Source organism: Manis javanica, chromosome 12 (genome assembly GCF_040802235.1).
Source record: "Manis javanica isolate MJ-LG chromosome 12, MJ_LKY, whole genome shotgun sequence".
Classification (NCBI taxonomy): domain Eukaryota; kingdom Metazoa; phylum Chordata; class Mammalia; order Pholidota; family Manidae; genus Manis; species Manis javanica.
Window position 1 is genome coordinate 6,299,687 of NC_133167.1, and position 143,493 is coordinate 6,443,179.

The 143,493-nt window shown below is 49.5% G+C and overlaps 2 protein-coding genes across 3 annotated transcripts; both read right to left on the reverse strand.

Moving 5' to 3' along the window:
- Nucleotides 1-372: 372 nt before the first annotated feature.
- INPP5D (inositol polyphosphate-5-phosphatase D) lies at nt 373-114,609 on the reverse strand. The gene is made up of 27 exons (XM_036997788.2): nt 114,309-114,609; nt 100,953-101,016; nt 68,499-68,649; nt 66,097-66,268; nt 62,658-62,798; nt 54,409-54,496; nt 51,127-51,207; nt 50,900-50,971; nt 49,789-49,912; nt 39,381-39,487; nt 37,449-37,551; nt 35,315-35,511; nt 34,737-34,854; nt 31,253-31,349; nt 30,567-30,705; nt 29,015-29,123; nt 28,766-28,854; nt 24,446-24,527; nt 20,971-21,060; nt 18,566-18,679; nt 17,196-17,278; nt 14,495-14,582; nt 11,611-11,760; nt 8,673-8,769; nt 6,805-7,071; nt 2,448-3,045; nt 373-1,521 (listed from the first exon to the last, which is right to left on the reverse strand). The coding sequence occupies exons 1-27, from the start codon at nt 114,440-114,442 to the stop codon at nt 1,519-1,521; spliced, it is 3,558 nt and encodes a 1,185-aa protein (XP_036853683.2). The 5' UTR covers nt 114,443-114,609; the 3' UTR covers nt 373-1,518.
- Nucleotides 114,610-126,912: 12,303 nt separating this feature from the next.
- On the reverse strand, nt 126,913-137,644 carry NEU2 (neuraminidase 2). 2 transcript variants are annotated; one of them, XM_036997837.2, is made up of 3 exons: nt 137,486-137,644; nt 132,957-133,161; nt 126,913-131,629 (listed from the first exon to the last, which is right to left on the reverse strand). In XM_036997837.2, the coding sequence occupies exons 2-3, from the start codon at nt 133,155-133,157 to the stop codon at nt 130,691-130,693; spliced, it is 1,140 nt and encodes a 379-aa protein (XP_036853732.2). In that variant the 5' UTR covers nt 133,158-133,161; nt 137,486-137,644; the 3' UTR covers nt 126,913-130,690. The 2 variants fall into 2 exon arrangements, with proteins under 2 accessions (XP_036853732.2, XP_073074074.1); XM_073217973.1 differs by having other exon boundaries at nt 132,957-133,219; nt 137,486-137,631.
- Between the last annotated feature and the right edge of the window lie 5,849 nt (nt 137,645-143,493).

Genomic DNA, 143,493 nt, shown 5'->3' on the forward strand with positions numbered 1-143,493 from the left:
GTACAGCAGCACCACTGGTCACCAAAATGGAGGGGAAGGAGAGTTTGTAATTGTGGGGAGGAGCAAATGTTCTCATTAAGGCAATATTGACCCACACCACCATTTACAATCTGTCGCCTCAAATGCCTCACGACTCTGGAATGCCCGTTTTGACGAACATGCATTACTGTGCAGCAGTTCCTAAATTCTCACATGTTCTTCACTTCCTGATTCACCTGGTGACGGACCCTACAGAGTCCCCTGTCAGGACAGTGCTTCTTTACTGCCACAAACCTCAACATCCTCCCTCCCCTGGTGGCCACTCTGCAGCCCCAATAGCCTAGAAGCATGTCTGGGGCTGAATGTCAGGAAAAAATGCCACACAGATGGGAGCAGGGTGAGAAAGACACAATTTATTGGACATGTGGACTGACACACACCGGGATGTGGGGTGCGTACCCATTCTCTTGCACTCATACGCGCTTCTGGATCTGGTTTCCTACATTAACTCTGTTTTTGTCAAAAAGCAACATAAGAGAAGACATCACCAATCTATTCAATCAAGGAAGCAGGGCCAAAGCCACGGAGTTCAGAAGGAAAAGCTACAGCTGTGAGAGTCTGAGCCAAGAGGCCAGCCCTCCCTGGCAGACAGGCGGGTGAGCCTGGCTCTTGGGAGCGACCCCAGCAACTCTTCTATTAGCACGATGAGGTAAGTGTTGGGGAGCTAGCCTCGACCCATGGCCTGGTGGAGGCTGCCCACCTCAAGAAGTGCATGGGGGACCTGGCACAGGACTGGGCAGCTGAAGTCCGAGCTTTCCACTGGAGAGCAGGAGCTGATATTCCTTCTCCTTCCAAGCGAGAACCAAGAGGGCCCAGAGATCCCTGCTCTCTGCACCAGCTCCGCCAGAGCCCCCAGGGCTTGAGCTACAGTGGGCTGCATCATGAGCCCAGGCCAGGTTCACTGTGCCCTAAATGGACCACTCAGTCTTCAGCTCCCTATGGGCTCGGCCCAGTCTCACTCCACGAGGGCACTGGCTTTAATTCTTAATGCTTTGTTCAAACCACTCAGGACTATTTTGAACCAGGGGGGTCTGGGAATGCGGTTTTGGTTGGCCAAAGAAGACTCAACTCACAATGTTCGTGAAGCACTTAGCACAGTACCTGGCACGTGGTGAGTGCTCGATACATGTAGCCATTATTATTATTATTATTAATATTATTATTATTTATATCTCCACCCTCAGATCGGTGCTTAGTTCCTTTCTTTGAAATGGCGACCGGAACAAGGCTCTTGGGTTCCAAGTACCAAGGTCAAGCTGAGGCCCAGGTGCACTTTTCCTTCTAACCTCTGCACTTGGTGCCAAGTTGGCAGCCAGCACACTCTGCGGACCACACAGAAGCTAGGCTCTCTCTTGAAAAATAGGAAGCCCTGCCCAGGAAGCTAGGTAGGAGGAGCCAACAGGGGCTCCAGGGAGAGGCTCCGAGTGTCTTCGTGCGGCTCCTCTGGGCTCCCATCCCGCTGGCGGCTCACTGGGGGCTTCACTGGGGGACAAAAACAGAAGACCCTGTTATAAGTACGTTATATATATTATGTATATGCATGTGTATTATATGTATACCTAGTAATGTATATATATGAAACAAGATGCCACCTATAACTACATAATAGTGATAACATAGTAAGAATATGTAATAACATTTAATCCTCCCTATAAAACTTGTGAGGCAGGTTCCATCAATAGCCCCTTTTTACAGATGCGTAAACTGAGGCTCAAGGTACAGAGCCAAGTCGTAGGAGAGCTGGGATTCAAACCCAAGACAATCTGGCTCTAGAGTCTGCTCTTAACCACTATTAGTTTTGCTCAAAAAGGAATCTATTTTATAGAAAGGAAACAGTGCATCTTAAGTCTCTAAAATACTAGGAAAATTGGAAGTGCCAACACTAAGGATGATAATAACGAAATACAAACAATGAGGGCTCTTTGTATTTTTGCAGTCCTTTTCCTATGGGCCCCACACCGGAGGACTCGGTTTACCCACAGCTTCTCTTTTAACATAAGAGTATTAAATTTAAGAGCAAGGGCTTTGGGAATACACAGCCCCGGGTCCAAAGCCTGACTCCATCCCCTCCTCTTGGAGCAGCTCCCAGAACCAGTTTCTAGGAACCGAGTCCTGGGCCTTGTTCACCATCAAGCGCACCCCCGGGGCACAGAGGTTACAGCACCCGCACAGTATAGACCATGTGCGCACACACTGACTGCACCACTGGGCACAGCGCTACAGCACACACGCACACCAAGCACACGTGCGAGCACCGTGGTTATAGCGTATACATATGTGCAGCGAGCATACACCCGTCACCGTGGTTACAGTACACACACGCGCGCGCACCGAGCACACTGCCAGGCACAGCGCAGCAGCACACGCAGCCCGAGCACAGCATTGCCGCACATGCGCTCTGAGCGTACCTGCATGGCTGCCCTGCCGAGCGGCGCGTCCTCGGGCCGGTGCTTGCCGTGGTGCGGGAGCTCGGCGTTGTCGCGGTAGTCGCGGCCCTTGGAGTGCTGCAGGTGCAGGACCGCCGGGCTCTTGACCGGCAGTGGTGGCCGCTGCGCCACGGCGGGTGGGATGGGTGGCATCTGCTGGCTCAGTTCCGACCTGGAAGGCTTGATGGGTCTCTTGGCTGGCACTGGGGCCTGTGGGCCGGCGGGGGCCTTGGGCTTCCCTTGGCTCTTGTCCCCGGCGGCTGGCCGGCCCTCGGCCGGAGACGAGCAGGTGAAGGAGCGGAGCCGGGGCGTGGGGCTGAGGAAGGGCGCGGGCGTGGGCTTACTGGTTGCCTTGCTGCCCTCGGCCTCCTGGACTTTGGAGAGCAGGATGCTGGGCGACAGGACTCCCGGGTCCGGGCAGGGCGGGGGCTCCTTCCTCAGCATTTTGGGGGATTCCTGCTCTTTCCTGGGAAGCAGCTTGGGGAAAGAACTCACAGACCCGTACAGCGGGTTCTCAAACATCTCGGGCTTGGTCGGCTGCGGGTCCTCCAGTGCCAAAGGGTCCACGGCATCGCCAGGCCTGCAGCGGGGAGGGAGACCCGGGGAAGAAGCCCCATTGGGGAATGACTGCTTGGGCGTGTGGGGGCTTTCTTTTGGGGTGATAAGAATGCTTGGAACTAGATGGACGTGGTTGTGACCAACATGGTGAATTTCACCTCAATTAAAAAAAATAACAATGAGAGGGTATTGCTACTCATATGTCAATGATCTCCCAGGTGACCCTCATCCTTGCCTCAGACCTTTGCCACCACGAAAATCGTTCACTCCAGGGCATTAATGAGCACGGGGGACTTGACTGAAGGTTTTGTAGGAGAAAGGGAAGGAGGGGCTTACGTGGTACCCCGAATATCAAAACTACCTCTCTGGTCCTCAGCAGAGAAGCCTGCCCTCCACAGCTCCTGTCCCCTCCTTGCTGTTAACAGACCTCCCTTCCCAGCTTCCGCCCAGGAATCTCTCAGCCTCTGCTCTTTCTGCCAAACTGTGCTGTGACCCTAAGGGAAACAGAAGCCTTGCGGGTGATCAGACGTCCTTGGTGACCATCTGTGTTATCTGCGGTCTCAGCCCTAGGGGCTCCCCTAGACAGACACGCAGGAGCCCCCAGGGTGAGGCGCTGCTATGGCACCAGGAGGAGGCCAAGGGTGTGCTCGGGACTGACTTCACGCAGTGTTCTTCCCAGCCGCACAGTCCTCTCCCCGGAGCGCTCCTGGTGAGTGTGCTTTCCTTCAAGCCCTCACTCAGAGCAGGAAGGAAAACGCTCATACTGACCATCAGAGGGAGCCTGGACTGATGGGAGCAAGTGCCGGGGAGACAGGCCAGTAGCAAGAAAACAAGCCAGATTGACTTATGGGCAGAGAAGGGAATCCAGGTTGTAACCCAAAGCAGGTAAGAGTTGCCTTTGTTTCCTGGTTTATTACTGCTCTTACTTGAGGTGATTTCCTGCTGAGCAAATTGTGAGAATCAGGAATGGGGGCACATTTGACTTTGTGGCCGACAGTATAATCAATCTCCCAGGGGAATTCCCTGGGGTCTGCTCTCTCTGAGAAAGGAAGCTGCCATGAAGAAAATGGGAGTCCCTGGAACCCACCAGACCAGACTGTCCAGGCTGTGATGTCTCTCACTGATGGAATGGGTGCTGAAACACTGCTCAAAAGTTGCCAGACAGCCAAGGCTGGTAGTCTTTGGGGAGTGAGGCAAGATGTCATCCTCCCACAGGTGCCGTGAGATGAGATGATGTGGGGTGTCAGTATACTAGCTTCGGGGACATGCCAAAGGGGGCTAGACTGCAGATTCGGATTTTCTGCTCATTACTCTTTGGAAAAACCTAGATGCAGCTGCCTAACGAGAAATGTTGGGGCCTTGAACAAAGATTTTGGAAAGGTGCCCTGCCATCTCTGGACATCCTCTGCACCCCCATCTGGACCCTCAGAGACCTTTGCTGGGAGTTAGCCTAGGGAGGCAGGTGCAGGAGGGTACAAGCAGCATTGATCAGAAGTTTCTGATGAAGAGGCAAGAAAGAGAAAAGAACCATGCATGGCCTGATACCTGGCAGCCCACTGTCAAGGACAGACAGGAGGGGGTTCGCCCAGAACTAGGGGAAGGGTCAGGAAGAGCACCCTGGATGCGAGCATCTAGATGATTCCAGTAAAAGAGCAGAGGTGGAGGCGTGTCAAATCGTCCCTCCAAAGGGGCTTTTTGTCACTCTTTGAAAGGGGAAGGTGTAGGGGTGACTCGGGAAAAAACCAAAATAATTTTAAGAGGTCTTATTTCTCTGAGCAGGGAAGGTAGCAAGATACTGACTCCTGTAAGAGCCACGGTTGTGGAATAAGTGAACCAACATCCAGGGCACAGAGTTAATTCTTGGGGCAAAATGTCTCACTTCTCAGATTCTGGAGTCCTTTATTTTCTGAAGTACAGTACTGAGCAGGTCTGAAGAGCCCTCTTTCTAACCACACGATGTCAGCCCGAGGTGACCAGTTGTCCTGGTTTGCTCAGGATACAAGCATTTCCCAGGACAGGGGATTCCTAGTGCTGAAATACGGAGTCTTGGGTGAGTTGGGGTGGCTTAAGTGTAGGGTGATGTTGGGGGCACAGGGAGGGTGCTGGTGACACGTGCTTTCCCACAGCCTTCGCTCAGGCTGAGCCAGGATCTGCAGCAGCGACCAGGGCTGTGGCAGCTGTGTGGGCTGCTAGCTCTGGCCTCTGATCACCTCCTTGGTGAGAAGTGAGCCTAGAACCCCACCCTGAAGCTGTCACCCATGGAACTAGGGGGGACACATTTTCCACCCAGTTCTAAGCTGTGTGCCATGTTCAAGTCGTTAAGCACAAAGACACGTTTACGTGGGAACTTAAAAACATTTCACTAAACAATCTCCTTGCTCTTTGTGGTTGTTCACAGCTCTATTTCTGGGGTTGTCACAGAGATGACCTTTGCCAAAGAGGCACCTCCGCACCCCCTATATGGTGGTTTTTGGCCTCTTTTTTTCCCAGGGAGGAAATTTGGGGTATTTCCCCTTCCCCCAAGTTCCTTACGGAATGACCAAAGTCCATAAATATTATCAACAAATTCTGAAAATTAGCAGTACAGATAGCCCAAGGGTGAGCTCAGGGGCAGGCCTATTTAGTTATCCTGTCTGGTTCTAGCACAAACTCCTCCCTCCCTCCATCCCTCCCTTCCATTCATCTATTCATTTTTTCAGACAAAAAGCTTAAGAAATAAAACTAAACTGCCCCTCAACCTAGGCCAGGCATGGGAAGGTTGGAAGTAGTGGAAGATTAGGGAGAAGAGTATTTGACAATAATCCCTTTCCTGGCTCCTAACAAATGACAGAAAACACCACTGAGGGACCTAAGACCTTACAGAGGGCAAGAGAGACCCAGACTGTCCCCCTGAAGGCACATAAACAGGAGGAGAGCCACCAAGGGAAGATGACGCTAATGATACTTAGCACATCTTCAGTCACTGTTCATTGGGACCTGCAGGGTCATCTCCCTGGCAACCTGTGCTTAAGAGAAACATGTGGAGCTCACTCTCCTGCATTTCTATGAGGTGGCGCTTATGCGGATTGCCTGTTACTTGGCACAGAGATGACCTTTGCCAAAGAGGCACCTCCGCACCCCCTATATGGTGGTGCATGAGAAGCGGTTGTGGCTGCTCAGCCAGTCTCCTCCCCAGCTCCTCCCCCTGGCCTGTGCTTTCTGGACCATTCTAGATGCAAGTCGCTTTCTCCATCCTCCTGTCCGTTCCCCAAATTTCATAGCCAGACCCCCTCCCTCTGCAGGCTAGCTGCTCCCCCTCCCTTTAGCCCTCCCATTCCTGGCTGCCGCTTTCTCCAGTTGGCCTCAACAGGAGAGTTGTGCACGGGACCAGGAGCACTCGTGGCTGAGAAGATGGGGAACTCCGCACTGGTGAAGAACTTTTAGGTGGAAACTCCCACCTCTGTTTCTTGAGGGTGTGGGAGACTGCCTGAGGGTGCACAGGTCACAAAAACATATTTTTCAATAAATATAGTTTGACAGGAGGGTATTTTGGGGACAGTATCTTAAAAATTTTCTATCCTGTTAAAAAAAAAGAATTTCAGGTTTATACCAATAGGGCAGGACTTGGAGATTCCACAAGTGCTTCCTGAGTGTCCACTGTGTTCCAGGAGGAGTCAGTGACCCAAGGATGAGTCGTGGCCCAAGTGGACACACATCCTTGCCCACATATAGCTTTTGTTTGAGGGCTGGGTGTCCCAGCAATGAAACCCCAGGGAGAGGCTTTGGTGAAGAAGACACTCACCTTGACTCCTGCGCCCTGGGGCAGGGGCCCCGGGCTGCTGCCGAAGATGAAAACTTCTTCGGTGATACAGGGGGCTGGGAGGGCGGTGTTGGAGGGCTCTCTCCCCTGCCGGGCCCCAGGGAGGGATCCTTGAGTGGCTGGTCATAGCTCCAGGCTGTGGGCTGCTGGTCGGGGGACAGGGCCTGCTTCATGTGCCCGAAGGACCCCATCCCCATGTAGTTGGGGTTGATGACTTCCGTGATGCTGGAGCCACCACATGGAGGGACCCTGCAAGGGAGACACGTGGTCACGCCTCAGGGTTCCCTTCCCTTCTGTGGGTCAATGCCAGCCTGAGCACTGTCCTCTGATGTCCCTCGGGGCCCCTCAGAGTCACCTCAACGCCTTTACTTTCAGACAGTGGGTTCGTTCATTCCTACAACAGAGTAGTTACTCCTGAGTGCCTCACAAGCACCAGGCCCTGGGCCAGGAGGAAGGAACATGGTCCCGGATGGGCAGTCACAGTCTCTGTTCTCACGGGAGAGACCATCAGAGCAAACCCAGTGACTGAGAGACATGGCATTTATGCTGCGGTCTGCCTGAGAGTAACAAGAGGCAGACAGACCAGCGGGACGGCTGGGACCGACTGGGCAAGGGTGTCCAGTGCGAGGTGCTGGGATGGAGGCGGCCATGTGGGCAGCAGGAAATAGTGTGGAGGTCACAGGAGTCAAGGCTGGGGCTGCAGACGTGGGGCAGGCAGCTTGAAGCTATCAAGGGGATGGCCCAGAGCTGGGTGAGGTGACCCTGTGGGACACTTGTGCTGCTTCTCGGTGGCAGAAGTGTGGTCCTTCTTGTAAGATGTGCTCTCATGAGGACTGGCTGGTGGAGTTGAGTGTGTCAGTTATAACCAACGCTCCCCAGCTGCCATTGGTTCAACCAGCCTGATTCTGAGTTTTTCTCACTCCCGTGGTCAATGCCTGCTTACGCAGGGTTAATTCTAATACAAGCCAGATGGAAAATAATTTGTTGGCCTCTACTGATCCTGATTCTGGGACCAAGCACACATTTGAGAGCCGGGATGAACTGACTGATAGGATAACAGTGGAAGAAAAAGATTGAAAGGGGACACTTTAGTGCCCATAGCTACAACCATTGGAAGTTGGCAGTGGACAAGGACATGGGTTGGTTGTGGGCGTGTCTGGGCACAGAGGGCAGGTTGGCATGAGGTGAGGGCTGGATGGACAGGTAGTGTGGGAACCAAAAGCAGGAGCACAGTGGGCCCGGCTCTGCAGCAGCTTCTGGAACTCTGCTCGGCTAACAGGCACAGCTGTGCCCGCTCAGCAGGCAAGCTGGCATGGAGACTACTGGCTTGATTCTGGTCCTTGAGGCCACATCAGTGACCTGAGGTGACCCTGCTATCCACTGGGAATACAGACTTTAATGTCTGGATTATCCCCAGTTCGGGCTCTGCCAAGAGCAGCCTGCATGCATTTTCCCCATAGTAACACAATGAGGTTTACTGACCACAGGCCATGCCTGCTCGTGTCCCTGGTCCACAGGAGTCACGCAGCCATTCCCTGCAGACATCTACTAGGCTGTGGCTCCCACGTCAGGGACTACGCTAATGGGCCTTGGTCTCTCTAGAATCTGACACATGCTGGGTATTCAACTGATGTTGTGGAATTGAACTGAACTTTCCAATAAGGAAGCGTCTCCCAGGCCTTGTCAGCAACATCTACCTCCCCAGAGCTGGCAGCAGGGCAGTAACCCCCTGGGCCAGAGCTTTCTTCCCTCCTGGTTCTTGGTTTCCCTGTGCCCCACTACCCTCCCCTAGGTGCTGGGTCTGCAAGCCATGCTAGTTTGTAGCGAAGCCCTGCAACCCCCTGTCCTACCTGTTGGCAGGTTCCCACTGCTTCATGGCGTCATGGCTGGTGAGACTCTTCAGGGCCTTGGGCCCGCTGGACTCATCTCGTTCAGTCTTCACAAAGTCTGCAAGCAGAGGGTCAAGAAAGCGGATGTACTCAGAATGCTCAAAATAGAAATACCATTTGACCCAGGAATTCCACTCCTAGGAATTTACCCTAAGAATGCAGCACTCCAGTTTGAAAAAGACAGATGCACCCCCATGTTTATCGCTGCACTATTTACAATAGCCAAGATATGGAAGCAACCTAAGTGTCCATCAGTAGATGAATGGATGAAGATGTGGTACATATACACAATGGAGTATTACTCAGCCATAAGAAAAAAACAGATCCTACCATTCGCAACAACATGGATGGAGCTAGAGGCTATTATGCTCAGTGAAATAAGCCAGGCAGAGAAAGACAAGTACCAAATGATTTCACTCATATGTGGAGTATAAGAACAAAGGAAAACTGAAGGAACAAAACAGCAGCAGAATCACAGAACCCAAAAATGGACTAATAGTTACCAAAGGGAAAGGAACTGGGGAAGATGGGTGGGAAGGGAGGGATAAGGGTGGAGAAAAAGAAAGGGGGCAGTACGATTAGCATGTATAGTGCGTGGGGGGCACAGGGAGGGCTGCGCAACACAGAGAAGACAAGTAGTGATTTTACAGCATCTTACTATGCTGATGGACAGTGACTGTGAAGGGGTATGTGGGGGGGACTTGGTGAAAGGGAGAGCCTAGTAAACATAACGTTCTTCATGTAATTGTAAATTATACCAAAATAAAAAAAATAAAAAAATAAAGAAAGTGCACGTGAGGGCCCAGTGCCCAGAGGTGGGGCCAGGGTGGCACCGAGGTTTCCACTGACATGCTGAAGCTGGATGGTGAATAACGGCTGCCTTGGGAGGTGAGGTAAGCAAGATTCTGAGGCCTCATACAAGCTGTGATTACTCATGCCTGCCATGGCTCCGGAGGGAAGACAGCAGGCATGTGTGACCCAGAGTGGCCATCCCATGTGAAATTTCTCACCTGTTGGTGTCAGCAAGGGATAAAATAGGCAACTTCTTTCTTGCAAGATGAGAATAAAATGGATATAACACTGTGGCTGCACAGAGCATTTGGTACCCAAAGTCGGCCCTCCCAAAGCCTATTCAACAGGCTTAAAGGGCAGCCAGGGCCCATCTTCATCTCTGACTCTGGCTTGTGGTTGCAGAGATACCGAGTCCTCCTCACCCCAACCCATGGCCCTGCTGGAGAAAGGAGCTCCCTCAGGGCAGGGGGAAGTCACATCCATGGGAGACAACAACTCTGATGGCCTAGAGCCTTCCCAGGAGCAAGGGGTGCAGCCCGCCTACAGGCGGTAAGACCTGCCCTCTCACCGCTCAGGTGAAAGGGCAGGGCGCCATCATACTGACGAATTCCAGCTCAGCACCAGGGGAAGCTCCACTTTCAACTCAGGCGAGCCACTTACTATTATGTGATCTTCAGTCAATCACTTACTTAATTGTTCTGTGCCTCAGTTTCCCCATCTACCAAATAAGGATAATGCTTGGCTCTCAAGCTCTTGTGAGGGATACATGAGCTGATGTTTATAAGATAATCATTTCATACATTATCAAGTATAAAGTTAAACCCAACTCATTTTAGGCATTATTATTTGAGTTCTTTTGAGCAGGAATTAAAGTAAACAGGAAAAGAAAAAAAAATCACTCGTTGCCTGTGTGAAAAGCAGGAAATGCTTGATTAACGAATTTTGAGTAGCTCTGTACTTCTCAAATCTTTTTTTATTATTTTAAGCAGAGAGGTTTTAATGTGGTAGACACCACTGACAAGTCCGCATTAATTTCCAAGTTTCGAAATCTTAGGCAGGATTTGAGAAAATTACAAATTCAAGTCTCCATGCGGCCTTGCATTCTCTCGTGTTATTAGGGTCTCTCAGCCATATTTCAATATTCTCTAATGGAGTGGGGTGACAGTTCTTGGTAAGAGATGAGTCACTCCCAATTGCCTACAGGGAATCTGCACAGTCTCCTTTAGGGACAGAGAGAGGACGACTCCCCAAGGCTGGCATTTCACACGGGATCACGGAACACGTGTGATGAACACTTATTCCCAAGCGGGGCTGCACTGGTATCGTTTCAGGAGAATCACGGCAAACGTGCCTCCCTACAGACGGCCCAAGTCAGCACGTGGTGGTCAGCAGGACGGGAAGATTTGAGTTCAAGTTGAAAGGGATGAGGGGAGCCACCAGGGAAGAGGCCACGGGACACTGCTATTTGGGGGGCGGCTGTGGCTAGAATAGGGAAAGGCCAAAGAAATGTGCCAAGGATGAGGCTGGAGACTTCTGGATGCAAATGGCATACGAGAGCAATCTAGAAGGCACAGGAGCCCTGGGGGGACACCAGGAGAGCAGAGGGCACATGCCTACGAGGGGTGCATGGATGTGTGGGTTGCACACCCGTGGGCCCCGAGGAAAAGCAGGCAAGCTGCACGTAAGAAGTTCTAAATCTCAGCCACAGCCATAGCTTCAGCCCTTCGCCCTGCATCCTGGGAAGAGCTACTGAGTGTTAGGTGGGTTTACTGTGTGATCTGGTCCTGCTGGTTGAGGTATTAAGAGGGAGTGACAGGGCCTAAAGACCAAGAGAAGGCAAGGACACAGGACTGGAAAATTCACGAGCTCCACACCCTTAAAAACATAAGGGGGGAGGGTGATTTGTGGTTGTGGGTGTTAAGGTTCTGTAGGAAATTCTTGAATCAGCTAAGGGTTGACCACTTGTGTCTGAGATCCCTTTTGATGCCGGATTTTGGTTTTCAGGCCACAGCAGAAAAAATAGTCAGTAGCTTTGCTGAGAGAAGCCTCATTCCAGTCCCTGCGTGGCAGCACTGAAGAGAAAGCAAGGAGGGCCGTGCCCACTTACCATAGAGCTTCTCCCTCGTCTTGCCTTGGGACGTCTGCAGCTTAATCTCCCCCCGGAAGTGACCCATCATCTCTCCATGGTGGGTGAGAGGTGTGTAGATGGGGAGCAGGGTTTCCGTGGCCTCCAACCGTAAAGCAATGCAGCCCTCACCTGGGGAGGTAGGGGATGGACAATAATAGGTCAAGCCCCCACCGTTCCACGGGGGAAACACCACTCATTCGGGCCAGAAATTTGGCCCTACCACCCCCAAAGATGGTCCAGCAAACCAATGGCCAAGGCAGGGATTATCAATAAACCTTTTAGAACAATTCCTCTGCAATTTGGGTAAAACATCTCAAACCTTACAGCCAAATGCACTCCGTGTGGATTAGATGACTGAAAAAAATGAAATCATAGAAAATCAGCAGAAAATCAGATACTCATCTGCAGGAGAGAATAATAAACTTCCCAAGGTTTGAAGCGACGTAAGAAACAACAAAACAAAGCTGACCGGTAAGAGGATAGAAGTGTAAAGCTTCTACGCAGAAAAAATGGACTGAAACAGAGTCCCACTGGGAACATGAACTGCAGCCAGCTTCACAAAGGCAGTATTTTATCTGAACCAAAACCAAATCCCCAGCAGATAAATGGGCAGATAACCCCCAGACATTTCTCACAGGATCGTAGCTGGTTAATTTCAAGAAATGGAAACTAGTTCAGCTTTCCCAGCCATCCAAAAAATAAACTGAGGCACCACCAAGGGACTCTCTCACAGATATGAAATTAGCACAAAATAGAAGGAAGAAAAAGAACGCCCAGTGCCAGCAAGGATCTGGGGAAACCCACACACTCTGACATGGCAAGCCAGCCTTTCCAGCGGTCAGTTTGATCAATACCAAGAACCATGAATGTATTTATATACCCTTTGACCCAGGAGAATTGGGAACTTATCCCAAAGAGATGATCCAAAAGAATTAAAAAATGTAGCCAAAGGAGAATTAAAAGTGCCCACAAAGACATCCACCTGAGTGTTACTGATAATGCCAACGACTGCCTACAAATCTATAGAATATTATGAAGCCATTAAAAACAACCATCATGAAGGCTGCATAGAAGGATCGTGGCAAATGTGTATTACCTAATACTAGGTGAGGAAAGAACATAAAATGATCTCTCTCGCGGATGATCATAAATACAGAAATAGGTGCATGCCTGTGTATGAGAATGGAAGTGTGACACCAAAATAAAAATGACAGCTGTAGTGGGGATAGAGACTGCTGGTTGATTTTTTTTCTTCATTATTATTATGATATGCTGTTTGTGAGAATGGACACCAAGAGGAAGGATCAAAGGAGGAATACAGGAAAATGGAAGCTGTGTCCCTGTTTCCTGCCACCAATCTCCCAACATTCCAGCGTCCACATGGAGGCTTCTCTTTGCCTGCCACGATGGACGGGAGACCCCACCCAGAGCCAGCGGGTTCCTCGGGCTGTGCGGCCCTCGCCCTGGCTCAAGAACCCTCTTTCCATCGCTCACCAGGAGGGGGTGGGGGGCATGATTCTGGAGCTGGGCTGCCCGGGTTCAAACCCAAGTTCACACAGTAGCCTGTCAGAGTCACTCAGTGCTTTGTGACCCTGGACAACTCACTTCATTTCCTCACCTCTACAAGAGGGCAATGATTGTACCCACATCCCAGGGCTTCTGGCAGAGCATGTACAGGGGCAGCCAACATGCCTGGGCACTGTGTCCACAGCCTCTTCCTGGGTCCTGGCCTCCACCAAACAGCATCGAGCACCCTCAGATTCCTCCCACTGCAAACACACACCCTTCCGGCACCCAGGTTCAGTCTTGCCCGCCTTATGCCCCCTGCCTTCTCACCCCCATCCACTCCCTAACTGCCTGCGGATGCTCCTCTCACAAGTCCACAGATGGTCCCCGAGCCACTCTGTCCAAATGGCACTCAGTCTGCATTCTGTGGGCTCCTGGCCACTTTTACTAGCATGAGCCCTCCCTGACTGCGTCCCCTACACCACAGCCTGTTGCTCTCCTGCCACTTCTCTGGCTGTGCCTTTGGCATCACCTTTGCCTGATCCTCATCTCCCGGTCCCCATGCCAATGTCCCTTTTCAGTACCTCTCAATTTTATCCTGGCTCCCTCATCTCTCATCCTGATCACCGCAACACATGTTTCTGAGATGCCAAGCCTGTCCTGTTACCGTCCTTCCTGATTCTTCAATGTCTCCCTACTGCCCCCAGGATAAAGCATTTGCCCCTAGCCTGGCTGCCGTGAGTTGCTTCTGACTCTGGCCTCTCTGGCCACCTGCCTGTTCAAGCACACTCAACGTACCAAGTGCAAGGGCGAGCCTGACACTGGGCCGAAGCCACCAACTGGCTGAAGATGTCAGAAGATGGTGTCCCTCTGGTAGGACAGCTGGTGAGGCCACAGGCCTCCACAAGCCCGGCCAGTCTGGGCACTGAGCAATGTTGGGCAGACCTGTGTTCAAAATGGTGCTCAGCCAGTTACTACCTGTGTGACTCGGGCAAGTCACTTAACCTCTCTGAGCCTCAGCCTACTCATCTAATTGGGAGAATAGCATCTGCTTCATAAGGTATTGTCAGGATTAAATCAAATAATAGCCACAAAGCTCTTGGCACAGACTGACATAGGGAAGGTCAGAGAGTGGGAGATGCTGTGGCTGCCGGCTGTTATTCCCAGAAGCCCAATGGGGCGGGAACGATGACTTACCAGTGGGTGTCCCTCTGGTGGACCTGGGATGGGGAAGGAGCAGCAGCAGGATGGGGAGGTGGGTGGGCTTTCGGTGCAGCGACGCCACCACCTCCCTTACATCCGGGGCCACCAGCCAACAGCAGAGTGGCCCCTTCGGCTCCTGTCTTGGGACCCTTACCATAGGATTCGTCGCTGTCGGAGGACTTAATGCTGATCAGGATGTGCTGGTCCAGCAGGTACTCGGGGTCAGAGATAATGGGCTTCAGCTGAGAGAGAAAAGGGCACAGGGTAAGGGATGAGGGGGGACAGGTTGGGGAGGGTCCCCAGCCCAGATGAGGGGGATGCTTGAGAAAATAGGACTATAGATGTTCTTATTAACCAAATTTGAATCTCTGCTTTTTGTGCAAGAGAGCAAGAAAGAAAACCCCTATGCACACCTATCCAGCAAGGCAGGGTTATCTGCCTTTCCTGCCCCCCATCACACTGCTTCCCCAGGTCCCAGGGAGAGGGCCTGACCCCAATATGCCCCACCTCCAGTGCCTCCCACCCCCTCCTTTGCACACCCCAGGACCATGGGGAGTGGGGTCTCAAGCCAGGTCTGAATGCACCCCACTCCCCACACCAATGCTCCCTGTGTAGGCCACCCTGGAGGTGGCATCACAAGACCTGCCCTTCATCCGGGAAGGAGGAGGCCTCTGTGTCCACCGACAGCAGAGCAGTCCCCAGGGTGGGTCTGGAGAATCCTGCAGGTTGTGGGAGGGTGGCACAGCTGACAGTTATAGATCCTGAATGCCAGCCCTGTCCCCAGCCTCCTGCTGGCTCCCAGCTGCCCTGCTGGTCTGGTTCAGGGAATGATCACATCAAGCTTTACACACGGGGAGCTTCATGTGTGCACCAGCACCCACGTGCTGGCTAGTTTGTGACTTTGGCAACTGGAGCCTGTTCCTCACACTGACACCAACCAGAGGGGCCTAATAAAGTGGCCACATGCTGCAACAGGTTGTCCCTTTTCTTCCCATCCAGATGCCCAGAGACCCCCTGTGCAGGCCTTTGGAAGCCATGTGGATGAACAGGATGGGCTCTATCTCCATTCAGAAAGCTCCAGAATAAATAACTGGAAGTCACCATGGATGCTCTGGGGCATTCTGGGGCTCCAGAGCCCCACCAGCCCCTTGGCTCACTGACTCATGGCGGCTGGCCTGAAGTTAGGCCGGGGCGGGTGCTGCGGATGTATCCTGCCCTACGAACAAAGAATGTTTTTGAGGGACACAATCACAATGGTGGGGGGTGGGGGGCAGGGAGCCTCTGCCAGGTGCTCAGTGTATGTTAGAGGGTGCAGAGAGGAGGCTGCCAGGTTAGGGGCAGCAGGGAGTGAGAGCCCTGAGGGGCTGTGGGGCAGCAGACGAGGCAGAGGTGGGTGGGGGCCGGGAGCCACACTAATGAGCTTGGGCTCATCCCATAGGACACCAGGGAGTCGACAAGATGGGCATTCCAGAAAGATCTATCAGGCTTCAGGACGCCTCTGCAAGAAAGAAGGGATGGAGCACCTTGGGAAGTTGCAGAGGGGTGGAGAGGAGGGGCCAGAGGCAGGAGGAGTAGCAGGTCTTGGCAGCGTTAGGATGTGGGAATAGGGGTGCCCTAGAAGTCCTGAACTGGGCCAGAGGTGTGCATGCTTTGGCAACTGGGATGCTGGCATCTTTCCCGACTTGCCCAAGGTAGGAACTGAGCTACTTGGGTACTGAGTGTGAGCAGCAGGTGAGGAGCAGGCGGCGGGAGGGGACAGGTACGACGGTGCCTCCTTGAAGCCCAGAGGCAGGGTTCGGGTGTCTGAAAACAGCCCCAGGATGGGGACTTCTGATTGCAATGGCCTGGGCTTGTGGAGGACCCCACTCAGAAGTGTCCCTGAATTGGGAGACCCTGGGATTCAGGCATCTGCCTCTGCGCCTGAGATGTGGATGGCCCGAGAGCTGGTTCTAATCAACAATTAGTCCAGGGTGCACAGCCCAGCTCCCTGAAACTACATCCTACCCCAGCTTGTGGGGGGATGGCTCCCTCCTTTGTTTAAAGCCATCATTTAAAAAACTCACTTTGGGTGTCACTTCCACAGGAAACTTCCAGGAGAGCTCCTAAGATGCCCGACCTGTGCAGTACATCTGCCCAGCCCCAGACTCCCCCTCTGCAAACCCCTCCCTGGGTGTGTGACAAAGAAACAGGGCCCTGCGCCACTGTGGACCCAGCATGAGCCTGTCAATTTAACATCACAAAAGCAGTTTTGGGTCCCAGACAGAAAGTCACTTTTTCTGCAGTAAAAATAACTGTTTCCAAAGTTTGCCTACATGTTTTCCATTTTACCCCCTACTTGCGTGGGGCCATGGACACGTCGGGTTCTTTCTGCTTTTAGTGTTCAGGTGGGAGCCAGGGACTCCTCTCTGCTCCTTCCATTGACCCTCCGAACCAGGGCTGGACAGGGGAAGGTGCACTGCAGGGGAAGCGCGGCTTTGGGGCACAGGTCCTGGGGCCCTCACTGCAACCAGGTGGCTGTGAACGAACCTCTCTGGGATCTGCCTCAGTTTCCTTCTTTGTAAAGACACACGGTCGGATAAGGCAATCGCTAGATCACTTCCATAATCCACTAGGGGAACTGAAATCCATTTAGGAATATTGGGGCCACGAGGCATGGGCTCATGTTTAACCACTGCTGCCAAGTGTGCCTTAAAGCACCTTGAAAGAGAGCTGGTCCCGAGGGTCAGCAGGTCAGAGACGGCCTCTCTTGCATTCATCCCACAGGTTCCCCATTTGTCTAACCAGACCCGGTTGGAGCTCTGCCACCCGCTGGTGAGTGCGAAGTTCTCCCTGGAGACATCCTGTTCTTGAATTACCTTTGGAAGTGTCTCGCTGAACTTCACCACCAACTCCCCTTCCTTTCCTTCTTCATTTTCTCCTTCCTGACTCTTGACGAAACCTGCCAGAGGACCAGAAGGCTGGTTTGCAGAAAACAGAACAAGAACCAGACAGCAAAGCCCCCTGGGGTCATGAAGAGCCTCCCCCTCTCCTCTCACAGGGGCCGCAGCACCATTCAACGAGCCAGGCTTCTTGGGGATTCTGTTTTGGTGCAGGGGATGGTCATTTGCCAACACAGTGTAATTATTTTTAGGAAAACCAAAGAGATTCCCCTCCTTTTTTGGCTCCCCTTTGCAGCAAACCAGGAGAGGAAAAAATCATCAATCATAGGCAAGATTAGGAAACATGACAGCTCGTCCCACGCCACTCTAGATAGCAGCCTTTTGAAATGCTAATTTAAGCTGTCTAATATGCTGTTTCCATAGAAATGTATGTAAATGTCTCTACAGTTTATTAAAATCACCCCCACACAAATCCTCATCATTTCTGGAAGTGTTCTGCCCCTACTCGGTGACCTAGGACCTGGAGACTTCGTGGACAAGTCAGGTCGGTCACCAGGAGCGGGCCCGGCTGAGCGGAGGAGGGGAGGGGCTGAGATGGCATGGCAGCTGGTGGCACACCTCTCCCTGACTTCCAGAGGCAGTGGCCATCCCGTCCCCAAATGCCTCCTCTTGAGGAGCTGATTCTGTCCCCCACTGCCCCGCTATCCAGACCATCCCAGCAAAGAGCTAGAAACCACACGGGCCTTCCTGCCTCGCAACAGCTTCAGACAATGTGCCGAGGAAGGCCGCCCAGAAAAGGTGTATCCCATCCACAGTCTGCAGTGGCTGCTGCCGGCCAGGGAGGCCGTCCACCTCTAGCCTGCTCTCAGATGCGCCAGACTGCTCAGAAAGATGCTCGTGATGCAGGAAGAGCAGGGGACCGCGGGTAGGAACGGGAGGCTACCAGCAGCTGCTCAGGCTCCAGTGCTGCCTCCATGAGCTCCGGACCTTTGCCCAGGAACCCCTTGGTTGAGTCAGAGCCCTGGCTTAGGGGGACCCTCAGGTGGGCTCCACTCTGCTCTGGCATGGACAGAATCCAGCTGCCTAGCCACCTATAAGGGGCTGAGGGGTCAGGGCCTCAGTGACTGCCTGTCCCTGGGGCTGGAGCAGCAGCATTGCAGGCTACTGGGGGACCTCCACAGTACCTCAGTGCTCCCCCTGAACCTCTACCTGAAGCCCCACTTCTCTGAACCCCTTTGAGGCCCACCCGGGAGTCCTTCCCAGAGACAGATGGGGCAAAGCACATTCAATGAAAAGCCAGTGAGGACGTAGTGCCTGCCCGGCCGAGGCCAGCTCGCGCCACTCACTCTCCAAGCAGCTCGAGTGGAACTCCAGGTAGAACTTGGTCTGGGACTTGGTCTTCAGCGTGGCGAAGCATCTCAGAAACTCGATCTGCCCCTGGCTGTCGACAGTCCCGGGGCCTGGAAGGGGGAAGAAGAGCGGCTCAGTTCCACGGCATTCCTTGAGAAGGGAGCATTTCAAATCAGCCCCCAACACCAAGCTCTTTCTTAGGGTCCAGGGAAGGTGAAGTCCCAGAGGAAGGAGAGGTTTTCCCTGAAACCTCACCACCCACACTGAGCATCCCCAAAATGGCAACTGCCTCTGATGGACCCAAGACGGCAGAGGGCAGGGCAGGAAGGGGGAAGGGCTCAAGGGTCAAGAGCCCCACTCTCAGTTTAGCCTCTGAAGCTGCGTGGCCCCCGGCAACACCCTTAACCTCACTGCCTCGGTTTCCCGATTAGTTCTGGCAAAGAGAACTTGGTTATGGTTCAGTGGCTAGATGCCCAAATCTGTCCCACTTCCAAGTTCAGGCAATAAGGGATGCCTGCTCTCCCTTCCTCAGGCAGAGACACTGCCCCTGCTTACTCTGAGCAGCTTGAGCTCATCGCTACTCAGCTAACTTGCGCGTCAGGGTTTTACTCAGACGACGCTTTTGCAAGGAGATGATGCTTTTGACTTCGGCTGGCTTTGAACAAGTGTTCTGTTTCTATATAACTTCTGAGCCACCTGAGAACAAGGACAGATGTTCCCTGCCTCCACCCCTCCCATCCTTCCTTTCCTCCTGTCTTTTTCTACCCCCACCCCCAGCTTTATTGAGGAATAATTGACAAATATAATTGTGCATATTTAAAGTATACAGCATGATGATTTGAGATATATATATATATATATATATATATATATACACGCATTGTGAAATAACTGCCAAGATCAAGATAATTAACGCCTCAGTCACCTCACATAGTTAACTGTTTTTGATTTGGTGCAGTGAGAATGTTTCAGATCTACTGTTAGCAAATCTCAAGGATACCACACTGTATGTATTATTACCTAGAGTCACCACGCTGAATATTAGATCCCAAGAATTATTCACCTTGTAACCAAAGGGTTGTACCCTTTGACCTACAGCTTCCTGTGAGCCCCCCCACCCAACCCCTTGCTCCGGGCAACCACTATTCTATCTATAGAACTGCTATGAAATCGACATCTTTTTTTTAAGATTCCACTTATAAGTGATACCACACAGTATTGTTTTTCTGTCGGGCTTATTTCACATGGCCTTCCTTTCTTCTTCTAAGCCCACAGTGCCTACACCAGGCTCTGCTCAGGCAGATGTACAACCAGCACTCAATTCAGGTAACTGGTGTTTGTGAGCATCTGCTGTGGGCTGAGTCCCCATGGCGGGAAGGCAGGCCTGACACGAAGGGTACCACGAGGGTCCTCATCGAAGGTGTCGTGGCATGGGCCACCCCACCAATGCCACCGGAGTTCCAAGGGAGGGGAGATGTACGGGAGCCAGGACGGTGGGTCAAAGCTTGCCTGGAGAGGGGAGGTCACATTGCTGGGGCCACGGATGTCAGTCCCACCGGCATGGAGAAGTGTTCCAGCCTCACCCACGTCCCTCACGGCACGGAGGACACAGAGCGACAGAGGCTCCATCCTGTACTGGGTCCCCCACTCCACCTTCCTAAATAAGCCAGATTGCCTGCTGACCACGGTCATGGGAGGAGGGGACAGTGTGGCTCCACCGTCACCCAGGCCTAGGGCTGGACATGCCAGAGAGAACACCAGCCTTGCTGGGACGAGCATACAGCCTGGTGACCAGGGCTGAGCTGGATTATTTCAAAAATTACCTGCAAATCTAAGTATTATTACTCTGTTTCCTAAAACTCAGTCCTCTGCATCCCATCTTCACAAGTTTTACCATCTCCACCTACCAGGCACCTGCACTCAGAGTGACTTAATATTTTCTTCAAATAGGCTCACTTTTTAATAAACATATTTAAATAAGAAAAGTATGGCATGCGACTAAACGGAAAGCCAGTGTTGCTTGCCTTACACAGAAGAGAAACATGTAAAATATACTGAAATACATGCATTACTGGTAAACGATTGTCCATGTGCCACCAAAATCATCTTTGGTAGCAGTTGTGCCACACCCTGGAAAGCACTCTAACAGATTTAAAGACTGCATTAAAACCAAAGCTTGAAAAGCTGATATGTTTGCGAAAGAGAGAAAGAAGGTGGTCTGGACTGAAATCCTGAAGTGGTTTGGACATGAAGAGACCCACGCAATGGACCGTACCTTGCCCGGAAGAATGAGCCCTCTTCTACCACAGACAACTGATTGCTGCAACCAGAAGGTGAGTGCCCAGCGCCTGCTGTCTTTCTGGAGGACACAGGGGCGCGGCAGATACTGCTCCCCACTTACCATTCCTGGAGACAAACTGGGAGGTGACTCCTGCCTCAAATGTGGCAAAAACAGGGCTGTGGTCACTTGTCATGATGTCACTGGTGCTGCCTACAGGGGAGGGAAGGCATTTCTGAGCAGGGGAGAAGAAACCTTTCTCATCAAGCCAGGCAAACCCAGGGCAGAAATCAACTTACCCTTCTGGAAGCATCCAGACATTTCATAATTTTGTACCTGCTGTCTCACTGACCTTCCACAACCAAGCTAAAAAATCTCACCAAAAGTGGGTGACACTGTCTCCCCTATGACTAAAACGTGCCTGTGTAGTTTTCCTAAAGACTTGTGAGTTTTTAAATAGTGGAGTGTGAACTGTAGCTAATTTTCTGGTCTAAGCACTTTGCTGTATTGATGAGTTCATGGTCTGGAGTGGGATGGGGATTGGAGGTCAATGTGCTGTCAGTGAGAGAGATGGCAACATCTCCCATCCCACAATGCCTTGCAGGATTACAAGAGAATGGAGGTGATGAAGTATACACACACTGAGTGTAGACAACTTTTTAAAGGAGCTTGGACAAGACGCAAGGTAGCTGAGCACCTCTGGAGGGTAAGAGAAAGAGTACAGTTTTAGAAATAGAGTTCTAAGTGCTTTCGATATAGCTACATGGAGATGTCTGGCTGGGTGCTCAGGGTTGGAGATTTATCTTTCATTTGGAGTCAGGAGGTTGGGTGGAAGCAGAAGCCTTGAAGATGTTTGGATTCCACAGCAAAGACACAAAGGATGAGAAGAGATGATGAATAGGGCACACCAACCAGTCATGGGCAAGGAAGAAACAGCATGTGAGACCAAGAAGGCTTGTACGAATCAGCAAGAAGACAGATATCCCACCCTCAACCAACCCAAGGATGTGGGCAGAAAATTCCAGAATACAGATGGCTAATAAACATGAAAAAAGGCTCAGTTACTAACAACCATCAGAAAGACAATGTGAAACAATGATGAGATGGAATGGACAATGAGAATGATGAGAAGGAGGGAAGTGGGGAGTCTGGTCCTGGGGGAGGAGGGAGTGGAGTAAGGGTCCGGGTGAACCTGTTACCCAGGAAAGGAAGATTAGGACACCCCTCTGAGATGGCAGAAGTTAAGAGGGGTAGCAGCCTAAAACACATGTGGACGCAGGCAGGAAGAGGTCCGTGAGGCCCCAATACTGTGTTAGGCAGGAGAGGATGGGAGGAGGGGAGTCAGGGTGCGTATGGGGCTGCTAGTCTGTGGGGAGTGTTCCAGGGAGAACACTGCCACTTAAAGGGTGGGCAAGCAGGGGTATTTTTTTAAGTGCTCTTACAAATATTTTAGATATGTGTTGAACATAACAGTACTAGCACTACCCTAACTGAGCCCTGAAACGTGGGAGGTGGACTGTTACCTGGGTGGCCTCTCTGGGACCACACCGTGTGCCTCCCCATCTCAGGGCTGGGCTTGGTCATGTGACTTCCTTTAGCCAATAGGACATTAGCAAGTGTGAGGTGAGCTGACTTAAAAAGCACTTCCCATCTGGGACTTGCAGCTGGGAAGCCTGGGGCCAGGAAGGAGCCCCAGCTAGCCTGCTGAGTGATCCACAGCTGAGCTCTCACCACTGCCCCTGCTGACAACAAGCCGACCACAGATCTGGGTGGGCTTCTGGCCTGTGCGTCCAAACACCAAACAGAGCGGAGAAGAACAGCCCAAGTTCAGCTCAGAAAATACTAAACTGCCAAGATTTAGGGCAGTTTGTTACCCAGCAATAAACTGATACATCCTACTTATGCCAATCAACATCAGACTCATGCTCCCAGTTTACTCCCGTTTCCTCAGCTCTGCATAGTCATTCCCTTTTCTTTCCCAGATTCCTGCCCACCCACAACACAGCAAACCCTTCTCCTGTGCTGTCTGATACTCAGTGAAATACCATTAGCCAAGTTCCCTACACCCTCAACTGTCTCTCCACAGTCCAACCCGGCCCTCCCTGGAAGACTGCTGTCTCTCAGTGGTGGGCTTTCCTTCCCCCCTCATGCAGGGGCCAGGAGAGGAGGAAGGTGTGCCCTTTTTACTCTCCAGTGCTACTTCCAGACCAACCTCCCTCTTTTTCCTAAAAAACCTCCATCCTGGGACTGTTTTGAGTGCCAAGTTTCAGTTCCAAAAGCGGTCATGCTGCAAGCCACCACTTTCCCCTGGATCTCTGCAAAGGCTGGCTAAGGAAGGCAGATGGCAGAATCTTCCTAGAGTCAGGAATTGGCAGGCCTCGTGGAGTTGCAGGGTGTGGGGCAGGGAAGCACTGCCAAGAGATGGTGACTGACGGCAGCGTCCAGGCCAGGAAGTGGGTGTTGGCATGGAGAACTCAGGAGGGGAGGAAGATGAGGAGACTGAGGGTGAAGGTGGGATGTGGGGCTTTGTAGGTTTGGAAGGCAGGACAATTCCTTGGCTGGGCTGCCGGGACAGGTCGCCTGTCCACACATCTAAAGGCTTGTGAAGTGGCCTCTGGGAGCTGAGCTCTGGTGCTCGGGAAGGGCAGGGTACGGGCCTTAAACTGTCCCAGGAGAGCTGCTCTGGTCCCTTTGGGCAGCAGGAGGCATGCACAAAAGAAATAGAAACCGGTTCAACCTCATGGGGCCCGAGTTAAACGTGGAGACTTGCTGGTCCCCAGAGAGGGTGGGTGCCCCCAAAAGTGGGCACTGGGCAACAGTAAGAACCCCCACTGAGGGGTGGGGCAGGGGGCTGGAGCCCTCAGCTGTGCGACAGGCCTGGGATCATAAGTGGCCCACTGGGGTTCCCGGTCTATGACTTGGTCACATGAGGCACATGGTGGGGACAAGAATGGCCCTCCTTTGGATGTCACTGTCTGGGAATCTGCAGTGCTTTAGATGTGACACCACAATTCCTAGTCAAGTGTTCAAAGTAATTCTGCTCCATGAATTTTAAAGTACATAAAGCAGAGCAGTTGCAAATAATGGGTACTAACTAGTATAGTTTAAGAATAAGCACTCTGCTTTTAAGAATTCCTTCAGCATATCTTAAACTTTTAGAGTCAGTAACTATTTAATTGTTTTGATAACTTCTGTTATTATTTAACATTACATATTATATCTTTTACATCAATTTAACTCAGTTTATCTTAAAATCTCTCCAAATACACGTGTGCAAAATTTTGACATGTATTAGGGTAAACTATATGAATTCCTAGCATTTGTCTATTTTTGACTTACAAAAATACCATTTTCATAGGGTTCAAACCTAATACGCATTTTTCAAAAGGAATAAATCTGGATTTCTTTTTAAAAGTGCTCCATCAATCAAACGTTTCCCAAACCCCAAGGTATTCATTAGGTTGCAGCCCAAGATGGGAGAGGACACGCCAACTCTCAGGTCACCTCGACAAAGTGGCAGGGGCTGCTCCCGTTTTGCAGATGGACAGACCACAGCCCCGTAGTTGCAGGCAGCTGAACCTCCCGGCCTGCCACTCACCGTAGGACTGACACACCACGTGCACCAGGGGGTACGACTTCCAGAGAACTCGGTCACACCAGGACGGCAAGTTGTACTTCATCTGCGAGTCAAAGTCACAAGCCTTGTAAAATGCCCGCTACTTTAAAATACACAGCGGGAAACGATGAACTCTGTGGCCTCTGTAAGCCCTGACTTCATCTGCTATGGGTTCTTTCCAGAATTTCCCCACAGGGAACATACCTCAAACCCCAGCTCCGCTGCCGTGACCCACACTTGCAGGCGCCCTGGACTCGTGCTCTAGGATGAGATCAATTTCCCTGGCTGTGCCTCCATCCCTAACCTCCTCACTGTTTCACAGCCTCTGAGGTTTTACATTCTCTCACTCTTGTACTGACTCATATGCACCCTACTGCCTGGATTTTCAGTGCAGTCTCTGCTTATCTTCTCTAGCTACTTGCTTTAATAACACACTCCAGCCACTCTTCCCCCAACCCATCACAAATCCAGCCACCTAGCTACTTATCCATCCATCCATGGGGGGATGACCCTTAAACAGCATGGGGGGTAGGGATGCTGACCCCCCACTCGGTTGAAAGTCAACATATAACTTTATGACTCCCTCAAAACTTAATTACTAATAGTCTGCTGTTGACCCGGAAGCCTTACCAATAACAAATGCTCGATTAACAAACACATCGTTTGTATGCTATATGTATTATATACTATATTCTTCAATAAAGTAAGCTAGAGAAAAGGAAATGTTTTCTCAAATTGCTGCAAATCTCAAAAAATTTTTCTGATACAATTTATTATTATGTTATATTAGAAAAAACCCTCCATATAAGCGGGCCTGTGAAGTTCAAACCTGTGTTGTTCAAGGGTCAACTGTACTTATTTATCCACCAACCCATCCACTCACACATCCATCTATCCACCCAGGCATCTACCCACTCACATATCCATCCATCTACCCAGCCACCTACTCACATATCCATCCATCTACCCAGCCACCCACTCACACATCCATCCATCCACCCAGCCACCTGCTCACACATCCATCCATCCACCCATCCATCCACCTGCTCACATATCCATCCACCCAGCCACCCACTGACAAATCCATCCATCCACCCAGCCACCTACTCACACATCCATCCATCCACCCATCCACCCACCCACTCACACATCCATCCATCCACCCATCCACCCACCCATTCACCCACAGATTTACTTGTTCCTCCACCTACCCACCCATTTTCCATCCATCCACCATCCAATCATTCAAACATGTGCTATGACACGCCCTCTCCAGGCTACCCTGGTGAGCAAGACATCCCCTGTGTGACACACAAGGCCAACCGGCAATAACAAACCCCCTTCATCAGTACCCTAACCCCTATGTTCCAGCTCTGCCTCCTCTGCCTACAGACGGGAAGTTGCTCATGCTGAAAGAGCCTACCTCTGCCATCTCCTTCGATACTTATCTTTTCTTCTTTTTACCAGTTTTCTTTCAAGAATGTTCTATTTTCACTACTTCTACTTCTAAGGACCACATTTACTTTTTTTAAACTTGAGGTATAACTTACAGTAAAGTGAACTCATGTTAAGCGTATATAGCTTGAGGAAGTTTTGCATTTGTATATTATTTCCATTCCCATTTGTATATATCCATATATACCCAGATCAAGATATAGAAGATTTCCATCATCCCAAAAGGTTCCCTCATCTCCTTCCTTGCCAATACTACATTATTTTTTTGTCTGGCTTCTTTCACCTATGTTGTTGCTTGTAGAAGTTCTCTCATTTCATTGCTGTGGTTGTGCTCCATTGTATGTATATGCCACATTTATCTAGTCTACTGTTGATGGCAGTAGGGTCATTCCCAGTCTTTGGACATTGTGAACCAAGCTGCTATAAACACTCTTGTATCTGTCTTTTGGTGAACAAATAAATGTACTAATTTCTCTTGGGCATATGCCAAAGTGGATTACTGAATCATAGGGTAGGTGTGTGGTTAGTTTCATAGATGCAGCCAAATTGTTACTTCTCCACACTGCAGTTCGCAGCCTTGGCCACGCCTGAGAAGTACCCAAGGAGTTTTACAAAGATATAGAAAGCAGGGCCTTACCCCAGATCTAGCGCATCAGCATGTCTTCAGATGAGGCCTACACCTCTGTATTTCTGAAAAGCTTCACCTGTGATTCACCTGCACACTCTTGGTGAAGAGCCACCTTTACGCTCTTCCAGTTTGGATCTCACCACCAAGACTCGACTCAAACTGTTCTTAAAATCTGCCCAAACTTCTTGCCACGAGTCCAGCTCCTCACGCAGGTTGGTGTGAAATGGCACACATTCGCCTTGACTCACATTCCACACTGGTGACCACTGACCTTTGAAGGTCTCGCCCCTTGGCTTCTGGGATGCTGAGCTGCCTGGTTGGTTCTCCAGCCACCTACCCGAGCGCTCTTTTCCTGTCTCCCCTTGTCTCTGGTCTTCCTCTCACCTCTGAATGTAGACGGCCCCCAGGTCTGCCCATAGATCTGCCCATCTTCCACTCATGCCTTGACAATCTCACCTGCCCCCATGGATTTGACCATCTTCTCAGTGTGGACAACTCCAAGTCTATGCCCCAGCCCTGGTATCTCTTTACCATCAGTCTAGTATTTTTAACTGCCTTCTGGGTGTTTCCTCTGAATTTTTCCTAATATTATACAGTAAGTCTGAAAACAAGCTCTTTTCCTTCTGCAAGCCAGCTCTGCCTTCTGATTTTCCAGTTTTTATCAATGGCAATCAGCTCCATCAATATATCCTGCTTTTCCCCCTTTCTTTCATTTCCATTGTGTTTCCCCTGACTCAGGTTGGGTTCCTTCTCAACTGGCACCACACTGGCCTCCTCATCAGTCCTGTGTGCCATCCTCTTCCCTTTCCCTCATGCAGAACAGTCTTCTTTGAATGTGGCTGTGACACTGCAGCCCCTCAGCAGAGCTCTCAGTGGCTTCCTGAGCTCTCCCTCTTTCCCGCCACAGGCCCTGGTCTATTCCTCCTGATACGCAGGTTAAACAGGACAATCCCCTCACCACCCCCGTCCCCACAGACTTGTCCCAACAGCGCCTTTAAAGAGATGAGCCCACACACAGCAGCCAGTGGGCACTGCAGGGAAGGGTCCTGCCCTGCGGTGCGTAGCCCCATTCACGGCAATGGATCCTGGATCTCCTCGCCTTCTCTCCCCAGCACATGGCCTTTTCCTCCCACATCCAGGTCTCCACTTGCTCCTGAGCTCAAGAAGGTCCAGATGTTTTCAGGGGACATTTTGAGTAGCTCTCCATTTCCTGGGCCTCTAGCAGCCCCATAAATCACCACACCGGGACCTCCAACCCTCAGGACCCTGCTGTGGGGCTTCCTTCCCCAGGTTGGGCCCCAGAATGTGATGGATGCCAGAATTTCCTGCCTCGGCACCTGCTCCACCAAGTCTCTCAATCTGAAATGGACCAGCCCCCTTCACCCTTTGTCCTGTCTGCTTGTCAAAACCCAAGGCCTTCTTCAAGGTGCCACGGATGGGCCCTCTTTAGATCCTTCCCTGCCCCAAATAGTCATTTCCTTCTCTGACCACTTATTGCATTTAGCATCATCATATTCTATCTCTGCTTAGTTAGTGGCATGTTTTGTCTTGTCTTTCCTACCGTCCACTCCTTGGGAACAGACATCTGACCTGTCTGTGATCTCCTACCACCTAACAGAGTGTTCAGTCCACCACAGGTCATCAGTAAATATTCCCTGAACAAGAATGAATGAATGCTTTATTGCAGCTTTCCCCCAAACACCATTTTTTGGAACACAAAGTAGCCTCATAAGATATTAACTGGTATTCCATGACCACCTGTGTTCAGCACACAAATTTCCCCATAGAGAACCATAATGCTCATAAACCTGTAAAGGCTCTGATAATTCCTGCAGGGAAGAAACTCATTTAATAATGATGCACTTGGCAGATAAGGAAGTCATTCGATCACGGAACTTAAAAAAAAAAAAAAGAGCTTCAGAATCTAGTTAAGAAAACAACACTCTGAATTCTTTCAGAGTTTCAGAATATGTGGAAAGAAGGTAGATCTTGGGTGTCACGAGTCCAGCTCCTTGCCGTGTACAAGTCTGGTTGCCAAGCCTCTCTGTAACGCTGATCCACAGATGGCAAATAAGTGATTTCTAGTTTTTTTCTTTTTTTGTTGCCTAATGAATGAGGATGCACCTCACTTCCTATTCACCTTAATGGGCCTGGGCAAAGGGTCGGGTGGCAAGGGGGTGGAAACGGAGGGCAGGGCGATGTCTGTGAAGAGGACTCACCCCTGTGGCTTTCTGCTTAGTGTAGGCATATTTGTCCCGGGTCAGTCTTTCAAAACGGTAGGTGGGCGCGAATGTGATTTCTTCCTCCTCTGAAGCCAAACAGAACCCTGGTGTCAGTGTTGATTCCCCACGGTTCACACGTGACCAAATTCCCTTCTTCCAGCATAACCCTTCCCCGGGTAAGGATGTCAGGGAAAAGGGGAGGCAGAATGACCGGAGGGCCCGGGAGCAGAGGGCTGCAGTTCTCACCGAAGTGCAGGAAAACCTTCTGCTCCTTCCTCTCCATCAGCAGCTGGTCGTGGAACAGGAGGTCCGTGTACTGCTGCTGCCTGATCTTCTGGACCATGGTTTCCGCCTCCTGGAGCGAGGACACGGCCAGGCCACAGGTGAGACACCTCCCCTCACCAACATGACGCGGAGGCTCATCGCCGCCCACCTGCCCGCTGCGCCAGGACCCGGAGCCCCTGATGCTGCCCCAGACCCGGGCCCGGGGCTGCCAGGTTGGGGCTTCGTGGCGCTTAACCATTGTGTAAGGAAGCCCTGCAAGAGTAGTGAAAGATCAGCCCAATAGTGTGTGCTCCTGGCCGCTCCAAACTTGCAGAGGGACAGTTTACCTTTACATACTGACTTTTACTATCATTTTTATTAATACCTCACTGGATAGGTGGGTATGTCTGTCTCGCTCTGTGGCACCGACATAGCCTGTAGCAAAGGCCACAAAAGGATTCGAAGCCCTACCCCTGAATCTGTGGGCATCGGGCTCCCTGATCCCAGCTTGGACTCTGAGAGACGGTGTGTATCAGTGGGACGCTCTGGCCTTGGATCCCACAGTCCTCTCTCCTCAAACTTATGTCCCCTCTGCTCTGGCCAATGCCCTTCACCGACCTCCTGGTGAGTGGCTCTGACAGCCCATCAGACTGTGAAGGGCCAGCGTTTGTGTGCCCTGTCCACCTGTCTTCCACCTGCCTCCTTAGTCTGAAGAGCATCTTGTGAGGGAGGAAAAGCCATGGGGCAGCTGAGACAGGCACAACCAGGCCCCAAGCTCCCCCTCAGTGGCTGTAGAGCCAGTGCGGTGCAGAGGGCCATGGGACACCTGGGGAAATATCTGGGAGGGGGAGTCAGAAGGCCTGAATTCAACCCCAACTGCCAGCGATCTGGGACTAACCCATGGCCATCTCCTCAGCCTGCCTGTGCCCTGGGTTCTCTCTCTGTAAAATCGGTCTGTTTTGGCCTCTTCGCTTCTCTCTCATAGGCTGACCCTGTGGAGCCACTCGGCATCCCTGTTACGGATTTGCACAGGCTGGTAACCCAGGTCTTTGGGTAGGAGGCACGGTTCTGTCCCCAGGCTTGTGCGTCCCCTTCCCAGGGACTCCCTCCCTGAGTGAGCAAGGCCGTGTCTGCACCTCGAGGGCCCTCTGACTGCTGCGCACTGGACCACAGGGATGTCTTCCTCGGGCTGGCTGGAGACGCATGCATGGGGAGGAAACAGTGCCTGCCTCCTTGGGGCTGCTGCTGGCCAGCTAAAGGCCCAGACCAGAGCAGCAGAGTGGTGATGAGAAGGGGTGGCCAGGATGGCTGTGTGGAAGGAAATGTGAGCAGAGGTGAACCGTTAGGAAAGGCGGAGGCTCCAGCATCGAGTCCCAGCAGGAGAGCAGCTTCCCTGGCCTCGCGCGGTCTGTGTGCCTCCAAAGCCTTCTGACCTGAGCTGATTCAAAGGAGCCCCAGCCCCAGGTGGACGGATCCTTACTCAGGTAGGTAGCTCCTCACCTAGGTGGGCAGCCCCAGTTGGACAGATCCTTACCCAGGTGGGCAGTTCCACGCGGTAGTTGAGATCCCCAAGCCAGAAGAGGTGGGTAAAGCGGTGGGTGATGTTAAAGGGACTCAGTTTCTTGTCTCCCAGAGCCAGAAACCGGAGAATGTTCATATAGTTTTGGTTTCGCCTAATCAAACAAAAAAGCAGCCATCTTGTATGGGGTTGTCAGTTCCCTCCTCCATCACGGTGAGCAGCAGGGGTGGGCACGGGGGAGCTGAGACAAATCCCAGCACCTGCTGACGTGGACCACCTTTATATGCAGGGGGGCATGGCTGGGCCTGGACAGGATAGGGACCCAGGCAGCCTGCACTCAGCAGGGAATCAGACCCATGATCATTCCAGGTGGATGTCTTCATGACTGGGCCACCACCGGGCAAAATGGGCTTTATCTGTAAGGGTGCCCTGGAGGAGGCTTTTCCCTTTAGAAATGGAGGGGTATTTAGGTGTCTATTAGAGTAATGACACGAGGAAATGTCTGCTCTGTCCTTCAGACAAGATTCACTCACAATGGGAGGCCACTGTGTGCTACAATCGCCCTTAATGAGACCACAGGAAAAGGCCCTAGGGGCTGGCAGGAGGGTCCCAGCAAAGGCTGACAGCTACGGTGTTTAAGGGCGTGAGTCTTTCTGGGCAAATAGCCTCATTTCAGGCTCTCAGGGGATGAGCTCCATTACCTGAGTTTCTTCTCGCTTCCGGAAGTCAAGTGGCTGTTAACAAATCCCAAGGAGGTTCCATTGAACATGAATGACACACCCACAGCTCCCTTGTTCCCTAAAGGGAGCGGAAAAGGAGTAAGTCAGAACATCAAAAGGCAAACTGGCTAAGCGGTGGGGAATCAGGGTGAAGCACGTTATTAATACAGGAGAGAAGTGTGGGAAGAGAAGGGAGAAAGCGGACAGCTTCCTTTGGGGCAATGACGGGGAGATGTGGCAGGTGATAGGGACTGGGGGTGAGTCCTCAAGGACAAGGGGGCTTCCATCACCCCACATGCCACGTAGAGCCCCAGGCTAGGTGGCTGACCTTCCCCGCCAGCTAATTCCAGGCTCCCAATGAGACCAAAACCCACACTGGGACCACTTCCCTTCCCGTCAGAATTGTATCGCCTCTAGACCAGCAGTTCTCCAAGTGTGTTTCTCAGCCAGGCAGCAGCACTGCCTGGGAACCGGCTGGCAGAACAAGTTCTCAGGCCCAGCCCTGCATCTGCTGAATCAGAGATTCTGGGCTGGGGCACAGTAACCTGAGCTTAACAAGGCCTCTAGGTCAGAGGTAGGCCTGCAGCCAGCCAACTAGGGCTTTTACATTTTTAAAGAGTTGGAAAATCATCAAAAGAAGAATATTTTCTGACACATAAGAATAATATGAAATTCAAATTTTAGAATCCATGTATAACCTTTTTTGGAACACAGCTACCCCCATAGGCAGAGTTGAGTAGTTAGTTATGTCAGAGACCACATGCCCTGCAAAGCCTGAAGTATTTACAATGTCTTTTAGAGAAAAAGTTTGCCAACTCCTGCTCTAGTGGATTCTGAAACATGCTGACATCTGAGAACCTGCTCCGTGCAACACAGTAGCTCTGAGCAGGACGTACTGAGCACCTGAAATGTGGCTGGTCCACACTGAGATGGGCTGTAAGTACCAAAGACACACAGGAATTACAAGCCTCAGGAAGGAAATCAGGATGTAAAATATCTAACAACTTTTTACATTGAATACCCATTGAAATGGTAATATTTTGAATGCATGTAGCTTGATAAAATACGTCATTAAAAGTTGACTTCACCTGTTTCCTTTCACTTTCTTCAATGTGGCTGCCACAAAATGTAAAATGGCCTGTGTGGCTGACTCTGGCCTGGACAGTGCTGGGCAGAGCGTGAGGGAAGGAGGCTGGGAGATCATCCGGTTCTGCCTCCTCGGAACTTGAGGGGAGCCGCAGCCTCCTGGCCGTGGCAGAGCTCAGAGGGCCTCCCGCACCCCGGCTCTCACTGTCACTGGCCCGGCCACAACAGCCCTGCTCCTGCCTCCTTCCCATTCAGCAGCGGGGCCTGGTTTAAGTCCCTGCCTCCCACTTCTGGCCACTGGCCTTGGGCAGGTGAAGGTACATCCCTGTAGCCTCCAATGTCTTATCTGCTATCGACAGTCCCTGCCCCACAGGTGTTCACCTTAATGAGATAATATTTGCAAGGCATTCAGCGCATGGCCCTGCGCAGGGTACATGCTCAGGAATGTCCTAGATCTTCCTAGGACCAATGTCCCAGCAGCCAACGACCATTTGCTAAGCTCCTGCCCTGTGTTACCCATGCCTGAGAGCCATCTGGGACAGTGAAGGGGTGGAGGTAAGCTCCGAGGGGTGGGGGTGGAGAGGCACAATGCAGGTTCTGACTCAGTGGGTCTCAGGGGGAGCCCAACATTCTGTGTCTCCACCAAGATCCCTGGGGACCAGTGCTGCTGGCCCACAGACCCCACCTTGAGTCTCAGGGATCTTGCACAGGGGTCGACAGACCTGCTGTAAAGGGCCAGACACTAAATCTTTTAGGCTTTGTGGGCCATATGCAACCCCTCCATGCTGCCGTCCTGTAACAGCAACTGTAGACATGAACATGAGCGAGAATGGCTGTGTTCTGTAAGCTTTACTGACAAACACACCATGGCTCAGTCTGGTCCACGGGCTGTAGACTGTCGGTCCTAGTCTACGTCTGCAATGACTCAGGTCACTAGGGGTCTGCACACGGGAACTCCGGGGCCTCCGAGCTGCCCTCCAGCGACTGTAAAACTCAGCCTCTGCCCAGGCCTCCTGCCTCCTTCCCTGGCCTTGCCCCCAACACCCACTAGAGCCACAGCCCAGGGGCCTCGGGGCCTTCTCTTCGCGGTTCCTGCTGTGTGGAACACTCTTCCCGGGCTGACCCTTCCTCACCCCTCAGACCCAACTCCCTCTGAGCTGCTCAGGAAGGCCCTTGATCCCCCGTCTCAAGTAGTGCCTGGCGCCCCTGCCGCACCCACACTCCTCTGTCACCCTGCTCATTTTCGGACACCTTCTCATTGTCTGCCTGGGGCCCTGTCTGCAGAGGTAACTAACCCAGGGCCCACTGTGCCAGGGGGCACACAGCTGCTCCTCCCCGTGTAAAGAGCTGGGGCTGCAGCTGGAAGCGAGGTCCAGAGGGGCGTGGCCTCATCTTGTGATGGGAGTTTTGGGCATATCACGTGCTGCTGGAAGGGACCAGTGAGGGGGAGGCGGGCAGCCTAGGCAGATGGAACAGGACTAGGAGGGTCCTGGGCAGCAGAAGGGCATGGCTTTGCACAGGGCAACTGCAGGGACAGGAAGGAAGGAGGGACGAGTGGGTGTGGACATGGGCAGGTTGCATTGTCAGCAGAAAAGCTGAGAGAGCTTTTCACATCCAACTGTGGCAGTTCTTCCATTTCCTGTGATCTCTGGGGCTCTGTCCTGTCCGACTCCAAACACCAGAACCTTCTGGCCTGCCCCTCAATGCCACCCACGGCCCTGTGTGGGTGCTCCTGCGGCCACACACTCAGACACACACACACACTCCCACTCCCACTCTTACTTCAATTCTCTGGAGCACCCGGACTGGTCCCCACTGGCTCACAGCTGATGCCAGGGTTTCCACCACCTAACCTGAGACACTGCAGACCTAGACTAGGACCGACAATCAACAGCCCGTGGACCAGACTGAGCCATGGTGTGTTTGTCAGTAAAACTTACAGAACACAGCCATTCTCGCTCATATTCATGTCTACAGTTGCTGTTACAGGACGGCAGCATGGAGGGGTTGCATATGGCCCACAAAGCCTAAAAGATTTAGTGTCTGGCCCTTTACAGCAAGTCTGTCGACCCCTGTGCAAGATCCCACACACTCAAGGGGAGACTCAAGGTGGGATCTGTGGGCCAGCAGCACTGGTCCCCAGGGAGCTTGGTGGAGACACAGAATGTCGGGCTCCCCCTGAGACCCACTGAGTCAGAACCCGCATTGTAGGCAGATCCCCAGAGGCACTGGTGTAGACCCTGGGTGAGTTTGGGCTGGGGAACCAACCATTCTGGTTTGCCCAGGACTGAGGGGATCCTGGGACAGGAAACAGTTTTTCACAACGGCCATGTGAGGGTAGACAGGAGCTTGCTCTGGAGAATAGCCCCACCCCACTCACCGAGTGTGTTGGCGATGCCGGTCTTCACGTTGTCAGTGCAGATGTGGCTGATCCGGTTCTCATGCTCCGGCTTGGCTAGCACCACGATACGGATGTTCCAGAGGGTGTGGATAGCGATCTGGTAGGGAGGACAACACTGTGACCCTCAGCCAGGGTGTCGTGCCTGACCCCAGGGCAGGAGAGTCCCACCCAGTCCTGAACCTGCAGGGGCAGGGTACCCTATCTGTAATCCCTCAACCTCAGGGTGACTCCTGACAATGCCTCCCAATAAGACAAAGTATCTTAAAGACGAGGGCCAGGACCGACAAGATTTCATTGAGGGTCATCTACAAGCACAGGAAGAGAAGAGGGAGGGCCCCAGTGACCCCCGCTACGGCCAAGGACTCCATCGATTTCTGAATACAGGTGTACCTCTCTGACCCTGGAAGGTGCAGGCAGGGGAACCACTGAGCACCCAGGCATCTTTGGGAGCCAAGAGCCAGTAGGCCGAGTGCACCCTTGCCTCTGAGATGCTCCTGGCCAGCCTTGCAAAGCCCGCTGCCCCAGAGTCCCACCCAGGGCTACGGCCAGCTGCTCACTGTTTTAAAAGTCATGCTGGTGATTTCTTGCAGGGAGTGTTTGAGTATCTCCAGCCACTCCTTCTCTCCAAGGGGGTCCTCCTGGGTGCCAATTACGTAGATATCGTGGGGGATGTAATCGGCAGAGTCATCTCGAGTCTTTCCCTGCCCCTTGGAGAGAAACCAGGACGTGATCTTCTTGGGAGGGGGGGCGTTACCTTCAACAGCAAAACCCAACACCAAGTGAGTCAGAGATACATCAGGAGAATTCAAAACATAGGTGGGGGAAGCGTGGGAGATGGAGAGGCGCACAGTCACTGAAAATTGTTCAGGGCCCCAATGGAGTACTTTACATGGGGAACTAGGGTCTATTATCCCCCAAGATGTCAGACAGGGTCAGAACTCAGATAGGTTTCTTTGTAAACAAAACATAGTCAAGTTTCAAAGATCAGAAACACCCAAAGATTCCATATGGCGACTTCAATGAGTTGCGCAGAATGTTAAACTATCCTATTCTTTGGGATACGCTGGCAGCTGAGACTGCCCTAGAGGAATTCACAGTCCGTGGGCGCGAGACAGCCAGTAGGCAGATGGGTTTAGGATGGAGACTTCCTCATCAGAGAGCTCAGCCCAAACCTGGGAGCCTTGTGGCCTGTGCCAGAGGAACAGAAAGGGCGTGGAGGCCCCCTTCCACTCCCATTTTGAAAAATAAGATGAAGTAGCTCAATAAAGAAATGATGCAAGATTTATTTCTCCTTGAAACACCCTTGAAGGTTGAATAAACATTTTTCCCCAGAGGACAACCTTTTTGGCCACAAGTGCCCCGAAGACAAGAACTGAAGTAACATGACCATAGCTGAGTTCTGCTCCCCTCTGTAGCTCACAGTGGGAGCATAAGCCCGGGTCACCTGTGCTTTCTGCTTGGGGAGAACCTCCCACACCACCCTGGTACACCAGGGTCCTGGTCAACTCCTTGTACACTGTCTTTTGCAGGAAGGGCGCCCCCTGAAGTTGTGCAAGAGGACAGCTTTAACCATGTCCAGCCCACTCTAAGAATTCTGTGCTCGTGGAGGAAAAAACGGAAAGCGGCCTTGTGTCACATGCATGAACCCTGAGTGTGAGAGCTGATGAAATCAGGAGGCCAAAAAGAAACACTGGGAGGACAGAAAAGGACACAGGAGCCTGGGCACAGGCCAGGGTTCTGCTGCAGTACAGCCATAGCGCCTGCAAGGCTTGCGGAGGGCTGGTAGCCGAGGACTCAGGGCCACAAGCTCTTCTGCCTCCCCTCCTGGAAGCGCGGGCTATGCTCCACTCAGCCAACGGGCTAGGGGTGGCATATAGCGTTTTTATTTCTTGACTGCTCCCTTCACGAAGGCTGCAGCTCCCCCTTGTCTCCCCAGGGCTAAAGGGAAATTACCGGCCACAGCAACAGGGGCCTAGGCCGGACTCCGCTCCCAACCAAGTGCGGGAGACAGATGCCCAGTTCAATTCAACTTTCAGAGCAACAGTGGATAATTTTTAGAATGTGTCCCATGTAACATACATTTACCTAAATTCAAATTAACTGGACATTCTCTATGTATTTATTTTTTTATTTCTAGCTAAATACACTAAATAATTAATATAATTTATATTTAATATATAAGCACATATATATTTAGTACAATTTATATTCAGTATATTTATATATTTAGTATTAGTATATAAATTTATATAGCATATGTATTTAGTACGTATTTATTTATTTCTAGCTAAACCTATACTAAAAAATTACTTGTGTTTGTATGAAATTCAAATTTAACTGGGAATCACTTCTTTCTGTCTCTTTCAATAAATCTGACAGCCCTACTTGGGGAGGGAGTTCTTTCTTCCCAGCCTGAGGCCGCTTGGTCAGCTGCCTAAGGCTGGCAGGTACCCAAGTGTCCCTGCACCTATTTGTTTAGACCCTTTACTAAAATGTTCCAGATTAGACTTGCAAAATAACCCACTGCAACTCTCTTGGGGTATGAGAATCCCAGAGCTCATTTCTCTTGCCCATTGTCTCAGGAAAGGTGGGGAATTCTTGAGAAAGGAGGCTGCACAGATGGGCTGAGGATGCCTGAGGCAGCAAAGCAGAGCCCTGGGGGAGGCGGGGAAGGGGCTGGTAAGGACCTACCCATGTTCCAGGTGCCGATGAAGATGGTGATCATGTCAGGCTCCGGCTGCTCCGAGTGCTTGTTTTTCATCTGCTGGAGAAGTTGGCAGAAGCCTTCTCTCTTCTAGGGATTGAAGGGCAGACAGACTCAGAAAGACCTCTGCCTCCCTGCACATGACACTTTGAAAGGACTTGGTCAGCCTCAAGAAAACTGAGAGGAGCGCGAATCAGTACGAACTTCCAGGAGGGCACTCCAGAAATCTGGGTCCGAAGTCTGAAGAGGCTGCTTCCCTTCCACCCAGCCATTGCTCTGTGAGGACCCGACTCTAAGAAATTACCAAGAACCAAACAGACACCCCACCATATCCCGGGGACTGCAGCACATTTCAATACAGAAAAAATTGGAAACAACCTTAATACCTAACCTTAGGAGATGATTTCATAATTGTATTATGGGCCATCCATATGCTAGAATACCACAGGGTTTGAAAATTTTGCGTGCAGAAATACTTTACTAATAAGGATAGATGGTCAAAATACATTAAGTATGGAGAGTTGGTTGACAAAAACAGTACAAATAGTATCATTGTATTTTTATATGTAAAAAACAAACAAAAATCCTCCTGAAAGGTATAGTCTAAGGTTAACCAGTGGTATACAGGTGCTTCTATTTTAAACTTTTTGCTTATTTGTATTACATTTTCGCTCATGAAAACAGGTTACTCACGTAATGAGAAGAACATTTAACTTAAAGAAACTAAGAAGCAAAGAACACAGGAAGCCTGTCCCGGCCCCTTTAGTAGTCTCCATTTAGTAGTCTGGGTACCACTGGGCCACAGAGCAGACCCGGCCCTCTCGTGGTTCACAGACAAGCAGGGCAGGCGGACTCAGCAAGCATGCACATCTTAGGTTGTGCCGTATGGGACTATCAAAGTTTGCCTGTTTCAGACTTCCAGCGACAGCAATTTCTTATGATTCAACCTAATAATTGCAAATCCCATTAAGTTCCCTCTGAAAAAACCAGCTTAGAAAAATGTTATGAAAGCTGCCTTTATGGAAACCCTAGTAGGGGTGGCTCAAAATTCAGTGCCTCAGTTTATTGCCGTGGCTAATCCTTTTGAGTTCCCAGCAATAGGTGGAACTGGTTTTTGGACTTACGCCCATATGCCTAGAATGATGCCAAGCCAGGCCTTCTTTCCCTCCACCTCCCACCGCCTGTCCTGTTTCTCCTCCAAGCCCCTTTTCATATCATTCCTTCACGTCCTTCCCAGCCTCCTCTGGGCATCCTGGGGCCTCCACCAACCTGCTCCTGCCACTTTGCCTATAAGGCAGGTGGGGCCCATACCCGGAGCCTCTGTCCCTCAGCTTTGCCATGGTGCTGGAGCACCGTCAGCCAACACCTGACGTTGGGAGACCTTGTGTCTTGTCTCATATGAGCCGCACTCTAGAGGATAAACCGCAAGACCCTGACAGTGGGTTTCAGCCCTGGTTGGCATGTCAGAGGTGAGGAATCAGGCCACAGAGAACCCTGCCTCTGGTTGTACAGAGGCCCACTGTGCCACCTAAAGACCCCGAGTCTTTCCCGCTGCCCTCACCACCTCCCACTCCACAAGCCAGGCTCTGCAGGGCATCTCACTTTTAGACAGTGGGCCCCATGGGGACGTGGAGGGAGCACTGGTTGGGCTCAGATCTAAATGCAGGGTGCCCAGGAGGGCTGGCAAGTCCAGCCGAGAGAAGCTAAAAGCCGGCCAACAGCTGGGGCTGGCTAAGACACGTTGACAAACGATGCACCCTCGCAGGCAGTGCGGCAGGGGTGACAACAGAGCTGGGACTGCTCGAACCCCAGCTGGCCCGGGCTGTGGGGAGCCGAGTGAGCCGGGCTCTCAGCAAGCCTCAGAAAAAGGGTGCTCCTCACGCCCTTCATGGCTGTCTCAGTAGTTGACTGTCACTTACTTTGGAGTCAGCAAAAACGTACTCCTTCCGCAAGATCTTCTCCTTCTCTGTTTCCACCAGAATCACCAACTTGTTCAGAAACTTCTGAGACTTGATGAGCTGCAGGACTTCAGAGAAGAGGACGCTCATTTATCCACTCATCAGCTGATATGAACAATCTCCATACATTCTGGCTTCTACTTTCCCGCCTCCAGGCCGAACACCAAATTTTTGCTTAGTCCCCCAGGTCCCTTTGCCCCTGGCTGCTCTTCCGGGGAGGGGCTCATGCCTTGGGAAGGGTGGTGCCTGAGAAAGCAAGAAGCGGCCTGGCCAGAGAGAGACAGCGTGACTGGCGTGTCCCCTTCCTTCTCTTTCTCTGTCTCTTTTACTTCTGCCAATGATTAAAAGACTCAAGTTATTCTACAAGGTTTTTACAAATGACAGCACCTCTCAGTCCCACCTCCTGAGAGGCAACCACTTTCAACCTTCTTAATGGATTCTTTTGGAATTTTATTCTGTGTCTCCCAATGACATGCTTACCTTACAACTTCCTGGTGTTTTATTTGGGATATTTCCTATTCCACATTGACTTCCCACTATGGAAGATGAAGGCTTAGCCCTTTCACACATACAACTTGCCCCTTTCTCACCACTAGTCTCCCCCTGCCAATGTGTATTTTCAGTCCCCTCATCACCCTTCAGATTATATCATCATTTTGGCTGGGTAAGCTTCCAGCGTCTGCTACTATGACTAGGGAAATGCTGCTGATTGCTCTCCTTTTCCCACACAACTTTTTGTTTTACCTGGAGTTAATAATTGCCATGATTTTTCAGTGGTCCCAACTCTTGTCAGTTTGTAACCCTTCTCCATGTGATCAAGCACCTTCATCAGCTTCGCCATCCTGAGGGACCCTCTCCCAGGGTCTCTGGACCTTCCCTTCTCCAGACCGATGGCCCTAGTCCTGATGCAAAGCCATTGCCTTACGGCTTTCCCTCCCCACCATCCAAAGTCCATGCACCTCTCTCTCTTGGATCAGATCCCATGCCTTCCTGGTTCTTGGTTTACGCCCTCATTTTGGTAGAGCAACATCTCCAGTAGCCTTCCAAGAGGGGAATGAGTGATACATTTCTGGAGGCCTCATATGTCTGACAACTCTGCCCTCACAGTTCACTGACAGAACTCTAAATTTGGAATAATTTCCCTCAGGACTCTGGGTACGTTGCTCCATCATCTCTAATTTGTGGCACTGCTCCTGAGAAACTCAATGTCATTCTGCTCCACCTGCAGAAGAAAGGCAACATGCAGGCCCGACTGCTACCCTTGGGAAGGCTGCCTGCAGGTGGCCCTTGGCTGGCATCTAGGAACTTGGATTTGGGAGGGTCCCCAGGATTTGCAGAACTGATGAGTAGCTCACTGTGTCTGCACCATTTGTCCCAACAGCATGGTTTATGCTGAACTCCAGCTTTCCTCCTGGGAGTCTGGAATTTGGGTACAAGCCAGGCACAGGGTGCCTGTGTGACCAGCCCCCAGGACGAACCCTGAGTTCTGAGTACCTAATGAGCATCCCTGCTGGACAACATCCCATATGTCATCCCGGCTCATTGAGGGAGGAATTAAGTGTGTCCCATGTGACTGCTTTGGGAGAGGGCTCCTGGAAGTGTGTACCTGGTCCCCCTGGACCTCACCCTGCACACCTTCCCCTTTGCTGTTTTGCTTCATGTTCTTTCACTGTAATAACCTACAGCTGTACGGCTCTAGGCTGAGCCCTGGGAGTTCCCCTGGTGATCACTGAACTTGGACATGCGGCCCCTGACACAGTCTGTAATCTGCCTTTTGCTTTGAAGTTTTCAGGACCTTTTTTTTGAAGCCAGTTTTGTTACACTTTCCAATGTGCGTGCCTCAGGGTGGGACTATTCTCCTCCCTTGTGCCGGGCACTTGGTGGGCCATTTCAATCTGGAAACAGGTGTCATGCAGTCCTGAGAATTTTTCTTCAATTGTTTAACAAATTTGCTCACGGTTTCCCTGTTTTTTCTTACTAACATTTATTACTTTGGTATCAGACCTTCTAGACTGATCTCATTTAAAAAAATCTCTTCTCTCCTACTTTCCCTCCACTTTGTCCTTCTGTTCCACCTTCTGGAAGCTTTCCTCAACTTTCCACTTGGCCTTCAAGGTTATTTTTTTAAATTTCTGCTGTAAATTAAAACTACACTGAGATATCACCTCACCTCATACCAGTTAGGATGGCCACTATCCAAAAGACAAGAAACAACAAATGCTGGTGAGGATGTGGAGAAACGGGAACCCTCCTACACTGTTGGTGGGAATGTAAATTGGTTCAACTGCTGTGGAAAGCAATGTGGAGGTTCCTCAAAAAACTAAAAAGAGAAATACCATTTGATGCAATAATTCCACTCCTAGGAATTTATCGAAGAAAACAAGATCCCTGATTCACACACATATGCACCCCTATGTTTATAGCCGCATTACTTACAATAGCCAAGATATGGAAGCACCCTAAGTGTCTATCAATAGATGAATGAAGATGTGGTATATATACACAATTGAATATTATTCAACCATAAAAAGAAAAATCCTGCCATTTGCAACAACATGGATGGAGCTAGAGGGTATTATGCTCAGGTAAATAAGCGAGGTAGAAAAAGACAAGTACCAAATGATTTCCCTCATTTGTGGAGTATAACAATGATGCAAAACTGAAGGAACTAAACAGCAGCAGACTCACAGACAACGAGAAGGACTAGTGGTTACCAAAGAGGAGGGGCTGGGGGGCACGGTGGGGAAAGAGAAGGGGATTAAGGGGCACTATAATTCACAATCACAATATAGGTTGGTCACGGGGAAGGTGGTACAGCACGGAGAAGACATTTAATGACTCTATAACATCTTACTACACTGACAGTGACCGCAGTGGGGTCACGTGTGGGGGTGAGGACTTGATAATATGGGTGAATGTTGAACCAGTGTTGTGTATGTGAAAGCATCATAAGATTGTATATCAATGATACTTTAATTTAAAAAAATTTCTGCTGTAGTGTTTTTATTTTTCCTTCTTCCCCTTTCCTCTTGCTTCCTCCTCTCCCTTCTTTATTTTGTTCTCCGAAGGTTCCTTTTAAAATAGCATTCTTTTAATCTTTGCAATTTGTTTCCTCCAAGTTTTTGTCATTTTGCTTATTTTTGCCTTGAGTCTCTCACACTGTCTCCTGTTCCAGGCCTCCCTCCAATGCCTGTTCCTTGGCTGAGTGTCCCAGCAGTGCCAGGGGTGGGGTCTGTGGAGCAGGACTTCTCTGCTGGGTGGTCCCATGCACTGCTTCATGGGGAAACCTCTTGATCTTTGCCCCTGGGCTGGTCACATGCTCCAGAGAGGAATCTTCCAGACTCCTGCCTGCAGGGTGTGGGCCTGGCTGGCAGCATCCAGGGGTCAGGGATGAAGGCTGGAGTCTCAGCATTCACAAGTAACCAGTACTTAGTTCTCTGTATTCTGCAGGTTCCTCTGCCCTCACCGGGCCTCATGTCTCCTAGTCTTTTACCTTCTTCAGAGAATAAACAGCCAGACTTCTGCCTAATGAGTGAAGGGAAGCTACTGGCCATGTGGAGTAGAGATACGGTGGGTCTAATTTTAAGAGATTTTCTGCTGAGCCTGCTGTGTATAACTTCACTTCACCCCCACTTCCAGGGGCCCCTGATGCTATCAATTCCTGTGCCTTTGTGGGTTCTGTGGTATGAGGCAGGTATCTCAGTTTTTCCTACTACATGCTTACAGTTTAGCTTTTTTGGTTCCTGTAAGCTGGTTTTCATTATCCATTATCCACCTGCTTTTCAGCATTCAAAATTTTGTTGCCACTGTTTTCTCCCTCATTCTCTTTGTCCCGAGTGTTGCCTTTAGGAAGGGAGGGATGAAAGGGTGTGTAGTGACCACGCTCTGGAGCCGGGTTATCTTCCCCAAGGAAGCCGACGTCCTGTGCGCTCAGAAACCCCAGCTGCCTTCCAGCAGCAGTAACTGTGCCACGGTGTGCTCCTTCCTGCTGCCGACCAGGAGGCCCCAAGACATTTCCATCTGACCCTGTAAGGCCCTATCTTCCTCCTGGCGAATTTCCTTGACAGCCATTTGCAAGACTGTACGGCTGCCCCCAGGATGTGACGTGTTACTTGATCAGGATTAGTGTTCTACTCGCCTGTCCCCACACCTAGGTAACAGAATCAGAAGCTCCTTTAGGGTGCCCTGCCCTTGGCCCTCTGTCTCACTCATCAGCAGGTAGGAGAAGTTCTACCTTCCATACATACCCAACCTGCCCAGCTCAAGCCCCCACCATCTCTTGCCTGGCTGCCGTCAGGGCCTCCATATCTCGGCTATTGTAAATGGTGCAGTGATGGTACCGATCCCTCCACCCACCCCCTTCCCTGTCTCCACCCACCCCTGCCATAATTTATTTTCAGCACAGCAGCCAGAGTTCATTTTAAAATGGGATCACACCACTCCCCTGCTCAAAACCTCCTACCAGGAGCTCACCGTGTTCAGCCCCACCTCCGCTAGCTGCACCCCCATAACTGCCCGATCTCTGTGCCACCTGTGCCCCCACCACCCTGGCCTGTGCCCGCCTTGGAGGGGTTTTGCATGGCCTGTACACACTGGTGTCAGCTCACCTGCTACTCCTCCACCATTGTCACACTGCCCTTTTTCATTCCCAGCCTCGAGTCTACCACCCCCTGACACTTTTCTGGTTCGTATGTTTGTAGACTTATTTATTTTCTCCTTGACCCTCACGTGAATGTGACCTCCCTGACAGCTGGGACCCCACCTGGCTTATGCACACCCCGCCACCAGCACCTGGCACACAGTGGCTGCTCAGTGAGTGAATACACAATCATCTCCTCATACAGCAACTGGCTTTTCCTACGGAGACCTTGATGCCAAGCTAGTAACGGCCAGTGACTGGAACAGGGCAAGAAAGCCCCAGTACCTGCAAGCAAAGATTCCCCCCAAGTGGGCAGCACTTAACATCAACCATGATTGGAAACTGACTGTGTGCCCTGACTAAGGACACCCCTCACCCACTAGCACTGACACTATCAGAACCTCCGTTTTATGGACGTGGACACGGAGGCTTTGAGCAGTTACGTAACTTACTCAAGGTCACTTCATTATCAAGCCACAGTGTGAATCCAGTTTACCCCTCAACCCTGAAGCACGCTACCTCTCAGTGCTGGCTATAAAGAAGCCACCTGAACCCAGGGCCACATGAATTGTGCTGTTTCACTGGCCTAGAATTCACTCATTTAGTCATTCAGGTACTCACTCAGTATGGATTTTTACTTGACACACTTACTCTGTGCCAGGCACTATTCTAGACTTTGGAGATTTAGCAGTAAAAAAAAAAGACCCGCCTCCTGGCCTCTGTGGAGCCCACATTAACAAGGGGCAGTGAGGGATTTACATGTCACACGCCAAGCACCTCAGTCAAATGGCAGTCCATGTGTATGTACGCCCGAGGGCCACGTCTGGTGCTTGGGCCTGTGGGTTCCAAGGTGTGTAAGATAAAGACTTCACCCACCTTGGGACAGGTACTTGTGAACAAGTACAGTTGACCCTTGAACAGCAGAGGGGTTAGGGGTTACTGATTCCTCACACACACAGTAAAAAATCCACATATTTTTGTCAAGGCTCCCCAGAACTTAACTACTAATAGCCTACTGTTGACTGGAAGCCTTACTGATAACATAAACAGTTGATTAACATGTTCTGTATGTTACATGTATATCATATTCTTGCAATACAGTAAGATAGAGAAAAGAAAACCTTGTTTCAAATCGTTGTAAATCTCCAAAAATTTTTCCAATATACTTATTGAAAAAAAATCCCTACATAAGTGTTCTTACACAGTTCAAGTCTGTGTTGTTCAAGGGTCAGATGTGACAGGTGCCATGACAGGGTGAGCCAGCCTGCCCAGGCCTGGAGGGAGGAGAGGAGCCGGGCGGGTGTGGCCCTCAGAGAGTCTGGGTGGGCAGCTCTGGGTGTCTATGCTTCTCTTTGAAGGTTCACAAACCCACACTGCAGCAGCAGTCCATTCTTCACTCAGGGCTGGGTTTTCCCAGGGCCACTCATCTCCTGTCCCTGATCTGATGGCAACTTTCCCACTGTCCACAACCCCGCAAGGTGGTGGGCCTGTCAGTGTTCTCTGGCCCACAGACGCCTCCAACCCCTCCTTTGGCACTCAAGGCCCTGCCCACATTTGGGATCCCCGGCCCCACTGCTCTTCCCTTTGGGGCCACAAGTGACATGGGATTTCCTTAACATCCTGTTCCATTCCTTGTACATGCCATTCTCAGTCCAACTGCCCTCCCCTGCTTCATGCTTGGTGAACTCCTATGCAGCCTCCAAAACCCCAGACAGCCATCTCAGTGCATGAGCTGATCAAGTCTCCCAACCTGCAGCTGACACACACCCTAAAACATGCTCCTGCGCCAGCTTTCCTTTCTAAATGAACTGTTAATTCTTTGATGAGGAGGCTATACTCAGGGCTGGCCTGTGGATAAAAGAAAAATGTCCACTGAGTTAAACTGACAAGGGTTTATGGTGCTTCTCAGAACCCTGGAAAGTGTTCAGAAACCTCAAGTTTCTAGACCAGTCAGGCTCTCTGACAATCTCCTCACTCCTCTGAGGTTTCTGTTTCCTCTTCAGCTGGGTCTACCCCTCTGGGCTGTAACTTGCTCTCCAGGACAGATTAGAGGAGCAACGGGTCTAGGCTGGCCCCTGTCAGCACAGCCCTCTCTGCTCACACCCTCTGTAACTCTGCAGCTCTCCTGCCCAACTTGGCCGTGGACATGGTGGCGTCAGCTCTCATGAATATGACAGTGCATCACACCCCAGTGCTGGGGACCCCAGTTCCTGACCTGTCCTCCACGGCTCTGTTCTGCCTTCTTATAGCCACTTTGGAAGGGCAATTATAACGATGCTGGTGGCAGTAGCAGCCGGTTTTACTGAGCACCTACTAGGTGCTACATACTTTGATACTTACCTATTTAAGAGTCACGGCAGCCATCAAATAGGCACACAGCTACTATGCCTATTTGACAGAAGAACACAACAAGGAGCGCAGAGAAGGCACTAGACCACGCCTCCAACACCTCCCTGTGCCCTCTATGCCCTTCCCCTCAGTGCACCCTGCCTCCTGCCAGAGCTGGGCCCCACACTCCCTGCTGCCCCTGAAGCATCCCTTGGACTTTGGCGTCACAGCCAACGTGGGACTCAGGAGCAGGGGCCTGCAGGCGGGGGGTAAGTCTCTCTCTCCCCCAGCCTCCGCCTTGACACTCTGCCCTGGGGCCCCTGCTGGGCACATGTGAGGTGCCCTCACCTACATTAGCTCAGTGCTCTTCCTGACAAGTCTTTGAGAAACCAGTTATTATTACTCTCATTTCACAGATGGGAAGATGGAGGCAGAGAGGTTAAGTACTAGGCCAACATGACACAGCTAGCAAGTGGCAGAACCTGGATTTGAACCCAGAGCCCATCTGTGCTCTCATCCTCTGTCCCTCGGTGCCCAGCAGAGTGTCTGCCACAAAGTCGGTGCTGAATATATCATCTTCTTTCCTGCCCCTCCTGAGGTCCAACCCTAGGGGATTCTAGGGACAATGGATACTATTTGTAGGTCTTGGCTGTCAGGCCAAACATCTGCCGCCTAAACAGACAGCTCAGGTGAGTTTTGATGGGAGAGGCTGTGCCTTGTGCCTTAGCCTAGAGGCCCACGTGGGGCATGACGTGAGGAGCCACCTTTGCCATCTGCCGGTCCCCCTTCAGAGCTGCTGGCACTGACCCACACAATTGGAAGGCCACTCCGACTCATGGGCTAAATGACTGCATGGCACCCATGTGGCAAGGCTAGTGTCCTAGGGTTTTCCCAACTTTCCAACTCTGCCCATCAGCCATGGTCTCCAACTAGAAGCTGCCTCCAGAACATTCTATCTACAAGTCAGGCTTCCAACATAACCAGACAAGAGTTCTCTGCTTCCAAATGGCGAGAAAATGGAAATGCCTCTAGCCCAGGGGCTTGCATCCATTTATTTATTTTTGCCTATGACCCCCACCCCCAGGAAAAATGTTTTACATGTGACCCTATGCATACAAATTTGTGGGTATGTTTAACCAGAACACAAGTTTTGTGAAAAAATATTTTCCTTTACTTTCTATAAAACCACTTTGATATTGTCTGTTTTATCCTTTTTCAATCCTTTCTATCCCCAAACTGCTTTATTAAGAACAAAAGGTGTCAATCATGTCTAGGGCTGCCAGACGACACAGAGGATGCCCAGTTAAATTTCCATTTCGGAAAAAGGAAGATTTTTTTCACCAGGAGTATGTTCCAATTATTACGTGAGACATACTTACACTAAAAAAGTATTTGTTGCTTATCTGAAATTCAAATTTAAGTGAGAATCCTGTATTTTTATTTGTTGAATCTGGCAAGCCTAGTTATACATTCCTTAAAGGATTTTGAGACCCTAGAGAATGAAAACTACTGTTTATAGAGACTCTGGCTTCAGGTCTGAAAACCTGAAATGGAATGATCAGATGCTGTGTGAAGTGGGAATTTATTTAAAGGGAGGGTCCACGGCCCACCCCAAGTGTCTCAGGGGAACCTATTGGCCGAAAAAAGAGGGAACCACTGCCCAGCAAGTGCTGACCTCTGTCAGCAGGCCCCGGGACACTGCTCGGAAAGGCTCATGTGCTTTCCTCACGTCTGCTGGCGAGCACCAGCCCCGTGTGGCCTCCAGCCCAGCACCGGTGCTTTCCCTGCCTCCTGACCCTGGCACAGCCTTTCTGCCTGGGAGGCCCCCAAGGTGGACCCAGCTGTCTGGGGCCACCAGGCCTGGAACACAGATATTCTCTCAGCACCACCTTTGTCCTTCATCGGCTCGGTCCAGGCCACTGCAAGTCCTTTACCCCAGGCCAGCAGAGCAAATGCTTCCCACTGGCCTCCTGTCCAGAGGACACCCCATGAGGTGGTTTCTACTAGCACACACCGCTTCCCCTCCTCCTGCAGCCCAGCGCATCTTTCCCCCCCAACCCCGGGCACAGCCTCGGCAGAGTTACTGAGCACCTTCGGAGTGCCCAGCCCACCTTGCGGCACGGCCGGTGAGGACGGGCACGCTGCGGCTTGGCCACCCACCAGCTGTTGCCGCAGAAAACTGAAACATACACACTTTAAGTCACAGTTTCCTTATCTGTAAAGTTACTTTCCTTAAAAGGTTTCTGTGAGAATGAAATGAGATGAAGTAAGGAAATGTGGCTGAGGAAATATTAATTACGATACAATGATCACCTTCATTGTACAGACGGACAGACTGAGGCTTTGAGCTGTTCCCCCCGCCGGCAGACAGGGCTCTGAGGCCAGGCAGCAGATGGGCCACATTTTCACATTTTTTGCCACTTGACCCTGCTGCCATCTAGAGCCCAGCTGTCACTCCCAGGTCCCTCTTCTAGGAGCCTGGCAGCAGCTTTCTCATGACACTGACCCCAGGCCACAGTGCCCAGCTGTCACTCTCCATCCGCCCACTGGAGCTGCCAACCAGACTCTGCCCCGGAGAGCCTTCTGCCCCCTCCCCTGATTCTCTTCCATCGCCCTATTTTGTTTTCTTTACAACATTCAATCAGCTGCTGAAATCATCATATGAATACATTTATCTGAGTATTTATTGGCCACTCACTACCTGGGAATGTAAATTCCATGTGGGCATCTCTCCTACCCACCCTGAATTCCCAGTGTCTTGTCCACAACAGCTTCTCCACAAGCATTTGGTGTGTGAACAGTTTCCATGTCACTGATGAGTTTACTTGATGGTGCAAAACGCAAAGCCTTAGAGGCTCAGAGTGGCCCCTAGATGCTGAGCTCTTTCCTAAGGAGCCTTACATGTAGATCACCCCCATTTCATAGGTGAGGAAACTGAGGCCCAGAGCAGTTAAGCAACATGTCCAAGCTGGGATGTGAATTTAGACAGACTGGTTCTAGAGTGCATGTACCTGAGTGCCAGACTAGGCTGCCTCTCAGTCTACGCTATGCTACAGATGCTGCTTGGTGTGGCCACCAGCCCTTACGTGTGCAGGGCCTCAGACCAGGCACTGGGAAGTGACCGTACGCGTCAGCCTGGTACTAGCAGGGAGGAGTGTGCACACACAGACCACCACCCTGGGCTGAGTGTGAGCTCATTTCCCCAACAAATAAAAAGCAGGAGGCCTCTGAAGGAGGGGGCATGAAAAGTGGGCCGTAGACCTGGGGAGGGGTTCCACAGGCAGGGTGCCCCACGGGGTGGGATGTGCCGGCAGAACTGGCTGTTCCAGCAGTCTGCTACTGATCGGTCACCAGAAAGGGCACTAGTAGAATGACAGCATTATGAGCATGAGGGGGACTTACTTTTCTTGTGGCTGTAAAACTTATCCTCGGAACCATCCTTGGACTTCTTAATTATCAGTTTCCCAGCCTCAACATCAACTTTGAGCTGCAATTTCTGAGGAATCCCCAGGGACTCTGACTTCACCTGCACAGAAGAGGAGAAGGATGGGGGAGGGCAGAGGGTGGCGTCAGGCACCCCTTCTCCGTCCAGGCTGTCATGGTGCCGGCCTGTGGGACCATCTGTTTGGCTGGGCAGCTCTTGGCCAGTCCAGCCCTGGTGTCCCACGTGGGGCCTTCGGGCTTCTACTTCTGAGCCTCCCTCTCCCCAGAGCCTCCCATCTATGTTTCTGGGCAGTTCCTGAGAATCGTTAAAACGTGGGAAGCCCAGCCTGTCCACTGTGGGCTCATCAGCTGTTCTGCCAACAGCTTTGCAGCAGGAAACAGACGCACTACTGGAAAATGGTTTATTCCCTGCTTAGTGTGACAACGCTCACGAAGCTGCTTTGTCATCTACTTCCAGAAAGGATTTCAGGAATAGACTGAAGCTCCTGGCCTGGTTACAACCAATAACTGAACATTTACTGGTGACAATAAGACAAAGATAATTGCGAAGGCACGCTCAGAAGGTGGAGTGTGTCTCAGTACTGAATTACCATCAGGGCTGGAGGGAACCTCGGCGGGGGAACGGGGGCATCCTGTCCTGTGTTTCTGCATGTGGGACCAGGGCTGGGTTGGACGTACCAGGATCTCTGCGCATCATTAAGAAAAGCAAATTTCTGGGCCCAAGACTGGAGATTCTAACGCAGTCAGTTTCACGGTAATCATAGGAACTGTATTTTTTCCTAATCCCTCCTTGAGGTGCTACTTTGCAGTCTGGGAGCCCCTTGTTTGATGTCACTTGCTGCCCCATTTGGAGGAGAATGAAGTTTAAGGCTTCCTGGGCTGAGGAGCCCTACAGATTCACCTGGGCACCCATTCTGACATTTAGTCATCACCACAGGGGGGTCCACTCACTGCCATTCTAAGCCATTGGGATCCTCACTCTTGAGTAGCGTAACCAAAGTTCCCAGTTCCACAGGGCTAGCACATCCCCCAGCTTCCAAATGTGGAGCCCAGGGGCACAGCCACTTACCTCAAAGGTGACTGGAGGGATAAGGGAACGCCGGTGGGAAAACTCGGGACCTTCATGCAGCAAGGCCTTGACCTGTGGGCATAAATGCGCCAAGTGGCTGGGGCGGAGGGCGGGCAGCGTCCTTTGGGACAGAGTCAAGAGGTGCACAGAGCCTGCACACCTGGGTGTTCTCTGAGCAAGGGGGGACCAAAGAGAAGCAAAGAGAAGCTGCAGGATGCCCCAAGTACCTTATCTTCAATAGAAGACAGCAGACTAGTCAGTTGAGTGAGCTTGGCCACCATGTTGACCAGGTTGGCTTCACCAGGCACCTGGGACATGAGGACAAGAGGGCACAGGAGCAGCAATCACTGAGCGCCAGCTACTGGGAGGAGCTCCACCGGCGTGGCCCGGCGCGCCATTTATGCCCAGCAACCCAGGAGTACTGTCATTTTGCAGATGGCCCCTTTTGCAGATTAGGAAGCCAACTATCTCAAAATTATCATGGCCAAAATATCAACCTTCATTTCTTCTTCCATCTAAACCTGCTTCACCCTGAGTGCTCCCCACCTCATCCACTCAATTACTCAAACAAAACTCTAGGATGGGCCTTGGCTATTCCCTTTCCTCTTCCTACATCTACTGCATTCGTGCTCCTGCTCTACTCCTAACACACAGCCACCCAGTCACTTAAAGCCCTGGGTACACTGCTGGCAGAGAATTACCCAAACTGTCTACCCTGCCCTCCGGGATTCTGCATAATCCACTCCTCACCCCCAGACACCCTCCTCCTCTCTTCTGAGGCTGGTGTTTTCCCCTGTCTCCCTTTGAATGTGTCACCTGGAGGGGGGGTTGGCAAAAAGTTACAAAGTATAAATGAAATTACCGCTATTCAAGGAGTTACTTCCTGGAACAAAGGATCTTAGAAGAATGCTGGAGCTTTGTCTCTGCATCAGCCTCTCTTTAGGTAGAGTGTATATGGCAGCTTTATGAGGTCTCCTGCCATGCCCAGCACTATCTTAAGTGCATTATTGTAAATGCACCCATCTCATCCTCCCTTGTGTAGATTGTTCTAATCCTTGTTTTGAAGACTCAGGAAACTGAGTCACAGCAGAGAGTCAACTTGTTCAAGGTCACACAGCTATAGATAGAGATTTGAATATAGCCCTAAGGTTCTCAGCTGGTGATAACTTTGCTCCCCCGGGGACATTTGATAATGTCTGGAGACATTTTGGGGTGTCCTAACTGGGGGATGCTAATGGCATTCTGGTAGCTGGAGGCCAGTTATGTGTTAACACCCTACAGTGCACAGGACAATCCAGCCCCAAATGTCATCACCGCGGAGGTTGAGGGTCCAACTCGCAGCTCAGCTTAGGAGCGGGCGAGGGGGCCTGAGTGCTGCCTGTGGTCGCACAAACCGGCCGTGAACTTTGCTCTACAGTTGCTCTTTACAAGGGAGGATGTGGGCCCCAAGGTTAGCAGTTCACCTTTCTCTCCAGGGCAGAGCCAACCCCAACCTCAGGCCCACTGTCATCTGGGTAATGTTGCATTTCACACCTCCCAGCAGTTCTTACATAAATCCCACGCTGGGGTCCAGGTGTCCCCATCTCGTCTCGTCTGCCTAAGTGGAAGGGCCTAGTGCCGGTGAGAGTGTACCCCGGGGGAGGGGGGGCGCCTCACATGCTCACTCCTTCACATAGCCCTGTGGCATCAGACATCACTGTGTCCATTTCACAGATGAGGACACTAAGGACTAGTGAGGATGTCTGTGATCCAGGGGCCAGCGCTCTCTCTTTCCTCTACCTCAGGCAGCCTGCAACTTTCTCTCCAATTTGTGAATTTCTGAAGGCATCAAGAATTGTGAATTTCTGAAGGCATCAAGAACTGTGTTCTTTGTCAGAGTCTGGTAAGAGCTGGTGGGAGTGAGAGCTCTTTTCTCGATGCCCACATCTGGAGCCCCCTCTACCTGGTCACTGCTCGGTCCAGCCCAGACCATCATCGCTTTAGCTTCAGCAGGAAGGCAGTGACCTCAGCCTGGCTGCATCAGCTCAGCTTCCTCTGGGAGCTTCCTCTTTTAATTGGCTTCAAAATGTTGGGGGTGTGGTCTTCTATGCAAACTATTTAAATTTTAGCATCTGGCAGGGCCTGTTTTGTCTAGATTTGCATTTATGTTCCCAGAAATCAACCCATCATTCACTTCGAGGAAAGCAAAATTACTTTTGATGAATTTTTTAAGTTATACAAATGGAACCTATGTTTTTTTTCTCAGTAAAAATCTGTAACAAATATGCAAACCTGAAGTCCTCCTTGATTCAGCCCCCTTCTCTCCAATTTCATTCCAACTGATGACGAGAAGTAGCCCTTTGGTTATGAATCTTTCTGGTACGACCTCCACGCACAGACTTACATCCTAGTTTACGTATTGTTCTTCTATTTGCATTTCTCTACCCAACAGTAATGCCTTGGAGATCTTTCCACGATAGTGCACCCACCTTAGAGTAGAATCCTGTACCACGCTTGAACCAAGTCTCTTACGTTTGTGTGGTTTCCAATGACTTTGCTTGTGGGGACAAAGCCACAAAAAAAATCTTAGTCATTATCTCTGCACAAGGGCGTAGCCGGAGACGGCTTCCTTCAGTAGAACTAACTGCTGGCAGGAAAGATGCCTGCATTCAACACTTTCATGCAAATGGTCAAACTGCCTTTCAGAAAAAATTTCCATCACAACAGTAGAACAGTGTGCCCATGTGAATGATGGCTGCACCCTAGCCCAGCCCTAACTTGATCAATCAACTTCTTGCCCATCTGATTAGGCAGGAAGAGGTCTCCCTGTTTTGAATATCATTTTCCAGCTACCAGCAAGGTGAGGTTGAACACCTTTTCGTGTGTGCATTGGCCATTTCCATCCCTCCTCAGCAAGACAGGTTTTTTATATCCTTTCCCCATTTAAAAAACTGGGTTGCTTTTACTTAATTATGTGTAGGAAATGTTTAAAAGACAGCAATCCTTTGTCCCTTATGTTGGTTGCAAGTATTTTCTGCAGAGATACTGCTTTTCCTTGCTTTTTAAAAATTTGCCAGTGACACCTTTGGACACAGGGACCTTTGCTCAGTGGACAACCTGGTCTTGGCCGCTTGAGGCAGGGGCAGGGGAAGGCTTCATCTTGCTCTTCTTGGGGGCAGGAGGAGGGTTCAACCATTTAGGCACTTCGTTTTTCCATTCTTCCAGTTCCCAGTGAGAAATGATGGGGGAAGGCCTTGCCTCGCCTCCTTATTCAGCACTAATACGTAGTTTTGCTGGTGAGTAATTGGAAATCTTTATTCCTCCACCAAAATCAGGCAGCAGGAAATGTCTTACTGGGCAGGGGTTGGATATGGAGGGGAGCTGGCAGCATCCTGGGGATGCCACTCCCTGCCCCATGCTCTCAGGGCGGGGCGGGGGCTCCCTTCTGGACCCCGGAGACGCTGGCCATCCGGTTCCCACCCCCGCCCCCTGGTGTATCAATTTCATCTTTCCAACCCCGAAGCGTTTACCTGAGGCCGTGGACGGAGGCCCGGGGAGAGTGGCTGGTCAAACAACCGCTGCAGAGACTCCAGGGCGGGGAGGGTCCGGACGACTTCACTGGCCGCAGGGGAGAAAGTGAAGGTCAAGGATTAGTGAGGACTGTTGAGGCACCGCGGCTCCAGCTGGAGATGGGGTCACACCGGTTCAGGCGAAGGCCGAGATCCTTCACAGAAGGACAAGTCCGAGGAAAGATCCAGGCCTGCCAGCACCGGCCCACGCCAGACCCCCTCTCCTTCTGGTCCCCAATCTCGGACCAAACTGGAGTCGTGATGTGTAGACTTGATTTACCTCTGTTTAGCCATACTCGACTCTACAGCCTGTGAAAAATTTGAATCTAGAATCACAAAATTACTTTGAAATCCCTTAATAACCCACAGTTCCCAACCTTCAGTGCTTTTAAGAGTCACACACGCAAGTTTTAAAAATGCAAATTTATGGGTCTCATCGGGACCTGGTCTAGAATCTGCATTTTAAATGTGAGCCCCAGGGGGTTCCTGTGCTCGCAGCCTGGGCGTTCCGGCTCAGGTCCCTCCTCCGAGATGGAGACGCCCTGGGAGGTTCTTTCACGGTCTGATGCACCCACAGACCCGACCCTGGGGCTTTATCCACTCTTCGTTCCCTCCTTTACTTCCTATGGCTTTCCCTTTGTTTTAAGCAAGGTGGACAGACAATTTTAAATTGTGCTTTTCACTTACTGTATCACCAAAAACTGTTAATGTTTTTGCATATTTAACATTCTAAAATGGCTCCAAAACATTCTATCGAGTGAATGTGCCAAAATCGATTGCTAGGTATTTAGGTTATTTTGAGATTTGGCAATTACAAATAAAGGCTACTCTAAACAGCTTTGTTCATATAACTTTTCTTATTTTCAATTACAATTTAGGATAATCAGAGGTTATGGCTTTTTTTTTATTAAGATAGTTGATATACACTCTTATGAAGGTTGATCATATACACTCTTACGAAGGTTTCACAAGAAAAACAATGTGGTTATTACATTCACCCTTATTATGGAGTCCCCCCCATACCCCATTGCAGTCGCCGTCCATCAGTGCAGTAAGATGCCACGGAGTCCCTATTTGTCTTCTCTGAGCTGCATTGTCTTCCCCGTGAGCCCACACACACCATGTGCACCAATCATGATACCCCACAATCCCCTTCTCCCTCCCTCCCCAACCCTCCCCTTTGGTAACCACTAGCCCCTTTCTGGAGTCTGTGAGTCAGCTGTTACTTTGTTCCTTCAGTTTCACTTCAAGGTTATGGCTTTTTATCAATATTGCCAAGCCCTTAAGTGATGGTGGTAATTGCCATCAGCACTGTTCAGTCAATGGATTGTCCAGATTCTTTTCTCTCTTGTTTAGTGGGTATCTCATTGTTGAAGGGCTGATAATTTACATATCTTTAATTTCTGATGTCATTAAGTATTGTCCTACATGGATGGTTTCTACCGTATTTCTCTTTGTATAAACCGTTGTTCCTTGGGTCAGTTTTTCATTGGGAATTCTGTTAATGTTAGTATTTTATTGCATAGGTATAAACTCTTTATGCATTACTCTGCTTTATATTTAATCTAGGTGTTGTATTTTTTTTCTGTTGTTATTTTCATCCTGAGTGGGCTGGATTTCATTATCAACTGACTTATCATTTTTTATTGTTCTATTTTTCATCTTTTCCTTAATTTTTTGCTTCCCATAGTTGAACTTTATCATCCGTATTTAGTAGTGATAAATTATTTGTTTAAGTTGGTTTATCCTTTTAAATGTTGTATCTGGGGTTTTGTTATCATATATTTTTAATTCCTTATCTAAAATTTTCTTTAAAATATGTGGTGGAACCAAGTTCATCCTTCTCCATGTTGCTATTAGTTTTGCTCAACAGCATTTGCTCTTTTTCCCATAGTTCTCTTGGGCTTGCCTGTTGTAGGAGCTCTTTTTGAATATAATGGGATGTTTTCCAGGCTCCAGGATGTGCTGGGAGGAGGTATTGGCAGGGGAGAGAGAGAGGGAAGCACTGGGCAGACAGAATTCTGGGGTTTCCATCCGCCCTCCACCAGGACTGCTCTGTTGATTTGTTCACACAGTGTCTTAAAGCACTAATTCAGAACATGCTTTAACATTAACTAGACCTCTCTTATGTTCTTTTTCAAAACGTTATTCTAAAAACACAAATAAACATACACAAGCTGAATGTTTAGAATTTTCTAAGAATCATGCTGGTTTTCCCTGTGTTTTTGAGCTCTGTAAAATTTTGAGAAATCTGAGTGGTTTCCAGATATGTCTGGAGGTTTTCTGGTTAGGGTCAGAATGACCAATGACACATAGGGACTTCAGCGGGAAGGCTGCAGAAGAACTGGCCTTATAAAGAAAGGATTGTCCAAGGAAGTAACCACCACAGGGTCCCTGGAAGGCTTGTCCAGCTTCAGGTCACCAGCTCGAGGGAAGCCTGGGTGTAAAGACAGAGGGCTGCTGTGCTGGGGCTGGGCAGACCCCAGAGAGAGCTCAGAAGGGGCCTTCGCCCCCTGCTGCAGCCCTCCCATCTTGATCTTGGAGAGTTAAATTGCCTATGATGCCCATTCACTTTCCAGCTCGTATATGCAGTATCTATCCAGTATCTAGGAGCTCAGAACTCCAGACTCAGATGGAATATTCTGATGATTTGTTGTTTTCTTCATTTTTGCTTCCCCCACTCTTCGCTTCTTTTTCTCATCTTGCTTTAGCAAAAAATTATCATACAGTATTAAATAATCAGGTAGTAATGGTCATCTCTTTCTTTTGTTAAATGGCTAACAGAATGATTTTAATGTTTCCCTTTCAAGTGTAATTGGTTTTACATCGACACATACTGCATGGTTAAGGAGGCACACTTCTATGCCTTTTTTAAAAATGATTTTTTAAAATTAGAAATGATGTCTAAATGTTATCACATATCCATGCAAATGATTCCTTTATCTTTTAATCTACTGATAGATAATAGTCTTTTCTTTATGTTGACTCATCTTTGATGTGATTTCTTAAAGCCTATATTTTTAATAACACTAAATTATATTAGCTAGACTACTGAATTATTATATATTTATATTAATAAATGAAACTGGATACAGTTTTATTTCAGGCTATCATCTTGATTAGGTTTTTGGATTTGGATCATCTTTTTCTTAAAGATTAAATGAGGTGATTTTTGTCATTCAGAAATAATACATTATAGTCATTATTTGTTCCTTGAAACTTCAAAGGAGGGTACACATGGTAATTTTTACATTTCATATTTTCTATATTAATATTTCTATAAAATATTTGTTCCATTACCTATAATTTGAAGGTTTGTAGACCTGTAATTATGCACTGTATTCTTTATTGATTTGGAAATCTGTAATGCCAATTATTAAGTCTCCTACATCTCTAATTATTTTAATTGACTTATTCCTGAATTGATTTGTCTTTATTTTTACCATTTCTCCCCTGCTCTTTTCCTTTCCAGTTGTTTTTGTTGTTCATCCCCTCAACAGAGAGTTCTTAAAGACTGTTCTGTTCACTGCTGTACTTCCAGCCTCTGGAACAGTGCCTGGCACATACCTGGCATACAATCACACCTTATTCATGAATACTGAATAACAAATGTTTCAGGTACTTTGCTGGATGGTGAAATATCAAGCAATTTGGATATGAACCCATGATGCCTTCAAGAGACTTACAGAAGAGACTCGGTTTGCACTTTTGACTCATTATTCTACTTCCCTTTTCAGAAGAGAGTATTTAAAGCTATGAATTTTCCTCCAAGTAGCACTTTGGCTGCATCAGACAGAGTTCTGATATACAGTGGGGTGATTACTTTCCACGCCTCCCAACATCTATCCAATGGAAGCTATCATTATGTCAGTTCCTACCTTAGTTCAGCTGAGATTTAGGAGACTATCTAAAAATGTCCAGATAGTTTGCAGCTAGTTTTATTTATTTCTATTTTTATCCAATGTGTTGAGTAGAGAACGAACACTTTTGCTTTGGGTGTATTCATATCCAGCTGCTCAGTAAGTTGTTTGGTCTTAATTTTAGTATCACCAGCACTTAAAAATTTCTGGAAAAAAAATTCTTGAATCTCTTTTGAAATAAGAGGCATGGGATTCATACACTTTCATAAACTTTTTAAGTCTTCAAAGAGTCCCTATACTCTTTTTTTAAAAAATTTTATTTTGGTATCATTAATCTACAATTACACGAAGAACATTATGTTTACTAGGCTCCCCCCTTTACCAAGTCCCCCCTACATCCCCATTCACAGTCAGAGTCCCTATACTCTTGAATGACATCTAGATGAAGTTAATCCCAGGACAGTTGTCTTCTCCTTGGAGATATTGCTTCAGAACTGTTATTGTATCATCAAGGAGTGTGAATAATATTAAATCTTATAACTTTTTAAAAGTAATGGTGCTGTTTCTAATTATTTGCTTTTGAATTCATCTTCCCTTGTAGCTTAGAAACACTATAAGAAGAGGTTTAGGTGCTACTATTTGGTTGTTCCACTAATTGGACCTTTACAATGCTTCTCAACATCTGACTTAGCTCCTTTATAAGCCTGGGCAAAAAATTTTTCTTTTATACATTTAGTCATCATATTTTCCTGCTTCTTTGAGAGTCTCCTTCCAGTTACAAGCTGAATACCATGCCCTCTTTCCAAAGAACGTCAATTAGTTTGCGCCTTCTTTGCACACGCTTACTTCATCCCCCCATGTTTTCTATGTACACCCCCCAGACTCTCCACTCTGTTTCGTGATTTGGTTTTCAAATTTGATTTGAAAATTATGGGTTTATTTTTATGACCTCCCATGAAGTACGGTGAGGTATTTTTGTTTCGGGTTTATTTGTTTTTTAAAGTCTTAACCCTGTTCTACCTTAATAGATAAAACATCCTTTTCCAGATTTGGACATTTTAAAATTTCACTTAGATTCTCCATTTCTAAAGTTAGCAAACATTTCTAGATTTTGGTGATTTTATTCTTTCTTCTTTTCTCTGGAAAACCTGTTTGGTCCTAGATAACTTGGGGTTGGTTACAAGTCTCCCTTGAGGCTTTGAGCTGCTGACGTACTTATTTCAGAAGCAGGTGCCGAGGGAGGAGTGACACTTTGCAGGGGAGGCTCTCGCACGGTTCCACTGCTCCTCACACCTCAGTTCTCTGTGACCTTCCCATTTGGGGGAGGTTGTTCGGGGCCAAGTGGTCTGAGGGGAAGGACCTGGTCACCCTTGGTGCCATCCCCAGCCACCTGCTCTAGCTCCTTCTCTTTCACACCAGCTCTGAATGTCCCACCTAAGGCCCCTTCTCCATTCCCACACCCACTACAGTAACCTTACTTATCTCCCAGCTTTATATACTGTGTGCTGATGAGTCTCAAATGAACACCCCGGCCTTGAGGTTTCAGGCTCTAACTTCCAGCATAACTCCTATGTCTCAGTTGGTGGGATGCCTAATAGCACTTCAAGCCAATCTTCCCCAACACCCCCGTCCTCCTTGACTTTAACCTGGTCAGTAACTGGCATCACCATCCAGTCATGCAACGAGTCTGCCAGCTCTACCATCCACACATACCCAAGGCTATGCATGCCTGCACACCCCAGGCCCTAGGGTCACTACTTTTATCTAATCTCTATCAGCTGTTCCCATGCACCAGGCATGGTCTAATGCCAGGACTCAGTTGGAGGCAACACACGCAGCCCCCTGCCTCAGTGCACTGCCCTCCCTGGGCTGCCATCATATCATGACCACAGCAGATCTGAGTTGTTCTGCTGCGCTGGGTCTGCTTCCTGAGATCCATTCTCCACAGCCCAAGTTCAAATCACAGCATGATCCTGTAAAATCTCCGGAGGGCCTCAGGAGGTGTGTGTGCCATAGCTCTTGCCTAGCATTGCCACATAAGACACACGATGCCAGTTAAATCGGAATTGCAGATAATAATGGGTAATCTGTTAATCTAAGTATATCCCAATATTGCATAGTATATATTAATATTTAAAAAAACATTTATGGTTTATCTAAAATACAGACTAAAGTGGGCAACCTGTGTTTTTTTGCTAAATTGGCCACCCTTTGTGTGCTTCTCCCCAACCTCTGCTCCTAATGCTTTCCTTCCCTCATTATGCTCCAGCTGCACAGACTTCCTTCCTGCTCCTTGTAGGTGTGCCTCATTCCTACCTCAGGACCTTTGTACTTGACATCCCTCAGCCAAATCACTGGATGGCTAGTTCCGTCTTATCTTTGAGGTCCCAGCTCTGTGTCACCACCTAGGCCTACTTGACCCCAAAGAACACTGGCACCCGCCCACCAAATGTCTCTGTCACTTCTTCCAGTTGTATTTCATCGTGATCTTCACTGTCTTGTTTATCTTATTAATTTACAGACTTAATTTGCTATTATGCTTCTCACTAAGATACAAGCTCTAACAAGGTCTAGAGGAACCTTGTTTGTTGTGCTTATTGCTATGTCCCAGCACCCAGAGCTCGAGGAGCGCCTCCATACATATTTGTTAAGTGAATGAATGAATTGAAGACCTGTTCCAATCAATGCAGTTAGAAAACTACGCATTTTGTACTTAGTTCCACAGACTAGCATCTGCAGCAGTGGCAGGGGGAGGAGAAACATAATTTTGCTACTATCTAAGATGTTCTAAAATTCCATCTCCCAGTGAACTAAGTCTCCAAGCCTGGCTATCGCCTTGCCTAGGAACGTGAAGGCAGCAAGTGTGCAGGGGAACATCACAGTGATTCTGACTCTACCTGGAAGTTAACTGTTCAGTAAACAAAGCTGTGGAACAGCGAGAAACCAAAGGAAACTTTTTCCACCGGCACAATGTTCCAGAGAAGCAGACACATTAGGAAGGTACTCCCCCATAACATGAGGTCACCCAGATCCTAGGAAAGCCAGGTAGCAATGAGGTGTGGGGAAAAGCAGCCCATGTGCTGAGTGCCCAGGGGAAGCCTTGTGGAGAGACTTAAAGATGCATTTCCTTCTGGATGAGGAAGCAGTAAAGAACAGGATCTCCAGCAGAAATAAAAGCTCTTTACCAGTCACCATGAGACGTGTTTCTGCAAAAGAAAGTGCCCTCTATGTGTTTCCTCCAGTGAAACATTATTTATAACAACAGCATCAAATGGAAAAATATCTCTCTGTGGAAATCTATAAAAATGACAGCTGTAGAATCAGTTGGCTGAAATTACATTAGCTGAAAGTCAATTCATTGAAATTAAGCCTGACTGGCCAATTTGATGAATGCCCCATTTGTCAAAGAAATTTCTTGTTAAATCTACCAAATGTACTGATTGTGCTTTTAAGAGCCTTTAAAAGAAAAGTTCAATTTGACTACTGATGATGAAAGATTCTTTTTTGCATATTACTAAGCTAAGATGGATATGGCACCAGAGAAACTGATGAGAGAATTTTGAAACTGCTGTATGTGTAATAAAGCATTGAACAGTATGGGCTGAAAAAGCCTCACCAACATGAAATGTTATTTTTCCAACCAAAATGTTGACCCTTCATTTGGGATGGGATTGTTTTGGTTCCTCAGATACTTTTGAATGTTATTTTCTATTTTTTTCAAATATTTAAAATATTTTTTGCCAATTCTTCAGAGAGCATATCAGCCTTAATTTTGTACTTCTAATAATTAAAATGTAATTGAACTTGAAATTAGCTTTAATTAAATTAAAATATGATCAAAAGATCTACAAGCAATCAGAATTTTTACCAATTGGTCATTCAGTGAATTCCATATCATAAAATTGCAGTTTCGATTAATAGGCTCACTTTAAAATACTGCTGTCACTAGCTATCTTGGGCCATCACCGCCCACACAGAAAACAGGCTGACTTTAATTTATTTCCTGTTGGTGCACTTATGGGCTTGTTGAAGGTGCCGGCTGCAGGAAGGAGAAAGAAGAGCAGCAGAAGTCTTACATGCTGGATTCTGAGCAAGTGTGAAAGGGTCGGCAATGTCCTCCCGCCCATCCCTCCCCATAGCAACTGGCTTCAAATTAACTTTAAAAAAAAAAACTACAGTTCGAATACCATGAAAACAAAATCTCAGTACAACCACAAAGATTTCTAAGCCCCACCCACTGCCCAGTTATTCTGAGTATAGCAGAGGTGTTTGGACAGCCAGGCAGAGCCAAGGGTCACTCCACTGAGCTGATCCCCATGCCCTGCCCCGCACCCCACATGGGGCTGTTACCCATAGAGCTCCTTGCAGAGAAGCATGGTCAGTTTCTTTAGATGAGGGAGACTGCTGGAGCCCGTCTTCACAAAATCAGAATCCAGGGCCAGCTGGGCACTTAAATAATCTTGGATGGCTTTAAGATGCTCTTCTGGAAGCCTGAAAAAAATAGACATAAAAACATGCTTATCCTGATCTTTTAGTCACAAACACTACTAGCACTAACAAGAAGAAATCCGCATTCTCAGAGTCTCTCTGGCTGAGACACTGCCGTTCAGATCATGGGCACCCTGTGGGCCATTTCCTTGTTCCTTCTACAGGGGTAGGAAAGTAAGTTTGAGCCAGGTTAAAGGGTCAGCAAGGGAAGGTGCCTCTAACCCACCCATAAAGCCTTCTTTCCAAGCCAGTGTTTGGAAGGAAGTGACACCGGCTGAGGACTGGGAAATGTTTGTCCCTTCCACGCTTGGAAAATGCACAGTGGACTTGTTTCCCTGCCTCGTTTACTCCCAGAGACAGGATCTGAGGGCTGAGGGATGCTTGTCTAGAGATGGCAAATGGCTGTAGCTCACATGCCAACTCCAAATTCACAGCCAAACGCTACCTGGAGCTCTGTATCAAGGGGGTTCCGAGCCATTCTCAGCTCCACAGGGAAATCTGTGAAGAAATGATGGGGCTGGGAATACAGCAGTGGCGGCCCAGGAGCTGGATGAACTAGCCCTGGCCCTCCTGGGTCTGCCCAGCCCTTCTGCTTTCCCATGAAGCGCATGGGACCACGGCAGGACTGGCTCGTGGCCTAGTGGAAGCAGAGCCCAGGCCGCGCGGCACCAGGGCTGTCACCTAGGTCTGATAGAACTCTGCATTCTATTTCTTAGCACCTTTTTTCTGGATAAGTTGTGAGTCTTGGTTCCTATAGTAATGAATCATGATCACAGAAAATATCAACTGAGCGGAACACAGTGGTCACTCTGTGAAGCACTTGGCGCTCATTTTTCTTTTAATCCCAAATCAATGTTATAAGGCAGATGTTATTATTATTCCTATTTTACCAGTGAGGAAATTGAGACTCAAGGATGTTGATTTACAGCCTGTGTGAAAAAATGATTACAGCCTTAGCCATCTCTGCTCCAGCCTCGACATGTAACCAGGTTGAAACTAGAGGCCATGGGTATTTTCTGGAGGAGCCTTCAAACAGCTGTTTTTCTTAAGATTGGAAAGGAGCAGATTAGTCATTTTGATTTACGTAGATGGAGAAGTCAGCAATTATTTACATACCGGTGGTCATGACATTTAAATTTAATCTATACTTATTCTGGGTCTTGACATCTTAAAAATACAGTTTCTGCCCAAGTCTTTCTCAAAAGGACTAAATCTTTCTTACAGCATTAAGATCTGTATTTTAACAGTTCTAACAACATTTGACACATAACTTTGAGACTATGGGTCCTTGTTATACAAAGCTATGTTTGTTGAAATGTTTTTGTAGAAAAGTGTTGACATAAAGATATACACTCTGTTATCATCTGTTATCAGAGAAAGTTGATTTTATTCAGCAGTCTCGTGATAATCTATGAACAATGACCTAACTGATTCAATCCAATTAACTTGCACAAAAGACTGTGCACATTGTCTTACAGTTAAGAATAATCTAAAGGCAGTCCTCCATGTAAAGAGCTATTCTCGCAAGCAAAACAGATTCACTTTAAAACACAAGGCAATTTCATGACTCGGAGGAGACGTGAGGGCAAGCCGCGCCGCCTCCTTCCTTGGTTCCTCCACCAGCTCCATTTACTCATTCCTGTCTCCACGGAGGAGTCTAGGAAGGTTCCCCTGCCACATCAGCTGAGAAGCAGAAAGGGAGAGAGCCCACACCCCCTCAGCTGGCTCCTCACACCCCCAGGAGGCTGCTTGGAGGCTTGGCTGCGTCCCGGGCTCTCTCCACACCTGTCCTGCCCCACTAGGGCCCGAGGCCCGGGAGAACACCCATCCCTCAAGAGGAGGGACTGATGAGGGGATGGAGCCACTAGGAGATGTGGGGGAATCAGGAGTGGGCAGAGGGTGGCACAAGTGGGCGTCCTGGCCCATTTCCCCCGGAATTCACTGCACTTAGCATCTAAACCCGGAGAGAGACGGAAACTCCAGGCAACTCAACAATGGGCTCTACAGGGGCTATTTTAATAAGCATGTGTTATTTACACTCATATATGGGGCAATCATAACATATCAACAATTTAAAACATTGGCTATTTAGCTATTTGGTAAATGGCACAAGTAATTCAAGGAGTGAGCACAGCATACAGCCTGGTGGGCCTAGAGAAGAATCAAAGGATACGGCCAAGTGGAAACGCAACATCCCCAGGTGTCCTAGCAACCAGGTAGCCTGTGTGCCCCTTCAGGCATGTCCTTTGTATTTTGCCAATTCAAGCGATAAGTTGCCGCCCTGGCCTCCTTCAAATTCATCTTAGAGTTAGAGATGTCACATTAGCCCTGCCATTAGGGTATTCTTTGGGGGCCTTTTGTCTCACAAAGGAACAAAAAATGTTTAATGTATGGAAGTTACTGTGTACTAACTTATTAATTCATTCAATGCATATCTGGTGAGTGCCTACCCTGTGCTAGGCAGTGAGTTGGGCACTGGACAGAGCTTCCTTCCTGTGAAAGGCAGCCCCAGGCCCGTCTCAAGCAGTGCCTCTGATTGGCAAGGGAACCATCCCTCCACTGGCCGGGGACGTTCTGGGCCTGCTAGGGAAGAAGTGGGACTACGTGGTGAAGAAGCTGTAGGGTCTCATCAACGTGGCCCAGCAGGAGCCAGTATGGGACCACGTATGGGGAGAGATTCTGAGAACCCTGGATCAGGGTGAGTAAAATTTAAAGTATTAGAATGATTCCATTCCACACCCTTCACCACAAAGAAAGGAGCGCTGTGCTGTGTAGACCTCAGTCTGTACCACCCTCGGAAACATTGTGCTGACCTGTTTACTGGTGACAAAGAAGGTGGCCCCTGGTGACGGGGGCCCAGGCAGGAAAGGGCTGTGGGGCAGGTCCTGGCTGCAGGGCACACAGCTCCTCCACTCTGGCATCTGACTCTGGGCCCTCATGGTAGTAGAGGTCTTTGTGGTGGGAGAGAGGCCACGTGCAGTTTAGGGCAAGACTCAGGAAGGGGATCCCAGCACAGACCCCTAGAGTCTGGAGCAGGGCCATGCAGAGAACTGCACATCACTCCAGAAACAGCCGCTGCCAGCTGTGGGGCTGGGCAGGGACAGCTGCTGAGCAGCACCCATGCACTCATGCACAGAGCTGCCGTGCGAGCCGGGCCCCTCACACCTGCCTCTGGGAGGTCGGTGGGCTCCACAGCGACCTGTCCTAGGTTGTCCTGTCCTAGAAGTGGTGCCCCCCCTGTGAGCACAGGGTGAGCTGCCTGGCTGTGCCGGCCTCAGGGGATGCGCCACGCAGGACTCACCCGCTAGTGTCCATGCACTGGAGCCGCTGAAACAACGTCTCGGAGAGGCTCGGCCGGCTGACCTCAGTGGCTCTCGGATTCTCGCTTGAAAGAGGGACCTCCTTGGCTTCATACGGCCCAGCAGATAAAGGGATGTTTCTCGGTGGCAGCTCAGGTGGAGACACAACGCTTTCTACACGAGAGAAGATAGGAATGCCATCGAGCTGAGCGCTCGCTTCTCTCAGGATCACCTGCCTGCAGAGTGGACCGCGTGGCTGACCTGCTGTGCCCCCTGTGCAGGGAACCCACCCTGACATGCAAGACCCAGGCCACGGGGCCCAGTTACAGACTCCCCTGTGCCTGGACTGCCCCTCCTGCCCCCACTCACTCCTTGGCTAGACGGGGAAGCTGCTGAGGGCAGGGGCCAGTTCTCAGTGGTCTTTGGCCCTGGGGCCTAGTTTGTTCCATCGAGGCACTCAGCAAACACCTGCCATCCGGTTTCAGACAGCTGTGCAAGGCAGGGAAGCTGGCCTTGGCCCAGTGGAGTTCGCGGCCTCCGGCCGTGCGGAGGATGGTCAGCTTTTGGGGCTGAGACGGGCCCTGGAGTGAGCAGAGCTCAGTTCCCAGAACAGGACAGACAGGCGGAGGGGCTGGCAGGCCCCAGCCGTGCCCCCCTCTCTCTCTCTGCCTTCTTTCCAGCCCTACCTTTCCTTCTCTCACCCCCCAGACCCTCAGAGACAAATACAAGAAAGTGAGGGGCTCACTTCCCCCAGAGAACTGAACATGAAACACATGACTTCAACAGCCTAGCACAGGGGACCCCTGCCCATCTGCCTCTAGGAGCACTTCCAACCACATGCCCTGCACAGGCAAGGGGGGATCCCGAGCCACCTCCCACGCCAAATGGCCCCCCCACTGTCTGGCCACAGAGCCGCCTGGGGCCTTCTTTTTACAGGATGGGCCCTGAACTTCCTCCCCTGGCCTGGGGCTCTTTGGCTCATTTTAGGTCTGCTTTGAGCCCCATGGGGAGTGGGAAGCACTTTTTGAAGGGCCTGAGCCAAATCAGACTCCTTGGACTTGGGGGGCAAAGGTCACGCCCCCAATGTCTGTTTCAAGCTGACAGCTAGGCCTCCTTTGGGGAAGGGAAGCCAGCAGTCATGAGACTGTGTTTCTCTTTCCAGACCTTACAGAAGGTGTTGGGGTCTTTCTCTAGATAAGCACCCCTAGAGGGGCAGAAAAGCTGGGTGTGGGGGAGAGGGAAGTGAGGATGTTGCAATGTGGAGAGTGTTTCTACAGGACGACTTCTCAGCGTCAAGGCCCAGGCCCGGGTGCCTGGGGACTGCTGGGTGACATGTGGCCATCGCAGCGCTGGTGAGTTACCCTGGATGCACACGTGGTTACTTCACAGGCGAGGGCGCCTCTTACTCCATGGCCTGCCTGGGCCCCTCTTGGGCTCCAAGACGATCCTTTTGAAACACTGCCTGGTCCTCACCTTCTCCTCAGGACCAGGGAGGCCGCTCTTCAGAGAACCCCCTCTGATGAGGCAGTGCTGCGGTCTCCAGCCACCCAAAGCGCACCCCCAGGAAGGTGGTGGGAGGGTGGCCCACGAGCCTGCCCATGGGACCGGATGGAATGGGCGCTTGGCAGAGCTGGCCACAGCCTGTGGGGCCGGGCCAGGAGCTGGGCCAGGGTCTCCGTGATGGCTCTAATCTGCCTCTCCTCGGGTGGCCTCGGGGGCCCAGCTGTTCCAGGCCTTAGGATCTAGGAGGTGCCCTGGCCACGTAAGGGGCTGAGTTACACGTCTTGGGGTTTTCTTCTAGGAAAGGAACTTTTGAGGGGAAGAGAAGGGTGCCACCCAGGAGAGCTATGGGACAGGCCTGTGTCCCTCCACCACTCAAAGGGCGGGCCTGACTCTCACCGCTGCTTAGGGGCTGTACTTTCTGATAGAAGACCCAGTTAGGGGCCAAGATTTACGCCTTCATTCTCTTCACAGTGAAATGCAGCTTGTTATTTTGATGAGGATGGTAGCTGCATTCATTGAGCACTTACTGTATACTAGGCTTGGACTCTATATACATTGCCTCATCTGATGACACCCTGAGAGGGACATATATTTTTACTGTCTCTTTAAGAGAAGTTTGTGGTTGGAGAGGTTAAGTAATTTACCCAAGGTCACACAGCTAAGAAGCTGGGGAGCAGGAAGTTCAACCCAGGTCTGTCTGACCCCAGAGCCTGTGTTCCTGGCTTGTCCTTAACCACCATGTCACACTCTCTCCCTTTGATAGCTGGGCCCACTTCCTATCAAGCACTTGGAAAGAAACACCCCGGGACTTCACCACGGTGCTTGGAGGTTAGGGTCCCAAAGGCACCTCTCGGCCCAAGGCAGCCGCTGGTCTGCTGCCCTCCCCTTCGTCCCTTCCTACCTGTCTCCTCCTCCGGCTCATCACCTGCATCCTCCTCCTCAAGGGGCACGGGATACTGCAGGTGGGTCACCAGACCCATGTTTTCTTTCTTGTAAAACTCGATGAGCTGGTCCAGCTTAGTGAAGAACCTCACGGGGACACCTTCGGATGCCTGAGAACAGAACCCCAAACAGAAGCAATTTGAACTGGCCGGGACATCAGCCGGCCACAAAGGCCACCTGCAGAAGGGGCCGACAGGCCGAGGGAGTGACCGGGATCCAGAAAAAGCCCTGGACACCTCCACAGTGTCTGCCCATCACACCCACGTCCTCACATCCTGTAAACCAGCAGCTCCCGGCAGCCAGTCTGCAAAAGACACAAATAGGCCAGCTCTAAAGGTTCTTTTTCTTTCAGTGTTTTAAAACTTTTATTTCAAAAAGTGTTTTGCTATACAAGCAATAAATGTTCATTATGGCAAAATTAGGACAGAATTTTTACAAAAGAAATTATCTGTAGTCCCACAACTCCGGGAGACTTTTTTTCGACAGTGTAGGTTGGGGGCAGTTGTTTTTTTATTTCATGCCCCTCCAAGATAATTTATTTTTAAACACCGTAAGATCTATTCTAGCAACCGTTTTGCTTTTAATTTTTTTCATTTGTGTAGTTGTTTTATTAAAACTCAGAAAACAGTGACACAGCACAAAATTCTTTCCTGATTTGTATTGCTGTTGCTGATGAGAGCGAAGCCTGCCTATGATTCTGCTGCTGGACTGTTCAAATTGTCGTGTGGCTCACGCAGGAAATTCTGGGAGGTCCCTGGACGGCCAGCCCCACTCCCGAGGCCCCGCCCTCCTGAGTTCCGGCCGAGGCTCCACCCCCGTGGGCTACCCCTAAGGGGCTGCAGGGCAGGTAGGGAGAAGTGCAAGCCGAAGGGAGGCTGAGGTTCGTTCTCATCGGTGCTCTGTCCGAGTGTTCTGTTCCCAGCACATCCCGATGTCCTGTCCACCCTCCCCACCCTCCCCGTCCAGTCTCCCTCTCTGCCTCTCCTCCGTGCTCCCTGTCTCAACGAATGGCACTGTCACTTCCCACTGGCCACACCAGAAACCAAGAGGCATCCTGGACTTCCCCTTCCCTCTGTCACCGACGGCAAAGGTGGGCCGTGTGAAGCAGGGCGCTCCTGACCCAGCCAGGAAGATGCGGAGCCGGGCTGCGGCCAGGTGGAGGAGGAAGACGTAGCCGGGCTCCAGGGAGGAGCAGGGATCAGGCCATTTGTGGGTATGGGGAGGAGCCCCAAAGAGGCACCCCCTCTGGGTGGGGCTTCCCTGGCCTCACAGGGGTACAGCACCCCTGGTCCTAGCACTAAGTGCCTGTGATTCAAGCCCATTATCCAAACAACCAACCAGTCAGTGACAGTCAGGTAATTTTAAAATGTTTTGAGAAGGTGCCATCCTTGGAGTTGGCAGTCAGGGGGTCCAGCTGCTCCCTTGGGGGCTGCCAGCTGCCTTCTTGCTGAAGGAACTGGGACCCACTGCAGATGGCAAAGGAGGCCAATAGGAAAGTAGGGTGGGGACTAGAAAGCCAGTTCAGGTTGGTGACTAAGTGGGGTCTGGACTCGCTCACCTCCAGGTCAGGTTCCTACTGGTCCAGCATGGTTAGGGGTGACTCGGGGGGCTGGGGACGGTGTGTGGGCCCCAGGTCTTGGGCTACATGTAAGTGAGATTTGGAGGGCAGATGAGGCAGGATGGCCCAGACTGGGGCAGATTCTGACCCCTGGGAACAGACCTGTCCCCTCTTGTTCTTGTTGGTTAACCCCAAACATAGTGAGGGTGCCCTTGCCTTCAGCCAGATCCACCCTGACTTTCACCTTGACTTAGGGCTCTCCACCCAGTCTCTCTGTCTCTCTTTGTCTCTGTCTCTGTCTCTGTCTCTGTCACCATGTGTATTTGTGTGTGCACATGCACTGCACACATGTATAGACTGGCACACGAGGGTACTTGTGTCTGAGTGTGTGGCTGCAGCTATTTAGTAAATTTGTAGAGAGTTTAAAGAAAGAGGTTTTCAGTTCTTTTCAATAAATTCCCTTGTTTTTATAAAACCCCATGCTAAGAAACCTCTTTCAAGCATTACTAAACCAGAAATATCTGAGCAGCAGCAGCCAGGCCTTCTAAAAATTTGAACAGGTTCAAAACCAAAAGTGAGCAGGGTAACAAAAATACTTTGATGTGACACAAGAGCGACGAACTCAATTCAGTTAAAGCAGTCATGGTAAGTGTTATCCTGTCAATGAATTTACAGCTAATGGATGACAAGCCATTAGGCATATGAAAAAAGGATACAGAAATGTCAAAGAAAGTCTAAGTGAAACAACTCACGTGTGAGTCTGGAAAAGGTTTCTCAGCTGCAGGATGTCTGGGGAACACATATTTGAGAGAGAACATCAGTCATGGGAATTTTAGACAGAGCGATGCCAGGACACGGTGTTTTAGGTCCTGCTGAGAATTAAAGCCTCAACCACGATACACCATCAACTGTGGACACATTCGATTTCAGAGATGTGAAAAAAATAAGCATCTTAGAATTAATGAAATATGCTGTGTCTAAGCATGCAGAGGTCACAAATTACAGGAACAGGACCTCTAATCCCTACAGGTTCAGTGAGGTGGGAGGTGGGATGGGGAACCTGGGGGGCAGTCGCATGTGCTGAACGCTGCTGACCAGACTTGCCGCGACCTCTTGGACTCTTCACAGTAGCAGCTCCAGCTGCAGTGGAGGGCAGGTGCACAACCCTGAGAGGGTGGCCGTCCGTGCTGCAGCCTCACCACCTACCTCCCTTCGCTGGCCGTGCCTCCCCTCCACCAACCCAACTGGAAGCCGGGTACGGGAGACCCTCAGTACCTCAGGTGGGTGACCAGGCGCCCTGGAAGCAATGGGAAAGCAAGCCTGTGGGTTCTGCAGGCAACGGCAGGGCCCACAGCAGGACAGGGCGGCCACAGTTCGGGGCAAGGGTGGCCAACAAAAATCCTTAATAGTTGAGGCCTCCAGATTTTGTTTCTCATTCCTCAGTCACTGCCTTCCTGAAGAGATTTTACCAAGTCATTTTAAAACAGAGAAGGAATCCCTGAAGCCCCACATTAGCCATGGGCTGTGACCGTGAGCCCCACATGGTTATAGACACTTCCCAGCACAGCGCCCAAGGATAACTGGGTTTCTGCTCTGTGGCAGCACCCACCTGCAGGAAGGAATTCTTTGTCTCTAGAGCACAAGACAGCTTGATTTTGAAAAAGCAAAGAGGATCATTCCCTGTGTTAAGTCAGATTGTTGACTTAAAAAGTGTGGGACACAGAGCAGATACACCCTTGGAATTTGTGTCGTTGACAGAATGGACAAGAACTTAACATTCGTCACCAAAAGTCAAGCTGTAAAAAGACGTGGCAGAGGTTAGTTCAGGTTGTGAAACCAAATTTCTCTCTCTTCTCCTACCTGTCATTAAAATCTCCAGGTCTGTGGAAAGTTCTTGGCTCTTTTCACCATCATTTCTACCAAGCCCCTACTGACAGCTGCCCGGTAAGCCCATCGGCGCCCCCCCACCAGCTTATCTGTCTTTGAAGGGAAGGGGCCTTGCTTGGCTTAGCCTCATGTAGTCCCCCAAGCCCCTTCGGGGGTAATGACAGGTCCCACTACTGTTTTTGAGAGACAGTCTAGTGCATAACATGGACCTCACAGTTGAAAAGCTGTAGAGGAAAGAGGTGTGGATGCCAGCCTGGGCCTTGCAGGTCCAGTGCTCCTGGGGAAGGTTCAGAGCAAGGGAAGAGGGCCACTCCCAGCCCCAGGGTTCAGGAAGAAACCACCACCAGGGCTTTAAAACAGAAGGCAGCTGAACGTCCAGTGAGTTGGGAACTCTAAGTAATGTTTCCACAAACAGTTCTCTGGCTGTGACTTTCAGAGAGCCTCCAGAGGGGGGGGGATGAGCCAGGCACGGAAGCCAGAGGCCTGGACAGGCTGAACTTTCCCAGGGGGTAATTTTAACTTCAGCACCGTCTGGGGTCTCCAAACAGGGAACTGAAAGTGGGCCAGGCACCCAGGAGGAAGCCAGCCAGCACTGGGAGCCGAGCAGAGCTCCGGGGCGCCAGGAAGCCGCCTTGCTGCTACATGGCACACCCGCCTCAAGGGCTGCCCAGCCTTTGTTTTAAATTCAAAAGCATATACTATCATGCTGGGAGTTTTACAAATGATGGGAAGTTTATTAAGCAGTGGAAAAAGCCCCAAACCTGCTCATTCTCCCATCACAGCAAAGCCTTTCTTTTAAGTCCAGTGAGAAAGTCACTAGAAAGGCTTTGTAAGCAGTGACAATCCTATTTGGCTGCTGTGAAGAGAATGGCAGGGAGGGACATGGGGTGTCTGGGGTCACTATTATTTTTCTTTTCCCATGGAGGTCGGAAAGGTGTTGGAGGCCTCAAGGTGGCGGTGGGGGCAGAGAGGGATTCAGCCCTGGTTGCAGGACCCGCACACAGCCGCCAAGGTGCGGCGCCAGTGGGGCTGAGTGGGGTGCTGTGGAACTCGGCTGTCCCGGCCCAGCCTCTGTGGTCCGGAGCATCACCTCCCGTTTGCCTCCGGGGCTCCGAGGCCACTGAGGCCCAGCAGTGTCTCCTCCACTCACGGACTGGTGGAGGCCACTGCCCTGTGCACCTCTCACGGTGGCGGGGACCCACCACCTTCCGTCCTCACCTCTGAAATGTTTCCCTTGGTTTCCCTTCTCCCCTCGGGACTGTTCTCTAATCCTGAGCCACCTTCTCTCCCAAACCCTGTTCCTAAGAATCGCAGACCCCCAACTTGGGCAAAGAAGAGAGAAGCAAAGGGACCAGCTCCTCAGTCTCTTGGTCTCTCGGGCCTTTTGGGATCTGCAGGGTTTGGGTTTTGTTCTAAGGGTGATTTGGAACCAGTAACGGCATTTAAAAGTGTGTATGTATGTGTGACTTGGTCGGATTTACGTTTTTGAAAATATCACTTTGGCTTTTGTGTGAGGCCAGAGTAAAGCTGGGGGCTTTGGGGCTCGAACTGGAGAGGAGTGGAGCCCAGGGGCCAGGATGAGCCGCGCTGGAACCCCCAGGGGTGGGCAGCGGGGAGCCAGGAGGCAGGGGCAGGTTTGCAAAGGCTCTAGAGGCCGACTTCAGATTCAGCAACCCCTCTCCTGCTGAATAAATAGCCTAGAATGATCCAGGATGTGTTTCCTTAAAAGCCAATCGGCTCTTCCTCTTCCACTTTTCTTTAAAACATATTTAAAGGGCTTCTTTTCCTTGCACCTCCTTTAAAGAGGCCAGTGCCAGTGGGGCTTTTGGGCTGGGGCTGAGGAGGGAGTCAGCAGACTGAGGGTGCAGCTGGGCAAGGACGTGGTCAGGGCCTTAGAAGCTGGCCAGCCAGGACCCAGGGGCAGCAACGCCAGAGGCTGGCCACACACAGGCCAACAAGCAAATGATGACAGGTGCGGAGAAATGGGGGCTAGGCTTCTCACTGCCAGAGGAAGGAGTTGGGCTGGAATGAGCTCTGCAGTGTCAGACTGGACGGGGAAGTCAGGGTTTGCACTGCGTGTAGGTAATTACAGATACAAGCGTGAGTGATGTGAATGCACACACGTTTCCCAGCTCTGTCTTCTTAGAGGACCTAGAAGCAACGAAATCACGGTTGCAACTCCAGCACCCCTAGAACTCAGGTCTTGGCTGCTACATCCCACCCTCCACTAAAAAGGAGCAGGCTTCTTGGAGAGCAGATTGATCCAGGGCTGGTGCAGGAAACGTGTGAGGTGGGCCTGGAGGATCTGCTGCTCCGGAAAGTAAGGAAATGTTCAAAACGCTCCAGGCGCCAGGAGACAACTGAAGGGGCAGTGGAAAGAACCATCTGGCACGATCTGAGCATCACAATGAATGATAAAATAATTTTAATTCATTGAATAAAACAGGAATTCATGAGTCTCTTCTGATGTAAATAAAAGATGCCAATTAATAACTGTCAAAGGGATGATGGAAATAGTGTTTGGCAACCACCAGGGTAACAACTGATTCAGGCTAAAAGCTAGTGGGTGAGCCTTTGAGGAACAGGATGTCTAGATGGTCTCAAAGTAAAGGATCTGCCCACAAAGTAGTTAATTTTAAAGGGAAAAACAGTAGTTTTACAATGAGAAAAACTGGCAGACACCATCTTAACTAAGTGACAAAGTAAGTTTGCCAGAAAAAGGACAAAGTGACATTGTGTATCTCCTGACAGGGGTATGCAGAGAACATAACAGGCACTTTTGATTCTCCTGCCTAAATGGAGCACCTGGAAACACTGGAAAACTCCATACTGAGGGACAGTCTAAAATTACTAGCTAAATCTCTTAAAAAATACCAAGGTCATAAAAGACAAGGACTTTGCCTAGCTCAAGGGCACTAAAGGGATGTGATAATTACATGTTAACACGCGATCTGTGCACCTTGGTCCAGAGGGGAGATTATACATATATAGGCTTACCTCATTTTATTTCACCTTGCTTTACTGCTCTTCACAGATACTACGTTTTTTTGTTTTTTGTTTTTAACAAATTAAAGGTTTGTGGCAGCCCTGCGTCAATCAAGTCTGTGGATGGCATTTTCTCAACAGCCTTTGATCACTTATGTCTCTGTGTCATATTTTGGTAATTCTTGCAATATTTCAAATTCTCCATTATCATTGTATTTGTTATGGTAATCGGTGACGAGTGATCTTTGATGTTACTAATGTAATGTTTGCATGGCTGCTAACACAATATCCAATCTGCAGCCCTTGGATCAGGAAGTAATTCTGACTTTCAAGTCTTATTCTTTAAGAAATACATTTTCTAAGGCTGTAGCTGCCATAGATAGTGACTCCTCTGATGGATCTGAGCAAGGTGAATTGAAAACTTTCTGGGAAGGATCCATCATTCCAGATGCCAGTGGGAACATCTGTGATGCATAGGAAGAGGTCAAAACGTTGACATTAACAGGAGTTTGGAAGAAATTGATTCCTTCTAACCCTCGTGGATGACCTTGAGGGGTTCAAGGTTTCAGTGGAGGAAGTTACTGCAGATGTAGAAACAGCAAGAGAACTAGAATTAGAATTGAAATTAGAACCAGAATCAGAATTAGGAGTGGAGCCTGAAGCTACGCCCGGATTGCCGCACCTCACACTCAAACTTGAACAGAAGAGGAGCGACTTCTTATGAAAAAGCAAAAAAAGTGGTTTCTTAGGATGGAATCTACTCCCGGTGAAGCTGCTGTGAAGACTGTTGAAATGACGACGGAGGATTCATATATTACACAGACCTAGTTGGTAAAGCGGCTGCAGGGTCTGGGAGGACTGACTCCAACTATTAAAGTTCTATTGTGGGTAAATTGCTGCCAGCGTCTGAAGGGAGAGTCAGTCAATGTGGCCAACTTCACTGTTGCTTTATTTTAAGAAATGGCCACAGCCACCCCAGCCTTCAGCAACCATCCAGCAGCCATTGACATAGAGGCAAGGCCCGCCCCCAGCAAAAAAAAGTTTGACTCCCTCGAAGCTCAGATGGTGGTAGCATATTTTTTTAGCAATAAGGTATTTTTTAATTAAGGTATGTTCATTAGTTTTTCAGACATAATGCTATTTCACACTTCATAACCTATATAAGGTATGCATAACTTTCATATGCACTGGAAAACTGAAAATTCATTTGACTCGCTTTATTGCGATATTTGCTTTATTGTGGCGATCAGAACTGAACTGGGGTATGCTTGTATATGCAAATATGCCTGTATACACACACACACACACACACACACACACATATATATATATTTTTTAATTTTTTACTAAGGTATGATTGGTATACACTCTTATGAAGGTTTCACATGATAAAACAATGTGGTTACTACATTTACCCATATTATCAAGTCTCCACTCATACCCCAATGCAGTCACTGTCCATCAGTGTAATAAGATGCCACAGACCCACTGTGTGCCTTCTCTGTGCTACAATGTTCTCCCTGTGATCCCCCACACCATGTGTACTAAACATAATACCCCTCAATCCCCTTCACATATATATATTTATCCACTTATAGTATTTATATATTACAATCAATGGAATTAAGTCAATTGGAGAAATTTGAATTGGGGGTTTAAGCATTAGAAGATGATATTTTGTCAATGTTATCTTCCTGAGTTTGATGGTTGAGCTGTGGTTATAGAGGAGAGAGTACTTATCATTATCGTCAGGAAAAACACACTGAAATATTTAGGGATGGTGAGGCACTGTTAACAACTTCCTACCCAAATAACGACGACGATGACACCAGTAACAGTAAGAGGACAAGAAACTTAATATGCCAAAATATTGATTGCAGAAAGTGGGCGAAGAGTTTCTTTGTACTATTCTTGAAATTTCTCTATAAGTCTAAAATTATTCACAGAATAAAAAGTAAAATGGAAAAAGACAATTGGATTGGAAATGATCTAATCTTAATCTGGATGGTGGTTACATGTAGACACTTTTTTGAGCTATACATGGTAATTATAAAGTTTTTCTTAATTAGCTAATGTAACCTAGCTCACTTAATTAATACGCACATGCACACTCATGCCTACACACAGGGAAAGGGGTTTAAAAATCATCTTGTCTAAAAGCGTCTGATTTTTTAAATTGTATAAAACATATCTAGTCTATATACCTCTGGAGGTTTCAGGACAAAAACTACATGTTGGAGACATCTTTGGTGCTGAGACAACATACTAACATGCCGAGAACAGTAAGACAGTCAGAGAGAGTCACGCAGCACGAGTGCAGGGAGGCAGGGACAGGGTCCCTGGTGTTCTTGGGGTACACAGGGCCAGCCCAGAGCTGCTTCACCACAGCCCTGCAGGAGCAGCAGCTGCTGGAGCCAAGGGACAGCGCTCAGTGGTGGCGGCGGCCCCGGGAGGCACCCTCCAGGCTGTGTCAGCACTTCCCCCGGGGGCCTCAGGAGGGGGCCCCTTTCTGGCAGTCAGGCTGGGGGAGCTGCAGCTGCGAGGCCTCCTGAGCGGCCTGGGGTTGTGGGTTCACAGGGCTTCGGAGGCTGTGAGCTGTGAATGGTGCTTGGAGGGGGCAAAAGGGGTAGTGTGGGCCTCTCTCAGGTCCAGGGGAGCGGGGGCTCTTCCACTTTTCCTCAGGCCCTGTTTTGAGATAGTGAACAGACCCGGGCATCAGCCCCTCGGAACAGAAGACAGTTCACGGTGGCAGGAGCAGTTCTGTGCGTGTCCTGTGCCAGGAGTTGCGGGGAGTGGGGGGGTGTCTCCTGGAACCTCTCTGGCTCTTCCCAGGTGAGGCCCTCCACCCCCAAAAGGAAGAAATGGAACTGGACCAGGTGTGTTAAGTATGTTATTTAATGTATAGTATATCTACTATCACAGGTGGGTGCCATCGATCCATTTTACAGATGAGGACATAGGAGCCTCAGAGAGCTTGAGCAACTTGCCTGGGGGGGGGCGGTCACAGACATTTTCAAGATAAAGAAGAGGATGGGAAGAGGTGGGTGGAGATCTATGGACTTCCTAGTGAGACAGGAGGAAGGGTACCAGACACTGAGGGCTGCCAGCTCAGGGTAGAACCAGGTGGTTGGAGATTCTCCAGCACTCAAACCAGCGGCTCAGTGGGTGGGTTGGTGGTGTAAAACCTGGCATGTGGGAGAAACTGGGCTTCTGGGTGGCGGCAGGCCTGCCCCAGCGCTGTATGGGGGGCCATAAGGGGCGGGGGCGGGGGAGGCCCGCCTTTGGCACGATCCTGCCTCCACTGGTGACCCCGTGGCGGGGTCCTCAAAACCACGTGTCTGAGGGCTTGGAAAGCATGAAAGCCAATGCCAGGCTCACTCAGAGTCTCACATGTGCAGAAGGGAGTGAGGTGGCAGCTCTGGGAGGGGGCATGGAGCTCAAAGGAAGGAGGTGGAAGCTGCCCAACCCGCCCCGCCCCGCCAACCAGCTGCAGGCAGTGGGACATCACCACTCCCAGCTCACACCACGCTCATCCCAGCTCCCTGGCGGGCACCCTTTCAGCCCAGGCCAGTGGGCTGGCACTGGTGGGTGGGCTCTGTCTGTGCCCTGCCTGCAGGCTGAGGTCTCCCATCTACCTCGTTCAACCGCCCCCCACTTTCTGGAGTGGGATCCTCCGCTTTCTCTTCCTTTCCTCGGGCAGACTTCCCGGAACGGCTTGGCACGCACTCTGCTCACCCGCCAGTCTGTGCTCACTTCTAAATCCACAGCCCTCCCTTATTCTCAGAGCCAACGCCCCCACTTCTCAACCCAGGCCCCTTCCCCGGGCTTGTACTTCCCCACCTCTCCACTTCCCAGTCCTTGCTTCCTGCAGCAACTCCCCCCCAGCTCCCCCCCCCAGGCTGGGCCCCCAAAGAGCCCAGCAGCCCTGCCAAGTGCACACTCCCTCTGGGGGGCCCAGGATCCAAGTCAGCCCCCAGACCCGGGCCCTCCGAGGCTTGCTCAGCCGTACTGCCTGTAAGCTGGGATCCCCACTGGGATGTTGAGATCATAAGGCCCCAAACCTCTGCCTTTCACTTTCTGATATCTGTGCAGAGGGAGTGGGCGCCCTGCTCTCCTCACAGACTCAGGCGTCTTACAAAGTGCTTTGAACCTCTCACATCAAAGGGGCTGGAGGACTGGGGAGTTGACACCACTGGCTGGTAGAGAAATGACAGCTGTGAGATGCATGTCTGAGGTCTCTGATGCTGTCACCACAGCCGGAGCCAGGGCCTGGGGATGACAAGGCGCTGTCTGCCAGCATGTGCTCTGGGTATTTGGACACTGGAGTCCCATCTGGGGATCTCAGACCCCTGGGAGAGGATGGGTCCCTTATAAGTCATCACAGTTGACAACTACACCCAGCACCCCAGCAAGGTTGCCAGGTGACTCTGGAAAAGGTTTGTGCTTCCTCCAAGAGCTCTCACAAAGGCCCCAGTGATGAGGGAGGAGGGCTGGCCCTTCCCTGCTGTAGGATTTTGCAGCCACACCCTTCATCATGGCGCCTTGCAATATCTTGCACTAGAATGTGAAGAATTTACTTCTTTGGTTCACTGATGTTGGGCTTGGTTACGTGATTTGCTTTGACAAATGTAACGGGGACAAAAGTGCAGTTCCGAGCTCAGGACTTACTGGGCATTGTGGATTTCTGCTTCCCTCTCCTAGAACCCTGCAAACTGCCATGAGAAGAGATGCCCCACGGAGCCTCTGGCCCTTCAGTGTGGGCCAAGAAGAAAGACATGAGGAGCAGACCCAGCATGACCAGAAACCTGGACTCCAGCTGGTCCCACTGAGTCCAGGAGAGCCCAGCCTAGATCAGCCAGCCGCAGCCAATTTGCAGACCCAGGAGAGGAAGAGACGTTTGTTGGTATAAACTGCTGAAATGTTTGAGTGTTTGTTATGCAGCAAACACTAACAAATACAAACTTGGAGGAAAGAATGACCTTTTCCTGAGAGTCTTCCTTTCATCGAAATTTCAAGACATAATTATCTCCACTTACCCACAAGGTAGCTGACACTCCAAGAGACTAGGTAACTTGTCCAGTGTCACACAACTTGTTTTATCACCAGGATCTACCACAAGGGACAAATCTTCACGCTCTACATGCTCATTCCCACCACAGCTGCCCTCCAGCCCCCCAGAGGCCACCATCCTTCCGGCTCATTCTCTGTGCAGGCCTCCTGGCCCCTCGGGGCTCCTCTGTCTTCCTGACAAACCTACTATGGCCACCCTTGTCTCCACAGCATTTCTGCAGCCCCTCCTGTCTGAGCCATTGCCCAGGGTCAGCACCCCGGTCCACCCTCTGCTCCTGAGCAGGGCTGGAATAAGCCAGAGTCAGACAGCTCATCAAACCAGCAGACAGCCCACACACGTTTACTGACTTCTTACCATGTGCCCAGCCAGGGCTTGGCCATGGACCAGCACAACTCAGGCCTTGCCCACAGTCTAGCAAAGAAATGAGGCATGGTACAGTAAACAGTTAACTAAATACTGATAAGGTGCAGAGGCTGTGGGGAGAAGACAGAGCCTCAGGTGGGTTTTTCATGGGGACTTGGCTGGTGGATTGGGGACCTATCTGTCAAAGCAGCGACACTTTAGCTGAAAAGCAAAGGGTGGAGGGCAGGCGGCCAAAGAGGGAAACATCATGCCAGGCTGGAGTGAAAGGTACTGGCATTAACATAAATTGTGGATTCCAATCACAGCTAGGGCCTCACATGGCACGCTGTTGGTGCCCTGCCCAGTTCCCCCAAGATCCCTTCACTACTCTGCGCTCCCACCCCACTCTCTTCTGGGGATCTGGGCTTTGCTGCTAAGTCTTCTCGAACCTACGAGGCCATTATTCCCCATGGGCACTGGAGCTGCCTCACTCCCGTGGAGATTCAGGAGAAACTAAGAAGTTGGACGGTCAACAGGTGCCCAGCCAAGAGCCCAGCTCTTGGCCCCTATACGGGGCACACCCTGGGGTGTCATTCACACTCCAGAGCTCCTGGTGGGGTCAGGCTGGTTCTTACACTTCCCCTGAATTTGCACCTCTGCCCAGCTTCTCCCTTCTCTGTTCTGCATAACTCACTCCCCCAAGGGGTTTCTCCTGGGAGCCTTTCTTTAGTGAATTACTGGCATGGAAGCTGAGGGTCTGCTTCTGGAAAAACTTGACGTATAATGGTCACTCCCCAACCAACCCTTTTTCTTGTCTATCTTGAGTCCTCTCTCAACAGTTGATCTAAGGATTCATCTTCAGCCCTCCACCTCAGCCCCTGACCAACAGCAAAGGATTTGGACCCCTACTTTAGGGAGTAATTGATCAGACTTGAAGCCCTTAGCTTCCTCTTCCCCCCCCCAAAGATGGCTGCACATGGGGACCACTACCTCCCCTCTCTGCTCCTCCCGCTGCCTGGGCTCAGCACACAATCAGAACACACCCTTCCTCACCTTTTGCACAGAATAGTTGAAAACCCAGAGCTGGCCCTGAGCCAGCTAGAGGGGATTTGGAATGCTGTAAATGACACTGGACACACTCTGAAGCTCAGCATTTAGGTGACAAAATGCATCACATATTTAATCTCAGTGTTGAAGGTGAATGAATGAAAGGATGAATATGCTTTGAGTACCCAAACAACCTTCCATCCATTTCTGTCGGTCTTCCCATTTTACAGATGAAGAAACTAAGGCTCAGAAAGGCCAAATGACTTGCACTATAAGTAGCAGCCCCAAGCCCAGGTATCAGGTCCTTTATTCTAAGTTCTGTGCTCCTGGACTCCAAAAATTTGCTGAACACCAATTCTCTACCTGTGTCTGGTACCTTTGGTGTGAGGCAAGCCTGTTTTGAACTCCACCCAAAGGACCTTATTTACTAAAGGATATTATATATTTGAAAGCCCTCTCTCTCTCCATTTCTCCCTTAATATCAGTGTTATGTAAAGAATCCCAGCAAGGTAGATGAGTGCAGCTGTTCTGGAGAACAGTTAGACACAGTTTAGACAGATTACATGTGCTTAACACTGACATTGGGCCACCATCTGGAGAACAATCAGACACAGTTTAGACAGATTAAATATGTGTATATCCTGTGACCCCACAATCTTGCCCTTGAGCATGTGCTTAGCACTGACATTGGGCCACCTATATGGACCATCATCACATGTCTGTGTGTGGTGGCAGAGATGTGTAGGGAAACTGGGAGCCCGTCCCTGGGAGATGGACAGGTAAAGTGTGGTGGAGGAAACTTGGGGTGTCACGAAGCAGACAGAAGCACAGACTTGGTGTGCATGTGCCAACATGAAAGGAACTGAGAGAGATCCTTTGGGGAAGAAAGTAGAAAACTGAATGAAAGCTATGATATCACTTCAGTAAAGTAAAAATGCATGCACATGAAACAACAATACACATTTTGTAAGAATAAAAGGACACCCACTCAGATGGCTGCCAATAAAAGGAGGTTATACAAAGCAGTATGAGGGTGCGAGGGATTGAAACAGACGGTAAGGCGTTGCTCTACGGTGAGAATGTGCTGCGCTTTGATCCTGTAGCCTGGCTGCCAAAGATGGTCGTTGGCCCTGTTTTGGCCTTCCTGATTTTACCCAAATTAACTACCAAATCTTCTGTGTCTCAGTTTCTTCCTTGGTCAGCTGGGGAGGAAGGAAGGGCAAGGGGAAGTAACGTTTAGTCAGAAAGCAGTGTGGCCCGTAAGTAAAATCACAGAATCTGAAGCGTGAGTGGAGCAGGCAGGGTGGGAGACTGCCGGCACCGTGTGACACACTGGAGAGACGTCCGTTTAAGGGATCAGATGTCACTTAGCTCCAGTTACATCCCCGTGGGGTAATACAGGCCTGGAGTTGCCAGGATGTCAGAATATTTGAGGCAAGGTAAAAATCCAGATTCTTAGATGAAATCTCAGATTGTGTAATACTTGCAACTAATTTTTTAAAACACCATGTCAGCACAAATTCAAATCTTAACTCCATCACCAAGTAGTTGTGTGACCCAGAGTGTGGAATATAGTCTCTAAGGCTAAGCCAATTCCTTGTCCATGAGTAAAGAGTCTAAGATCTAGTTGGCCAGGTGTTTAACTGAACAGATAGAGGTGGAGGGCATGCTCTTGGCCTGTAAAAGGCATCGTCATGATGGATAGCCTGCTATGTGTGGAATATGCTAATACATTGTCAACTCCTGTTTTTCAGATGGGTAAACTGAAGCTCAGAGGAGTGGAAAATTAAGTAGAAGAGTCAGGTAGAAAAAAAATATCTTACCCAAATGTGATAAAAAGGAATGGGTAAAACTGAATTAAAGTTAACTTACGTAAGGGCTTCAAGATTAAAAGGGCTCTGAGTAAAGCAGACATGATTATTAATTGTGATTGATAATTAATAATGACCAGAAGTGACCAATGATTAACTGACCCCTAACAAGTTCCAGGAGTCCCTCGTAAAGACGTCTGCTGTCCCACAGGCACGTCAGATCTAACTAGGGCAGCAGGAGGCCTGGGTATTAAACTTGTACTGGCTCAAAACCCAAATACTCCAGAACTCCACAAGCTGCTTGTTAAATGTGGCCACTATGAAGGGGGCCACGGTGCAAATATTCACGCCGCAGACATCAGCAAACGCTGCCAGCTGGGGCCATGTTTTCTTCCCTGGTGAGCTCATCAGATGTCTGCCAGTGTGTGGGGCCCAGGGACGTTTGCCTCCATGGCAAAATCCCGCCTGCGATTCTCAGAGGTCTCGTCTCACGTGCACACTGCCTTCCCTCCCCCATGCCGCCCCCCCGCCCCCTGCCCGCCCCAGTGTCTGGGGAAACACTAGGTCAGGAAGAAGTACCATTGATGCAAGATGGTTGATGACTTGTTGGGGGGAATGCAGAGGGGGATCACTGTTCAGTGTGGAAAAACGCCTTTTTCCTTGGGGGAGGTGGGAGTGTCTGAAACTACAGGAAGCTGAGAAGGGACAATAGCAAAGTGTTCTGGTGGCAAGATGTAGTGAGAAACGAGGCCAGCAGGGCTCAGCCAGACCTGTGGCAGGAATAGGTTCGGTTTAGGAAGACAGGAGTGGAGAGGCAGCTCGGGGCCAACACTGTGCCCTGCAGAGGAGACCGAAGCCACCGTTTGCAGGCTCCTGCTGCTCCGAGGGACTGAGAAAGGCTCCCGAGGCCCAGACAGAAAAGGGGAATGCAACTATCCCTGTTTCTACAAAATCTGAGCCTCATCCCAGGGAAGTAAGGGAACGCTGGGTGAGAGAGCTCAGAGCAAAGAGGAGGGCCAGACACCCGAGGGCAGGCCAGGGGGCTGTGATTTTCACAATGGGTGGATGGGGTCTTGATAGTTTCTCGTGTACTGAGCCTTGTGTCCATCCCAGGTAAGAGTCCAGATCTGATTACTAAAAGCATGGTTTGTAAGATGTGCCAAAGCAGCAGTGATCCCAGGAACCAGCAGTTTACTGGGAACAGGCCAGGTCGGGTGAACTTATTTTTCCCATTTTATTTACATAGAAGGCCAATGTATGTTTGTTAGCCTACTGAATTAGATCATTTGTTGTATTTGACAGAGATCACAGCCCTATTGCCTAGAAAGGTCAGGCAGGTGATGTAACTGAGTGGAACAGGCTGGGAGTGCGGCAGTAGGGAGAGGTGGGGACTGTGGCACATCAAAGAAAAATGCCTCATTGAAAAGGGGAAGCTTCCCACTCAGCTACAGTTACACTACCATGGGGTAATGTAGGTCTAAGATCTTCAAAGTTTTCAAGGAAAGCTAAAAATTCAGAGTAGTGTAAAAATCTCTGAATTTTTAACTAGTTTGTAATTAAAAAAACATATGTCAGGTAGACAGAACACTAAGTCCAACACAGGGGCTACCAGTTTGTGATCTCTGACATAGATACAGGTTTCAATAAAGCACTCTGTGCTAGTCATTGTGGTCATTGGCAGAGAATCACACTGAGGAACATGGGCCAGAGGGGAGTGTGCACTGTGTCAGCCTGGATGGATTTCCGGTGCTGTCGGGTCCTTCCTCTCACTGACATCAGTGATCCAGGTTAGGATCCAAGAGGTGGGCTTACCAGCGTGTGGCCACCTAAAGGCTAGGAGGCACCTCAAATATGTAGGGTGATAGACCAAACCAGGTCAAAGCAGAGCTCAATGACCCAGAGCAAGTGGGCTGGGCCAGAGAGAGGCCCTTCTGAGGACAGGGCACCTGGCTATACTCAGAGCTTTGCATCCAGGCTGCCATTCCAGCGTGAGCACTGTCTGGTTGAGGTCCTCCTCACCACACTCCTCTTTTACTCCTTGTCTTGAATTTGCATCCTTGTTCCAGAGCAGAAGCAGCGTCAGAAATCAGAAGCAAGACAGTGAATACCTCCGATCTGCATCACTGAACCCCGGTCCCCAGCAGCACAAGACAGACCCAAACCACTCCTCTCTCCCCATATCAGTCATATTGAAAAGAAGAGACACATCTGTCATTGCAAACAACATGATTATGTACCTAGCGAAGCCAGCAGAATACAATTGACTCTTGAACAATGCAGGAATTAAGGGCAGTCGAAAATCCATGTATAACTTTTGATTTCCCCAAACTTAACTACTTATAGCCTACTGTTGACTGGAAGCCTTATTGATTATAGGAATAGTTATGTTTGTTATATGTATTGTATACCATATTCTTACAATAATGTAAGCTAGAGGAAAGAAAATGCTTTCTTTCAAATTATTGCAAATGTCCAAAAAGTTTCCAATACATTTATTGAAAAAAAATCTGCATGTATGTTGACCTATGCAGTCCAAGCCCATGTTGTTTAAGGGTCAAGTACATCCAAAAAACAATGAAAACTCATGAGATAATTCAGAAAGATAGGTAAGAGCACCCTATAAAAACCAGAACTGTCTAGATTCCAGCAAAACCCAGTCAGAAAATGTCATGGAAAAGACAGCTTCTGTTTGCAAGGTAACTAACACTACATCAGACCCAGTAATGGATGATGTAAGAACTATATGGCGAAAATATAAAAGACAGCGTGAAAGAGATATAAAAGAAAATCTGAATAAATGGAAAGAGACGCCATGTTCTCAAATAGGACTCTAGCATAAGGATATGAGTTTTTTTCTAATTAATCTATACATTCAGTGTAATGACATAAAACTTCAAAGTGGGTTTTTTGAGGGAACTTTACAAGCTGACTATAAAATTCACCTGAAAAAGAAAGTATATGAAAACTACCAAGGAATAAAGAAAAGAACAATAAGCAGGAACTTAGTCTACCAGATAGGAACACACACAGTAATGAAAACATGGAAATAGGGCAAGACCAGCTCCACCGGTCAGAAGGACAGAAGGAAGAGTCCGAAATGAGCTTAGGACTCTGGGAATTTAGCCTGTGGTAAGATGGCACTGTGAGTCAATGGGGAAAAAATGGAACACTTAACATAGGGTGTGGCCATCCACTCAGAGGATGGGGTTATAGTCCCTATTTTCCACCAAATGAAAAAATAAACAAGAGCTAAACATAAAAGCTCACTATAAAAGTGTTAGGAGAAAAATCATATTTTCCTTGGATAAATAATACTGAGAGGAGTGAGCCACAGATCCCGAAATCCATAAATGAAAACATTTGACCTGTGAAAGTTGTAAACTTTCACATGGCAAATGAACCATACACAAAGTTTAAAAAAATGACAGGCTGGGAGAAAATATTGGCACCTTACCTAAACAAACAATTAATATGCAAAACATAGGAAGAGCTTTTTTAAACAGAAAGATTCTGAAAAGGGGGAAAAAAAACCCTGAGAGTATAAACAGGCGATTCACAGGAAAAGAAACACAAATGGCCAATGTACATATGAAAATATGCTTATTCTCATTTCTAGTGAGGGAAATGCAAAATAAAATATTGGGATTGCATATTGTACCCACTGTTGGATGAAAATTACAGACCCTGATAATGTCTGCTATTGAGATGTGGGGACGTAGTGGGCACCAAGCGACATCAGATGGGAGGACCACCGGGAAGAGGTTCTGGCAGGGCGATTAGGATGTACCTACAGTAGAAACATCAGGCCTTCGATGTCACCTTGAAGGAAACGTGCACACGTGCACAGAGGCGCACACTAACCTCGCTCGGCGCAGCATTTGCGTTTTGTAGTAACAACAAACAAACAAGAGAAACGGAAACGGGTGAACTGTACGGCACGACAGTTGGAAAGTACCAGGTATGTGGACTGACCTGATGGGTCACAAAGAGAGATTGCCAGGAGGAGAGGGCACGGCACAGAGCAAAGCAAGTTGCTGCAGAATCCCATGTATTTCTTAAAAACCCTCCATATCTTTACAGACCCGTGTTTCTACATAAATGCACACAAAAAAATGGCAAATGCAGCACCACTGGCAGTGGTTACCCCCACACAGAGAGGGCTGTGGGGATGGTGGAGGCGCGCTTTCATTTCCTTTGAGGGCTTTTAAAAAGATATTCATATTTCATTTGGGTTGAAAAAGAAAATAAAAACAAACAAAAGAAAAAACAGGAAAGAAAAAGAAGAAAAACAGGAGCAACCGCTGTGAGCAGACCCGCCGCCCCCTGCGGAGGGCAGTGCTGCCCGGGGCCGTCAGCCCTGCACCCGACCCCGAAGAGCGCCTGCCTGGGCGCCAGCATTCCCCGCCAGGGGGCCGCGTCTCTACCGCACAGCAGGGGCTGCTGCCACCGGGGCTTTAAGTCACAAGGACAGGTTCACACACACACACACACACACAAGGCACCCCCACCACCCAGTTTTTACATTGAGGGGTTAAAATTCAACACATTCTTTTCCCAGAGGGGCATAGAGAATAGAAGGTAATATTCTCAAAAGCTAACTTTAAAATTATTATACAGGTAAGGGGTTTTATTTTGGAAATGTTCAGGAACTAGACAGAGATGGTGGTTGTAAAACACTGTGAACGCTCTAAATGCCAAGGAACTGTTCACTATACAATTGGTAATTTTTTGTTAGGTCAATTTCACCCCAATTTTCTAAAAACAACAAAGACAAACCAAAAAACCCCTTCCATGGCCCCCTGCTGCCTGCAGGACAGACTCTAAATTATCCAGGCAGGCGTTCAAGCCCCTTTCAACCTGACGCCCACCTTCCTTTTCCCAGTCTCTCTTCCAGGACTTTTCTTTAGAACTTCAAATTCCAACAACCTTTCCCCCAGGGTTTCTAAGATGAACCCATTTCCTGGAATAATAATTTTAAATAAAAGAAGTAGAATATTTTTTAAAAAGGATTCTTATTTTAAAAGTTATATCTCAGCCATGGTTTAAAAAAATTAAAATGGTACCAAGGACTGTAAATTGGAAAGCAGAAGCCTTCTCCCATTGGGAACCCTTAATGGCCCCCAAGACCCCCATTCTTGGTCCACTGTGACCAGCTTCTTCGGTATATTCCCTGTCACTCTGATGTACGTGCAATCCTGTGAATATCCGAACCAAGAAGACCAAACTCTCACACTGTAATACCATCCTTCAACTTTTTCTTTTAAATTTTGGAGCTATTTCCAAATTATTATATACAGCTCTGCCTTAATTTTTGAAACAATTTTATAGTCTTTCAGCAGCCAGACCACAATTTATTTCATAGCTCCCTGTTAATCACATGTAGGTTGTTTGCTGGTTCTTCTTGGTCCCCTATTTGAAGCGATGCTGCAGTGAACTTCCTGTACAAGTATCTTGGCCCACGTGACCCCCAGGGTTGGGGCTGTGGGGAGGCATGCATGCCTCACCGGGCGCAGGCACTGCAGATGTTCATGGATACTGGCAATTTGCCCTCCTGAGCATTTGCCTCATTTTGTACTTTCTGGTATTATGTGTGAGACTTACTGCCATGACACCCACTTCGACATGGCGTTCAAGCCTCAATGGGCACAGGAACTTGTTTAAATGCTGATTTTGAGTCAGGAGGCCTGGGTGACTCTCTGCCCCCAGGTAATACTGATGGTGCTGGGCCATGGCCTACACTTTGAGTAGCAAGGCTCTAGAGCAATGCTATCTGCAGAAATATAATGTGAATCTTACATGTGATTTTAAGTTTTTTAGTAGCCACATTTAAAAGAGTTTTAAAAAATCAGGTGAAATTAATTTGATGAATTTATTTTACTTAACTAAGGACATCTAATCTATTATGGTTTTGGTGTGCAATGAAAAATTGAGATAATATTATGAGATATATTACATTCTTTTCTTTCCTTTTTTAGAACTAAGTCTTTGAAATCTGGTGTGTATTTTACACTTTGCACATTTCAGTTTGAACCAGCCACATTTCAAATGCTTGACGGCCACATGTGGCTACTGCATCACCCAGCTTTAGAGAATCTCTCGAGTTCTACCCAGGAAGAGACCAGGACAACATGTGTTTCTCAGACCCCAGGGAGTGGCACAGGGCTAATAGGGTGGAAGGCAGAAGGGAGGCACTCAGGAGGCACTGGGGAGAACATACTCTTTGGCCAAAAGGAGTGTGGCCTGAAGCTGCTTGAGACTGACAGCAGGAGGGAGCTCTGGATGGCCTAAGGACTCCAAGCAATGATGTTATCATTAATATTATTACTATCTGTTCCTAGACAATATTCCCAATAACTTTGTATTTACATTAAAAAATTGAGATATAATTGTCATACAACATTATACCAGCTTCAGGTGTACAGCCTAATGATTCAAAATATGTATATATTACAAAGTGATCACATTTCTAGTTAACAGCCATCACCACTTATTACAATTTTTTTTTCTTGGGATGAGAACTTTTAAGATCTGCTCTCCTAGCAACTTTCAAATGTGCAACCGTAACAGTTTTATTAACTATCCTCACCATGCTGTACATATATCCCCAGGACTTTTAACTGAAAATTTGTACCTTTTGACCACCTTCAGTTTTAAAGGAAATCATAGTACACTTCAGATTGGGCATGCTTGTTGTTAGCCAACCAGGCATGATACTATTATTGCCAAATTTTTGCAAACCTTTTCTCCCCCAATTATCAGAGCAATGTTGATAATTGAAAGTATGCCTCAGCGAGCATTCAACGTGCTTACCATAAAGTCTTTAAGACTATTTTTAAGATGCCAAATATATTACAGCCTCTAAAGTTAAATTCTGGAGAAACACATTTACATTGACAGTTTCCCAAGAAGCAAGGCATGTTTCAATGTTGGGGGATTTTATTTCTGTTTTGTATTTTCAATTTGCATTTCCTCCCCCTCACCTACTACTTTCCTAAGAGAAAAAGCAGAGATAAAAAATACTGATCTGCAGTAGTCCTTCTTGACGTAAAAAAGAAAAGAAAAATTTGTCGAAAGTGTAACTTAGCATTCCAAGCCAGCCTGTATCAAATAGGACCTCTTGAGAGGAGCATGTAGAGAAAAGGGAATCCTTGTGCACTGTTGGTGGGAATGTAAATTGGCGGAGCCACTATGGAAAGCAGTATGGAGGTTTCTCAAAAAACTAAAAACAGAAATACCATACAACCCAGCAATTTGACTTCTAGAAATTTACCCAAAGAAAACAAAATCACCAATTCAAAAAAATACATGCACCCCTATGTGCATTGCAACATTATTTAAAATAGCCAAGATATGGAAGTAACTGAAGTGTCCATTGACAGATGCCTGGATACAAATGTGGTATGTATATGTCATGGAATATTACTCAGCCATAAAAAAGAATGAAATCTTGCCACTTGGACAGTGTGGATGGACCTAGATTGTATTATGCTGGGTTAAATAAGTCAGAGAAAAACAAATACCATATGATTTCATTTATGTGTAATCTAAAAAAACACAAATGAACAAACAAATGAAACAGACTCATAAACATAAACAGAGAACAGACTGGCAGTTGCCATAAGGGAGGGGGGTGGGGCATAAAGTGGTACAAAATTCCAGCTATAAAATAGTCATGGGGGTGAAAGTACAGCAAAGGGAATAAGGGAATACCATCAATAATATTACAATATCTTTGTATGTTGACAGTTGGTAGCTACACATGGTGAGCATTTAGTAATGCATGTAATTGTTGAATCACTATGTTGTACACCTGCAACCAATATAATATTGTATATAAACTATATTTCAATTTAAGAGTTATGAAATATAACCTACAAACATGTAAAAAAAAAATCAAAACAGGATCTCTCGGTGTACTCAGAACGGAAGCCTGCTTATTTCCCCATTTCTCGTGACATGCTACTTAATTTATCTTTCTGGCACCTGGGAGCCAGAGACTTCCAGTCATTGGCCTGCAGCAACACGGCCCAGCTCAGTCAGCTCAAGACTGCATGGGGGTGGCAGGTGGGGGAGAAGGGTGGCTACTGGGAGTCTCCCCCTCCTCTGATATTCAACATGTGCCTTTGAAATCGCCATTTCCCTCTGACACATGCAGTGAAAAAGCACCTCTTCCCCCTCACTGTTTCCATTTCCCCTTTTCTCTTACCCCATGCAAAGGTCCTGTATTTAAGGTGCTACATGGTTTAAATCTGTGCCCTTTAAGAATTTAATCACACATTGTTGGGCACTGCTTGGATACAGAGGGCATTTACAATTGTACAAGTTCGTCAAGACTAAAACCCTGTATGGATCAGTGTCCTTCCAAAGCCTTCACAGTCCCAGTGGTCCGGGGACAAGGACACTTTATTTTGTCATTGCCAGGAGCCCAGGAGGGATATTTTTACCTTAATTACAGGTCCCTGAAATGCTACTCTTTCCAGCTTGCTGCTTTTCTTTTTGTGAAGCTCTCAAGGTGCTCTGGGGGAGACAGGAGTGACAGCTGGCAGACAAGCTTTGTGTCCTTAGCCGGGGAGTCAGCCTCCAGGGAGGTGACGCCTGGAGCAGCTCCCTGATTAACTCTACAGCTCGCCCCCAAACTCCCCTGCGGCCCTCACTTCATCCCAGACTCAGCTGCACCCCTAGAAGGCAGAGCGGGTCATGAAACAGCTGCTCCCCCCGCCAGCACTCACCTTTCTTAAGCCTTTGCTGATGTCACTGTTAGAGAAGGAAACAGAGAATTTTAAAGCATGAATGCATTTGGAGGTTGCTAGCCCACTACCCTCCTTTCATAGGTTAAGAAATGAAGGCCTTTCCTCCCTTGCTCATTTTACACATTTGCTCCTTGATTCAACCATTGAGCAAATATTTAATGAGCATCAACTATGTGCCGGGCTTTCTACTGGAGCTGCAGATACAGTGGTGGGCAAGACAGACAAGGTCTTAGCTTCCCCAGGCTCCACATCCTCATGGTGGAGACAGACGACAAACAAGTGAGTCAATAAATGACAAAGACAGCTGCTATGGGGGTCAGAACAGTGATCCCCAAAGATGTGCATGTCCTGATCTCTGTGAAGATGTTTGGTTATGTGGCGTGGGGGAATTAAGATGCAGAGGGAATTAAGGTTGCTAATATACTGACCCTGAGATAGGGAGATGATCCTGAATTGTTCAGGTGGGTCATCAAATTCCGTGGGTCCTCAGAAGTGTACGAGGAAGGTGGGATAGTCACAACTAGCCGGTGGCATGGTGAGAAAACCCTGACCCACTCTTGATGGCTTTGAAGATGGAGAAATGGGCCACCAGCCAAGGAATGCAGGGAATGGACCGCAGCTCTACCAACACTCTGATTTTAGCCCAGCAAGACCCGTTTCAGATTCCCAAACTCAAGAGCTGTAGGATAATAAGTTATGTTGTTTTTGAACCACTATGTCTGTGGTAATTTGTTAAAGCAGCAATAGGAAACTAATCCCAGTGCAGACAGTGATAAGAGCAACGAAGAAAATAAAACAGGAGTATACTGGAAAATTATAGTGCAAGAGAATAATGGAGAAACAGGGCGGGGCGTAACTTTAGATGGGAGACCTGGAAGTAACACATAGGGGCAGTCAGCTACATGGCCATTTGGGAGGACAGTCTCAGGCAGAGGGCAGGGGCAATGCCAAAGATCCTGGGGCAGGAAGGAACTTGGTGTTGGTAGGAGTAACCATCTCCTCCATGCCTTCCCAGGAAGACAGAGCCATTCAATTGTCTGGCTTCCTGAGCAGGCGGTGGTCCTTCTTTAAGTAACCTGAGTAACCTTTAAATCTACTTGTGTGAATGTCTGGTTTCCCTCTTGAAAGCCTCTGACCTTGACCCCTGCCCTGTCCTTGCCCCAGGATGAGGTCCCAAGGCGTCTTCTTGGGGTCTGCACACTGTGCATTTGCCTCAGACTTGGGATTTTAGCAGACACATCTCGTCACTTCAAGACTTCAGAACGTTTTCCCCCAGATCATGAGCGAGCACAAATATGGCAGAGAGACAGGCAGACACTTTGACGGCTGTCCGCCTCCTGCGACTTCTTGACCTGGACAGTCAGGAGCAGCTGAAATGAAGGGGTTTGTGGACCTCCCTACTCTGTTCTAGCAAATCTCTTCAGGAAAGTGACTAACTGATCTCCTGTTGATTAATTCAATATTTGGAGGGAAATTTTGGAATTTTCTACCTTGGGTTGCTCAAAATGGGGTGCACCTCTGCTGAGAACGGGGAGGTCGAGGTTAAATCCAAAAGGCTTCTTAAGTATCAAGCGGTAAACAGAGGCACCACTTTCAGTTCAAGTCCAATTGGGCCTTTCATTTCATCAATGGTCATGAACCTGCAGTCCTGCACCAGGCTCTAGAGCAGACGGGACCCTCATCCTACTCCTGAGGCACCCACAGCTCACGTGGGGAGACAGACACAGGGTGAAGCACCAGCCCACATGGCAGGGTGGTGGTGGCAGGAAGAGGAGAGGAGTTTGGGGAGCACAGAAGAAGGAGTGACGGGTTAGGTTTTTTTTGAGGATTAGCTGGGCACTCATTTCCTCCCATTTGAGGGGAGCTCCTTTCACTGTAGAAATTTCCTAAAATGTCAAGGAGAGGGAGGGTGGCCTGGCCCCTGAGCCACAGCATGGCAGGTCGAGGCACATCCCTCTTCTGTCACAGACTACTGTATGAACCAAGCAGTGTTACCCCACCCAAGCCTTAATTTCCATGTATTTAAAATGGAATAATGTTAAGAATACCTCCCTCCCAGGATTAAAGAATGTATTGCATGTGCCTGACTCCCAATCAGAGCTCAGGAAATGGGGGCAGCACTGGGAAGGGAGGAGGAAGGCCCCGCAGGAGTTATGGCACCCACCCTCTGACCCCTCTGGCATCCTCAAGGCTCTCTCTTACTGCTGCCTCATGGGGCCCCAGGCACCAGCCCCTGCCCTGACCCCTTGCTTCTGTCTCCCCAGTTCTTTAAAGCGGGGCTGACACAGGCCCAATGAACAGGCACAGGACAATCCCAGTTCTACAGACAGGACAGAGAGGCCCAGACGTGGCACCTCCTTCCTGTCTCTACTGGGCCATGATCTGGGGGTAGTCAGGATTCCCGGCCACCCGTTCTTCTAAGTCCCCCTGGACTGTCTTATACCCATCCCAGGACCCCTGAGTCTTTTGTGTCCCCAGGTCTCAGCACTTTATCCCTCCCCTGTGCCTGGTGTTCCCAGCCTTTGGCCAGTTCTCAAGCCTGGGTGCTGTTTAGCTGACTGGCCCCCGCGCTCTCGCCCCCTTACTTGTTATTGTGACATGATCATTCCTTGAGTTGTGCACGTGCCAGGAACTGTGCTGGGTGCTTCACATAAACCATCCTTTCCAGTCCTGGAAACCTTCCTACATGAGAAGTACTGCCGTTATCCCACTATTTCACACAAGGAACTGGAAGCTAGAGAGAATAAAACCTAGAGGAAGCCTTCTCTGAAAACGCTGCTCAGGAACAAGTGAAACATCCCAGGAAGCACCTGACATCCTCGCTCGGATGTGAAAAGGCCTTTATGACGCAGGAGCGAAAACCCGCAAGGAGAGAACGGGAAAGACAACCAGACAACAGGACCCATTAAAGGGAGACCAGCCAGACAAGGCAGGCTGGCAACAGAATGAAAGACTCAACGGTGAAACTAAAAGCTGCTTTGGAAGGAGTGACAGCAGAACCAAGACCGTGCGACAGAGAACTCTGCCCAGAAAGTGGAAGAAATTGACCAAGGCATGAAAAACAAGAGTGATAAGCTGTCAGGGGCAGTGGAGACCCAATTTAGCAGCAAGGGCAAAATCAGTCACAATGTTAAATGAAACGTATAGCTCTTTCTGTATTCTTAAGGGTGGCAGCAGAATTCATTCAACAAATATTTATTGAGTGTCCACTTTATGCCAGGAATAGTTCTAGGAAAGACAACAAATAAATCAAGTAATAAGCATATAAAGTCAGGTAGTTACAAGAGCCATGATGATAAAGCAGGGTAAAGGGTTAGGGGTGACAGTTTGGGTGTGGGTAGATATTTTTATGAAGTGATTAGGAAAGGCCTCTTGGGAGAGGTATTTTCTTGGAGAAAGACCCTCTTCTCTGTGGGGTAACTTTAAGCAGCCTCTTGCATATCTGAAGGTTTGACCTAGAACCTGATCTTGAAGGGTGGAGGTGGGAGAAACCATTCTGCAGCAAGTCATCAGGGTGCCTTCCCAGGGCACAGAGATTGCTAAATTATTGATTGGTTTTATAGTTTTTCTGGTTACAGTTGGAGAGAGGGATTGTGCACCCCAGGATGTTTAACATATAAACACATCACAGGAAATGGGTCCCGGCAACAGAGGTGCTGGCCACAGCCAAGGAGAGGGGAGACTCAGCGACTACAGGTGTCTGACCATGGCTGTGGGCTTTGGTGCAGTGAAATTGATGTTTGATATAAAATTTTCATTTTCTGCTTTGAAATTTCCCTAGGATAGTCCACACCTTGGCATGTTAGAATCTGTTTTAACTGCAGGTAACAGGAAACACTAAATTCAGAAGCTTGAACAGAAAAGAATGAATTATCTCATGAACAGGAAATCTGGAGACAGGATAGTGACTAGGCTGGTTAATTCTGTTCAACTAATTCAATGGCATTGTTGAGGATTCAGGTTCATTTCATCTTTCTGCTCTGCCCTCTGCATATTGGCCTCACCCTCCAGCAACCTCCCCTCTTGGCTGCAAGATGGCAGCAGGAGCCCTAACTATTGCACCTTATGATAGCTTCCAAAGGTAGAAATGGGACCTTTTATAGTGTCTCTAAGACAAATAAACCTTTCCCAGAAGGCCTGCAGAACATTCCCCTTCACATCTCATTGGTTACAATTGCATCCTATTCTTGTGCCCAAACCCACCAGCCACAGCTGGTGTTGGCCCCAAGTGAGTTCTGCTTCGGGCAACAAAGAGGAAATGAGCCCATGTCCTGGGGCAAGGTGGACAGAAGGCTTGGAGTATGAGAAGCAGGGACAAGGTGAAAGTAAAGGCACTTCTTTGGAGGTAGAGATGACAAATAGAAACCAAAAGAGCCAGAAAAAAACTTACTCTAAGACCAAACAGAAGAAAAGTCTGAGCCAAAGAAAAACTCAAGTTTGCAAAGCAAGCAGGCTGAACACATTCCAGGAATTATCGACAAAAAGAAAATGACAGGGGTCAAAAAGAATTGCCAACCAGCTTCAAAGCAGAAAAAGCAAAAAACTGGTTCCCTATCATGGAACAGGGACCAGTTTGGCCTTGGATTTTGTATTTGGGGCTATTTGTAATATTCAGCTTCTGAAGGCAGCGGAACAATAAATACCTCCTACAATTTTGAGGGAAAACTTGGTCCCCAAGAATTTTATCTCCATCAAATCCCTTTTGGTTGCAAAGGCAATTGGAAGATGTTTTGAGGTATTCAGATGCTTGGAAAACAGATCTGTCCATGCTCTACAGCAGACAAAATGAACTAAAAAATTAAAATATAGTTGAAATTACGGAAGTAAATAAATAAATTAAAATGTAGTCTCTAGAATGCGGCCTTCATGGCATAAAGGGACTGCTTGGCCTCTGCGGATGCCGGCTGGGCCGGCTGCCCTCAGCATGGCTGGGAGCCCTGCAGGGCGGCCCTGGCCCTGTGGGGCTGCTGTCGCCTGCACCCTTTTTGCTCCCTCTTGTTGTGCAATGTCAGGAAGTGTGTGTTAGAGCCACATCCTTCGCCCGGCGGCTCAGACGGAATCTTTACTTCACTTGGTGACCACTCAGAACAATAACAGCTGCCACCCTCTTCCTGAGCTTAAAAACAATGGCTCAACCGTTTACCCTCCCAGACACTTGTGACAGAACGGCTTTTAGAAAGCTGTTTCTTTTCTCTCTTTAATAGCTACACTGCCCAGAGCGACGTGACAGCCACCATCAGGGACCGGGAACTGAGTCATGGGTCTCTCAGCCGAACGGCTCCAGCCTCTGGACTTTTCTTCTCATCAGGAAAGAATCTGCAAAGAGTCTACCAGGCAGATAGTTTCAAATTCCCTCTTCACCTAAACTTGCCGTGAAACCCGTGTGCGCTCCTCTCGTGACCGAAACAGTCAATATCCCAGATACAGTCTCAACCCTGAGAAAAGACAGGAAGTTCACAGCAAATATCGGCGTGCCGGGGGCTCGGGTGGTTTTTATTTTCTGATTTGTTCTTGGTAGCCAGGGTCGCAGGGCTGTAGGAAAGCAGCCGAAGAGCGCCACTGACTTTGACTGTGGCCTGGGTTTGGGGCACCTATTCCTGCGACGGGTCTGATGGCCGCGCACGAGCCCCGTGGCCTCCCCGCACTCACGCTCACGTGAGCCCATGGGCACTGCTGGCCCTGCCTCGGGCTCACCTCGACCTCCCAGAGAGGAGTCATTTCCACAGGCAGCAGAAGCCCAGCAGCTCACCCTGGACTCGGCTGCTTGGAGGAGGGTCACTTCCCTTTCCAACAGGAAAGGGGTTTTCTTTACAAGAATCCCATTCTCTTGGTGCAGTAAACTCAGGCCTGAGGCGACATGGTCCTGCCTTCCTGTCCTCCTGGGGCACAGTCTGTCCTTCCCCAGGGGACCCAGTGCCCAGCTGGGTTTGGACACACATTCTGGCGTCAAAGAAAGAAGGTCCACGTGCACAACAAAAAGGTTGAGGGAGGTTTCAGGTTACATCCTTCCCTGTCACCTCTGCCTTCCCAGCGGCCCGAGGAAGGCGGGGTGGGGGGGTGGGGGGGTGGGAGAGCGAAGTCCCCAAAGCCTCAGGACCACCCCTTGCCTGACTGGGACTGGGCTGGGAAGGGCCGCAGTGCACAGGCAAGCCCGGAGGTCGCTCCGCACCGGAGGGCGATTCGGCGGCTCTTTGGTTTTGTCAAAAAGACAGAAGCCCAGTGAGGAGAGCTAAGGTAATTGAAACAGGAAAGTGGTGAAAGCCTTTGGTGCTTCGCCGGACAGTGCTTCAGGCCGGACTCTTTATTTGGGGCACCCCTGTTCTGGTGGCACTAGACAGACTCAGGTGTAAGAATGAGTTATTTAGAAACTGCGGCTAAGCTCAGAAAATAGCATGAGGTTCTGCTTCAGCATAAAAAGAGGAACTCCAGTTAAAATAAGCAGCAATCAATAACTTCTGGGGCTCCATCGGCGCTCAGGCATTCCTTTGCCTCTCACTAGACATCTGCTCTTATTTTTTTAGTAAGCTGTATTGTGTTTGTACACGAAGGCCTAGTCTTAGGGGTGGAAACCTCTTCAGGCCACCTAGGCCCCTCATAACCTATACTCTGGATACCTGCTGTCAGCCACCAAGGAGGCCACGGCCCAGTACCGGAGTGGGGCGCAAACACGTCCAGCAGTGGCATCGCTCTTCCAGGAAACCTGTCTGGCATCGCCCTGGCTGCCTGTGGGCCTCAGATAACCATGCAGTCCCCATCTCTGAGAGGTGGGTGGACACCTGTTCCCAGCTAGCTGATCCATACACAGACGTGGGACCCCTGAATGGCCCATGCAGAGAAAGCCGTTGGTGGCTGCGCCAAGCAGAATCCCCCTAGGGACTGGTAACTGAGAAGTGAGCCTGCTGCTGGGAGATGAGCAGCTGCACAGAGCAGGGCTGAGCGGCGGCAGGCAGCACCAGGGAGCAGGGCCCCAAGCCCTTGTGACCCCGGGCCCCCAGCGGCTCCTCCCTGCCCCATGCATCTCCGCGTGGGCTGCCCACACTCGCATGAGTTAGTCAAGGGCTGTCTCTGCTCCTGTGACCCCCACAGCCAGATGAGGCCCCAGATTGAGGCTGCTGCAGTCCTGGCAGCAATTCACCCAAACACGTGATGTCACAGCAGCAAGAGTGTGAAGATGAGAGGGAATAGATGCCAGACGCGGTCGGTACACTTACAAGACGTGGGTACGAGTGCTGTACGAGAAGCCACAAAGTCGTGTCTTTTCCAGCTTAAGGCCTAGTCATACTTAAAGTCTTCTTCACTTTGAAGGAATAAAGGAAACCACAAGGGGAAAAAAGATCAAAAGCGTCCCCCAACTTTTAACTTAAGAGAGTTTGGGCTCCTTTCAGCAAACCACCTGTCAAGGGTGGCAACCCAGCCGGTAGAGTTCACACAGTCCTAGACCTGCAGGAGCTTGTAGAGGACACTGAGGACCACCGCCTACCCCATGCGGGACCCCTTGGGCAGCCACGTCCCTGATGTGTGCGGAGCCCACATGAGAGACAGCTGTCCTGATGAGCAGCGGCTGCCAAGCGCTAGAAAGGATGGTCTCATACCAGGTGTGCCAACATTTGTTCCTGGTGATCAGTCCAAGACACGTGGTGCCCCACGCTAGCCAATAACATTCTAGGGGATGCCCTTGAGCCACCCGTGCAGACGCATGTGTGAGAAGGACAAGGAAGCCAGAAGTACCGCTCAGCCTGGCCTCCATCAGGTGGGGCAATTCCGCTTAGCCCAGACTCGCCTCTTGCACGGAAGCCCTGCAGCGGGCAGTGCCAGCCTCCCCAGAAGGCTGCTGCGGACCTCCCGGGGCACTTGGATCATGTCCCTTGGTGTCTGTCTCTCTCTCGCCCTAGTGGCTCACAGAAGTGATCGTGTGACCCCCATAAACAGCCTCTGCTCAGCATGGCTCCTCCTCTTGACACATTTCCAGTCACCTGTGCTCTGCCCTGGAGTCCAGCTCGGTTTATTTCTACATCCTGGTTCTGCACAAAATGCACGGTTCCCTTAACATTCTGGAACCGGTGACTGTGCCCCTCTCCCCTTTTGCTTCTACTTCCTTTTCATGAAACTTCACAGACCTTGTCGCTGCTCCTCCAGGACATGATGCCCCGACCCTTGCCTGCCCGGGCTGACCTGCTCGGCACATGGGTGGACACCATTCACTGGAGCCTCTTACCACAGTCGTGAGGGCTAAGTATGACCTGTCTGCCCCTGCTGAGGATGCTGAGAAGGCACCCCTTTCGTTCTGACCACCTTCATGTTTTAGTGCAGCCAAATAAAGGCAGCTCCCCTGGCCTCCCCATCGCTCAGTCGTCATGCCTAGTGTCTTGTGGTCGCACAAGGCCTGTGGTGTTTGTCTAGCACACTGTGTGTTGGATGGTCTTCCCATACTCAGATGGGGGCAGCTGATTTTTCTTTAACATTTAAGAGCACATTTGGACTTTACATGGTGCAATCAGATGCCATGAGCATCAGCCCTTGACAGAACAGGTCTCCACAAATTGAAAGGGACTGTTTTGTGCTAATCCATTGGTCAATCTTCTAGTCGGTCAGAAAATACCATGTGTTCTCCTGCATATTCCCTCCCTCTCTCCTTCCTGGCCTACATACTTGCACCCATTTGAGCGTATGGAAGAAAATCCTTGACAAGCCAGTCACCTACTATTCCTTTGTCTCTGGGTGTCCTTCTTCCCATCATTTCCCCTTCATCACATGAATGCAAAGAACGCCTGCTATGCCTGCTCCGTCAGGTCACAGAGCAGGGTCACAGTGGACCCACTATGCCAACCCCACCCAGGGACTTCTAGGAGAAAGGCTCAGCTGGGCCCTTCCGTCTAGGCTGCTTAGGACTCCGTGCTCTCTGCCTCTTTTTCGTTTTTCGGCTCCAGTCAGGGTCAGACTCTGAGGTCTACAGAGGACCTACCTGGACAGTGAACTTCTCCTCTTCATTGGGCAGAATCCTGTAAGTGTAAACACAGTTCCGATACCTGAAATAGACCAAATACTTTATTAGAACCCATGCAAGAAAATTCATTTTGCTGATAACTAAAAAGATAAGAATTCTTGACATGGCTCAAGGATTCTGCGCATAAAGTCTCTGACCTCTGGAGCTGACCGTTCTGAGATGGACATCAGCTCTGACACCCAGCAATCCCGGGCTGAGGCACTGGTTGACCCCTTCCCACCCCTTCAGCACTAGAGGAGCTTCAGGAAAAGGCAGGGGGATCTCTGGGGAATGATTTCCTTTGGTTCTTGACAGCTGTGTGGTCTGATCTGAAGGAGCCTGCGATCTCCACCTCTGAGCTGCCTGTTGGCAGAAAGAGCAGAGACAAGGAGAAACAAGACTCCCATGGGGCCGAGCCAGGTGTGGACAAGCCGAGTGGGGGTCTGGCACAGCCACAGAGGGGCCTGCCTCCCCCGGACTCCCCCAGTGCCCTATGGCTTCCTGCCCTGGAGACTTTGTCCCATGAGTTCAAAGGACAGCCACCAGCCCTTCAGAGACCTGGATTTCCCCTTGCAGCTGGTGAGCGAGCCTCAGGGTGTCTCCGAGGGAGGGGGTGCTGGCATCTGGATTCTCTTTCTAGCAGCTCTACCTTCTTGTGGCTCAGGGGTCCCCAATGTAAGGAGGAAAACGAGCAGTTACTTTTTACTTTCCTAAAACCTTTGAGAGGAAGGGGGAAATCATCAAGTCTAAGCACCTTGGGAGAGTGGCACATGGGTGGGTGGGCCAGATGGTGGGGAGCCTGCTGGCAGCAGACAGATGTGGGCATCCCAGCGCTGCTATTGAGCCCAGGGGTGTGTGGAGTTCGGGGGAGTGCTCCTTGGGCCTTACACTTTATTGAAACTTTGGGTCTGTTTTCTCACCCTCCATAATCTCCCCCCATTTCCTCCACTTGGGATTCTCATGAACCTTGAAAATTTGCCCAACCCTCCTGAACCCCAGTGTGCCAGGGACCATGCTGCCCCTCATAGACCCTTCCATGTGCCCGGAGCTTCACTAAACATTGATATGTGGCATTGTTTAATTAGATTTTAAAATTACACACTAGTTAAAAAAATGTAAGACCACATAGAAAGATAAAAAATGAAAAGTAAATGTGTCCTTCTGCTCCTGTGAGTTCAGCTTTAGATTTACTACTCCTTTTTATAAATTGTTGCAGAACTTTTAAACATATACACAAACCTTTATATGCACATCTTTTAAAACATAAATAGTATCAGACTGTACATGTTCTGAAGTTTGCTGTTTTTGCAAAAAAAAAAATCTTAGAGATCTTCCCAAGCCATGTTCCAGCGTGTGCTTGCACAATTATTTACTCAATTAGACTGTGATACTAGACAAGTAGTTACATTTAACTTTTTACTATTATAAATAACACTGCAGTGAACATCTCTGTGCAAACATCACCTGCACAACTACATATTGGGTACACTTGTGAATCCATACTTTTAGTTTCCCCATCAGTAAAATGGGGACGATGTAACACAACATCTACCTGTCACTGTACAGATTAAGTGAATTAATGTATGAGAAGCATTTAGAATAGTTACTGGAACACACTGAACACAACATGAGCTGACATTTATTTGTGATTGTGGGTAACTCACTGGAAGGACAATAGCTGGACTAAAGGACATGGGTATGTCATATTTGGATAGAGACTCACAATTGCCTTCCAATGAGATTGTGTCACTCTTTGTTCCTACTCACCGGATATGAAAGTGTCTATTTCCCCACACCCTGCCAACCAGCTGTTATCAGACATTTTAATCTTTGCAAATCTGAGACGTGAAAGAAAAATGATAGCTTGTTTGAATTTGCCTTTCTTGATGAGAGAGATTGAACATGTTCTAATGTGTTTCACTATTTGTATTTCTTTTCCTGTGAATTCCTTTTCAGGTCTTCAGCTCACATTTTTTTAAAACATCTCTTGCTGATTTATTTGGAAGACTTTGATATATGTTGCAATATATTTTAGAATTATTTATTGTTAACAGTGTGGATTTTTTTTAAAGCTGTGTAGAAGTTTTACAATTTCATGTGGTCAGTTTTACGATCTGTGACTTGGTCAACGGATATTTAAGGAAAGTTCTGGAGAATGTATGGGTAGTTTCACTTCCATGCATCTCTTCATTTCTCTCAGGCAAGTTTCCTTTTCCCTCTTCGAAGCCCTCACGTTAATTCCCACCTTCAGCCCCCTGGCCTGTCTCCGGAGCCTGAACTGCGGCCACCACCGGCTTCTATCTGAGGTGGTAGATGACTCCGGTTCAGCGCCACCTCTCCTCCAGAGATGTCCTGGGACACGGAGGCCACCTCGCGACCCCGGCCCACCTCCCCCACACCTCCCCCTCCAGCCTCCGCCCCCTGGGAGAGCCTGCCGGTCCAGTGCCAGGGAGAGCCCAACCCCGCTGTACTCTGATCTGCCACTGCTTCTTCTGTGACACTTCCTTCGGCAGATATGCAAATGAGGCCAGGGCTGAACAGTCCTTGTTTGCTGCAGGGCAGCTAATGTGGAAGAGGTTGAACAGACCCAAAACATCAGCTTGTAAACAGAAAGAAAGGACAGAATCACAAGGAGAGGGACAGCTGCACACGGCAGGAAGGCTCTTTCGTTAATCAGGTGTGGCAGACAAGCCTTACGGCTCTTTCAAAGAGGTTTTAGAAACACCAAAAGAAAGAGACAGCTCTGTATTACCCAGCCTATCAGAATGCAAAAGCTGATACACTAGGATGAGAGGCCACTTTCCCCTAGACAGTAATGTCTCAGCATCTCCAGTGCATGGGGTCGAGAAACTGTCCCTGGGGCTGAATCAGTTCAGATCTTCAAGGAACGACGCAGAGTATCACCACCACCACTGCCCGGCCACACACAGCCGACCGGAGAGCAGGTGTTTCAAACTGCATGCCATGGGGTGCCTGCGCTCTGCAGGGCTGTGAGGTGGGCACTCTTCGGCTCCCCCACCCACCAGCAGCTGCCCTTCACTGGTCCTACCTGCATGTACATGTATGTACATGCACATATGCAGACACAGATACGTAGCATACACATACACATGCCCCCCGCCCCACACATACCCACACAAAAGCTTACAGGTGAAATGCTTAATGTGAAAATTCCACAGTTAAATCATCTTTGATGACTACTGCACGAAAACATACCTCAGACACACTCATTGCTGTCTGGGGAGAGTGGGTCCCATCCAGCCCTGTCCCTGCTCTTGTGGTGATTTAGTGACAGTTTGATGTGCTGACACTGGTCCTCAGCTGCTACTCCCTCCAGTCACTGGGTTGCACGTCAAGGCAATCGTATTAGGAATATTCCCACTGGAGACCCAGGTTGGGACAGCACTGAGCCGACACAGCATGTGAGATTGCTTCGTTTTCAAAGGAACTGGCATTTAGGACAAATTCTCCAAGCAACTCCCAACCACTGCTGGGTGACAAGGGCCTTCACTATTCCTAGCAGGAAGAGGCTGCCCCTGGGAAAGGCATTTCTAGATCAACCCCAATAAGGCTTGGAAGTTTTATCTGAATGCAAGAGAACAAGCAAATAGAAGTAGGAAGAAACATCTTGGCATTTTGTTTATTCTCCCAGGTAAATATTACTCTTTCTGTGTGACTCTTCCCACCAGAAAACACTGCCAAGCATGTGCAGAAACTTTCTTTAACATGTTAAGCCCCAGGGAGATGGAGAAATCAAACTCTACAATTCAGAACCTCGTTAGAATCTGTCTTGCTCTGCTGATTGGCTTAGCATACTCTATAATTGTTTTTAAATCCTTTTGTAACCCTTGCTATATATCAGTTCTCATTTCTAATGTCGTTTGTATGTTTTCTCTTTTATCCTTCAGTGTTGTGCACGTCTGGGCAAGAAGGGGAGGGAGAACAAGGCTTGGAAACTGCATTCAAAAAAGCCCCTCGGACCAATGTAGAAGTAACCAGAGAAAATGTGTGTCAGCCCCGGGACCAAGGGTGCCCACCACTCACCACTCAAACCTCAAGGAATCCCGGCCAAAGAGAGTAAAACAATGGATGAATTGAGAGGCTATTAGTTCAGAAGAGAGAAAGTAGGAGGACGTGGCCCAGGTGGCCCATGGGAGGTGGAGCTGACCCAGCCAGAGCCCTGTTGGGGGCCTGCTGAGCCCCCGGCCCAGAGGGCCAGAGGGCCTTCTCTTATATGAGACCCCTGGGAGGAAGCCCACTCTCCACACACCACTCTCTCATCCCTCACCCCCATCAGCTGGGTCTTGGGGTGGGGGGCTCCCACCCTTATCCCTGACAGTCCTTTTTCATTTAAGAAGAGAATTTGGGCAGAAACCCATTTTGATCTCTAAAAGAATCTGATCGATTTTTTTCCCAATAGTTCCTTGTTGGAAAAGAAAAATCACCAGACCTACGAAAATATATCACCACTTAAAAGAAGAGGCACCATTTTTATTGAAGTTGTCACCTCTGTGTTACATAGAATCACTTAAAAAGGAAAAAAGACAGTCCGGAGGAGAAGATTGATCTGTGAGCTCAGGAGGAGCTGAGAGACTGTTGCACCTCTGAAACTGGGAAAATCTTGTGAAAACTGAGCAATGCCAGACAAGGAAAACTGTTCAGAAGGGAAAGACCTGGAGCTCAGGAGTCAGCATCAAACACCACGAGACGGTCAGCAAATAGCAGCTGATGTTCTGAAGGACGTTAAGGAGGAAGAAGATGAACTCAAGAAAGTCAGAACAGAAGGAAAAAACAGATTTTAAACGAGAGGGAAGATGAGAAATACAGAAGACAGATCTCTGTCCTGAGACATATATATAATAGTTCCTGAGCAAAGATAGTTTTTTAATATAAAAATAAAAAGCAGAGCAGTTCAATAAATATAAAAGCTTATGATTTAAAAAGCACAAAAGTAAATGGACAACTTTCTGATAAATAGAATAAAGGGAAGAGAAGAGTACAGGTGTGCCGGACATCCTCCTTCTGCCCTTCCCACCCTCCCCTGCCGACCAGACCCGCTCTGCTCTCCTCCCCCTGCCCTGTGTCCAGGAGGCTGACCTGTGTGGACTGCTTCCCCCAGGCCTGGCCAGTGGGAGGCACAGGCAGAGGGGAAGGTGGGTTGGTGGTGTCGGGTCCCCTGGCTCCCACCCTGCCTGCTGCAGGGCTCCTCGACTGAAAGCTACAGCTGAGGTCCGGGGACCCAGTGACACAGCCAGCCCCTGCCTCCTCACGTCCAGGAGTGGGAATGACTCCTTATGGCTGCCAGCATCAGGCTGTTTCGCCAGCCCTACACCTATCACCCCTTTGAATTCTGCCATCTATTTCTGGGTAGAATCCTGGCTAACACAGCAAGTAAACAAAACCAGAAGTAAGAAAAAGAAGAAGGCAACAGCAATAAAAGAAAAACCTTAAAATTATAGAAAACGAATTGTATGCCAGAGAATCTGATAATCTCAACAAATCGACTGTTTTCTGAAAAATATATGTAACTTATCAAAAGTGATGTGACAGGAGTTAGAAAACAAGAATACATCAAAAAGAAATTGAAGTAAATATTAAATAATTATCTCTATAAGCAGCTCTAAGGAAAAGCACCTTTGCCAAAAATTTTTTAATGTTAGAAAAAATCAGATAGTAACGATGTTACATAAATGTTTCCATATTTTATAAAACTTACATGACTCTTAAACCATCACATGAACAAAATCATATGTCAGTCTTATTTCTGAACATTTATGCAAAAATCCTAAATAAAATTCAGAGTACAGTGAAATGTTATTATAATCAAGAATAGTTCATTTCAGTGATGCAAAAATGGTTGCTACTAGGAAATCCATAAAAATAAATTATGACACCAGTAAATAAAATAAGGGAAACAACATAATCATTTCAACAGATACTAAAAAGGCATTTGATAAAATTCAATACTCAGCCCTTCAAAACTCCATAAAACTAGGGAAAGACCACTCCTTCTTTGACATGATAAAGAGCAACAACTAACTTTTATCAAGTGCCTGGTGTGCCAGATACTGTATCAAGTTCTTCCCTGGTGGTATCATGTTTGATTCTTACAGAAAGTCTCCCTGAGGTAGACATTTTCTCTTCTCAATATCTTCCACTGTAATATTTTAGAAATACCAGGCAATGTAATAAGTTATGAAATCTGAACAAGAGTTATAAGAATTCAGAAAGTAGACCACAAAATGATCATAATTAGCATAGGATATGAATGTTCTATCAAGAAAACCCAAGAGAAACAAATGAAAAGCAATTTGAAACAAAGTGACAGAATAAAAGGTGAATTTATAAAACCTGTAACTTCCTGTGTGTTATCAGTTACCACAAAAGGGTAACTGTAGGAGACAAGTGTTACTCACAACAGTAACAAAATTATAATGAGGAGTAATCATAACAAGAAACATACAGGATCTATATGAAGAAAATCACAAAAATTAAAATACTAGAGTTAGCTATATTTATTATTAAGCCTGAGTAATATTAAATGTCCATTTTCACAAGTTATTTTTCAAATTTCATGCACTATTAATCAAAGCCCCAGTACTATTTTTTCCAACTTGACAAAAGTATTATCTGGTTCACCTGGAAGAATACTTGAATAGACATGAAAATCCTAAAATAAAATAGTTCATAAAGTTGTGGTAATGCATTTGTTATGATATTAGTGTAAGAAAAGCAGACAGACATGGAATAGCATAAACAGGGAGCTATATAAGATGTAATATCTGGTAAAAGAGGGATCACAAAGGGAAAAGGAATAAATTATTCAGTAAGAAGTTTTGAGCAAAATGCTTGAAAAAAATACACTTAAGACTTTGTCTCATACCATTCATTAAATTAATTCCAGAGAGATTGAAGTGTTCAGTGTAAAAAAGAAAAGACCCAAACAAAAAAACCTACAAACTTCCCATCTGTTTTTGCCAAATACGGCACTAACCACATGATATATACTTTCATTCCATCCACGCAACAACACTACTATATAGGTATTCTTAGCCCCAGTTTTCAGATGAGAAAACCAAGGACCTGTGGGATTAGATAACGTGCTAGAAGCTGGACAGGCAGAGTGATCCTTAGCCCAAGTCTATTAAGCTCCAAAGGCCCTGCCCTAACCATCCTACCTCCCACAGGAAGAAACAGAATCGAATTTCAGTGCACAGAGGGACAGACTCTCTACATTGAAAAGGAAAGGGGGAAAGAAAATCACAAAAGAAAAAGATTGATAGCCTTTATGAAAATTTACCATCTCTGAATATCGGAAAAAATCTTAAAGTCTGAAGGCAAATCACAGTGAAAATATTTGCAACAAATATGGCATAAGGAATTCACCAAACAGCAGAAAAGCTTTGGCTTTGAAGACAAATGGCAAAGAGAATTGAACAGAGCTTTCACAAAAGAGGAATCATGTAGGTTGACACTCCTGTTGGGCAAACTTACCATGACTGTATCAAGAAGCGCAAACCAAAGTGAACAGAAACTGACCTCTTTCACCTTGCAACTTAATAATATTTTTTAAGTGCAAATATTCTGAATAGGGAGGCTGGAAGGAGATGGGCACTCTCTTGTACTGTTTACTGCAGCTTCAATTGGAGCAAAACTTCTGGAAAGCAGTTTGTCATTCTGTATCAAGAGCCTTCAAAACATTCCTACCCTTTGATCCAGTAGTTCCACCCCTGGAAACCTATAACTAGAAATGCCACATTTCTGCCAAAGACCTTCATCACCATCATATTTCTAACAGCAGAACACTGTTGGTACCTTAAATGTCTGATATTAGAAAAGTCATCTCATAACTTAGGGCACATTATGTAATAAAACTTTGTGCATACATCAGACATGATATTTAGGAGAACAATTTTTATCACGGGGAAATGCTAGAAAACAGACTAAAATTATACATTATAGGTGCATATATATTATAGAGATTTTATATATATATGGAGAGAAAGAGGGACAGAAAATGAGAAGATATACCGACAAATTAACAGCATTTACGTTACTCTCAGTGTAAGAGTGACTGTTTTCCTTCTTCATACTTTGTACTCTCTGTACGTTGTACCTAATGCTATTTTTTAAAGCTGCTTGGAAGAAACACTGCACTTTATCAGAAGATCTATTTCCACACTGCCACCAACGTCTGTGGTGGCCTCCTTCTCTGGAGGGCAGGTTCCCCGTTGGCAAGTGAGGGGCTGGACCAGCTGACATTCTGGGGTCCAGCCCCAGCTGGTGGCATTTATAATAAATAGTTGAACCCAAACTGTTGTGGTGCTTATTAATACACTGCTTTTCTAACTAATGGAACAAAGTGAGTGTGAAATGAACAGGGCGAGAGAAAGGATCTGGTGTCTCAGACCATCGGGCTCAATCTTCCCCCTCTAGCGGGCAGGGCCCTGATATGCTTAGAGGCACTGAGGTCCCCCTCCTGACAAGCTCCCTCAAGCTGGGGACTTAGTCCTCTCCGGATCTCCCTCCTGAACTGCAGTTAGTGAATCACTCCTAAGATGGCCTCTACCCTCATTCACTGGTTCTTACTGGCATCTGCCGGGTCCCCTCTCTCCCTCAGGCTTACAGGCGCTCAACCCTGTCCCCAGCAGCCACCAGTCACTCATGGGCCATTCAAGTCCTCTTCCTGCCTTATCTCTTTGAGTACTTCCTCTGAAGAGGCCCCACATGGCAGCTCAGTATCTCCCGGAGGCTCCTGAGGGCCTCCAGGAAGTTCCAGAAGTGACCCGCTCCCCTCCTTCCCTCTGCTCTGGAATTTTCTTCACAGATGGGCCCTATACTCCTCTGCCTCCAAAATGTCACTAGGCATTTTATAGCTTATAAAAATTCATGGCCAGCATTCAGCGAGTGCTTATTACCATGTGCCTGCCTGGGGTGATACATGTTTCCCACTTTCTCCCATTTCATCCTCTCAGTAATCTACTGATAATGAAAGAAAAACAAATAACCTAACTTGTAAATAGACAAAGGATCTGAAAAGACATTTCTCCAAAGTAGATAAACAAATGACCAATAAGCTCATGAAAAGATGCTCAGCATCACCAATCATCAGGGAAATGCAAAGCAAAGTCACAGTGAGATGCCAAACACACACAGCAGGACGGCTGTGATCACCAACAGAACAACAAGGGTTGGCGAGGACATGGAAAAATGAGAGCCCTCACACACTGCTCAAGGGGATGCAGAATGCTTGCTATAAGTTGTACATTACATTGTTACACACAGGATTACCATATGCCCCAGCAGTTCCACCCAAGACAATTGAAAACAAATATTCACACAAAAGCTTGTACATAAGATTCATAGTAGCATCACTCATTATAGCCAAAAAGTAGAAACAACCCAAATGTCCATCAACTAATGACTGGATAAACACACTGTGGTATATCCATACAATGGACTATTATTCTATCATGAAAAAGATTGTTTCAATGTTACAACATGGATGAACCTTGAAATCACTATTCTAGGTGAAAAAGCCAGACACAAAAGGCTGCATATTATATGAGCCCATTGACAGAAAATACCCAGAAAAAGCACATGGTTAGAGACAGAAAGTAGACTAGCAGTCACCAAGAGTTGGGGGGAGAGGGGATAGGCTACAGGGTTTCTTTCTGGGATAATGAAAACCTTCTGCAATTAGATAGTAGTGATGGTTGTACAACATAATGAATGTACTAAACACCACTGAACTGTACACCGTACAAAAGCAGATTTTATGGGATGTGCATTATATCTCAGTAAAAACAACAACAACAACAAATGGGCATTGCATCATGAGGAAGCAAGGTGGGCACAAGGTTAACATCTTGCAAATGCTAGGACTCACATCAGATCTAGCCGGACACAGAATGCTTGCCCCTAAGGGCTGTGTCCTAGGGCATGACTTCGGCAGGGAAGAGCAGACCTCCTCGTATTCCATCACTGGGGCAGGGAGGAAGGCCTGGCTAGGAGCACCACCACCATCTCATCGCTAAGCTTGGGTTCACGCTCCGGGGCATGAGACCATTCAGTGAAGTGTTGTGCACCACGGATGAATTTAACCTGCCAGGTAGTGGCAGCCTCTCGGCATCTTCCCTCCAAGATGGGCCTGGCGTCTCCACAAGTTGCCCCTGAGAAATCCCTGGAGCAGGGCTGACTCTGCTGGTGGGTTTGAGAGGGGCCGGGTGAGAGTGACACAGGCCCTGCTGGGGAGAGCCCGCTACCCCTCGTGTTCTCAAGCTGCAGAGCTGGACTCAGACCATGTGGTCGGCTGCCCGGGGTCTCCCTCTAGCTCCCTGGGCCCTGAGATGGGCCTCCAGGGCCCCCTAACATGGGCTTTGTGAGTCGCTGAGATCTGTGCTTTCACACCCAGAGGCGGGTGGCAGGGCTCACGTCTCAGGAGAATGGGCACTCCTCAGGCCACAGGGCCCTGAGCCTGCCTTGTCCTTTGCCGTTTCCCTCACCCTCTGCCCTAGTTCTCTTTCAGTCATCAAATCGTGTGCTCTCCCCGGCACAAAGGCCACTCCCCACGGAGCTGTGCTCAGTTGCTGGAGCCCCAAACACATCTATTTCAATCAGCAGTTAGTTGCTGGCCACCCCCACCACACACAGGCCCCTCCACCCCGTCCCTTCCCACATGTATTCCTAGAGCAGGAGCGCGAGTACCTGTGGCTTCCGTCTCAGGCCTGGCCCACGTTAGAGCAGGGTCACCAGAGGGCCCTGGATCCCCAGCGGCACCCCTCGGCTCCCTGCGCTGGCAGCTGACCTCCAAAGAGCTGCAGAGGAGTGAACCGCAGGGGCCCTTCACTCCATCCGGGCTCCCAGCACCAGGCTGTGGTCCCGGCTGGCGTGGGACAAGTTTTTCACCAGTCCCCAGGGAATGGAGAAAAACTAAGGATGGTGGAGTTTGTTTTCCAGGAAGTTAAATCTATTTCATTTAAAGGACTGGCTTTTTTTTTTTTTTTTTTTAAAGAATATATTCTTATTACCTTTTTGGTGTTAAAGGGTGCTTTCTTTCATGAAATGAACTGTTGGAAGGTGGCAGTGACTTGCCATTCATTTAGTTTATCATTTTAAAATCTCCTTAACTGGCAAAATTAAGGGTGGTAGCAGGATGAGTGCTCCCAGGTGTTTGGAGGACTCGGTGGTCCGTGGGACCCCAGAGCCCACAGTGGCTCCTGACCCTGCAGGGAGTGTGGCTTCCAGGCAGAGCAGAGGGGAAGGGGAGTCTTGTGGGGGGCAGGGGCCTGGCTGAGGGGTGGGTCTACTGGGCAGGCTTCCAGCCTTGGTGTCTGGACTTAAAAGGGCCTTAGGGATGGGCGCTTGATGAGGAGTCCAGGCCCAGGCTAAGAGGGTGGTGGACATCCGTGGGCCCCATGGGCACCCTCCCTAAGGTGCGCATCCCGCATTTCACTGCAGCTCTGAGAGTAACTCAGTGCAGACGAGGGGAGAGGAGCAGAGGGAACATGGGGGAACAAATATGGAAACCAGGCCAGGATCCCAGTTTGCCACCACTAGCAGGTGGACAAAGGCCTCAACCTCTCAGAATTCTGTCCACTCCCCTGCAAAGTCAGGGGCCCTCGGGCTAGAAGTCCAAGGCCTCTAGTCCCAGCTCTGGCTCTGGCTTGCCATTATGCTGCCAGTTTGGAGTCAGAGAGACCCACGTTCTGTGCCTATAAGCTGGGCACAAGCACGCACCCTGGTCAAAGGGCTGCTGTGAAGGTTAGCCAGCTGGAGCCCTGGATGTGCTAAGCAGGAGGCTTGGCCCACAGCCAACACCTGACAGAATCAGCCTTCCCAAAGGTCCCACTGTGGCAGGAGAGAAATCCTCGTGGGCTGCGTGGGCTTGGATGGGGGTGGCCACCCCACCATTTCTAACACCCCATTGGCAGGTCTCCTCCCCTGCAGGGAAGTCCTGGGTCCCTTCCCTTGGGCACGAGAATCGGGGGTGGAGGAAGCCACCTGGGGAGGTGGAGCCTCTGACACAGTCAGAGCTCAGGCTGGTAGACCAGCTGTGGGCCTGGGCTACTTTCTAATGCTCCCAGCTGGCTCTCGTAAACTCCCCCCCACCCCCCGGCCTCTGCTCACACCCAGCTGGATGGGGAGCAGCGAGGTGGCAGGAGTCCGGTTCTGTGGGTGCAACGTCTGGGGGAAATGGCTTTGGCTTAAACTGTCTGAGCCTCAGTGTCCTCATCAGCAAAGTGGGGTGACAACAGAACCTGCATTTCAGGTTGCCAAGAGGATGAAAAGGGGTAATGTGCTGACAAATGTTTAGAATCAATGCTCAAAACAGGTTTGTGTCCAGTGCACCACTTCTTCTCCTGCCTGGAGATGGGCAGGGCCCTGCCTAGGCTTTCTACAAGCCCAGGGACCCTACCTGAGAGGTGCAGGAGGATTTGCACTTCCCCCATTGCACCCTGGTGCTGCCCGAGGCCTGAGTCGGGGTGACTAGACCATAGGGCTGCAGGGGTGCAGGCTTCCTTCAGACATGGGTCAAGAAGCGTGTTTTAAAAAGGGACTCTCAACAACCGGCTGTTTCCTTGGCAGTCAGGATAACTCATACACTCAATAACATCCCACAGCTGGGGAGTGGGGGGAATTGATGGTGGCAGAGGCCCAAGTGGGTGGGGACACAGCCTAACGCGGAGGCGGGGAGAAAAGAGGTTCTCACTGTCGGTGACGGTGACTTCCTCTGCTCTCAAGGCCGGAATGCCACTTCTGGGCAAACTGGGTGCCTTTCTTGAGTGAACCCAACCCTATCCCTGGCTCCCCAAACAACGGCTTCCTGCAGGGGCCAGTAGCCTCGGCATGGGAGGGTCCCCTCTTGCCACATCTGCTCTGCCAGGAGGGCTTCCAAACTGGGCATCTTTGACCCACATGTGAGCTGACTGAGCTGCTTTCCAACACACCCACCACCATGAAGCCCTATGCTGCCCCCTGCCTCTAAGGCCCAGACCCCCTCCCCCTGGCCCCTTGAGCCCTGAGGAAGCCCCTGGCACCAGGCTCAAAGGTTGGGTCTGTGACCAGGCCCCTGGGGGATTGTGGAGAGCTCTAGTGCCACAAAACCTGACGTCCAGCACTAAGCAAGTCCACAATGGGCCTCAGCTGGCCCTACCAAGAAGCGTGGGCAGTGTGCAAGTCAGACCACTGCATCTGCCAGCATAAAGCGACCTGTTCAAGGCCCGGCCCCTGGCGAACCCCCAAGCTGGCCACCCCTCTTCTGAGCAGCACCTCCATCATCAGGAGACACCAGGCCAGGGCAGAGGGGCGCAGGGTGGGGAGCCTCATACTTACAGCACACAGAGTGCGTAGGCCCGGGAGATGGACTCACTGGCGCGCACGAGGAAGCTCCCATCCTTGCCCGTCCTGGAGAGCAGCTCCTCCGCCTTGGAGCGGGTGATGTTGCCGTGGTTCCAGCAGGGGACCATGGTGGGTGCACACCTCCCGGGCCGGGGCTGGCAGCCACCCTGGGACGGACACGCCACGGAGGGGAGCTGAGGCCCCCGCACTGCTACTGCTCACTGTCTGTTCCCTCTGGGTTGCCCGGGCTGCTGCCACCAGCTCACTGACCGACTTCCTGTTTCGGGCGCTCAGCGAGGAAAGGAAACCAGCAGCAAAGAACTTCCTCATCGCAGAGGCCGAGCAGAGCTGGGAGCAGCGCCCTCCACCTTCCCACCCCACCCACCCAGCGCCGGCTGCCCCCTCCCCTGGCCCAGGTCCTCTGGGAGAACCGGCTCCTGCTGTGTCAGGCGGTTCATGGCTGGTTCTGAAGAAGTGTGGCTCAGCAGGGTGCACAGGCCAAAGCAGCGGCCGTTCTAAGGCCTGTCCCAGTGCTCGTGTGGGATGGCCACACCCTGGACAGGTCCCTCAGCCTTCTGTCAACCTCAAGGCTTCTCAGCTGGGACTGAGGTGTGTTCCCAGGGCCATGCAAAGCTGAGGGGGGCACAGTCCAGTCCTCTCCCCCTATTGGTGACTCAGCATCATCTAGACACCACACAGCCCTGGGTGCTGGGAGGACCTTGGGTGACAGTACCTGAGGGCTCCCAGGGCCCAGGTGACAGCTCTGTGACCTCTACACTCATCCCCAGGGGCCACCTGTTCTCCATGGCAGCATCATTTGGACCCCACAGCCCTGCTCAGTGACCCCCAAAAGGAGTGTGGAGAACAGGACGTGGGCCATTCACAGGGCAAATGCAGGCTGGGCTTTCACCTCTGGGTCTTTCCAGGACACCCTGGAAACCCACACTCCACAGGAAAGCTGACCACTTGGCCAAGGGTGACACTGCTACACGTGTCCTAATCTCAGTGGGGTCGGTGGGACGTGACTCCTCCAAGGCCTGGCGTGGCTGCACCTGCCCACAGCTCAAAGGGAGTCGCCTCTGGAGGAAGCACCATCCAGCACCAGCAGATTCTGAAAGTGGATGCTTTCAAAGTGGACACCCACTCCTTGGACCCCAGGCTAGGTGCCCTCGGTCATCGGGTCAGGCCCACCATGGGGGCAAGTGCTGACCATGGCACAGGGAAGCCCCCAATCCCACACTCAGGCCTCAGCCCCCAGGACATGACAACAGAACCCCATGCAGAGGCCCGAAGCCAGGTAAGCCTCCATTCAAATCTGACTCCTCTGCCTTCAAGCTGCAGGAGCTGCTCACTTTTCTTCCCTCTCAGCCTCAGTTTCTTCTTCTTTACCTTGAGGAACATAGCCCCTAAAGGAGCTCGTGTGTGCCAGTGAGCCTCCAGCACCAGCACGGCAGCAGCACGCGCAGCAGGTGATTCTGGGCGAGCCAAGCGCTCTCATTCGGGTGGACTGACCAGTCCTGATTCAGTGACTCAGAACCTGGCAAGAATGGCCCACCCAGCTTCAGGCCCTCTCTGGGCTCCAGGTGAAGCTCCTTTTGGAAACTGGAGACTAAGGACCACCCCTGTCCCCACCCCGTCTCCCAAAGCCAGTTCTTCCCCTCACTGCTTGAGCTTCCTCTCCCCTGACCACGCCCCACCCTCGGCTCCTCCCACTGGACCCAAGGCCCAAACTCCCAAACCGTCAGCAAGCACACAATGAGTCCAGCCATCTGGGCAGGCCCTGAGCTGGGCGTGGGGACCGTGGGGACAGAGCTGGCCTCCACACTCACGTTCCTGAAGCCAGCTCAGGCTGTGGATGCTGACTGTCCAGCAGCCTCTGGTAGAGGCCTCTGTCACCCACTGATTCATTCTGGGCAGTGGGGGAGTGAAAGTTTTACTCACCAAGTCACCAAAAACAAAGGGAATGTGATATTTTTAGATGAGATGAGCATTTAAATTAGTAGACTCTGAACACAGCAGATCACGCTCTGTGCTGGGTGGGCCTCGCCAAATCAGTTGAAGGTCTTAATAGAAAAAGATTGGTTCCCCAAAGAAGAGGGATTTCTGTCATCAGGCTGCCTTCAGACTCGACCTGCAGCATCAGCTCCGCCCTGCATCTGCAGCCTGCCACCTCCCTGCAGATTTTGGACTTACCAGTCTCCACAGTCATGTGAGCCAATTCCACACACACACACACACGCACACATCTATTGGCTTATCCACTATTTCTCTGGAGAACTCTGCCTAACACAAAAGGAAATATTTGACTGTGAAATTCTGAAGCAGTTTACTGGCCAGTGTGATAAGGAGTGAACTTCTCTACCCCCAGACCTGGGATGGAGAAGGGCTGGAGTGGCCACTCAGAGAGGACCAGGGTAGGTCCAGGAGGCCTGAGTCTTCTGTGATCAAGTGCCATTTCTCCCAGTGCCAGGGGGCCCAGGGCAGGTGGGTCAGTCCCCCATCGGGAGGGCATGACACCCTCCCCTGTGCTGAAAACTTACATGCTGCATCGGCCCTTCCATCCCAGAGCCAAGGACGCTTGTTATTGAGGTGGGGGAGGGGGTCCAGTCTCTGCGGTGAAAGTAGACCCACCCAGAGGAGATTTCCTGAGAGCTGGGACCCCCCCCCCTCCCCGGCTTAGCGAGGATCACACCCCCGACCTCTGCCGGGAAGGAAGTCTTCCTCCCCTTCAGCCCCCTCCTCGACCTTCCCCGAGTGGCTCTGCAGGGCTGGCAGGATGCCCAGCTCCCGCTGCCCGCCTTCTCCCTGTAGTGAGTCCCGGCTTCACTTCCGCCGGTGGCACCGCAGGCTGGTCTTTCCAGAGCCTCTCCCCAGACCCCTGCAGACACGAATTTGGTCCAACCATCCTCTGGCTCCTTGGCGGTGCTTCTCACAGGGCCTTGACCCCAAGCCTCCTGGGAGTCAGGGCATCCTGGACGGGGGAAGGCGGGGCCCCGGTTCACTGCACTGCCGCCCCTTCCTCCCGCGTTTCTGCTGTTTGAGGGCTGTCAGCCAGACCCCCCAGTTACAGCAGAGGGGCGAGGCTGGTTTCTGAGTCCCAGCTCTGCCACAGATGCCCAGCATCTGCGTCTTAGTTTGCACCTCTGTGGAGGGGCAGTAGCCTGGGAAGTTAGGTAAAGTGTTCTGTACAAGGTGAATGCCCTCGACTGGTGGGTCAGGGCAGAGCCTCAGTGCCGCTCGTGGTTGATTTAACAACCCTGGTTTGAAAGAGGACAGGATTCTAAAAGTGCGCTTTATCTGCCACTAAAAATAACCTAAAATGGGTCAGATTCTGAGCCTTGTGATTCCCTGCCACCAGGGGGAGCCTCGAACTCTGGCCTCCATCCACGAGTTCAGGGGGGACCCTGCCCAGGGGCTATCCCTTGCCCAGAGCCCCAGCTTTCATGTTCCCATAGCAACGATGTCATCAGGGATGGAGGCAATTTCCCAAGGGATGCGAGGGCCCACGGAGTCCATAATTGTGCTGAAGGACTTGCCATGAGTATCGAAGGCCTGGCAGCCAGCTACTCTTCACTGAAGATGCCAGAAAATCAAATGGGTTTGAACAGCCGCAGGGAGAATTAGGCCCGACTTCGGGAGGAATGGGGTAACGGAGAATCACATCCACAGAAATAACTTGTGTCTTTCGCCAAGAGTGTAAAGACCATGGGAGAATATTCCCAATACAACTGTAAGATAAAAGAAAGAAAGAAAGAAAAATCAGGTAGCTGGGGACACAGTAGGACTCCACGAATGGGAAAGACGTCATCCTGGGAGACCATCAAATACGAAGAAAGTTGTTAAGTGGCATAAGCACAAGCGAATTGTTTTCTTCCTTCCACTTTTCCAGATCTCCTTTGCAACCACACACTACTTTTATATAATAAAAATTAAATAAATAAAAAGGCAACTCTGGTTCCAGAAGGTGTGGGTGAAATCCCGCAGGACAGCTCAGCTTTATGTGCAGGGCTGGTTGCGTCCCAGGAGACACCTCCCCCGCCACACATCTCTCGGGATTCGTAAAGAAGAGGCTGACTTTTTTTCAAATTGAAAAATAATACATCATATAGTAAAAATTCAACCAGCACAATGAAAAGTAAGTTTTCCTGCCAGCCCAGACCCCCAGCTCCTGTGTGTGTTCTTGCAGACCTTTCTATGCATATGCAAGCATATGTTTACAAGGCCTTTTTACCCTGTTTCTTTGTTCACTCAGTATTTCTGAAAATGTCATGGAGCTTTCTTGTATCCACCACATTCTTTTTAAAGCCAGCATACTGTTCCATGCCACAACATAATGCATTGTACCAATTTCCTACTGCTGGACACTTAGATTATTTTTTGTTATCACAAACCATGCCCATTGGAGACTCTCTGGCCCTATGTCTGTGGTCAGTGTATCTATCTGCTAGAGAAATCCCTAGAAGAACATCGAGGGTTCAAAGACTATGTACATTTTCAGTTTGGGTTAATCAGTTGGCATACCCTCCATGTGTGAGAATTGGAGCTTAGTATTTCTTTCAGCCCAGAGGAGCAGTTCCGGAGTGTCCCATTTAAAGTAAGTGACGTAGATGGACATCCAACTTATGAAATAGATATTTTAAAAACAGGCCTTGGTGACTTGAGTTTCAAAAGGGTTCTTGGCTTTCATCTAAGTATTCATGTAAAAATGAGCCGGCCCCTTGCATTTACAATATGATTTGAATTTTTAAAAATGATACGTTCCCTTTCCAAGAAAGCTGCCTGTGTGTTTCCTGGACTGAACATGAAGATGGGAAGGAGCTGGCCTGATGACCTCAGAGGCTCTGGCAGCTCTGCAGCTTCGTGGCGCTAAGCCCACACCTGGAGGGCAGAGCAAGGCACTTGCTGCTCTCCTCGAGGCTCCTGCATTGCCATAGCAAGTCCCCAGTCCAGGTGCTCTGCCCCCAGGGATCAGGTCTGCCAACCTGGGGAGGCAGCACCTGTCTGCCCCTGAGTCAAGCTCTGGTCAGTGCTGGTCAGCCTGTCAGCCAGTCAGGGCTGCTTCATGCTGGGACAGCTGCTGCCAGGCCCTGCGCCACCTCTCTGTCCTGGCCCTGTGCACTCCCCAAGCCTGAATCCACCCTCCCTTGGGAGGCCTGTTGCTGAATTTCCTAAATGCATTTTCTGCCAACATTCACCACTTTCTGTGGCAATTACGCATCACCTCCTTCCCAGCTTCATATTCTGTTCCTCTTCCTCTGCCTCAGCAGCCGGCAGTTCTCCTGACCGATGTGCCAAAATCAAAACCAAACCATCCTGTGGGTTCCAGCTTCACTTCCCCCAGAACCTTCTGCCCAGCATTGTCTTGTGACCCTTTTCCTCCTGTATGGCTGCCCCCAGGTCTCAAGAAGCGTCGATTTTTCCTGACTACCTCCTTGCCCATTGATCAGCTCCTAAAATGGAGAGAAAGTCATCTCTGAAATGCCCTTGGCCCTGGGTCTGCCTCTGGTCCCTTCCCGCACCGCATCACCTCCTCCGGGAAGCGCAGTTTTCTCCTGCCACTCCTGTGAATATCATCTCTCTTCTTGGAGCACCCAGAGCCTGCAGGACCTTGCCCACTCCGTGCTCAGAACACTTCCCACCGCTCTTGCCTTGTTCTGTAAGCACCGCTCTAGCCCCTCCTTAGATCATCACTGCCTTGAGAGTCCACATCTGTCAGGCTGCAGCATCTGGCCCACCCTGCCACGTAGTGGGTATCTTAGCTTGGTTGCCTTAATTAAGTAGCACAGGCTGGGGGACACGACCACAGACATTTATATTCTCACGGCTCTGGAGGTGAGAGCCCAAGAGCAGGGTGACAGCATGGGTATGGGTGAGGCCCGTCGTCCGGGCCTGCCAAGTGGCTGCCCGCTCGCCGGGTGCTCATGTGGCCTTTCTTCAGTTCCTGTACATGGATCTCTTCTTTCTCTTCTTAGAAGACCACCAACCCTATAGGATTAGGACCCCATCCTTATGAACTCATTTAATCTTAATTACCTGCTAAAAACCCTCTCTCCAAGTACAGTCACACTGTGGGTTAGGACTTTAACAGACGAATTTGGAGGGGAAACAATTTAGGCCATTGCAGTACCCACCAAATGTCTGCTGAAGTAAAACAAAAGCCAATATCCATACATCAGCTACTAGGTGAAAGACAAGCTCTCATGAATTGCTTCATTCAATCCTCATTATACCCAAAAAGGGGGTCCTATTATTATCTCCATTTTATTGGCAGAGAAACTGAGAACCAGAGAGGTTAAATAATTCATCTGCAAGTTAGCAGCCGATGGGCAATTCTAGTTCATGTCTGCTTGATCTCATGACCACTATGCATGCTGCGCCCTTGGAGTTAGATGAGCCTGAAATTCTTGGCTGCACTCTGAAATTTTTAGGCTGGAGCCTTTGCCCCATTCACCTAAATTCTCCCCAGCAAGCTCTCTGGAAGCCTCTTGGGCCCCTAATGGGACAGTTACACAGACCATCGTTGGAAGTAGCATAGATAAAGGAGTGCTGGGGTGCGGGTTCTTTTCTTCAGGAATTTCAGATGGTGATTTCAAGGCTCTGATCCCTCAACCCTCATCAGATAGAGATAGTCAGAGCAGAGAATATGCAGGGCTCTTCTGACCTCTGCAGTTCTGGAACTTTCTGTATGTGTGTCCATCTCTGGCCTTTAACCTAGACTATAAACCACATCATGGAGAAAGCAGGGACTGTGACTTATGGATAAAAGAACAAATGCACGACATAATCACTTTTTCTGAGCACGCAGGTATTTAAAAGTAAAAGAAGAAACCTTTCCCAGACATTTTAGCTCATAATGGGCAGCTGAGCTTCACATTTGTAAATAACACATTTTAAGAGATTTCAAATATACAACTTTGACACAATAATTCCACTTAGAGGATTCAATTTACAGAAATAACCACAGATGAGGACCAAGGTTTACTCACAAAGATGTTCATCTCCATGTATTTTTTACAGGAAAAAAAAGATGGAAGTAACTTCAATTTCTAATACTCAAAGAATGGCTAAATAATTCATGGTATGTCTGTTTGACATATTCTCTTTTGCAAGAAAATAACACAGAAGAGGTGCAGATGATAGAACATCAGGTGGGGAGAAAAGCATCATTCTATACCAATTTTGCAGCATGATCTTGGTTTTGGAGAAAAAAAGAAAAGTTCACAGATAAAGGACCAGAAGAAAATGGGCCTCTGGTTAGTGAGGTTGTGGGTGATCATTTTTCTACCTCTTGTACTTCCAAAGATCTGGCATCTATTACTTTTAAGCCCTCCCCTAAAAACAGTACAAAAATGGAATTTGAGAAAATAACACCTTGCCAAAAGTACAGTCAGCTTTCTCACCTCTGAGCAGTGTGATTACATTATCACATTTAAGTACTGGAGTCCTTCCTCTCTTCTTCATGTGCTGGGGCGGTGAAGCGGGTGGCAGTGAGGTCCCAACACTGAAATCTCACCACCCAGAATGGGGGCCTTGGAGTGCCAGCATCTCCGACTCTTTCTGGCAGGAACTGCTGCCTTCTTAGGCGCCCTGGGCCGGCAAGGCTGCAGAGCAGGACCGACGTCCAAGCTGCCATCTCCCACCCTCTCCAGTGAGGCAATGAGAGAATGCCAGGGGAGGCGGCATGGTGCCCAGGGGCTAAGGGCTAAGGGCACAGGCTCCAGACACAGGTCAGACAGAACTCCACGCCCCAGAACCTGGACGCACAGACTCCTTTGTGCTTCTTGGATGTTTCCAGAGAGACAATGAAGACAACTCAGAACAGATGTGGGAACACTGGGCTGGGCTCAGAAAACCCAGATGCTCTCTTGGCCCCCCTGTGATGGCTGTGTGGTCTTGGGGAAGTCAGTGGTCCTCGTGGGACCTGTTTTAATCCCTACCCCGTCAACTGAGGAGGCTGGACTTAGACTTCAAGGTCACTTCCATCTCTAAAGGGCCAGTGTTTTATGTCTTGTGAGGTGTGGTCTTACTCTAGGAGTGGGCAGTTTCAGTTAGTCTTTGTGGCCACCATGTTGCCCCCAGTTAATCTTGGCTGTGCAGAGAGAAGGTATCTCCTGAGAGAGGTGGGTCTCCTCTATTAACACCACTGAAGCCCACCCTGCCTGCCCTCTCCCCAGGGCCAGGCTCTGTACCTTCCAGGCTGACCACCTGGACAGGCCCTAAGCCCTCCCTCCTCTCCCCCACCTCACATGCCCTTTGGGGAGGGGCCTTCTTGACCTCCACCATCATCCCACCCCCGGTGTCCAACGCAGAGGGCAGTCTGCATTAGACAATGGCAAGTACAGGCCGCTGTGGCAAGGAGGCTGATACTGGTGCCCAGCCAGGAGGTCAGTTTAGGAGGCACAGTCTTTCACCGCATGAATCAACATGAAGAACTTGTCCCCATCAAGGAGAGGAGAAAAGCACAAGCTCTTCATGAATACATGTGTATGTATGCATGTGTGTGTGTGTGTGGCTTTGGCATGATTAAAATTCTCAGGGAAGGAGGCAGAATCCGACATGGCTGTGGTGGACCTCACCAAACAATGACTCATGTAGCTTTTGCATTTTCCATCTTGACAAACTTCCACTGCCACAGGATGGTCTGTCCAGCATCTGACTGCACGTAAGCTTATGTCCCCTGGTTTTCACACACCTGGCACATGTGTTTGTTAAAGGAATGAAGGCAGGAGGTGGACTTGCAAAGAGCAGAATGGGGTGGCCCCCAGATTGAGGGCCCCATGCACACAAAGGCTGCAGAAGTTCTTTGTGTAGCTTCATGACTTTAGATTCTTGTGAAAATTCAATGTCAGACTTTCTATCAGGTTATGCCAATTCAAAATGCATATTCAAGTTACTGAATGGCCAAGGAGGGGCGAGACTTACCTCCCAAGTGCCCACTGATGTTGAGTCATTGCAAGGATTTGTGGCAGAGAAAGGGCATTATTTGAGCCAGAACTGGGGTAGACCACAGCTCATAGGGGAAGCAGAGCTGTAAGAGACCAACAGAAAGCAAATGGGCTCCAAACCCACTGGCACCAAAGAAAAGTCCACCAAGACCCTGTGGGCCTTTACTCCAGCCTAAAGAACATCCTTTTCTAACCGTGTGGACCAAGTTAGAAGGGTGAGCCCGGTAGAGTTATCCCTGCTGCATCCAGTGTGCGGCGGGCAGAGAGCCAGCCCGGGCGAGGAGGCGCCCTGCCAGCCCCTCATTCCCAGCCCAGGCCACCAGTCCGCCCCACCTGGGCCCAGACCTGAGAGCCCGTGAGCAGCCATTTGTACCAAGAAGACCAACAGGGTGGTCCGGGTGGCCTTGCAGAACTGGGAGGAGCCTCCTGCCTCTTGAACAAAGCCCTGGACAAATTTCTGCACACATCAGAGGTCTGGGGGACTTGTGAAAACACAGATGGCTGGGTCCCACCCCCAAATTTTCAGATTCAGAAGGTCTATGGGGCTCAGTAGGACCTAAGAATTTGTATTTCTCACATTCTCACAACTCCTCAGGTGCTGCTGACCCTCCAGGGACTGCACCCCAAGAACCACCGCTCTAAGCCACAGGTAGAAACCCACGAAGTGGGCTCCAAGGGCAATTCCAGGGAGAGGAAGGAGACTAAAGTCCCTGGGTCTGGCACCCAGCTAAACACTGGTCACATCCTGGTGGCCATGGCTGTGGCTCCTTGAGGGGAACAGTCAAGTTATGTTATTATCTCCTGGGCCTCCACCAAATTGTCACCTCCAGAGATTCCAGGGACAGCAGACTCACACATATCCTTGACCATATTGTTCCCTTCCATATTCTCTTTGTCTCTATTCAGTACAGTGTGACATTTCCTACTTAGTTGCTTATATGTTTATCATCCATTTACTCCACGAGATGAGAGTTCCTTGAGGGCCGTGGAATATCTCTTCACCACTGAGTCCCCCAGCTGCTAGAACGCTGTCTGGTCCACTGCTGGTGCTCAGTGCAGGGTGGTGTAATGGTGGCCTTAATGTCCTAGGAAAGCAAACTGAACTCATGGGGCCTGGAGTGGATGGTGTGGAGAAAGTGGCTTTGGTCATGTTGTTGACCCTGGTCCATAGGGGTCCTTAGCAGACCAGATATACAAAGTCTTGACAATGCGTGTGGCAATAGGCAAGATCACAGCATGTCATTTCCCAGAGCTCAGATGTTAAGGACAAACAAGGATGCATAATAAATGGGGATGTGATGGAAATGACAACCCTTGTCCCAGGAGTCCCTGATGGTGACAAGGGCTTGGACTCAGTGCTATAGCATGTTTGAGCTCTGGTCTCTGGGTGACAGGGCTTCTAACTCCCTCCTTCCCTACCTGGGGACATTGCTGGCCCTTGGGGTGCCCACCCCTCTGAGAGAGAGGGGGCTGCAGAGATGTCTGCAGGATGCAGTCAGGGTCCCCAGATCCTTCATGCAGTTCGGAGTGTTAGAGGTTGTTAGAGGGTTGGCCACTATTTGACCATGAACAGAAGGGCCTGAGAGGGGCTGAGGATTCTTAGGACAAGTGAGCTCAGCCTTACATTCAATAGGCCAGAGGCCTGGGCCCTACTTTCCTGTCCACAAGTATGGGCACATGTCTCTGTTGGGATAGTCTTTCTACCCTCTCCTGGGGCTTTAGAGGCATGGAGTCCTCTCAGATCATGGAAGGTCTGGATTCCCTGGGAGGGATGGGGGATTCTGCCATCTCAGGAAAGTCCATGACAACAGCGTGGCCCAGCCTACAGACAATATTCCTCAATCACTTTCCTTGAGCCATCAGACATCATGATTGACCAAAGAGATTAATTAAATGACATGACGGAAATGATCCATTTTCTATCTTCCCCTTTATGTTTTCGGCCATTATGACCTTGAGGTGCAGCCAGGCCCTGAGCTGACTACAGAAGCACCCCCTCCTCAGTTGCAAGGCAAGAATAGTAGGATTGTACTGGTTTCCTTTGGCTGCTGTAACAAATTATCACACATGTGGTGGCCTAAAACGGTACACATTTATTCTATTTCAGTTCTGAAGGGCAGAAGTCAGTTTCATGGGGAAAGTCAAGGTGTCAGCAGGGCCTTGCTCCCTGCAGAGGTTCTCAGGACAATCCTTCCTTGCTTGTCAGCTTCTAGAGCTGCATTTCTTGCATTCCTTGACTCATGGCTCCTCCACCTTGGACACCAGCTATGCAGTATTTATCTCAGTGTCACATTGTCCCCTGCCTCCTCTGATACAAACACTTGTGATCACATTAATGTCCCATCTGGGTTGTCCAGTTTGATCTCCCCAATGCAGATCCTCAACCAAATCCCATCTGCAAAGTCCCTTTTGCCATGTAAGGCCACATTCACAGGCTCTAGGGATCAGGACATGGACATCTTTGGGTGGGGGAGGGGGACGTTATTCCACCTCCAGTGCAGGCCTTGTCAGGGCCTTGGTTCTCTTCCTAGTCTAGGCTCTGTGCCCTCTCCCCAGCCTCGGCATCCCTTCTTCAGGGAGTTCCCAGAACTGCAGCCCCAGACCCCAGGATCCAAGTCATTGGTCACTGTTCCTGGCAGGCCAAGAAATAAACATAGAGAAGCACCTGTGACTGCCATGGCCAGGAAGTGCCATGACAGGTGGCATCCAAACAGAGGGGCTGCACAGGATAGCTGCTGAGAGGAGAGGAGGGCAGCCATAGCCTGGAGGCAAACATCTGTAAGGACCAGGACCAAGGGGCCTCCCAGACTTGGGACTCCAGGCCCCCCTGCTCTGTGCTAAGGTGGCGCTGGTGAGCTCAGGCTTCCCTGCTCCCTGCTGTGTCTGCGCCCCGCCTCCGCATCACCAGGCAGAGTGCTGAGCAGGGCTGCTCCCCAGCCTCCCTCCAGCTTGGGCCTGGCAGTGGAAGTACAAGGACTGTGCCCACATGCATGCACACACACACACACACACCCCACACCACCCCCTAGATGTCCCAGGCAGTGGCACCAGGTTCCAAACTGGCTGCCGCCCATGTGGCACAGCCTGGAGCTCTGGTGTGACTGACTTGAAAGCCAGCTTTCTGAGCCTTCAGAGGCTAAAATGCTGCTCCTGACCTTTTCACTCAACAGTCAGGGCCTAAGCACACATCCCTGGGTTTGCCTGTTTGTTTGAAGAGTGGGTTTTAGGGGCAGGTATTGGGGAGGGGCCTGCTGGGACTGTGCATCAATCTGTGGGTATGTATGTGTCTCTATGGACACAAATTATAGTAAAAACTCAGTTTCACCAAATGTACTAAATGTATCCTGGATTGGATCCTAGAACAGAAAAAGGACACTAGTGGAAAACTGCTGAGATCCAGATAAAGCCTAGAGATGAGCTAATAGTACTGTATCCATGCTAATCTCAGTGCTGACAAACGTACCACAGTTATGTAAGATGTTAACACTAGGGGAAACTGGGTGTGGGCTATGTGGGAACACTCCATACCATCTTTGCAACTTTTCTGTAAATCTAAAATGATTCCCTCCAAAAGAGTTAATTCAAACAGTTCAGTTCCAAAGTTTCACCACTCAATATAATATATTGATTTGGAGGTTTAACTAGCAAATGCATTATTCCGTTCACCTTTTATTTTTTATTGAGGTATAACACACATATGGTAAGGAACACGCAGTTTGTGTGTACAGCTCATTGAATATGGATATAGGGGTTAACCTCCCAGCCAGCACCAGATCAAACAACAGAATGTTTCCAGCACCTGGAAGTCTCTGTCTAGCCTCTCCCAGTGAACAGCAATTCTTTGCCAGAAATAACCACTATCCTGACTTATACGCCATAGATTCATTTTGCCTGTCCTTGAAGTTCATATAAATAGAATCATGAAGTATGTACTCTTTAGGGTCTGGCTTCTCCCACTCGCCGTGTCTGAAAATCACCCATGCCTCTGCATAGCAGTAGTTCATTCTGTTACCGTATAACATTCTATTGCAGGAATATCCCCCGATTTAGTTCTCCATTCTATTTTTGATTGACATTTGGCTTGTTTCCAGTTTGGCTCTCTTATGAATGAAGCAGCTATAAACACTCTTATATATGTCTTGGCAGCTCTATGCATCCATTTCTCCTGGATATATGTGTCAGAGTGCAATTGCTGGGTCATAGAGTGTCAGCATGTTCAGTGTTCGTAGATGTACCAAACAGCTTTCCAAAGTGGTTGCACCAGGTACACTTCCTCCAGGAATGTATGAGAGTTTTCTTTGCCAAATCTTGCTGTTGTCAGTCTTTTTAATTTTAGTCATCTCAGTCGGTAAATATCTCATGGTTTTATTGTGCATTTACCTGTTGGCCATGTGTTTAGCAGCTTTAAATATGCTCTTTTGTGAAGCGCCTGTTCAACCCTTTTGCCCATTTTTATTGGATTGTTTGTCTTATTGGTTTGTAGGAGCTCTTTATATATTCTGGATACAAATCTTTTGTCAGGTACAGGTGTTATGGATATCTTCTATCTATGGCTTTTCTTTCGACTCTCAGGAGAATCCTTCCTTGCTTGTCAGCTTCTAGAGCCGCATTTCTTGCACTCCTTGACTCATGGCTCCTCCTCCTTGGACACCAGCTATGCAACATTTATCTCAGTGTCCCATTGTCCCCTGCCTCCTCTGATACAAACACTTGTGATCACGTCGATGTTCCATCTGGATTGTCCAGCTTGATCTCCCCATTGCAGATCCTCTTTTGATGAGTAGATCAGTTCAGCTTTAACCAAATCAACTGTTGCTTTTTTGTTTTTCATTCAGATCAAAAGACTGTAGGATTGTGTATGTTTAGAACAAGAAGTAACTTAAGTGATTATCTGTGCCAGTAGTTCTTGATCTTTATGTTCACTAGAATAATTAAAGAATTTTTTAAAAATTACCCAGGCCTGGGCCCCACTCAGAGATTCTGAGTCAGTTGGTCAGGGGTGGAGCTGGGCATCGGTGTGGTTTGAAAGCTCCCCAGAGAATTTGAGCAAGCTTTTGGAATTGAGACTGACCTCTGTGAACGGAGAGAGGCTAAGAGAGTGACAGTCGCTTGGCAGTGGCCAGATGCCTTATCTGATTCCTAACTTATCTCAAGACCGTTAACAGATGATTAACTCTTCCAGGGCAGGGAGCAGAGGCCAGCTTCTGACACAGTCCCTGGTGGCTCTTTCTCCCTTAAACCTGTCAGTTTGCCTGGGGTAGCCCTGGTCAGTGCCCACTGCCTTGATGTAACTATCAACAGCATCCTCCTTTCACTCTCACAAGTGTCCCAATTAGGATAATACACTAGGCGCCACCCTACCTTTAAACCTCCTGAGGGTGGTCCTCTCCTGGCCTGCGTGCCCTTGTCCATGCCCTCCTGACTGGTCTCAGGCCTCCCCACAGCTACCTGTGTGGGGTTTGGAAGATACCACGGGGTGCCTAACTTTCTATCCCTGCAGTGGCCAGGCCCTAATTCCATATCCTTCCAACTGGATTTCTTAAAACCCCATATGGAGAAACAGCACCCAGACAGGAGGCCCGTGCCAGGAAGCACTCCCAGAACCAAAGCCACACTTGGTTCATTTAAGTGAAAATCCCACTTTACCACTGCCTGGCCACACGGAGGGAGACTTGGCCCAACTCCATGAAACATAACTGTCATTGATCTCCTACATTGAACCACTAGCATGATCTAATGGGTAGGAGAGGTGATCGGGGGCTCTGACGGGGCAGGAGGCAAGGGCACCTTCCACAGGGATGCGTGACTAAGGGCCCTGCGGATCTCGGAGGTCAGAGAGGTGTCCACCTGGGCTGGGCCCCCTCTTAGCTTGTCACCCTCAGGACAACCAGGCAGGAGCCTTCTCGCTGCTCTTCCTACATGGCAAGAACCACACAAGCCCAGACCCTTCCCTCCCTCTTTACCCCAACGTGGTGACACACTTGTCATGGCGAAGACTGAGTGTCCCAGGGCAGCTCCGCCTCACGGACACACATGCAACAGCCCAGGCCCTCCCACCGTCTGCGTTCTTAACTATCTGATTCCTCTGAATGTCGTTCCTGCCTTTAACCACATCACCCAAATAACTTACGACGATTGTAGTGGGTGGAATGGAGGCCCCAGAAAGATACAGCCATGTCCGAACCCCCAGAATCTGTGAACGCGGCATTATTTGGAAACGAGTCTTTGGAAAATTAAGTGAAGAATCATCCTAGATTATCCAGGCGTGCTCTACATCCAACGGCAAGTGTCCTTATGAAAGACTGAAAAGAAATCACAAGAGAAGGAGAAGAAAGTTGTTTGGAGACACAGGCACTGAAGTGACACGGCCACCAGCCAGAACAGCTGGAACCCGCAGACGCCAAAGAGGCGAGGAAGGATTCTCGCAGAGCAGCCGGAGGGAGCGTATGCGGCCACACCTTGATTTTGGACTTTCAGCCCCCAGAACTGTGTGTGAAGAAATTCTGCTGTTTAAAGGCACCAAGTTCATGTGCTTCAGCAGCCCTGGGAAAGAACACAATGACTTAAGCTAACTTGACTTTCCTAGACCCTGTCTCACCTCCCTGCAAAGCTCCTCCCATATCCTCTCTCTAAAGCGTTATTGAGAAAACACACACACACACACACACACACACACACACACACATACACACACACATCACACACACACACACACACACATCACACACACACACACCACACATCACACACACACACACACACACATACACACACATCACACACACACACACACCACACATCACACATCACACATACACATCACACACATCACACACACACCACACACACACATCACACACACACACATCACACATCACACATACACACACATCACACATCACACACACACACAATCACACATCACACACACACCACACACACACACACACATCACACACACACACATCACACACACACACACACACACACCACACATCACACACACACACACATCACACATCACACATCACACACACACACACACACACCACGTCTTTGCTAACTTATGCCTTTGTCTCAGACTTTCCTCAGGAACCTGAGCATTCCCAAGAAGAAATGTGCTAGACTAGCTAATTCTCAGGACCTGCACCAAAGCTGGGCTGGGGGCGTGTGCAGGCCGAGCTGCGCCGAGCTCTCCCAGCAGGCTGGTCTGGTGGAGGGGCCGCCAAAGCCGGGTCCCCCCATTTTCTGGGCTAAAAATAGAACCCTTTGAGAAGACAGACAAGAGGCAAGAGGCAAATCTCTTGGCACGCTTTGAATGACGGGAATCACGAGCGGCTCTCCCAGGTCCTGACAGGCAAAGCCAGGGACCTCTCAGCCGGTGGGCAGGAAGCGGCAGCCAGCGGGAGCACCCCAGACAGTGCAGGGGGCTCACTGAGCCGCACATTCAGCAGGGAAGGCTTGCTTCAGGGTGAACATGAGGAAGATGATCTCGTCGTAATTACCCGCTTCGTACAGACACCCAAACTGGGGTGAGCCGTCGGGGCCGATGCCCAGGCTCTGGAGATCCGAGTAGGCGCAGGGGCCCTTGGCCAGCAGCGTGGGCTCTGACCAGGCCGTGGCGCCCGGTGGCTGCGTGTTGAGGTAGGCGCCCAGGTTGGCTCTCTGCTCTGGGTCCGTGGGGTGGGAGTAGAGCAGCCACTGGGCAGAGGAGCCTGACCCCGCCTGGGGGCTGGGGAAACTGACGACGCTGCCCTGGCAGCCGTGGGGAGGCTCCACGAGCTTGCCCACCGGCTGGGTCTCCTGGAAATCAAGCCCATCGTTGGTGCTCTTGGCCTGCACCCTGGCTCTGAGCAGGCTTCTGGCGTTCAGGTACACCACCCTCTGCCCAGCATCCCCGACTTCAGCCACCTGGCACTCCAGGGTGTCCTGGGCCACGAAGTTCCCTCTCTCCCACGTGTGCCCGTGGTCATGGCTGAGAAAGCAGAAGGCAAAGGGGTGTGGCCTCCCGAGGACAGGGGGCTTCCGGTAAGCGTAGGCTGGCACCAAGAGGCTCTGAGCCCCGTTGTGCAGCTGCAGGCAGTGCCCAGGGCCCACCGCAAAGGTAGCCCACTCCTTGTAGGCAGGGCCAGTGGCAGGGCCGGTGAGGTCTCTGGCGGGGCTCCAGGACTTCCCATGGTCTGTGCTGGTGACCTGGCAAAACCGCGTCACGTTGACCCTGGTGAAGAGCTGGTGGTGCTCGGAGACATCCTTGGGGACGGCAATGAAGAAGAGGAAAAGGGTCCCTGTCTTCTTATCATACAAGGGGCTCGGGTTCATGGACCGGTGGCCCTCCAGCTGGGCTTCGGCCACCACCTCCTGAGCATGCCACTGAATGCGAGGAGAGGGGAAGGGAGGAAGCACAACTTTGAAAAGGCCAGTGACAGTGACAGGAGCTGCACTTGGAGGGGGGAGTGAGGGGTCTCACGGGGCAAGAGTCAAAGGTCACCAAAGAGAACTCTTCATCCAGCACCCATTCTTCCTCACAACACCTCCCAGAGCAGCAGGAGCCAGGGCCCCACCCCATTCCCTCCCAGGAAGGCCCCCCTGGAGTGGCTGTTGCTGCCATTCCCACCAACAAACATGCCAGAGCACCTCAGTGCGCTGGATCCCAAAACACAAGGATGCAGGCAGGAGCCACTTCCAGCTTCACGCTGCTTCCTTCAACTTACCAGCCCAGTCCCACTCCCCATTATTGAAAAATAAAGCCCTAGTAGTAACTACAGTAGACTGACCATTGTGGGACAGAATATAACCATCACCTCGCATCCTCTACACATCATCCTCTACTAACGCGGCCGAGGAGGGGCAGCCCCACAGCGCCGAGGACTCGCATCAAGCCTCCGTAGTTCCCGTCTGTGTCTCACATGCTGCAGCTCGGCCATGTATCCCCGTTCATTAACAGCTAGCCACCAGTGAAGCACTCTAAGGACACTTCGTGCCCAGAGCCTAGTGCCCATTGCCTCATCTAACACTAACCCCAACTCCTGGACCACCGGTGTTATCAGCTCCATCTCACATCTCAAGAATGAGAGGCTGACATAGGGTAGATGAGCTGCCCAAGGTCATACCTCTGGTAAGTGGTGGAACTAGGACTCGAGTCCAGGTCCATCTCCTTGAAACTCCATGCTCTGAACTACTACATAGTGATTGCAAAATAATGATGATGATGACGATAATATTAAACCCTTCCTATGTGATAAGCCAGCCTTGGGTGTCTTCATCAAAATTCATTACTGATCAAAATTCATTACTTAATTATATTAAGATAGAAATTCAAGACACAAACAATCATCCCTACCCGCACCTGCTCCCCAGGTTAATTTTACTCAAATACAACCCCCCAGTTATGATATTGAACTTCTCCTCCCTCGGTTTCTCAGGGATGCAGAGTAACCTTTCCAAACCGGTCTCCCTGACAGATTTGTCCAGTTATGCAATGAAGCCGATGCAGCCAGACCAACTGGGCTTGTCCACAGTAAGCCCACGTGAGACGTGGTGGTCATTCGGGGGCACCCTCTCTGCCCCATCCCGGACAGGTGTCTGGGTGCTTGCTGGGATTCTATGCATCCTTTCCTTCTGTCTCCCAGACCTCAGCCACCCAAGGACGAAATGGCCCCCGTGTTCCTGCAGAGCAGCGTGGCCTTCCCTGCCTCACCTGCACCTGGTGGGCAGATGCGTCATAGCTCCCCCTGCGCAGGACGATCAGCTCCGCGTGTTCATCCTTCTTGCTCACCCGCTTCTCTGCGAAGGCCAGCAGGGTCCTCTGCCGGGGCAGGTAGAGCAGGGCAGGGATTCTGTAGGCATAGGCTCCCGACTGGAATACTCTCTCCTTCTGCAGGACGGGGCAGGTGGCCATGGGGCTTGGGGAAGGGCAGGGGAAAGAAGGTGAGTTCCCTGCTGTCACCTACGGAGATGGGGCTGAGCCAGGTGCACAGGTGAGCCAACCGATGTTGGGAAGGTGTTTAACAAACCACCTTATCACAGATTTGTGATAACCTTCAACTGCTTTCACCAAACCCAAGCCATCAGTCAAATGCTGACCTTGGGCAGGGTGCTGGCTGAGCAGTGTTCTGCAGCTGCCCAACTGCCAGAAAATGACGCACAGAAGCTTTTTATAACTCCAGAGCCCTAGAAAGCTTGCCTTAGGAAAAAAAAGAGAAGAGGAGGGGAGAAAGCCTTGAATCTCAGGGCTCTCCTCCCGGGTGGCCTGAGGCCAAGGCCCAGTTGCCCCCCTGCATGGGCTCCACGCCTGGGACACTGAGGGGCTGTCGGGAATGGAAGAGAGAGGGGCTCCTGACAGCTTACCCCACAGAGAGACTTCTCCGGAGGCCTAAGAAAATAAAAATAAAAAACAAGTGTTTGGCCAAAAAGGGTAGGGAGAGCTGGCAATAACTTGGTGACTGTGGGTGACAGTGGTCCCTGTGCTGGACCACCTGGGGTCCCCTTTGGGTTGACTTTACCCTGAGCTGGAGGGAGTGCTGGCTGAAGGGCAGAAGGCCCTCCGCTGTCAGCCCCGAGGAGGAGGGACAGGACGACATCAACTGAAAAGAACTGAGGTCATACCCCAGGAAGGGCTGCGACTGATGACCGGCCGGCCCAGAACCTACAGACCCGGCCCCCTCATCCTGATCTGAGCTCCGAAGGGCCGGGCCAACTGCAGGGCTCCCTGAGGCGGTGCTACCGCCTGTGTCTCCCTCTGCTGTCCCTGCTGCCCCCCTCCCCATTCCCCGCCAACCCCCGGCCCTACGCCAGGGGAGGGAAGCAGCAGGTAGGGTGAGCCGGAGAGGCACACAGCCTCCGCTCCGCCTACCCTTTCCTCCCATCATGGACGTGTATCATCTATTTTAACCTTATTTTAACATTTTTGAGAAATAAATGCAATCTATCGGTATTTTATTCAATCCATAAAGAATATTATTGTTAGGACAATATCACAAAATAAAACTGTCAAGGGCCAATGCTACACAAGGTAAAGATGTGTGATTGCCTAAGCAGGGGGAGGAGAGCCACGTTTCGGTGGTAAAACTAGACGGGCAAATGGTAATCCGAGAACACGGGTCATGGCAGACATAAGGGTGGCCAAATTGAAACTTTTATGAAATGTAGACGGGAAGGAATCAAATCTGATTAAAAATGCAAATGAAAGTGGGGAGAAAGATGCAGTTTAACAGTGTTCTTTAGAAAACTGATCAAGGGTTTATTTTAGCTCTTGGCTATTTACCTAGGAGTGGAATTGATGGGTCATATGGTAATTGCATGTTTAACTTTTTGAGGAGCTGCCAGACGTTTCCACATCAGCAGCATTCCCACCAGCAATGTATGCAGGTTCCAATTTCCTCACACCTGCATCAGCCCTGGTTACATTGCTTTCTGACAACAGCCATCCTAGTGGGTGTGAAGTGGTATCTCACTGCGGCTTGATTTGCATTTCCCACGTGACTAGGGCTGGTGAGCGGCCTTGCCTGGACTCAAGGGCGTCAAACTGGATTTTAGCCTGGAGGCAAGGGGAAGTTTTCAAATTTGTTTAAACAAAGGAGTGATCTAACCTGATTCATATTTTAGGAAGTCCCTCTTTTGGCTTTAGGGAAGAGGGGGCAGAAGGTGAGTGTGTTGGAATTCTCCAGATGAGAGCAAAGAAAAGCCTGCACGGAGCAGACAGGGACGGGTGGAGGGGGCGCCAGTGGAGGGGGCGCCAGGTCCCAGAGACGGGAAGCAGCAAATGAAGAGGGTGTGGAGGGCGATGCAGGGAGAACTTGGGATGCCCCGGTTTGTGTGTCCTTCACTGATGTCCAGAGTGCCTGTGACTGTTTTCCAGATATCTCCTTTAGACCCTGATCTCCTGTAGGGAGGGGACAAATCCACTCGTTCATGTAGCAAATATTTATTGGGAGCTGCTTTGTTCTAGGAACTCCGGACGCTCCATGAATGAAACAGAGACGTGGGTTTGTGGAGTCTGTGTCCCTGCAGGGGTGAGAAGGTTACTGTATTGCCAAGTGCCACAGGGTGCTTGTCAGGGCCCGGACCCATCTGAGCACTTGACAGGGATGGCCTTATTTCACCTCACAAATGCCCTCTGTAAAACCTGTAATCCTGAGAGCAATGCCCCTGTGGAAGAGATACTGTGTGGGACAGGAAGGCCGTGGACACACGCTAAGCCCAGTCCCCGGGGGCTGCTAGTGTCTCTGAGTATCTGTCCCATGTGTATTTAGAGCCAAAGTGGGCACAGGAGGGAAGGGATGGGAGGAGAAAGGGGGCCTGTGGGCCATCTTGAGGGCTCTTCTCTATTCTCAGCAAGCCAGGCCTGGCCTGAACTTGCACACCGCTGACAATACCAGCCCCCAAATGTCTTTCATGACAATAGTGATCAACACTTATGGACCTTGAGAAGGGGTGCCAGCACTTCCTGAGTAATCTACAGTATTTTTTAGATTTTTTTAAAGATATTGTATTAACAGATTTTATTATTTATAATACAATTCACAAAGATTTCTTGTTCCCCATGACACATCCACGGAGTAGACACTATTATTGTTCCATTGTACAGACCAGGAAATTGAGCTTGCCCAACCCTTACGTGTCAGAGCTGCAGCACTGCCTCTGGGAGGAGTTCTGGAAAACGCATCTCCCGGCACCTTGTTACATTTCTGACCTGATTGGCACCCTGTGTAGGCAGCTGGCCCTGCTCTGGCCCCAACATGCCAACCTGAGACTGACACAGTGGGAAGAGAACTGAATGAGGAGTAAAAAATCGGATTCTGTTCCTGGGTCCCCTCCTAAAAGGCTTGTATCTTTGGGCAAGAACCTCCCTCCCTGTGCTCCATCTCTCTGCCTGGCCAGAAGGAGCTATAGGAGGTGGCCGCACAGGCCCCTCCATTTCCCATACAGGGACTGAGCTGGACCTGACTCCTTGGGAAGGGGTTGGCAGGGGTCCCAGTACCACCCAGTCTCACTGTCAAGCACCCAGACGGTCAGGGAGATGACAGCATCAGGTCGAACCATGAGAAGCCACCATTTTGTAGGTCATGTTTAAGTAGGGTAATTCGAGGTGGTCCCACCTAAGCCCCCCAGTGGCTGCCACAGCTTGTGGCCTTGTGGGTGCCAAGCCCAGCAACGCGTCTTACACAAGGAAGCTCACTGCTCCCCGTCCAGCCTGCAAGGCTCCCATCTCAGATGTAGGGAGACTGAGAAGTGGGTCAGGAAGGCAGTAGATGACTTCCTCAAGTAGGAGGTGAGTGGTTTTCAGCCTGGATATGCCAGATTCCAGAATCCACACCCCACACCACTGGGCTCACTGGCTATGCATCCTGCAGCTGGCAAGCAGTGCCAGGCAAGCAGTGGAGGGGGCCTGCCTCCCCTCTCCTGTTGGGAGCGCAGCGTTCTGGCCTCCTTGCAAAGCCAGAGGACTTGTCGGCATTCACTCGCCCGCTTCAGGAAGACACTTTGGCAAGTGACAGATCTGTATCTACCGAGCACCTTCTGTGTGCCCGGAAACCGATAGCTAAGCTCTGGTCCCTGCCCTCCAGGACCCTGTAACAATAAGCGAGAGCCAATCATTCTGTGAAGTAAGAAAAAGGCACACTCTGCGGCCTTTCCCAGAGGACCAGCCCTTGTTCTTGGGATCAGCCTGGGTACAGCGTTTGCCTGTTGGCCGCCACGCCGAAATAAAGCATCTCTCCCGAGAGCGGGCAGGGCGAGCATCTATGTCTGGTCTGCTAACAGCACCAGCAAAGCGAGCACAGGCAGCAAGAAGCCCAAGGTTTGGCCAGCCTCCTTCCCCAAGAAAATCCCATTTCCAGTGGGTTCAACAAAGCTTGGGCCCAGTACTTGGCTGGGATTCCCACCCCAAGCTGAGGGGAGGTCTCTGGACTCCTGTGCTAGTCCAGGACCACTGAGCAGCCTTCTGGAAGTTCAGACCAGCAGTACTTTGAGGGCAGATTAGTTTCCCTGAACTGGCTGACCTGAGACTTCCCCACACATCCCCTGTCCAATGTGTCCTCTGGACACCCCAAGGACAGAGTAGGTTCCACGTCAGGGGGTCAAGGGTCTGTGAGTTGGCATGCTCTTAAAAATTGCCATCATCCAAGGTATTCCAGATATTGAACCATTACTGTATGATTACCTAGTGCAAAATTCTTGCTCATATCAGCAAAGGAACAGGTGTGTCAATTCCAAGAGAAGCCATACCTCAAAGAGACTGTACCACGTCGGATCCAGGGCCTGGGTGGGAAGTCAGGATGTGTGAACAGAGGCAGTAGGAACCCAGCTTCTAGAAGAAGTGTGGCTCCTGCCTTCCCCAGGACTTCTCTCAAGTCTCAGGGCCTCCTCTAATGGGCCAGTCCTATAAACACTGATGGGTGGCCCGATTTCTGCCACCCACTCTTCTGCAACATGCTCCAGGGCAATGCCTGTGTGCAGGCCCAGCCCTGGCCCAGTTAAGAAGCTGCTGCTCATTAGCCGGGAAGCAGTCTGTCCAGCTCTCTACACCGTCATGCTGAATCAGAATGAGCCACGCACAGCTTGAGTCAGGCTTGCCTCTTAAAATGTGTGAACAGCAGGGAACCGACTGCCCAGGGCCTGGGAGAGCCTGGGGATGCAGGGCTGGGGGTGTGCATGGCTGGAACCATGCAGGGTTCAGTGTCTGTCTGGCTCTGCCAGGACCAGCCGGGTGAGGGGGGAAGCTTTCTTCATCTCTTGGAATTGCAGTTTCCTCCTCTGAAAAATGAAAGCAGAAATTACACAGTAGGTGCCAAGCTGTATGAGAGCAGAAATTATACGCCCTGTAAGGGCTACTGCAGGCCAGTACCGAGAGCAGTTTCTGATACATCATTGGTGCTCTGTCAGTTCTCGTCAGCTGAGTGATGGGATGAGGCTGCCTTTCCAGGCAGGGCCAATGACTCAAAGATTGCATGAGATAACCCATCTGATGCTCCTACTCCAGCGTCCAGACATGGCCGAGGTGCACTAGATGCTAGCACCTGGCAAAGGGCCCTTTCCTTTGGTACTCACCATAACCAAGTCAAAGTCTCCATGGGCCATGAACTTATTCCCAGGAAGATGAGTTGCTTACGGGCGCACAGCCAGAAAATACAGACCTTCCTTGATTTATGATAAGGTTATGTCCCGATAAACCCATAGTAAGTAGAAAATACCACAAGTCAAAATGCATGTAACAACTCCTCATATCATAGCTTAGCCTAGCCTACCTCAAACAGGCTCGGCCCTCTTACATTAGCTTGCAGTTGGCAAAATCATCTAACACAAAGCCTGTTTTATAGCAAAGCAGTGACCCTTCACCTAAGTTACTGAACCCTGTACTGAAAGTGAAACACCGTGGTTGCACGGGAACAGGACAGCTGTCAGCGGATCGCCTGCTGCCCACACAGCCAATGGAGCTCTGCCTCTTGTCCAGCAGCTGGACAAGAGAGAGGACAGGACCACGTGCCGCTGGCCTGGGAAGAGATCCACACCCACAATTCCAAGCATGGTTCCTATTGAATGTAGATCCCTCTCACACCATTGTAAAGTCAAAAACTCGTAAGACAAACCATCAAAATTCGGGGCTTATCTGTATGACCCACGTCACCCACGTCCCACTGCCAGGCACAGCGGGAGAGGCTGAGGGAGCCGGAAAAATGAGAAGGCAGTCTGGTTCAGTTCAGACACTCCTTGTCTGAGTCTAGCACAGGGCATAAGGGAGGCCCCCTCCCTCTCCTGGACAAAGTCTTTCCACGGTACCCTCAGGTCTGGCTGGTCCCCATGGCTCAGAGTTGAGTACACACACACCTCTCCCCTGGGAGGTCCGCTCCCTCTGGCTGCACACCTCGTCAGCATGCACCCCTGGGTGCTGGCTCTGGGCTCCCTTGCTCCTGCTCTCTCTAACCTCTCTCTAGACATGGCCTCATGGGCACGGGCATGGTCTGGCCTCAGGATTTTCTTTGGAGAGCCCCCCGAAAGGCCAGCACATGTGAGGGCCTGGTAAACCCAGACGCACCTCTGACTCTCATGCCCCAGGGAGGTCTGGGTCACCTTGAAGTTGATGTCTTTACATTCCTGTCCTCCTCCAGTGGATTCACTGGGCCACAGAAGAGGTGTTTTAAAAGTGGGTTATGTGTAGGGGGAGTGACTAAAGAAACTGTAACCTATTCATAAAACGCAATATTAACCAGCTCATTAAAATCATGCTTTAAAGACTAGATGAAGCATGAGAAAATGCTGGGATGGTGTGAAGTATTAGCAGTAGGGTAGGGATAGCGTATGAGGTAGGATCTCACTTCTGTAATGGGTATATTACATTCTCAAAATTCTGTGTAAAAATAAACAAAAACCATATCAAAATATATATTGCTATACCCTCAAAACTTAGCACAGTACATGGAACAAAATAGATATTTTCTAAATATCTATTGACTGTCAAATGAATGAATAAATATTATCAGTAATTAATTTTAACTAGTGGGATTACAAACCATGTATGCTTATTTACTTCCAGGTACATGTGAATATTATTAAAGTAATGATAAGTAATATAATGAGAGGCTTTGAAATGTGGGTTAAGGATACCTATCAACTCTACACTAGCCAGATCACCGAGTGCGGAAATATGGCTTCAAAAGGGCCTAAAGAGCTTATAAAAAAGAGCTTGATTCAGCATGCAAATTTAACTTTCATTTGACTCCAAAGGATCAATTGATTAAGTGTTCAAAAATTTTCATGCAACACATCCTATGTTGCTACCCCTGCTAACTTGGGGAGCAGATGGAAAGGAAGACTGTGGATGAGGCCCCAGAGCTCCTAGTGCTTATTATTTATGTGCATAAACAAAGAACACACAAGCTACAGAGGCCAGTGAAGGCAGGGACCAAATAGCTGGGGGCGGACTGCGGTGGTGACAGTGAGAGCAGGGGCAGCACTGAGAACTGGTGAGGTCAGGAGGACTTCCTGGGGAAAGGCATGTGACCTGAGCGAGGCCAGGAAGAACGGTGAAGTGTACAAAGCAGAGACAGAATATTTTAGCAGAACACAGGGCCTGGCACACAATAGGTGCTCAGTTTGAGTCTGTGGCAGTGAGGGAGGAAATGTGGAGATGAGCTTGCATGGCCCCAGGATAGCGGCTGGCTGGCCAGGATCACTGGTACGTTGAATGTAACCTGCTTTTTTCTCTGCTGGCTTTTAAGATTTTTCTTCGTCTTTGATGTTCTGCAGTCACACTATGGTTTGATTGTCCAGGTGTGAATTCATTTGTATTTACCTTACCTAGGACTCAACACATTTTTTCAATCTCAGAACTTGTGTCTTTTTTCAATTCTGAAGATTTCTCAGTCATTATTTCTCTGAAGGTGGCCTCCTCCACTCTACCTTCTGTCCTGCAGAACAGCCTATAAAATGCATTTTGGGTTTTCATGATTTATTCTCTGTCTTTTAACTTACTTTTCACATTTTCCATTTCTTTGCCTCCTGGTGCTTTATGCCGGGTGATTTTTATCCAAATCACTAAGTCTACAGTCCAGCTAAGAATTTTTTGATGTAATATTTTTTATTGCTTATGATTTCTATTTAGTTATTCTTTGGATCACTTCAAAAAAATTAATTCCCTCCCTGGTAAAAACAAATGAGCTATAAAGCCATGAAAATGGAGGGACCTTGAATGCATGTGACTAAGTGTAAGAAGCCAGTTTGAAAAGGCCAGATACTGGATAATTCCAACTGTATGTTACTCTGAAAAAGGCAGACCTTTGGAGATAATAAAGAGATCAGCAGTTGCCAGGGGACGTAGGGGTGGGGTGAGAGAACAGCAGCACACGTGATTTTTGGTGCAGTGAAGACCCTCTGTATAGGGCCACGATGATGGAGATGTGTCATTATACATTTGTCCAAACCCATAGGAAGTACACCACCAGGAGAGAACTGTAATGTAAACAACGTGTGAGGGGATTATGATGGTCAATGTAGCTTCATTGTTTATAATAAATGTGCTGCTCCAGTCGGGGATGCGGATAGTGGGGGAGGTTGTACATGTATTGGAGCAGGAGATATATGGGAAATCTCTGTACCTTCCCCTCAATTTTCTGTGGATCTAAAACTGCTCTGAAAATAGTAAGTCTTACCTTTTAAAAACTTAATTTCCTTTTCTTGTTTTATAGATTTTACTACTTTATCTTTTAAGCACTTTAAACATACTTATTTTTTAAGTCTTTTTTTTATTATCCCATTGTCACTCTCCCATGTTTACAGGATGCTTTCTTCATACTGGACTTTTCAAATGTTTTATAATTTGCTATCATGTTTCAATAGTTTATATTCACTTACATTCCTCATACTGGTCTTCCCCCAGTGTTTTGTAATTTCTGTGTGTGAGTCCATCCTCAGTGGGACTTACTTTGGGCTGCGGTAGTGGCCGTGTCCCAGCTCTTCCCGGACCGCGGACACCTCCCTGCATTGTCATAGGGATCAAAGCTTCTCCACTTTCTTGCTCAGTTTCTGTCTTAGAGGTTCTGTACTTTGGACCCCATGTGCAAACCCAGCTTGTTCTCTATTTTCTTGCAGGTGATTCTATTTCTACCCGTGGCCTGGAACATTTCTTACTTCCGAGCTATAATTCCTCTCCAAACTTCCTGTTGTTCTAGTCAAAAGGCTTTGGTCCTAGTTCCCCCGCAGCTGTTAACTTAAAACAAATCCATTCCTTGGCCACATGTGCAATAGTCCCCCAGAACCATGTCCCTAGTGTAGGTACAGAATTACCTAAGAATCACCTATTTATTTATGGCACCTGGAGGTTTACTGTTCTTGCTCTTGAGGTCAAATATATATATTTGTGTATGTATTTATATGAGCATTTCTGTGTTCAGGATGTTTCATGTGACCTTGGGCCAGCTATTTAACCTCTGTATGTTTGGCTTCCTCATAAGACTATAGTGAAGAAATCATTAAACAAGTTAATTCATGGTAAGTGCCTCGAACGGAGCGTGACCCAGAGGGGTCAGCAGGTGGCATGGTAATTACTCCTGCTTCTGCTCAATTCTTTTTCCTGAGCAGGTCTGGCCCATCACCTTTATATGTTTCAATGTAGTTTTTGAATAACTACTACAATTTTTCTTAAATTTCAAACATTTAATTTCCTTTCATCTCCCCACTCCCAACAGCAAATTCAACACAGGAAGTTATTAGATACTCTTTTAAGAAATTCTCTTAAAATGAGTTAAACTTATTATTACACCTGAATATTCAATTCCCACCAATGTATAATTATAATAATCACTTTAAAATAATTGGCATGTGATTATTAAGTTCATTAATGATCTATGAAAAATCATTACCCAGGAAACATCACAAAATCTTCTGGTCAAGGACACCCTGGGTCTTGAAAGGGATTTCTCAGTGTTTTCGTCCATTGGGGCTGCTATGACATACCATAGACTGGGGGCTTATAAACACCAGGCATGTATTTCTCATAATCCTGGAGGCTGGGAAGTTCAAGATCAAGGCCTTGGCAGATTCAGTGTCTGGTGAAAACCCCCTCCCTGATTCAGCCAACTTCTGAACAGCCAACTTCTCTCTGAGTCCTCACATGGTGATAGGGGCACAGGAGCTTTCTGGGGTCTCCTTTAGAATAGCACCCTAGGTCTTCACCGGCAGAACCCTCATGATTTAATTACCTCCCACAGGCCCCACCTCTTAATACCATCACATTGGGGGTTAGTTTTCAACATATGAGTTTTGAAGGGACACAAATATTCAATCTGTGGCACTCAGTATCATCCCAGAATATTCCTGTAGCAGATCAGCAGACAATCAAAAAGAGTGAAGGACTTTAAAGTGTGATGAATTGGAAAATCACCAAGACAATAGATACAGAACAGTACTACATGCCACGGTCCTGCTAAGGATATGGGTGTGTATGTGTGTGTGTGTATGTGTCTGTGAGGGGGGGAGGGAAAGAGAAAGAGGGAAGGGTAAGAAGAGAGGTTATTATAGAGAGAACATTTCTGGACGGATACTCATGAAACTCTTAACAGAGGTTATGTAAAATGTTTTTGAGCAAGAAAGTGACAAGATCAGGACCGTGTTAGCAGATCCACATGACATATTGAGTGGGATGGAGTGGGAGGAACTGGAAGCAATTGAGAGAGGCTGCAACCATGAGACCTGTTTAAAGGATGTTGCAATTGTCCAGGAGGAGTTGGTGGGGACCCATT

Bases quoted from the DNA above. Each gene is read 5' to 3' on its own strand.
- INPP5D (XM_036997788.2), bottom strand. From the start codon at position 114,442: ATGGTCCCCTGCTGGAACCACGGCAACATCACCCGCTCCAAGGCGGAG. The intron at 50,972-51,126 runs GTACTTGGGGCA...TTATGCCCACAG, and splicing joins TGTCTTCTATTGAAGATAAG to GTCAAGGCCTTGCTGCATGA. The intron at 29,124-30,566 runs GTAAGGATCTGT...TCCTCGCTCCAG, and splicing joins GCGTGGAACTGCCCACCTGG to GAGGCGGAAACCATGGTCCA.
- NEU2 (XM_036997837.2), bottom strand. From the start codon at position 133,157: ATGGCCACCTGCCCCGTCCTGCAGAAGGAGAGAGTATTCCAGTCGGGA. The intron at 131,630-132,956 runs GTGAGGCAGGGA...CCTCGCATTCAG, and splicing joins CATCTGCCCACCAGGTGCAG to TGGCATGCTCAGGAGGTGGT.